We start from the raw sequence: 144,179 nt of genomic DNA on the forward strand, positions 1-144,179 counted from the left end.
TGCTGTAAGGCAGCAGCTTTATTGCTGTGCCACTGTGCCGACCCACACATTCACCCAGAATCTCATCATACATTCACTCTGTTTCACTCTCTGAAATACTGCCTGACCTGCTGGATAATGTTCTGCTTGAATAACACAATGGCTGCCCCAGGTCGTGAAAAGGATTCTTCTGGACTCACTCATCACTGAGAGAAGGAAGCTTAATAATTTCTGGAATGAGCGGAAGACCTGAGTAAGCGGCTGTGTGATAAAAGTGTAACAAATTCCAAGGATTTAGACTCCATCCTCCCTATTAGTCCATTTGTAACAGTGTGAACTCACCACATAGAAACCCAGCAAAAGAATATCAATATCAAAACTCTAACTAGCTGCTGCTTAAGGAGGACCCAGAGAGAGAGGGCTGAGAACTGATCACACCAGACCTGACCCTTGAATCATGAATTGGTTGGGATCTTGCCCCCACAGGCCAACTCATCAAAGATATAGTCTTGGGAACAATTTTATTAATATCACTCTGTCCCAACATCTCAAACGTAATATTTTTGTTAGGCATGAAGCCCTGTCTGAAATAATTCATTTTGGGGCTTTGGGTATTGGTGTGGTGATGTGGTGAGCCTTTATTGCTGTTCCCTTCTTACCCTTGAGTAGGTGTTGTTGAGTCATAGAGTTATATGGAACAAAACCAAGCCCTTCGGCCCACCCAGTCTGTGCTGACCATCAAATACCCATCTGCACTATTTACGAGCACTTGGTCAGTAGCCTTCTCTCCCGTGGTGATCCAATTGTTTGTGTTGAAACTTAAATGTTGTGAGACTCTCTGCCTCCATCACTCCTCGGTCTGTGCGTTCCAGATCTCATCCACCTTCGGGGAATAAAAGAGTTTTCTCTGGTCCCCTGTATATTTCGTACCTTTTACCCCAACCCTCTACCCTCTATTTTTAGATGCCGCTAGAATTAGGTGAACAAATTCAACTATTGCTATCTCCTATTATTTACCCTACCTACTCATCTAACGTATTCACGTCTCTATCAGGTGCTTCTCAACCTAAAAGGCCATGTGTGATTTTCAATCCAAAGTGTGACTATCCCTTAGATCCTCTGGGCTTTTAGTTTTGTGTAAATTTTCAGCTCGCCATGTGGAACTTTGTTGAATGCCTTGTTAAAATCCCTCTAGAATACATCAACCATGCTGCCCTCATCGACCTCCATTGATACCTCCTCCAAATGTTGTATTCATTTCACATACAACCTTGAGAGTTACAGTATATCAGACATCAGCCCTTCTATTCTACTGTGTCCATGTTAACCATGAACCGTCCACCCATACTGATACCATTTGTCTCTCTGTTCTCATCAATTTCCCACCTCCATCACCCATGTCAACTGATTCTCTCGCCACCCATATAAATGAGAGCCGATTTACACCAGTCAGCTTCCCTTTAGCATATGGGTGAAAACCAAGGCACCCAGGAGAACCCCATTCACAGGGAGAACGTGCAAACACCACACACACAGGACCACTGGACCGAACCTGACCTGTGAGACAGCAGCACTAACTGCTGCATAGTTCAGCTCTGCCTCCTTAACAAACCCATACTCCCCGACTAATTTGTGCCTTTCTAAATGAAGGTTTAATCTGTCCATCAGAATTTATATTGATAATGTTCCACCACTGAAGTTAAACTAATTAGCCTGTAATTACATTGTTTAACCCTTTCCCCCTTTTAAAGCAATAATCCTCCCATTCTCTGGACACCTTGGTAGACAGGTAGGAATGAAAGATTTCAATCAGAGTCTCTGGCATCTCATGTCATAGAGTCCTAGAATCATGCAGCATGGAAACAGGCCCTTCGATCCAACTTGCCCATGCTGTCCAACATAGACCATCTTCTCTAGTGTCACCTGCCTGCGTTTGGCCCATATCCCTCTAAAACCTACCCTATCCATGTCCCCATCCAAACCTGGGGTATTTCACCTGGGCCAGGGGATTTACCTGCTTTGAAATATGCTGACTACTCAATATGTCCTCTCTTACCCCATTCTCCTCAGTCACAATGTTGGCATGAGCACATTATTTTGTGGAGACCGTGAGAGATATTCTACTCACACCTTCTGCATTATACACTTGGAAAATAATCCTACTTCACCTACTTCCCTACACAGTGGTGCAGTGGTAGAGTTGCTGCCTTACAGCGCCAGAGACCTGGGTTCGATCTTGACTACCAGTTCTGTCTGTACTGAGTGTGTATGTTCTCCCTGTGACTGTGTGGGGTTTCTCCGGATGCTCCTGTTTCCTCCCCCACACTCCAAAGATGCACAGATTTGATGGCTAATTGGCTTTGGTTTAAAGAAAATATGTACACTGTCCTTAGTGTTTAGGACAGAGCTAGCGTGCGGTGGTCGCTGGTCGGCATGGACACGGTGGGCCCAAGAGTCTGGCTCCATGCTAAACTGTAAACCTAGAAGATTTCTTGCCAATTTATTATCAGATTCTGTTCCTCGCTCTTTGCTGGTCCCATAACTCTGACAACCCTCAGTAATTTTACAGCAATACTATATTTAATGTTTGTCACTAATTGCACCGTGCAAACCAATCTTTTCCTAAAAAAGAACAAGCATTAAAGATTCCTGTTATTTTGTAACCAAGAAGAAAAATTACAGAGTTGTTTTGTACAAATACACTCAACTCCATGTGGAAAGTTATTATTGAATCTGTCTCCAACAACTTCTGAGGCAATTTATTCCAGATTAAAGCAACCTGTTATTAAAACAATAAGTTGCATCTATCTTTGGCATTTTTGGGGAAATTATCTTCAATCTTTTCCTCCTGCTGCCACTGGATACCGCTTGTGACTCAAAACCCTGGCGCCCCCAGGTCAAATCCTCGTTTAGCTTGGTTTGTTTCATGCAGCCAGCATACCTTGGGAAAGAAACATTTTGAAAGCCTTCATGTGACAACGTGAGATCAAGGGGAAGGAGCCAACACTTGAACACACCAAGAATATTAACAAGGGATAAGCCAAAGGCCCACTCCTTAATTTAGAACATTAGAAATAGCAGGAGCAGGCCATGCTGCCCATTCGTTCCATTCCATTATTTACCATTCCATTAAACAATGGCTAATCTTCTGATTTCCTGTACATAACCGCTTATTTCTTGAGCAAAAAAAACATAAGAAATAGCAGGAGCAGGCCATTCAGCCCATTCTTTCCATTCAATTGTTTGTCATTCCATTAAACCTTCTACCTCAGTGCTACTTGCCTGTGCTAAAACCCTATCTCTTGATTCCCTTAATACTGTATCTTGAAAACAAATGATCTCAAGAAAGTCAAGAGCCAAGAGTGGTTTATTGCCGTATGTCCCGAAATGGAACAATGAATTTCTTACTTGCAGCAGCACAATGGATATGTGAACATAGTACTCTGTAAATACCATAATAAAGAACAAGTCTATATAGTTTGGAGTCTGTTTGGAGGTTGAAGTGTTTAATAGCCTGAATATGCTACTAGCCGGTATGTCAGAGAGGATTCTCTTGAACTTCTACAGGTGTACAGCAGAGAGCATATTGACTGGTTGCATCATGGCCTGGTTCGGCAACTTGAACGTCCAGGAGCGAAAAAGACTGCAAAAAGTTGTGAACACTGCCCAGTCCATCACTGGCCCTGACCACCCCACCGTCGAAGAGATTTATCGCAGTCGCTGCCTCAAAAAGGCAGCCGGCATCATCAGAGACCCACACCACCCTGGCCACACACTCATTTCACCATTGCCATTGGGAAGAAGGTACAGGAGCTTGAAAACTGTAATGTCCAGGTTCAGGAACAGCTTCTTCCCAACAGCCATCAGGCTATTAAACACGACAAGCTCAAATAAGCTCTGAACTTCAATAGGATCATTATTATTATTATTATTATTATTATTATTATTGCACTACTATTGTTTGCTTTTTGTGTGTACATATGTGTGTGTGTGTGTATGAGTGTGTGTACATAGATTTGTGTGCGTACTTGTGAGTATGTGTACATAGACACACTGAACTTTTTTTTCTCTTGTTTATTATATTGTTTCACGAGTACTATGTTTATATATTCTGTTGTGCTGCAGCAAGTAAGAATTTCATTGTTCTGACTGGGACATATGACAATAAAACATTCTTGACCCTTGAATCATAGAAAGGAACAGCATAGAAATTATCCTTTTCTGCTTACCTCGTCTATGCCAACCGCGATGCCTAGTAATCGCATCTGCCTGCAATGCACCTGTATCTCTCTAACCCTTTCCTGACCAAATGCCTTTTAAATATTGTAATAGTCCCTGTCCCAGTCATTTTCTCCGGTAGCTCCATCCAGATAACCACATTGCTGCAAAAAACATACCCCTCAGATCCTTTCTATGTTCCCCCTTTTATCTTTACACCCTCTGGCTCTGGACTCCGCTGCCCGAGGTAAATATTCTATTTATCTTATCGGTGCCCCTCACAATTTTATAAGCCATGGGGAATCTACAGCTCTCCGGGGTAGAGATTCCCAAAGGTTCATCGCCCTGGAAGTGGGAGAGGACTAGGAGGCTCACCGCCTAGGGCGATGAAGGTGATCTTATAGGGGTGTACACAATCATGAAATGGAATAGATCGGGTAGATGCACAGAGTTTCTTGCCCAGAGTAGGTGAATCCACGACCAGAGGACATAGGTTTAAGATAAAGGGGAAAAGATTTAATATGAATCTGAGGGGTAGCTTTTTCACACAGTGGGTTTATGGACCAAGCTGCCAGAGGAGGTAGTTGAGGTAGGGACTATTACAAAGTTTAAGAAACAGTAAGACAGGAACATGGATAGGACAGGTTTGGAGGGATATGGACCAAACGCGGGCAGGTGGGAGTAGTGTAGCTGGGACATTGTTGGCCGGTGTGGGCAAGTTCCACGCTGTATCACTCGGTGACTGTCTGAAGAAAGCCACAGGGCGGTGTGAGTGGGAGTTTTGAGGCGTAGCCTGGAATAGAGCGGGGTGGGGAGAGCGAGAAAACGATTGATTTTTTTTTAATGAAAACGCTTTCTTCTCATTCTCAGTCAATCTCTCCTCATTTGCGCGCAGCCCTCTCCTTATATAGAGGCTGCTAGCCGAGTGAGCCGAGGCTGCCGCTTTATAAGTGGAGGGTGGGAGAAGGAAGCGTTTCATTCGGCGCTGCTCCGGGAGGGCAGAGAGTGCTGGAGCGGAGACCACAGGCGGCGAGGGCGAGGGCGAGGGCTGACACAGACACAGACACGGACACGGACACGGACACGGACACGGACACGGACACGGGGGCGGTGTCGGGGCAAAGTCCGGGCCCAGGGAAGGAGCACCATGATCGGCAGCAGGTCCGGAAGCTTGAAGCCTTCGCCACAGGACGGAGACGGCAAGAAACTCGCTCTGAAAGCCTTTCAGAAAGTTGGTGAGGATGGCGAGCATTCAGCACTGAGCCTCCGCGTGTGGGCGAGACCCCCCAGTCCCAGTGAGGGGTCTCCCCCTTGAGGAAAGGGGGATTTGCAGTCACGGGTCGGGGTGGAGAGCCGGCAGCTTCAGGGGGTGTGGAGGCTGGAGGAGCGGTGGCAGCGGGCGATGCCAGTTCGCTTGTCCCGGGCATCGTGCCTGCCCTCGGGTCACCGCCTTGACTTATCCCGGGCCGGGCACCCTCTACCGTCTACCCCCTGCCTACTTCACCCCACATTCAAAGAACGGCCCATTGTGCATGAATATGGATACAAGGAAGGAACTAACTGCAGATGCTGGTTTGCAACAACAAAAAAAACACACAGTGCTGGAGTAACTCAGCGGGTCAGGCAGCATCTGTGGAGAACATGGATGGGTAATGTTTGTTTCGGGTCGGGACCCTTCTTAGAGTCTGAATAGAAACATAGAAATTAGGAGCAGGAGTAGGCCATTCGGCCCTTCGAGCCTGCACCGCCATTCAATATGATCATGGCTGATCATCCAACTCAGTATCCCATACCTGCCTTCTCTCCATATCCCCTGATCCCCTTAGCCACAAGGGCCACATCTAAATCCCTCTTAAATATAGCTCTCCAGAATCTCTCCAGGGATGCTGCCTGACCCGCTGAGTTACTCCAGCACTCTGTGTCTTCCCATGTTTTTGAGTTTGGTTTTGATTGTGTTTATGGTATCATCTGATTTGATCGGAAAGCGTCTAATGCAAAAAGCTTCTCGCTGTAACAAGCACAAACGGTGCTGGAGAAACTCAGCAGGTGCAGCAGCATCTATGGAGCGAAGGAAATAGATTTCCTTCGCTCCATAGATGCTACTGCACTCGCTAAGTTTCTCCAGCACTTTTGTCTACCTTCGATCTTCCAGCATCTGCAGTTCCTTCTTAAAAAACAGTAAACCTAAAAGCCGACCCGAAAACAACGGCGCAGGAACAAGGTGACGGTTATTCAGCTCCGCCGCCGCGGGTGTTGTGAGTTGTGAGTTGTGTTGTGAGTCTGTCACCACTCGGCTCGGGTTCAGCGCAGGCACAGTATCCCGTCTTCACAACCCTGTCTGGAGGGCGAGGGTTGCGGAGAGAAGGAAAAAAAAAACACACAATCTTTAAAAATGCTTTAAGAAGGAACTGCAGATGCTGGAAAACCGAAGGTAGACAAAAATGCTGGAGAAACTCAGCGGGTGCAGCAGCATCTATGGAGCGAAGGAGATGGGCCCAGATGCTGCTGCTGCACCCGCTGAGTTTCTCCAGCATTTTTGTGTACCATCTCTAAAAAGGCTATCGCCGAGAGGACATTAACATTAGAGATTTGAGACGGAAATCCCAGCAGGTAGTGAGGGAGACAGCCAGCGGAGAGAGAGATAGAGAGAACAAGGATGGAGCTGGCCGGAGAGGGCTGGGTGGGTTCTTCGTGAACAGCGGGAAGCGACTCAGATGCGATTTGTAAAAGTCATAGAGAGATGCAGCATGGAAAGCAGGCATTATGTTCACTGTGTAACAGCCGGCCTTCCACTAATCCCCCCCTAACCCATTTTATTCTCGAGCAACAATAACAAAAACAGGGGTCAGGCAGCATCTGTGGAAGAAATGAACAGATAACGTTTTGGGTCGGGATCCTTTAGACTGATCTGAAGAAGGGTTCTTCTAGCCTTCTTGCTCAAGATCACAGTGTCTCGTGTCCCTATTTATTCTTCCCACATTCCTCTCAACTAGAGTTGCCAACTGTCCCGTATTAGCCGGGACATTCTGTTTCTTGGACTAAATCGGTTTTGTCCTATACGGGACCGCCCATGTCCCGTATTTGACTGCTACTACTCGGGTGGAGGGGGCTGTCGGGTCGGAGCGCCGCGTCCGGCCCCGACTCACCCGTCCCGACGTAGTGCAGCCCATGGAGTGCAGCAGCAGCTCCTCGCCCGTGGCCCCGTCGGTTGGCAGCCCGGACAGCTGTCTGATCTTTGGACCTTCGCTTACCGCCGACACCACCACCCCTCCTTCTCATAGCCAACCCTCGGTTCCTGAGTTGGATGGGGTGCCGGGCTTTGCGTGCGACATCACCCGGGCCAAAACTCCTCGGCTGGCCCGCCGGCTGGGCTTTGTGTGCAGTCCAGACCCGGGCCAACTCATCATTCACCCAGCCACGGCCGAGTCGGTCAACGAATTGCCGTCGGGAATTTGTCCCTTATTTTGACCTTTTGTCCCTTATTTGGGAGTGAGAAAGTTGGCAACCCTATTCTCAACTCCCCCTAGATTCTAGCAATCATACACCAGGGGCAATCATGCACCATAGGCAGTCTAATACCTACCGGCCCGCCCATCTTCAGAAGCTGGGAGAGCAAACAGAAGCACTCCGAGTAAACTCAGACGGAGAACATGCAAATTCCTGATAGATAGCACCAAAGGCAGGGTTGAACCAGGCTCCCCGAAGCAGTGAGGTAGTGGCACTACCTGCTGCACCTCTGCACTGCCCTAACCCATCTAGATGGAGAGATTAATATTTCAGATTAGAAGGACAAAGGTGTGGAAAGGAAGGATTAGCAGCATTGCAGAGAGAGGCCAGCGAGGGCGAGGAAACTGTGGAAAGATGGTATAAATACAAGAGGTGGAGTAAGTGAACACAGGGGAGTGATGCTGATGACAAAGAGACAAAGTGGGCAGAGATAGTAACAAGGAAGAGAAATAAGCTTACAACTCACAACACTTATAAGGAACAACAGAAAACAGGGAAGGTTGTTGACGGACACGCCAATGGTAATGGCAGTAAATGGCAGATGGAGTTTATTCCGAGCAAGAGTGAGGTGTTTCACTTTGGGAGGTTGAATAGTCATACAGCATGGAAATAGGCCCCACTGTCCAATCTGCCCACGCCGACCAACACGCACCATCTACACACGTCCCACCTGCCTGCGTTTGGTCTATATCCCTCCAAACCTATCCTATCCCCTATATGCGGAAGCATACAGTTAATGGCCAGAGCAGTAGAGTGGGGACTTGGGATCTAAATCTATAGCTCAGTGAAAGTGGCAACGTAAGTAAATAGATTGGTAAAGAAGCCTAGATGTGTGGTCATATTGGTAATGGCGGTGCAGAGTGCAGAGGTAAGGGCCAGAATAGCGTAAGTAAATGTACACCTATTTTCTAGGTCATGTATGTATGCTTCCCTTCACCAGTGCAGAGTATATGTAAAGTGGTCATCTTGAACGGACGGAAGACCAAGGTGCAAGAAAAGCCACTTCCTACAGGAACTGCATTTAGTCCATATGTTTCATGTAATTGTCTTTGTCCCTTCATTTCAGCAGGGATGTGAAGGGTGCAGCAATAGGTTTAATCAGAACTCCTGTGCAGCTGTATAGGCAGCAGTTAGGAGTATGTTTTTTGATTGGAACTTCCCTTCAGCAGCATAGAAACGTCAGAGAAGGGTGAACAGCAAGGTTTACCAGAATGATGCCTGGGTTAGAGGAAGTTTCCCATATGGAGAGGTTGGCCAGACTTGGATAGTTTTCTCTGGAACGTCAGAGGCCGAGGGGAGACCTGATAGAAGTATATAAGATTATGAGAGGCATAGAAAGGGTAAACAGTCAGAACCTTATTCCCAGCATGGAAATGTCAAGAATGAGAGGGCACATCTTTAAGGTGGGAGGGGCAACATTTAAAAGAGATGTGTGGGATGTTTTTTCACCCAGTGAGAGGTGGGTGCCTAGAGCACGTAGGCAAGGGGGTGGTGCAGGCGGCTGCGATAATGGCATTTAGGCAAGTAGCTAAGTAGGGTGTGGGGGGATATGGATCACATGCAGGCAAAGGAGATTAACAGAGTCAAAGAGTCAGACAACACAGAAGCAGTGCCTTTGGCCCAACTTGCCAATGCCAACAAAGATGCCCCATTAACGCTAGTCCCACCTGTCTGCAACCCCACATCTCTGTAAACCTCTTCTATCCATGTCCCTGTCCATATATCTCTTAATTGTTGTTATATCATCTGCCTAACTACCTCCATTGGCAGCTCGTTCCATATACCTACCACCCTCTGTGTGAAAAAGTTGTCCCCCTCATGTTCCAACCTTTCTCCTCTCACCTTAAACTTATGTCCTCTGGTAGATAAACATAAAATGGTGGAGTAACTCAGTGGGACAGGGAGCATCTCTGGATAGAAGGAATGGGTGACGTTTCGGGTTGAGACCCTTCTTCAGTCTCTGAAGTCTGAAGAAGGGTCTGGACCCGAAACGTCCCCTGTTCCATCTCTCTAGAGATGCTGCCTGTCCTGCTCAGTTACTCCGGCATGTTGCGTCGATCTTCAGTGTAAACCAGCATCTGCAGTTCCTTCCTACACATTATGTGCTCTGGTTCTTGATTCTCCTACTCTGGGTAAAACATTGTTCATTCACTCTATCTATCCCCCTCAATAATGGACGTCGGCATCACATTCAGCAGCCGAAAAGGAAAATGAAAAAATACTAAGGAGATGAATTTTATCAGAGTGAATACAAGTAGAAAATAGTAATGGAGAAAATAATGAGATTGAATTTCTGGGGGGGGGGTTCAGCATAGTTGCAGTTGTTTGGCAATGTTTATGAGCGTTTGAAATTAAAAACAAGGAAGCTAAAGTCCAACTTCCTTGTTAGCACTAAATCAGGTGGATTAGCAGTGATTTACGTAGGAGCGGATAGTTGCACAAAGTGTATGAAGGAACTGGTTTATATCGATGATAGACATAAAGTGCTGGAGTCATTCAACTGGTCAGGCAGCATCTCGGGAGAAAAAGGATGGGTGACGTTTCAGGTCAGGACCATTCTTCAGGCCTGCCCATACCCTGCATGACACATTGAATGACTCCAGCATTTTTGTGTCTATCTTCTAGCTGCAAAAATAACTTTGGCTGCTGAACTTGTTCAACCACAGCATGGTCACTGATGCAATGCGTTTAAACCGTTTTGAGGCCGGGGGTTTAGCCAGGGCGTTGAATGGTTGTGCAATTGAAGCAGGCTTCCCTGCCTGATTTGCCTCTCAGGCTAATGCAGTGAATGCCCTCTGGTAGTTATAACAGTACCTGTAGCAGGGCTCACTGATGCTTTAAGGAGATGAGTGCCACTCGAGCCTATAGGAAGTAGAAGTAGAAGTGGTGGGGGAAAGGGCCACAGGCCTGAGGCTGATTGAGTGTACAAGACTTAGAATGCATCTTCATTAGAGTGCTACAAAGTGATGTGTCACATGCCTTGCCCCCCTTCCTTCAGCGATTCTGCCATTAGTGGGAGTTGTGTGTGGCTGTGAGTCTGATCACGGACAAGGTCATAAGTGTTTACACAGTACATTGTGGAATTAGAATTGTGCTTATTGTGCTCTCTGGATCACTGACCCACATTGGCTAAGGGGCAGACACAGACTGAAATGCAGTGCCGAGCATCCTAAATAACTGCATTGTAAATATGCAAGTAGTTGCTAAACACCGTTGTGGGATGTCAAGACTGCTCCCAGGCCTGTCAGTCGCACAGTTTCCAGGGCTGTGCATCTGTGGGCTTCAACCCCTGGAGAAAGCCTTGTTCAATTGCTGCAGTGTGTGAGGCTGTAAATAGGGTTTGGCTGCGAAACCCTCACAATCAACGTGGGGACCATCAGTCTGCAGGTCAGTTGTAACCTGATGTTGCTGCTTCCTGAGAGGAGCCTTGAAGACATCTGTGTTTTATAGGTTTCTTGTTGGTGAAAATGAGAGATCAAAGGGGATGAAGATCATGGATTATGTGGAATGGATTGTGTGTGGGTGAGGCATTTTGTCTCATTCCTGCAGTCTGAAGCCTTCACAACCAATTGCTTCATTGTAGCAAGGCAATTGTCCAGAAAGCATGGAGCTTGGATAAATCATTGCCACCAAGTTACATCTTGCCAGAAGATGGAATCTGAGCAAGTTAAGGTTCAAAGGAATATTGGACAAGAAATGTTGTCATCAATATCTCCAGCGGTTACACCGTGTAGCATTAAAGAGAAACATTGGGATAGGTTTCAAAAATAGATCTTTCAGTCTGAAGAAGGGTTCGTCCTGAAACGTCACCTATTCTTTTTCTCCAGAGATGCTGCCTGACCCACTGAGTTACTCCAGCATTTTGTGTCTATCTTTGGTATAAACAAGTGTCTGAAGTTTCTTCCTATGCAGATGGTTCTCATCATGTAGTTTCCTCTACATTGAAGTAACCAAATGCAATGAGATTATCACTTTGCAGAACTCTTTAGTCTACAATGAGTTCCCACAGCTCCCAGCAGCCTGTCATATTTAATTCTCCATCCCAATCCCTCTCACCGCCTCTGGTTTTTACCCTACTCCAGCAAGATGTAAAGTAAGGTTGAGAACGGCAACAGACACAGTAAGCCCTGGGGATTCAATGGTGAATTGACTACCAGCCAGCGTCCACAGTTCCAGCACCTTGGTTTGTCATTCTCTTTTTGTGTTCTTCTCCTTCTAATTACACTTTCCCCAGAGAGATCATTTGTCAGTATCAAGCCTCCCTCAGCCAGCATCACCCTGTTTATCCAGTTTTTCTTGGACTCCACCCTATGAGTGCTTTTATCCACAATCCATTCCTCTTCTTGGTAACTGAATACCTGTTTTCAAACCTTGCCTATTTTTGAGAAAAGGCCATTTATGTGAACTTCCCTCTGTTTCATTTTCTACATTTGCTGTCCCACCCGCTAAATTCTTAGCATTTTCTATTCTTATCTTTAGCTCTTTGATTTGATTTGCTGATAATCTTGTTCATTCCCTCCCTTTGTTGACAACTACACGTTTGATATTGTCCCAGGCTTTATGCTGCTCCCAGTGTCTCACATAAACTTCCCCAGTTGGCTGCTTCCCCACCCTCCTGTCATCCTTTACCCCCTTTTCCTTTGTGCAGACATATTTACTCTGAACTTTCTTGATTTCCCTTCTTAAAATTGTTTCAAGACCATTTTACTGGTCTTCTAAATCACTCCCCAGTTGAATAAGTTGGTTAGTTCCTGTTCAGATCCTGCACTCTATCCTTTTCTAAAAGAAGCCAGTTTATGATCACGTCACAAACCTACACTCCCCACGATGCTCTGACCATCTGCCCAGCTTCATTCCGTAAAATTACATTCAGGATTGCACATCCTCCGGAGCAAAAATCAAACCGCTGAAGAGGGTCAAGCAGCATCTGTGGAGGCAAAGGAATGGCTGAGATATTGGATCAAGGCCCTGCATCAGGAATTTTCCAGTTTAATGACATCTTTCCTACAACTGCGTGACCAGCGCTGCACACGATACTCCAAGTGTGATCTCACCAACATTGCTCAACAACCAATAGGACTTGCAACATGATGTCCTAACTCATGCACTCGATGCCTTGACTGATGATGAGGAGCATGTCAAACACATTCTTCACCACCCTGTCAATCTGTGTCACCACTTCATAGAAACATAGAAACTCGGTGCAGGAGTAGGCCATTCGGCCCTTCGAGCCTGCACCGCCATTCAATATGATCATGGCTGATCATCCAACAAGTACATACTTCCATGGAACTATGTACTTGTACCCCTCAGAGTCTCCAATCAAATCATTTTCCTGGACCCTGTCATCTTACTGTGTAAGTCCTACTCTGGTTTAACTTACTAAAATGCATCATTTCACACATCAGAGAATGAGGTTTGGGTGTCCTGTGTTCACTTGGTCCTTTAAACTGATCATTAATGCTCGTCATAGAGGCAAAGGGTGATACAGATCCTTCAGCCCAACTTGCCCACACTGGCCGACAACACCCCAGCTACATTAGTCCCACCTGCCAGCATTTGGTCCATATCCCTCCAAACCTGTACTATCCATGTACCTGTCTAACTGCTAGGGTAGTTAAAACTTTGCACCCTTACTGTCTTAGTGATTCTCCCTGAGAATGCGGGACTACAGATTCCACCAGAAGTTTCATTGCTATTTTAAGGCCCAGTGGGCAAATAGGATTAGTGTACATAGGCAAAAACCTTGGCATGGACATGGTGGGCTGAAGGGCCTGTTCTGTGCTGCACAGCTCTATGATATGTGCTGCAGCCTCATTTGATGATCTTGCTGAGGTATCATCCTCTCTCATGGGTGTGTGAGCTTCTTTAATTAGCATTGCCCTTCCCTGTAATCAGGAATGTTCAGCTGCCAGTCAACCTTCCTTTAAACCTTGTGCTAGTAATAATTAACTCTGCATGAGCTCATCTGCCATGTTTAGTGTGCAATATACACTTAGATAATGAAAAGAGTTGATGGGAAGAATGCAGTTGTCTTCAGAAGGCTTTTCATAAGATGCAGTATAGAGCTATACAGCAAAGAAACAGGCCCTTCTGTCCAACTCATCCATGCTGACCAAATTGCTTAAAATAATTCAATTTGCCTATGCCTGGCCCATATACCACCAAACCTTTCCTATCCTTCTAAATGTTGTAATTGTACTTCCCCAGGAAGCTTGTCCCAACCTCTGCTTCAACCTCAATGTGAAAAGGCACCACTCAGTTCCCTTTTAAATCTTTCTCCTCTCACCTTAAACCTAAGCCCTCGAGTTTTTCTGACATCCTTACCCGAGAAAAGATTGTATATCTGTATTATGTCTTTCCTCAATCTCCTATGTTCCAGGAAAAATGAACCAGCCAATCCAAGCTTTCATTATGTCTCAAAACTCCCGAACGGTAACATGTTTGTAAATCTTTATTGTACCCTTTCCAGTTTAATGACATCCTTCCTATAGCAGCTAACCAACACCGTACACAAGCCTTACCAATGCATGTCTTGACACGTATACCGAGATGCAGTGAAAAATGTTGTCGTGTATGCTATCCATGTGGATCATTCTGTACATGAGGGTTAAAAGAGATAATGAATAGAGTGCAGCATATCATGATACAGCTTCAGGGAAAGTGCAGATAAAAAATGCATGGACCATAACAAGGTAGATTGGAAGCTCAGGAATATGTCTTTGGCGTAGGAGAGGTCAGTACCAGAGGTTGCATTAGTTTAGTTTAGTTTAGAGATACAGCACGGAATCAGGCCCTTTCGGGTCCGTGCCGACCAGCGATCCCGCACATTAACACTATCCTATACCCACCAGGGACAATGTTTATATTTACCAAACCAATTAATTTACAAACCTGCACGTCTTTGGAGTGTGGGGGGAAACCGAAGATCTCGGAGAAAACCCACGCACGTCACGGGGAGAACGTACAAACTCCGTACAGACAGCACCCGTAGTCAGGATCAAATCTGGGTCTCCGGCGCTGCATTCGCTGTAAGGCAGCAACTCTACCGCTGCGCCACTGCGACCTTCAAGAGGGAATTGGATACAAATATGGTGTGGAGAAATATACACGGTGGCAGAGAAGGGGGTGGGTTGCAATTAATGAATTCCTCTGGGAGAGAGCCAGCATGCACACACTGGGCTGAATGGTCTCCTTTAGCTGTAACCTTTCTCTGAACTCACTGGCAATATGGCGCCTGGGGGTAAACCGGAGAAGTAAGTCTACCTTCCATCTTATTGTGATTGTTGAGGGAACTATGTCCTACTGCCTTTCCCAGGGTTACATGAAGATGATGATGTGAAGTACATGCTGAGAGGCGGCAAGTTGCGAAAAGTAAAGTCCAGTAAGTGGAAGAAGGATCGCCAGATGAAGCTGCAGGAGGACGGGCTCTCAATCTGGTACGAGTCCAGGAATAAGCCACCTACGTGTGAGTATCGTCTTCAAGCACCGTAGTATCGGCACTGTGAAAACATTGGGAGCACTGTACCATTCACATTGTGGGAGCACTGTTGTTAGAGCAGTGGGAACACAGTGTAGTGCAGTGGGAACACAGTGGTGTTAGTGCAGTGGATGGGAACACTGTTAAACCAGTGGGAACACTTAATCCAGTGGGAACACAGTGGTTAGTGTAGTGGGAACACGGTGTTAGTGCGGTGGGAACACTGATGCTAGTGTAGTGGGAACATTGTGGTGTCAGTGCAGTGGGGTGTCGTGCTGTGGGAACATTGGCGTTAACGCAGTGGGAGACTGCAGGGACACCATGTAGGCTTTGCTAGGGAATTGACGACCGATAAATGAAGGCAATTGAAGGCTAATTTGAGGAAGGACAATCTTGCTATTGAGAGGGAGTGCAGCGTAGGTTTACAAGGTTAATTCCCGGGATGGCGGAACTGTCCTATGCTGAGAGAATGGAGCAGCTGGGCTTGTACACTCTGGATTTTAGAAGGATGAGAGGGCATCCCATTGAAACATATAAGGTGGTTAAGGTTTTGGACACGCTAGAGGCACGAAACATGTTCCCGATGTTGGGGGAGTCCAGAACCAGGGGCCACACTTTAAGAATAAGGAGTAAGCCATTTAGAACGGAGACGAGAAAACGCTTTTTCTCACAGAGAGTGGGGAGTCTGTGGAATTCTCTGCCTCAGAGAGCGGTGGAGGCAGGTTCTCTGGATGCTTCCAAGAGAGAGCTAGATAGGGCTCTTAAAAATAGCGGAGTCAGGGGATATGGGGAGAAGGCAGGAACGGGGTACTGATTGGGGATGATCAGCCATGATCACATTGAATGGCGGTGCTGGCTCAAAGGGCCAAATGGCCGACTCCTGCACCTATTGTCTATTGTCTATTATCACCTGACCTCAATTCCTGACATTTCATGGGCCATCCGGTGAAGTCCTCTGGTGAAGGTGTTGCCACAGTGTTGCTGGGCAAGGAGTTCCCCGATTTAGACCCACTGAAGGACTAGTCATACCTTTCCAAGTCTGGTGTGCGACTAGGAGGTTCTCAGGAGGAGGTCCCCACTTCCAGTAACTATTTAATACATTTAATTCTATGGTAACTGGCTAGGAATTGTTTTATGGAATTATTTTTGACACAGTGTGTCATATAAAGTTTATGAACTAAAAAAAACCCTCAGGCACTACAATGCTTTTAAACAGGCTTCGAACTGTTGAATAATACTCTGTCCCAAGCCAGAGGAGCAGGTGCTCATGTAAGAGAGGTCACTGAATGCTCTGGGCAAAGATATAGGTTTGAAGGGGTATCTTGTAGGATGTGGAAAATGAGAGGTGGGGAGGATTAGGCAGAGAATTTCTGCCCCCCATTACAACACTGACGTACACCGTTCAACACTGTCTGCTCAGAAGACAGCCTGTGAAGCACAGCCTGAGGTCGCCGCATGTTCCATAGTCCAGTCCATTCTTTTTCATTTGGGTCCTCGCTGCATCCTAAGCACCAGTGCCCGGAGGTGTCCAAATGTCCATGCGTTGCTGTTGTTCATGCTATGATACAAATGTGGTGTAGATAGCAAGGATTTGTCAGGCTGAATGTCCAAGGCTTCAGTGTAATTTGAAGGGTGCCCTCCTGACCCATGTCACTTGCAGCCGCTGCTTAACTCAACGCTGGCTCAACCTCACACACCAGCTCTCCACTCTCCAACCCGCCGTCAGCTCCCATCCGGAGCCTCCCTGGTTTTCACAGCAGACTCTTCCCCCCCCCCCCCAGCCCACAGAGTTGCCCCATGACCCAGCTGGTTTGCAAACGTTGTCCGGCTGCTAATTCTCCGCCTGGTGTTTCAGTCTCGGTGATGGACATCCAGGACATCCAGGAGGGTCACCAGTCGGACGTGATGACCAAACACGGCGGCAGCTTCTTGCAGAAACGTTGTTTCACCATCGTGTTCGTGGGCAGCCGGAGCAGCTTGGACCTGGTGGCGGCCTCAGAGGAGGAAGGGAGGTGCTGGGTGCGGGGGCTGAAGAAGCTCACCGGAAGAGTAGCAACCATGAGCCAGCAGGACAAAATCGAACAATATCCTTTGACCACAAGGGGAGCAGACCTGACTGGGCATTAGACTGGGTAGCAGCAATGTGAATATGCACTAGGGTCTGGTGACACTAATCTCTCTGTTACTGACATGCTGCTCAACTCTGACAGTCAAGCTATAGTCTGGTTTGGTAGCCAATATAGACTAATACAACAACCCAGTACAGAGGTATAGTGAAAAGCTTCTGTTGCGTACAAACCAGTTGGCAGAAAGTCTATACATGATTCCATTCAAGCCGTCCAATGTGTACAGATACAGGATAAAGTGAATAACGTTTAATGCAAGATAAAGTCCAGTAAAGTCTGATTAAAGATAGCCCAAGGGTTTCCAATAACGTAGATGGTGAAGTTGCCATCATGAAAAAAATAAAAATAACCGGGGGTCACAGTCTATGAAAAACTGTAAAACTGAGATGAGAAAAAACTTTTTCACCCAAAGAGTTGTGAATTTGTGGCATTCTCTGCCACAGAAGGCAGTGGAGGCTAATTCACGGGCTGAATTTAAAAGAGAGCTCTAGGGGCTAGCTGAATCAAGGGATACGGGGAGAAGGCAGGCACGGGTTACTGATTGTGGATGATCAGCCACAATCACAATGCTGGCTCGAAGGGCCCAATGGCCACCCTTTTATCTATGCTTCTATGTTTCTGTCTCAGTGCAGGCCGCCCACAAATATATTTTACCCCTTGACGTCTCCCAGAAGCAGCAGAGAGTAAAGCTACAGGGGGAAAATAACTGCTGTGCAGAAAGAGTTGGGGTAATAACACCCATCACACATTATGTATTACATCCTGAACTCAACAGAACCAGGTATTGGAGGGCACAACGCACAGGCAGCAGATGTAACACTGCCTGCTCTCCACCCCCTCCTCCACTGAATATCCGCTCAGTGCAGGGTGATTAACAAGAACACATGGGATAATTATTCTGGGTTGATGCCGGCAGAATGATTTACTGATGCATTGAATTTATCCCCCAGTAATGTTCCTGACTCTGCTTCCTCGCTCCACAAAGACACCTGCAGACTATTCTGTATTTGTATTAGTAAAAATACAGTGAACATGGAGAACATGCAAACTCCATCCGAGGCTCTGGATGAGCTAGGCTCCTTGGGCATGTGGCAGTGGTGTTAATTGTGCTGACCATCTAGTTCCGGCTATTGTGCAAATGTTCGATCTTCAATGCTAGGTTCAGAGCCTAGGCCAGCTGCCACTAGTTAGCACCAGTTATCATTTGGAGCTGCATTATGGAGCTTTGAAGCAGAGGTTCTGACTAAAGAAGGTAACATTAACAGACTGTTGTAATCTGCTGTTCATCCAAAGAGACCATAATGTAAAATTATAGTCATAGAGTGATACATTGTGGAAACAGGCCCTTCGGCCCAACTTGCCCACACCGGCCAACAATGTCCCAAGTCCCACACGAGTCCCATTGCCTCCTTCCAAACCTAGCCTATCCACGTACCTGTCTAACTGTTTCTTAAACGATGGGATAGTCCCAGCCTCAATTACCTCCTCTGGCAGCTTGTTCCATACACCCACCACCCTCTGTGTGAAAAAGTGACCCCATTGGATTCCTATAAAATCTTTTCCCCTTCACCTTGAATCCTTGTCCCCTGGTCATTGATTCCGCGACTCTGGGCAAGAGACTCTGTGCTTCTACCCGATCTATTCCATTATGTGGAGTCAAAGACATGGAAGTGTCTTTTGAAATTGTGCAAAAATTATATCTGGGTCAGTTAGTTATTTGGAAGCTGCCTTGGGAGAAATAATAGTGGGACATCAGAGACTAATTCCAACAGAACCAGGCATTAGAAGGGCATCAAAATAGAACAGAGAAATCCGAGAGTCATTCTCAGGGAACTGAGAAATGACGTAACAAGTTAAACAACAAAGATGGCTTAAAAATTGGTGATTTTAGATCCTGATTAGGTTATTGCCATATTCACCAGGTGCAGTGGAATTCCTTATTTACATGAATTTACATAATGTAAAATAGATTTTAAGATCTCTAAACATTTGGCAAATATTTAATAATAAAACGTTACTTTGGTAAGTCAACATATCAGGATTGTAATGGAACATGATTTATTTCACCAGCAACGTCTATCAAAGGCAAGGACTAAAATATTTGTCAAAAAGGAATGGAATTCATATCAGTAAAGGTCGTCACATCAAGAGAGTTTATTGTCATGTGTCCCTGATAGGACAATGAAATTCTTGCTTGCTGCAGCACAACAGAATATTGTAGGCATAAATACAGATCAGATCAAATCAGTGTGACCATATACCATAGAATATATATATATACACAAACATAAATAAACAGATAAAGTGCAATAGGCTGTTATAGCTCAGAGTTTGTTTGAAGTTGTGTTTAAGTGTCTGATGGCTCTGGGGAAGAAGCTGTTCCTGAACCTGGATGTTGCAGATTCAGGCCTGATGGCAATGGAGAGATGAGTGTGTGGCCAGGATGGTGTGGGTCCTTGATGATGCTGCCAGCCTTTTTGAGGCAGCGACTGCGATAGATCCCCTCGATGGTGGGGAGGTCAGAGCCGGTGATGGCCTGGGCAGTGTTTACAACTTTTTGCATTCTTTTCCGCTCCTGGATGCTGAAGTTACTGAACCAAGCCACGATACAACCAGTCAGCATGCTTTCTACTGTGCACCTGTAGAAGTTCGAGAGTCCTCCTTGACAAACCGATTCTCCGTAATCTTCTCAGGAAGCAGAGGTGCTGATGTGCTTTCTTTATAATTACATCAGTGTGCTGGGACCAGGAGAGATCTTCGGAAATACGCACCCCCAGGAATTTGAAGTTCTTGACCCTTTCCACGGGATTGTGGGTCCCCATCCTACCCCTTCCAAAGTCCACAATCCAATCCTTGGTTTTGCCGATGTTGAGAGCCAGGTTATTGTGCTGGCACCATTTGGTCAATCGGTCGATCTCACTTCTACACTCTGACTCGTCCCATCAGTAATACGGCTCTACAACAGCGGTGTCGTCGGCAAACCTGATGATGGAGTTACAGGAATACTGTACCGGTGAATGCGGTGACCTGGGATGAGAGGCAAGAACTGAAGCTGGGGTTTGGGCCAACAAGATTGTGAAGGGGTTTCTGTATAATGTTTATCTTTAACCCCAAGCCGTTTCATTATGCCAACAGACGTACAGAGATCATTCCTGCGCTTCAAGCCATGCAATAATGTTGCATCTGCGACCATTTTGCGTGTGATATTTCTAAATAGTTTCATGTATAAGCACTGCCTGTTTAGTTATTGCCTTAACTGCTGTTACCTTGATCCATCAACATCTGCAGAAGGCTGATAAAAACAACGACAACAAGATCAGTTTTAAGGAAATGAAAAATATGCTCAAAATGATCAACCTGAAAGTAAATGATGATTACGTCAACTCCCTCTTTCAGGTAAGGCTTTTGAAAGTGAAAGCACGCCATTGCTAATGTTACTGGGGACATTGGAGCCCATGAAGGGGGCGGGGGACCTAGCTGTAAGTTTGGGTACATATTGGACCATTGGGTGACCAACGGTGATGAGATGGAATGGGGGATTTGAATAATAAGCTAGGATTTTAATGGGTCTACCTGATATGTTTAGTTAGCATGGAAGAAAGAAATACTTGTCCACCTACAATGCTTTTGCTGTGTCAGGACCACTCGCAACCTTGGAAATAGTCATGTATTTCTCATTCCTACGTAGTAAGCAAGGCAGTCAGTATGTGCACAGCAAACATCCACACGGACATCCAGAAGATGAAGCCCAGGCATTTGCTTGGAAGCAATATTCATTAAACTCTGGGCTTGTACATGCTAGAGTTTAGAAGGATGAGGTGGAATCTCATTGAAACCTACCTGGCAATGAAAGGCTTAGATAGAGTGTATGTGGAAAGGATGATTCCTGTAGTGGGAGAGTCTAGGACCAGAGGGCACAGCCTCAGAATAAAAGGACGTACCTTTAGATTGGAGATAAATTGTATTGTGTACTGTGTGTTGTGAGATGAGGAGGAATTTATTTAGCCAGAGGGTAGTGAATCTGTGGAATTCATTGCCACCGACGACTGTGGAGGCCATTGGGTATTTTTAAAGCGTTCTTGATTAGGTTCACACAACGAGTGGTGAATCTCTGAAATTCTCTGTCACAGAAGGTAGTTGAGGCCAGTTCATTGGTTATATTTAAGAGAGAATAAGATGTGGCCCTTGTGGCTAAAGGGATCAGGGGGTATGGAGAGAAGGCAGGTACAGGATACTGAGTTGGATGATCAGCCATGATCATATTGAATGGCGGTGCAGGCTCGAAGGGCCGAATGGCCTACTCCTGCACCTATTTTCTATGTTTCTATGTTCTTGATTAGTAAGGGTGTCAAATGTTACTGTGAGAAGGCAAGAGAATTGGGTTGAGATAAAAAAAATAGATCAGCCATGACTGAACAGTGGAACAGACTTGATGGGCCGAATGGTGTAATTCTGCTCCTATGACATGATAAATATTGGTCAGCATGGAACGGGTTACATTTACCTAAGGGAGCAAGCATATATAAGTTTAAGAGATGACACTGTAGTGGACATAGGCATAAAGGTGTGACTTGGACAGCCTTGGACTCAGCACTTGAAGATCTCACTGAGCCCAGGCTGACCCCTTTACCACTGCTTTGCGCTGATACTCATTTAGTTGCTGACTGCAGATGCTGCAATCTTGAGGTAAAACCAACGTGCTGGAGGAATTGAGTAGATCAGGCATAATCTGTTAGGAGAAATGAACAGATGAAATTTCAGACTGATATTCGTCTGAAGAAAGTCCTGACCCAAAAATGTCAGTCAAATTCTCTCCTGCCTTGTTCCTCCAACACATTGTTTTATACTTTACTGTGCTCATTGTTTTTGGCACGTCTGTGAGTGAGCTGACTCCAGTCACTAATAAGCATGGACTTTCTGTCCAGATGTCCTAGTGAGTGTCAACTGCTCTGTAACCTTCAAAAATGCTTTCTGGCAAGATTTTCTAATCACTGCAGATGTCTGCCTGTGTGGAATTTGTATGTTCTTCCTGTTTCCCGCGGGTTGCTTCCTCCCACACCCCAAAGACGTGTGGGTTTGTAGGTTAATTCTAAGAAATGTCCCCTAGTGTGTAGGAAGTGGGTGCAAAAGTGGGATAACATAGAATTAGTGACAACTTGCGATCGATGGTCGTGGTGGGCCATCAGATGGGGTGGGCCGAGCGGCCTGTTTTGGTGCGGTGTCATTCAATTCAATCTTTCCTCATAGCTTGTACCCCGGGAAGCAGTTCTTAAAGTTCAGAGCACACCCGAGCTGGCACTTTCCCATCTTCTGGTAGTGTTGGCAAAGAGGGAGTACTTGCTAAGGTGGTAGGATAAAGGAGGAGGAATTCCCTCTAATGCTCCAGAAATGGGTAAACCCCAGCGTCTAGGCATATCCTTCAAAAGTGGAAGGGGTGAGAGACTGTTCCCAAGGGTGGAGTGGTGGATGAGAGGATAGACCCCGCATCCTGCTCCATCCAAGTTAGAGTTGGTGCCTACCACTTTAACCAGGCACCTGGCTCACTGTGCACCAAGCGCAGGTTCAGCAGGTATATTTTCTGACCTTGCAGCTTGGACCTTGCAGCTTGGACCTTGCAGTAGAGTATCCATGGGTGCATCCCTGGGGAAGGAAGGAAGACGTGTCCACAGCGGGAATTCCAGCAGACCTATCCCGGGATTATGGTAGATTTGGATGCAACACCTTGATGTTTCAAGGGAATAGTGATTACAAGGTAAATAATGTACCTTGCCTGCAAGCTGCCAAGAAACTCTTATCAAGAAATCAAGAAACTCTTATCATACGGCTAGAAGCTCAGTGAAGTTTGCACTTTGATGGAACAGGTGAATTCTTCTCCCACTTGGGTATTATTCCACAGACACATGGCTGAAGTTATCTTGAAGGTAGACACAAAATGCTGGAGTAGCTCAGCGGGACAGGCAGCATCACTGTAGAGAAGGAATGGGTGATGGTTCGGGTCGAGACCCTTCTTCAGAAGTCATTTTGCTCCATTAGTTCCGGGCTAGGACTCCAAATTAGTTTAAGAAAGAACTGCAGATGTTGGTAAAATCGAAGGTAGGCACAAAATGCTGGAGTAACTCAGCGGGTGAGGCAGCATCTCTGGAGAGAAGGAATGGGCGACGTTTCAGGTCTCCAAATTACTCTCCAGTCACCCATTTTTAAATAAATTAAAATTTTAGGTGTAAATCCTCAAACTGAATACTCAATAAATGCATTTCTTTGTTAAATTGCCAGTGTGAGTATCTTTTGGTTTCATTTTACTTCTCGAGTCCATGTACATTTATTATCTTTATGTGATTGCAGATACATTTTCTCAGTGACATTCACATAGTAAAAGGCCTTTCGGCCCACCATGTCCATGCTGCCGACCATCAACCTCCCATTTGTAATAATATATCACTAATCCTATTTTATTCTCCCCCAGATTCTGCCCCTCACCCACACACCAGGGGCAATTTAGCAGCTAATTAACCTCTCAACCTCTACATGGCCCTTGGGTCCCTTTAAATGAGCTAGAAAACCAGGCATTTGTGATATTCTGTTTAATGCTTTTTTAATTTGCATTGTGCATAAAATGACGATGAGATTACTGGTACTGACCGATCCCCTGGGATGGATTTATGAGCAAATGTTATGAGTGTTTAACTAATCTGTTTGTGCTGATTAAAGCCAGTTCCTGTCCCTTTGACCTCTGTCTGGTATAGGAAGGTAGTCACACAAGGCTTATGTTGCTGGTTTTCTGGTCTAATCCGTGCTACTACCGAGAGACACGTCGGGAAGCTGGAGTCCACCCATTTTTGGTTGTTATCTGGCTATAGTGTTTCATTGGGAAGTGGGGGTGAGGATCAGTAAAGTAATTGTGGGACTGGGCCTCCCTTGTAGTAACTGGTCACTGGCATATTTTTCTCCGGTTCACAAGCACTGAGACACGGGCTGTGCATTTACAGCTTCACTTCAACGCAAACACTTTAAAAAAAAAAAAATGAGGAAAACAATTTTCTTGTGCAGTTTTTTGTAAACAGGTTGGTCCAGGGATCAAGTCTATAAATTCAATTCCCACTATAGCAGGAAAATAATTAAATAACAAATGTTGAAAATATTGAAGTGCGTTTTACACGGAGATCTCCCACCTTTAGCCGGCCTGGTCTAAATGTGACAGCAATGTGGTTGATTCTTATCCCATGAAAGCATTTAATTCAAGAGCCACAGAGGGCGGGCAGTAAGCATCGGCTAAGCCAGCAACCCCCGGTGTCCCGAGAAAGAATAGATAAAAGCTTTAAATAACAGCTTTTAATAACATCTTGCTAATGCGGTGACAGCGTGTCGTTGCTTTCTGATGACTTTGGATGTGCTGCATGTTCACTCGCCTACGTGCACCTGTATGCTCCAGTCCCTGCTTTTCTTGTGCTGTTTGTTACATTGCCATCTCAACAAACACGGCAGCCTGGCATCAGTGACGGATGTAGTAGGTGGTAGTAGCCCACTCGCAATCAGGGGGCGGGCTGCTGGTTGGTGAAGCCCTGGCTGATTTCTTTTTTATCTTAGTGAGCGTTAATAATTCACGGAATATCACTGATTATCCAGTCTCCTTCTTTGTACCAATGAAACATTCACAATATATGTGTAGGAAGGAACTGCAGATGCTGGTTTAAACCAACGATAGACACAAAAAGCTGGAGTAACTCAGCGTGTCAGGCAGGATCTCTAGGGAAAAGGAATAGGGGGGGTTGCACATAAGGTCATCGGGTCAAAGGGCATGACGCAGGGGGCAACGCAATCCATGTGGAGGACATGGCAGCATCCTGCATATACTGTTAATACACGGAATGTGTACTTTCGTACCTGTTAAAAACCGCCAAAATGGTCAATTTTTGCGCTGTAAATAATTATGGAAATCGGGGAAATTGCTTCAGAAGCATTTTCTATTTGTACGTAAAAACCCACTTGAGAACCATGGGCGATTTTAAAATTTTACAGCCAGATTTATCACTTCTAAAACTTTTTAGATACCAAAGGAATCAAGAAAAAACACAAATGATGCCTCACTGTTGATGAAATGCAGTGAGCAGATGCGATAATTGCCAATATTTTCAATCTTGATATCTGCACGGCCAATGTTCGCCAAGCACTTTAGCTGTTGTTGTCCCTCAGCTGCCGCTTCTCTCTTCCGTCATTTCGAATTCTGAAGTAAGATAAATATCTCTCACGCTTACCCCGATTTCCATAATTATTTACAGCGCAATAATTGACCATTTCGGTGGTTTTTAACAGGCGCGCTACGCTGGAAACAACAGTAAGTGCTTACCTGCAGTTCATTGCGTGTACTCCAGTTGGCGTTCCGTGGCAACAGTATGGGTCATGATTCGTGACGCGACTGCCGTGCAACCTCCCTATAGGCGATGTTTCAGGTCTAGACTGTTCTTCAAACTGAGAGTCAGGGGAAAGGGAAACAAGAGATGTAGGCGGTGATATAGAGAGATGTGGATGAAAGATATGCAAAAAATTAACGATGATCAAGGAATGTCTCACTGTAAACCTGGGCAAAACCTTCTTTCAGCAATGTGACAAATCGAAAACAAATAAACTGGAAGAGCATGAGATCGAGGAGTTCTGCAAGTTACTGATGCAGCGTCCAGAGTTGGAGCAAATCTTCCATCAGTTCTCAGGCCAGGGACAAACGCTGACCACTGACGAGCTGCAACATTTCTTGAAAGAACAGAAGGAGATAGTTACAGAAGAAAATTGTTTGAACATCATGCAGAAGTACGGACTTTATGATAACGGTATGGCAAATGTTGAAGGCCACTGCTCGACTTGTTTTACACGTTAGCTCATCTTTTCCTGTAGGGCTGAGATGTTGAGTACAGATGGGAGGTTAAACTGCTCATTGACCCTGTCCCTTTAAGTCTTAGGGCTAAAGGAATCAAGGGATATGGAGAAAAAGCAGGAACGGGGTACTGATTTTAGATGACCAGCCATGATCATATTGGATGGTGGTGCTGGCTCGAAGGGCTGAATGGTCTATTCCTGCACCTATGTTTCTATGCTTCTAAGTCCATTTATTTTAATTCCATAACAATTTCCTGTTGATTATGAGGAAGAACTGAGAAAAGTGTTTTTGATAATGGGAGGGTGGAGGCAGGAATGACAGGAGACAGAGAGCTGGCCCTAGGTAGGAGTCTTTTATTCTTGGTTTGAAAAGGATGGAGTGTTTGCTCTAAGTTGCCTTCCATTAGACTTGAGTCAGAGAGGAAGGAGAGGGGAAGGAGTGTCATCAGATGGAAAATTGGCCAGAGGGACGAATTGTTACCATGCACAGTTACAATAATCACTGCACAGTTGTGATATGGATGGAGCATGCAAAACTGGGTGAAGTCCTAGTGCATAGATCCCCCGTGCTTCTAAATCTTAAGCCTACCAGTCTCATCATTGCTGAACCTTGCACATTTGGGCTTCCAAACCAAGGACTGGCAGGAATGGAACAGGTTACTGCAATGTCTGGGCACACTTTCATTATATGCTGATAATGTTTGGGACCTTCCCGTTCTGGCAGAGTGCCCTTGAAAAGATGGATTTGGATTCCTAACACACCCAGCAACAGCTGTACTGGAACGCCATCCTCAATCATAGTAACCTGGAAATTGTTTCCCATCTGCAGGCAAACTGAACCAGGGTTTGACCTTCGATGGCTTCATGATGTACATGCTGTCTCCTGAAGGAAACATTTTTAACCCCGACCATGAGAAGGTCTACCAGGACATGAGCCAGCCACTCAGTCACTACTTCATTTCAACTTCCCATAACACCTACCTGATGGAGGACCAGTTGGGAGGACCAAGCAGTACCGAGGCATACATCAGGTAACCACAGTGTACAAGTGAAACAGACCATTTGTCACAACTGGCCCATGCCAGTGTTCATTGTCACGTGTACTAAGGTACGGTGAAAAGCTTTGTTTCGCAGGGTATTCGAACAGGCCAGAAATGCCATCCAATCAATCATGCGGAAAACCTACATTGCAGCAAAAGGTGGTTCTGTGAATTCAGTGCATGTAACGGACAGGCATCCAATGTTTTCCAGAGCTCTTCTGAGGGGCTGTCGCTGTGTGGAGTTGGACTGCTGGGAGGGGCCGAATGGAGAGCCTATCATCTACCATGGATACACCCTCACCTCCAAAATCCTCTTCAAGGACGTCATTACAACCATCAGGGATTACGCCTTCACGGTAAGACCACACTGAATGTCCCCAGTAACTGACTGTCAGAGACCAGATAGCAGTCCGAGGGTCCAACTGTTCTAACATGGGGCCATCCTTGGTCATCCCTGTAGCTGAGGTCAATCAATGGAGACCATGTCTAGTGTTAGAGCAGAGTGCACTTTCCCTAGAGCAAATGAATCCCTGGCACACTCGACCCCGCTTCTAATCCGGTCTGTTGTTCCGCTACAATGTCTGTCCTCGTAACTCTGAAGAAGGGTCGCAGCCCAAAATGTCATCTGTTCATTCCCTCCACTGATGCTCCCTGGCCCACTGAATTACACCAGCACTTTGTATTTCACTCAAACATTCCAACATCTGCAGTTCATGGTGTTTCGATAATATGAACTGGATATACTGGGATGAATTGATTAGGAACACTATTTGTATTATGTGGGCCTAATCGGTTACAACGTGATTTTGATCAGGAACCAGAGAACCACTGAAAAATATACTTTGGAAATTGATATGGAAAAAATGCTGGGTTTTTTTTTAAAACAAAAAGTCCAGCGAAAAAATAGTGTTTCAATGTTCTCCCCACGGTAATCAAAGACATCATTGTCTCTAAAGAACACAGCTGCTACTTTAGCCTCATTATCGTCAATAAAATTAACAAGTCTTCATTTCTATTGGCACTTGAGCAAGGATACTCTATTAAACAATGTGACATACAGCCTTTGGTATTTTAGCCTGCAGCCTATTAAAAAGACCTTCATTTTTGAAAATCCTTCAGGAAAAATAACGTTGTTATTGCGAGCCTGAATCTCTCTAGTCCTGAAACCCCTATCCACCATTGACACAGTTGTTTTAAGAAAGCAATCTTCTATAACTCAAAGTTTCTTATAAATGCAACTATCGAGTAATAGCAGAACTGCCTGGATGTACAGACACATTCCATGCTGTTGCTGTGTATCAGGCATGGATCTAGTATAATAAATCCAGTCTAGTGGAGGTATCAAAATATTGCCACTTTAGGTTGCAGTGCAAGGCCGAGCCTACTGGAGGAGCTGATTTGGGGAGCAACCCCTTCCTGAAGGAACTGAAGGTCACTGCTACATGTTAACTTGCTGTGTATGATTACCTGCTGATGGTTAACACAGTTATTGTACATTTAGATTAGTTTAGAAACACAGTGTGGAAATAGGCCCTAGGGCCAATTGAGTCCGCACTGACTCTAGTTCTAGACTATACATTAGGGACAATTTACAGAAGCCAATTAACCTGCAAACCTGCACGTCTTTGGGATGTGGGAGGAAACGGGAGCATCTGGAGAAAACCCACGCTGTCACAGGGAGACTGTGCAAACACCATAAAGACAGCACCCATAGTCAGAATCGAACCCGGGTTTCTGACACTTAACCCCCCCGGTAACAACTCTACCGCTGCGCCACCGTGCCTCCCGTTACCTGCTTTAGCTAAACGGTAGTCTGTTCACCAGGACGCTGCTGCAGCTGAGTGAAGCCTATCCCCTTAACCTCTCTGCAGGTCTCTCCGTATCCCGTCATCCTGTCCCTGGAGAATCACTGTGGCAAGGAGCAGCAGGCGGTCATGGCCCGGCATTTGAAGGGAATCCTCGGCAACATGTTGGTCACCACTCCGGTCGATGATAAAGTCCTGGGGGAGCTTCCCTCACCCGAGGTAAGCACATGGCCCGGAATTGTTGTATCTCCCCTGTGTGGTTTGCGTCAGACAGCGGGCGGGTATTGCAGAAAGATTGGCTGTTCTTGGTAAAGCAACCTCTCCCCAACCCAACCACCTCCATCCAGAAACTTGCAACCAAAGCAGGAGCTCATCAGTGGTGGGAGATACACAGTGAATGCAGACTGCCAGAAAGATCACCAAAGCACGTTACTCAGCCCACAGAGTATGTGTAAATATCCAGCTCTGCCACTTCCTGCCCTTATCCTGCTCCCTCTTAAATTCTGCCATGGAATCTTTAGTTTAGTTTAGAGATACAGCACGGACACAGGCCCTTTGGCCCACTAAATCCCTACTGACCACTAAATCCCTACCGAGCATCCGGGGAAAACCCACGAGTGCGGACAGCACCCGCAGTCAGGATCGAACCGGGGTCTCTGGCGCTGTAAGGCAGCAACTCTACTGCTGCGCCACCGTGCCATCCCTCTACCTCAACTCCTCCCTCTGGAGGTGGACTGCAGGCTCTAACCTCACCGTGTGCAGAGAGGTTACTCCCCAGGTCACATCCGGTTCCTTCGTCACTCATCTATTGTCTGTGTCTCACAGTCCATTGCTCGTTTGCCAGTAAGCACAGTTTATCTCTATCTGCTCTGACTACTACATTCCTCATGATTTCCAAAACTACTATCAGATCTCCTCCCTCCTCTCAGTCTCTTCGGTTCCAAGGAGAACTGGTGCAGCAGGCAGTAAAGAAAGCGAATGGTATGTTAGCTTTCATTGCAAAAGGATTTGAGTATAGGAGCAGGGAAGTTCTACTGCAGTTGTACAGGGTCTTGGTGAGACCACACCTGGAGTATTGCGTACGTTTTGGTCTCCAAATCTGAGGAAGGACATTATTGCCATAGAGGGAGTGCAGAGACGGTTCACCAGACTGATTCCTGGGATGTCAGGACTGTCTTATGAAGAAAGACTGGATAGACTTGGTTTATCTTATAGAAACTTACAAAATTCTTAAGGGGTTGGACAGGCTAGATGCAGGAAGATTGTTCCCGATGTTAGGGAAGTCCAGGACAAGGGGTCACAGCTTAAGGATAAGGGGGAAATCCTTTAAAACCGAGATGAGAAGAACTTTTTTCACACAGGGAGTCACTCTCTGCCACAGAGTCTAGTGTCTCCACATTGGCTCCATTTAAGAGGCCCGTTGGCCCTTGTAAAGGGGATCAGGGGGTCTCTCCATCAGGTATGGGATACTGAGTTGGATGATCAGCCATGATCATATTGAATGGCGGTGCAGGCTCGAAGGGCCGAATGGCCTACTCCTGCACCTCATTTCTATGTTTCTATGTTTTCTATGGAGAACAACCCCAGCTCCAGTCTGTCAACAGAACCCGAATCCCTCAATCCCGCAATAGTTTCCGTAAATCACTTCTGCACCCTCTCCAAAGCCGTAATATCCTCCCTAATGTACCGTGCCTAGAATTTTATAAAGATTCATCATGACATCTTTGCCTAGAAACCCTTTTGCTTTTTAACCACTTTCTCCAGTTTCCCCAATCCTCGCACATCTATCTGCCTTGCTCCGACTATACTGTATACTCTACACACCCCCAGATCTCTGATCGTATACACCTTGTACAACTGTGCCCTCCAATTTACATTGCCTACTCTCTGTCACCCTAGCCTTTGTTTGTCAGCATTAAATGTCATCTGGCACCCATCCGCCCATTCCACCAGTATATCCAAATCTCCTTGAAGTCTATTTCTATCTTCACAGTTTACTACGCCTCCAGGATTTTGCCATCTGCAATTTCAGAAATTATGTGCCGTCCTAATCATTAACATGTAATTAAAAAGTGCAGTGATTCCAGTACCAACCCAGTCTCCTGTAAGGACGCCATCTCTGCCTTTCAGTTTCTCCATCGCCTTACCTCTGTTCTCACAATGAAGCTTTCCATTCTAGGACCTCTGCAATGTTCTCCTTCTTTAGGGACTGTGGTTCCCCCTCTGGTGCGGTTGATGGAGCCCTCACAACCATTTCCTGCATATCCTGCATGCATTGGCTCAGAAGGTCCTCAGGCTATCTCCACTATCTCCACAGTCTCCACTATCACAACTCCTGGAGTTTAGAAGGATGAGAGGGGATCTCATTGAAACATATGAGATTGTTAAGGGCTTGGACACGCTAGAGGCAGGAAACATGTTCCCGATGTTGGGGGAGGTCCAGAACCAGGGGCCACAGTTTAAGAATAAGGAGTAAGCCATTTAGAACAGAGACGAGAAAACACTTTTTCTCACAGAGAGTGGTGAGTCTGTGGAATTCTCTGCCTCAGAGGGTGGTGGACGCAGGTTCTCTGGATGCTTTCAAGAGAGAGCTAGATAGGACTCTTAAAAATAGCGGAGTCAGGGGTTATGGGGAGAAGGCAGGAACGGGGTACTGATTGGGGATGATCAGCCATGATCAAATTGAATGGCGGTGCTGGCTCGAAGGGCCAAATGGCCTACTCCTGCACCTATTGTCTATTGTCTATTGTTTTTGTACATCTCTGCAATTTCCCTGCATATTTATCCAATGATATCTTTCCCACTAGAATAGTCTCTCTTATTGTATTTTTAGATCTATTATTTCTTAATTGCAGAAAGATTCTGTCCATGCTTAACTGAGTGCATCCTCCCTCCTCCATTTTCCCCGCCCCTCTCTTTTACAAACACTTTGTGTTCAGGTATAGTCAGAATGCATTCTTGCCATTTAGCAGCTCTTAATTGCCATAACATGGCTATCTCCTTTGATTTTATCCACAGCTACACAACCTTGCTGAAATAGCGTCTTAGCTTCACCTACATGCATTGTAATCCTGCCTTAGACCTTCTTGTGTTCTCTCAGTCTGATTCTGTTGTAGAAGGCACTCATTCTGAAGGGCCTTGACCTGAAATGTCACTTTTTCCTTTTCTCCAGAGATGCTATCTGACCTGCTGAGTTACTCCAGCATTTTGTGCCTATCTTAGATATAAACCAGCATCTGCAATGCCTTCCTACTATGTGTGTTATTTACTTCCTATTATTATTTAGTTGCTGTTTATCTCTTTCAATCCTTTCTGTACCTTTCTTCAACTCTTCAAAGCTACATTCGAATGCCCAAACAGTGCAGCACGAATGGACCTTCCCATGAGATCATTGGTCTGCGATCACAGAAACCGCAGTCTGCCCCCATGTCCAGAATTGCCTCTGGACCTTCTTCCTCCCTGTAGAGCTGATCCACTCCTGGTGCTGGGGTCTGGGTCATGGTTCTGGCCGAGTCCTGGCAGGATTTGGAACAGAACTGGTCAGACAACCCATGGGGATCTCCTAAATATCTTGAGCAGACAACCAGCCCCACTGTGCCTGCACTCTCCTGACTGGCAGTTGTTGAGTTAAGTTTATTGCCAAGTGTACCGAGGTACAGGGAAAAGCTTTTGTTGTGTGCTAACCATAGCAGAAAGACAATACTTGATTACAATGGAGCCATCCCCAGTGTACAGCTGTGGAATTCTTTGCCACAGAAGGCTGTTGAGGCCATCAGTGGATATATTTAAGGCAGAGATAGATAGATTTTTGATTTGTACAGTTGTCAGAGGTTATGGGGAGAAGGCAGGAGAATGGGATTAGGAGGGAGAGATAGATCAGCCATGATTGAATGGCAGAGTAGTCTTGATGGGACGAATGGCCTATCTGCTCCAATCACTGTGGAATTCTCTGCCTCAGAGGGCGGTGGAGGCAGGTTCTCTGGATGCTTTCAAGAGAGAGCTAAATAGGGCTCTTAAATATAGCAGAGTCAAGGGATATGGGGAGAAGGCAGGAACTGATTGGGGATGATCAGCCATGATCACATTGAATGGCGGTGCTGGCTCGAAGGGCCGAATGGCCTACTCCTGCACCTATTGTCTATTGTCTATTGTCACTTATGAACTTAAGTACAGATCCACGATAAAGAAAATAACATGAATAACGTTTAGTCCAGTAAAGTCTGATCAAAGATAGTCCCAAGGTCTCCAATGAGGTAGATAGTAGCTCAGGGCTGCTCACTGGTAGTTGACAAGAGTGTAGTTTGTCGGGGAGGCTGAGGTTTGGATTGGACATTTCAGGAGGTGATCACCCTCCAGACTCCCCCCAGACTGGAGACCACAGACTGGAGACTGGAGACTGGAGACTGGAGACCACAGACTGGAGGGTAATCTCACCTCTTGAAAGGTTGTCACCTCACCAATAAACTACACTGACGTCAACTGTTGCTCGAGTTTCCCCAGCCGAGGGCACTGCCTGCAGTTGTGGCCGTGCAGGACTCAGGTGCGGTCCTGGAGGTCTCTCTGAACTTCTTTACTCAGAGAGTGGTAGCTGTTTGGAATGAGCTTCCAGTGGAAGTGGTGGAGGCAGGTTCGATTTTATCATTTTAAAATAAATTGGATAGGTATATGGACGGGAAAGGAATGGAGGGTTATGGTCTGATGGGACTAGGGGAAAATAAGTGTTCGGCACGGACTTGAAGGGCCGAGATGGCCTGTTTTCCGTGCTGTAATTGTTATATGGTTATATGGTTATACGATGCCTTGCCTCTAAATGTTGGCGTAAATTAATTAACAGAAAGAATATTTTCAAAACACCTTTTGGTTTAGTTTAGAGATATAGCGCGGAAACAGGCCCTTCGGCCCACCAAGTCCACACCGACTAGCGATCTCTGCAGATTAACACCATCCTACACACGCACTAGGGACTATTTACAATTATACCAAGCTAATTAACCTACAAACCTGTACGTTTTTAGAGCGTGGGAGGAAACCGGAGCACCTGGAGAAAACCCACGCAGGTCACAGGGAGAACGTACAAACTCCGTACTGACCAGCGCCAAAAGTCAGGATCAAACCCGGGTCTCTGGTGCTGTAAGACAGCAAATCTACCGGGCCGGTTATGCAGTGTTTTACTATCCTGAAGGAACATTTAAAATATTTTGGCTTTTTATGGAACCCACAGCATCGTTAAACATTCCATGATTCTACTTCTGATATTACTGCAATATATTCCCACTACACTTCCTAATCCTGTATTGAAGGACCACGGTATGGGCACAGGCACCCACAGTAAGGTCAAGGGTTCTACTCTTAACTATTTATTATATTTAAATGTTCATTTATTTCCAGGAAATGAGTGTGACTGTTGCAATATTGTTGTACCAGACACTGCTGTTAGCTGAGAGTTATTGACTGCTATCAGTGTTGCTCTGGAGAGAATGGTTCCACTGATAACTGCTTCTGTGAGCAGCAACACAGAAACAAGCAGACACAACTAGAGTTTTGTATCTTTCTTACATCTCTTGTGATCGCAACATGGTCTAATGTGCTTTAAAACTGATGAGACATTTTAAAATGAAGTTCCTGTTTTAAAATAGGAAAGTGAGCATTAATGATTTCAAGGCAATTTTCAAAGAAATCCAGAGTGTTTGTTATATGTATTTGTATTTATTAAGGGATATGATGAGAAAGCAGGAACGGGGCAGTGATTTTGGATGATCAGCCATGATCATATTTAATGGCGGTGCTGGCTCAAAGGGCCGAATGGCCTACTCTGGCACCTATTTTCTATGTTTCTATGGTAAGAGAAGAGCATGTACTGGTTAGTATCCTGATTAATATGGGATTATGTCAGTGATTATGGGGAGAAGGCAGGAGAATGGTGTTAAGAGGGAAAGAGAGATCAGCCATGATAGAATGGCAGAGTAGACTTGATGGGCCAAATGGCCTAATTCTACTCCTATCACTTGTGAACATGAGCTCTGGCCTGGTTTCTAGGGATGACTCTCCTGTTTTCCATTGTCAAGGATTTTTTTTCACTTTTACTCGGGAGCTGTCGTTGACTCCATTTAATGTTTCACCTGAAAGGCAGCATTTTCACCAAGACATGGCTGCCTCAATCATGCCCCGAGATTCTGTCCAGATCATGCACCTGCATCTCTGGAGTGAGATGAGATGATATTTTTTTCTCCTCAGGTTACGTCTTTGCAACGCTCTTCTCGAAGGGCAGTGCGAAAAAAAGTATTTAAACATTTTTAAAGCAGAGGTAGATAGGTAACGGGGGAGCAAAAAGGTAACTGGGGATAGACAGGTAGTGGACTTGAGGTTCCAACCCAGACCAACCCTAATCTTATTGAATGGGTGAGCAGGTTGGAGGGGCTGAGTGGCCTGTTGTTGGGGCTGAACCATATGTATCAATGCCACTCCCTGTAATTTTAGCCCTCTCAATCCCATAGCAATGGTCATCTTGAGAACTAAGAGATGATTTGATGTTGATTGTTTGCAAGGAACTCAAGCGGAAGATTCTAATAAAGGGGAAGAAGCTGAAGTGCTCTGGGTCCACGGCAGTGCAGCAGGAGGAAGCAACAGACGACTGTGAAGAAGAGAATGTGAAAAATGAAAAGAAAAACAAGAAGGTAAAGTGAAATACTTTGGGGAAGAAGTTGGGGAGAATGTGGAGGCATTGCATTGGCCTGCTTTTCAGAATCCCCATTGCAAAGGCTACGGACCAAGTGCTGGTAAATGAGATTAGAGCGGATAGGAACTTGGTGGTCCACATGGACATGGTGGGCGAAAGGGCCTGTTTCTGTGTGAGTCTCTGTGAGCTGCCAGAGGAAGTATGAGGGCAAGCACAATTGTGACATTAAAAGTACACATGGACAGGTACAAGGATAGGAAATGTTTGCAGAGATATGAACAAGCGCAGATAAGTGGGACGAGATCAGTTAGGTAACTTGGTCAGCACGAGCGAGTTGGGCTGAAGGGCCTGTTTTCATGCTGTGTAACGTTATGACTATTGCTTGCCAATGCATTCCACCGTCGCGCCACTCTGTTTCTCCTAAATTCTTTATTGGATTGGTGAGGCACGTCTTACAGATGATTCCCCTTTTTTTTGTGTGGGCTCCTGGCTGGGATCAAATGAAACGTTGTTACTTTTACAGAAACTCACGAGGGAGCTGTCGGACCTGGTGATATACTGTCAGAGTACCCATTTCCAGAGCTTTGACCAGACCTGGATAAGACAAGTTTCCCACGAGACATCCTCCTTCTCTGAAACCAAGGCCAAGAGGCTGATTGCTGAAAATGGTAAGCCTTGCTCCTTATTCTCTCCCAGGCATAACTGTTAGCATTTATTGACCCCCCCCACTCCCTAGTTCTCTTAGAACGAGGGTACTGAATTACCTCCCACTGTGCTGCTCATTCCTCTCAGAGACGTTAGTTGTATTGTTGTGGATCTGGAGCCTATAACTGCAACCACAGCCAGGACATCCAAGTCCATATCTGCCCTGAACCCATGATTTGTTGCTCAATGGAACAAGTGTTTATCATATTTGAAATGCACTTAATATTTCTGAGGGATGTGCTGTTGAAGGAATTAATGGGTCAAAGTTTGTGTAAGGTATGAGTGGGATGTGTTAACCATTGCGTCCAAGTCCAAGGGTGAGACCTTGTACATGCTGGTATTGTGCAGACAATTCCATCTTGTAAATGTAGCTATGCAGAGTGGCTTGGCCACAGGGCTCAGACATTGACATCTGATGAAGTCACGCCATGTCTCAGCAGTGCCTAATGATATTACCTACATCATTCCCGCACTCCTCTAAAGACTGTTTTCTTCTTTTTTCTAGGGTTCAATTTTGTCGTTCACAACACCTTGCAGCTCTCCAAGGTCTACCCGCTGGGTTGCCGAGTCAGTTCTTCCAACTTCAACCCTCAGGAGATGTGGAACGGCGGCTGTCAACTGGGTCAGTCTCTCTCGCACCTGCACATCTTATTCCTGAGAGCCACTGGACATTGCTGGTGGTCTTTCACTCAAAACAAACGACTTGATGTCTCAAGATGATCAGTGCTGCACGAGGAAACACTCGTTCCGCAAATTCTAAACCAGTGTGAAGCATTCTGACTGAATACTCCAAAATATATAATCTCTCGGTGTTTCCATCACTTCCCATGTAACCCTGTTCCAATTAAGTCACCAGAACTTTAATATAAATCTGTCCGCCTTCCTATAAAGTATCATTTTCCAAAATAAGGCAGTAGTCAGATCCCTCCTGTGATTTCTGGAATGGGGAAAAATAATTAGAGAATTGCATTTCTTCCAAGGTTGCACGTGGTCCCACTCTGGAGGTGGTCTAAGACGAAAGGGTCAGTTTGGGAATGGGAAGGAGAGTTCAAATAGTTAGCAACTAGGAGATCCAGCAGACCTTGGCGCACCGAGTGCGATTGTTCGGCAAAACGCTTGCACAGTCTACGCTTGGTTTTGCCACTGTAAATGGGGCTGAATACAGGTTCGAGGAGATGGTTAACATGCACCTCCTCTAACCTCATCTACTGCATTCAGTGATGGATAGAGGTTCACATGTACCTTCTCCAAAGAATAGGACCATCTGAGCCAAATTGATATTTGTGAGGCTGAGTACAGGTACTGCTATGACGTAACTGTTGCATTCCTAAGAAACCTTGTGTTACAGCAAATAATGTTAGGGAAATAATTATGTCCATGGGGAAAATGAGGTGAATGGCTAGAGAGATGCAATTTGATGTTATGTTTTCTACCGGATTTTCAAAAATATATATTTTGAACGTGCCTAATGACAACGCGTTTCTACTCTGCAGTGGCCCTGAACTTCCAGAAGCCTGGAATGGAGATGGATTTGAACAAAGGGAAGTTTCGCCAGAATGGTCGATCCGGTTACATCCTGAAGCCCAGCTTCATGAGGGACAGGACCGTTCTGTTTGATCCCGTGCGACCCATCGAAGGTTCAGGCCTCGACAGGAAGCAGCTGTTCATCGACGTAAGCTTAGTTCACTTGGTCTCCTTGTACCAAAGTTGTGAACATTCTGTAGGATTTATAATCCCAGATAAAAACCACATGGACCAGTTCAGATTCAAACTTTAAAATTCATGAATGGATAGTCTTTGCACAGTTAACTGGAGAAGGTCGATCATTGATTTGTGCCGATTTCTGTCCCAAGGTCAGACACCGTGCTCACATTTCAAGCATATTTCAGATTTTTTTTTTCATTGTCAATGGCTCAAACCGTCCTGATAGCACTAGTAATCTTGTGATCCAGGCTGCAACTTCGAGACTGACTCAGTTACAGAGCAATCAGTACGGGTATCCCCAGCAACGGCCATACCCAGTGAGTGAATTAAACGAGACATTTTTGGTGGTCCGTGATTACGGGGCTGGGAGAGTATTTGTAATAGAAGAAGGGTCCTGACCCAAAATGTCACCTATCCATTTTCTCCAGAGATGCTGCCCGACCGACTGAGTTACTCCAGCATTGTGTGTCCATCTCTGGGAGCGAATTTAATGGGTACCTTGACAGAAGGGTGACAAGGTGGGTAGCCAGGAGGGTACCCAGTGAGAACAGTTTGTGGTTTCTACTGTAGTTGGCTGCAGTGGGTTCTGTGCTGCGGCACAGTATTAGATATTCTGCTGTTTGAGAGAGTGCAACTCTCTGTACTAGAGACTCTTACGCCCCTGTGTCCCACTTAGGAAACCTGAACGGAAACCTCTGGAGACTTTGTGCCCCACCCAAGGTTTCCGTGCGGTTCCTGGAGGTTTTTGTCAGTCTCCCTACCTGCTTCCACTACCTGCAACCACCACCTGCAACCTCCGGGAACCGCACGGAAGCCTTGGGTGGGGCGCAAAGTCTCCAGAGGTTTCCGTTCAGGTTTCCTAAGTGGGACAGGGGCATAACACAGCAGCAAATGTCTATTGCCACAGAACTCTAGAACAAGCAACAGGGTCTTTCACTGCAATCAGTGCCTTCACTCCACTACACCATGTGGGACCACTCATCCAAAGGGAAAGTACAGTAAAAATCGTTTTTCTTTACTTGTTTTTCTTTCTTACTCCATCTCTCTCTCTCTCTCTCTTTCTCTCTCTCTCCCTCCCCCACATCACAGACCCCCAAGTATTCAAACTGACAACTCTCTTGTATTCAGGTTATTACAGCACAGCAGTTGCCCAAAGTGAATAAGGACAAAAAGAACTCCATAGTGGATCCTCTGGTGCGTGTAGAAATCCATGGAGTTCCTGACGATAACGCCACAAAAAAGACGAAACACATTGAAAATAATGGTAAGATGACAATGTGTGTTGAATGCGGGGTTTGTATGGATGGTTGGTTGATACGTGGTAAGGATGGTGGGCAGAAGGGCTTGCTTCCATACTGTATATCTCTATATTGTGACTCTATGGGCTTTCTGGTGAGTTGGTAGGGGAGAGTCTGAAGATCACAACATGTTGAGGGCTGTCACCTGTTCTCTACCAACTTGTTACAGCAACTGATGGGTCATATTTGAAAATTTGGGCAAGAATTTAGTGGGTCACTTCTATAAGCTCATTACTGGGATCCTGTGGGATGTTTGTCATTAACTAGTGGGAGAGAAGGGCGTGGGGCTCACCTGTCGCCTTTCATTACCGTTTATGACCAGCAGGGGTGCAATTGCCAAACCCAAGGCCTCTGCCCATCAGTGCACAATAACCCTGTGCATCTTAGTACAGTGTCTTTCAGTAAACAAACTTTGCCCATTATATCTGCTGGATATTCTGGCCCACATGTAATGCTACAGTGTGAGGGTCACATTTAGTCTTAGTCTAAGAATGATGACAACGTTCAGCTGGGAATGACTGTGCATTGAACAAAGCAGTAGATCACCTGGCCCAGGAACAACACTGGGACCGTCGAACGGGCCCATCAGCGACAGCACTTCCTGAGGAAACTAAAACAGGCCTCACTCCCCACCAACATCCTCAGGACTTTCTACAGGGGTACGGTGGAGTCTGTACTCACGTACTGCATAAATACGTGGTACTCCACCTGCAACTGCTCGGACAGGAAGGCTCTGCAGAGGGTAGTGAGGGGAGCAGAGAGGATCATTGGCGTCTCCCTACCCTCGGTACAGAACTGTTCCAGAGCCGCTGTCTGAAAAAAGCTCAGAGAATTGCTAAGGACAAACTGCACCCCCTCCACATACACCTGGATCTCCTGCCATCAGGCAAGAGATATCGCAGCATCAAAGCCCGGACTACAAGACTGCTAAACAGCTTCCTACCACAGGCTGTGAGGCTGCTAAACAGTCACTCTGTACTCACAGTCACTTGATTCTGCGGCTGGCACGGACACTTTAATAACTGGCACTGGCCACTCAAATCAGCTGCCCCGGACATTTTTATGATTGGTTTATTGTATTTTAACGTTGTGTTTTACCTGCTTTTAACTATTTATTTATTTATACTGTTCCATCAGGGACTGGATTGTTTTTAGTGTTATTATGTGTGAAACGTTTTAAATTTCATGTGCGATGCTCCGCTATTCCCTGGGAAACGTCTTTTCATTTTGCACTGTACAACTGTTGCTTGCAAGATGACAATAAAGGTTGATTGATTGATTGATTGATAGATGCAGAAGATCCTAACATTGAGGGCTGGCTGGAATAGCAGATACTATCTCTGGTGTCCCCATGCTTTGAACCTGCTGTGGTTAGAAGCCCTTACTTTCTGGGGAAGTGAAATGTGCTGAGGGGCCTGGTTTGTCTTACATATAAAGGCATACGAAATAGGAAAATTAGTAGACCTTTCGCCCCCCTCCTGTTGCCCCTCTATTCAACAAGAATAACTTCTCCCTCCACACCTCCAACCCCAGCCAATTCATTGATCCCCCTCTTGAATATTCTCAGCCACTGAGGATCCAGCCCCTCAGGTATTACGATAGCAGAGTCCGGTCTTGATTGACTGATCCCTTAATTTGGGTATCAGACCCCTGGTTCTGAACACCTCAGCAAGGGAAGCAACATCCTTGCACCGTGGCAATGTGAGAACAGTGTTGTGCTTCTGTGAGATCATCTCTCCGGAGTCAACAGGCTCAGCCTCACCTTTCCCCACATGACAATGGAACGGAGGTTCAAACCAACCAGCGTTTGTGAGGGAGCAGGTCAGGTTTAGGATTCCTATTGCTATCCGCTTACCCGAGACAGGAGCTGTTACTGATTGTCGTGTCCTTTGCGGAGTTACAGGTTTTAACCCAGTGTGGAATGAGTTGCTCCGGTTTACCATCAGCGTTCCCGAGCTGACGCTGATCCGGTTCCTGGTCGAAGATTACGACTCGTCTTCCAGCAACGACTTTATCGGGCAGTTCACACTCCCCTTCACCAGCGTGAAAGAAGGTGAGCAACACTCTAGAGACCCTGCAGACCCTGAACCCCCAGCCACCCTTGCAGAATGAACTTTAGTCTACCCATTCCCCACCCTGATCCTGCCGACATCGCCCCTAGCCCTGGACCTCGACTGCCACCCCACCCTACACCAACTGCCTGGTTCTACAGACTGCACCACTTCCACCCACCAACCTCACCCTGGACCTTGACTGACCCCTTCTGCAGGTGGCACCACTTTGCCCCAACCCCTTGCTGCCAGTCAGGCCCATCGCCAGGACCCGGGTCTCAGCACTCGGCTCCTCGTCATTAGCAGGAATGGAGATAGACACAAAAAGCTGGAGTAACTCAGGCAGCATCGCTGGAGAGAGGAAATGGGTGACATCTGGGGTCGAGACATAGAAACATAGAAATTAGGTGCAGGAGTAGGCCATTCGGCCCTTCGAGCCTGCACCGCCATTCAATATGATCATGGCTGATCATCCAACTCAGTATCCCCGTACCTGCCTTCTCTCCATACCCTCTGATCCCTTTAGCCACAAGGGCCACATCTAACTCCCTCTTAAATATAGCCAATGAACTGGCCTCGACTACCCTCTGCGGCAGAGAGTTCCAGAGATTCACCACTCTCTGTGTGAAAAAGGTTCTTCTCATCTTGGTTTTAAAGGATTTCCCCCTTATCCTTAAGCTGTGACTCTTGTCCTGGACTTCCCCAACATCGGGAACAATCTTCCTGCATCTAGCCTGTCCAACCCCTTAAGAATTTTGTAACTTTCTATAAGATCCCCTCTCAATCTCCTAAATTCTAGAGAGTATAAACCAAGTCTATCCAGTCTTTCTTCATAAGACAGTCCTGACATCCCAGGAATCAGTCTGGTGAACCTTCTCTGCACTCCCTCTATGGCAATAATGTCCTTCCTCAGATTTGGAGACCAAAACTGTACACAATACTCCAGGTGTGGTCTCACCACGACCCTGTACAACTGCAGTAGAACCTCCCTGCTCCTATACTCAAATCCTTTCGCTATGAAAGCTAACTATGAGACCCTTCTTCATACTCCTCTGCCGGCGGTTCTTTAATCCAAGTTTTGGCTGTACCGTCTGAAGAAGGGTGGAAGGGTGGATCTCACCCAGAGATGCAGCTCTCAAAACTTCTCTCCAGAGATACTGCCTGTACCGCTGAGTCACTCCAGCTTTTTGGTTTACTCTATCTTCGATTTAAACCAGCATCTGCAGCTAGTTCCTTCTTAAACATTAGCGGGACTGGATTTCCCTGCCCCCGATCGTATTGTGTCGACCCCCCCCCCCCCCCCCCCCCCCCCCACCCCCAGCTCCACTCATATCATTTGTGTTTTAGTCGGATTCGGGCTGAAGGGATGGACAAGGTGGGTGAAGTGTTGACTCCCTGTTTGGGCACCGCGGACTATTGTCCCCCACTCTCTCTAACCCCCCTCTGCTGGCGGCTCTTTAATGCAAGTCCTATCTGTCTCTGCAGGCTATCGCCACATCCACCTGCTGGCCAGGGACTCCGCGTCCCTCTCACCCGCCACCCTCTTTGTTCGGGTCAGGATTAGGAACCTGTAATGAGGAGCGAGCTGACAGCCGGAACGAGTGCGGGAGTTGGTGCAGCAGCCCAGGGCTCTCAATGGGGACTAGAATCGAGTTGACACGATGGGGACTGGAATCGACCTTCGAACGTATACAGTGATAAGAGTCGTTATTGTAACATGGCAACGTGGGGAGAAACTTTAAACCAGAGATACGTTGTGGGCAGGGCAGTGAGTGGACCTTGTTCAGTCTGCATGGATGATGCGCACCTTGCAAACGCTCCCTATTTTCAAAATGCAGTGCTTGGAAGTTGGTCCAGCAGTGCTGCCCATTCCATCGTCTATCCCGAAGCTACAGTAAAACCAAACTCCCATACTCCAGGGAGCTTCACGTCTCCCCAGATGTTTAATGAGAACTTCTACTGCAAGTTGCTCTTGCAGGTTGGATCCCAGCTGTTCCAGGTGTGACCACTGGCTCCCTGCAGTATCAGTGGTTCCATGAACTTCCCAGTCACTGACCACTTGGTTCCAAACTTCAAGGTCCTTGCTATGTGAGCGCATTGGGACCCGACTCACAAACTCTCTGATCCTCACCCTCAACTCCAGCCAGCTGTCACCCCTGTCCCCCTGTCGCTGGATGGGAATAAGCAGGGATGTACAGAGAGCAATGTGGGCAGGGAGGTTCTGAAGTGTTTGACCACTAGGGCTGGCTGTTAGTTGGGGGACATTTGCCAAGGTAGAATCGAGCAGCCAAGCGGGCCTGGATAGATGTGGGATTTAAAGGTCAGCACAGAACAGGGATTTTCAGTGGGGACTCTTCTGATCTGAATGGTCCATGGGAATGTTTCAAGGAGTCCACCACTACATTGAGGATAGCACTGGTGGCATTGCCCTCACTGCATCCTCACTCTTCCAGCATGTGTAGGCCTCCAGCCTCAGCCCTTCCCTTTCGGTCCAACAGCTAGCTATTCCATCTCTGGAAAAGCCTGACCCAGCTTTGCTCATTCCATCTGGTCACTCACGCAATGGCGTCGCTAATGTGCTCCTGGGAGCTTACCCTCGAGCCTTTCCTGTCCAGAAGTCTCAAGGTCTCCATTGGCTGGAACTGCTCTTCATGTCATCTCAGATCCCGTAGCCATTACCATCCAGCACTGATTGGGATTCAACAAGCAACCATACCCAGGAAACCTCTCGATTCTCTCTTTCCCTGTAATTCATCATACCGTCTGTTTAAAAAATGTGCTTAACTAAAATTGAATATGGGCCAACTCAGGTAGACATCTTGGTCAGTATGGATGAATTGGGTTGAGGGGCCTGTTTCTATGCTGTAGAAGTCCATATCCTGCCTTGTTCCTCGTAATTTCCTAATTTTATTCTAAGTCTCTGGAGATGTGAATCTTATTCAGTTTTCATAAAGTCCGAGTAATACAGCATGGAAACGGCCAATCGGCTCATTTCTTACATGCCAACCAAAATACCTCATCTAAGTTCGGCCCATTTATCTGCATTTGCCCCATATCCCTAAATCTTTCCGACCTATGAACCTGTCAAAATGTATTTTAAGTGTTGTTATTGTACCTGGCTCAACTACATCCCTGGCAGCGTGTTCCATATACAAACTACTCTCTGTGTGAAAACATTTCTCCTCATATTCCTATTATGTTTGTCCACCCTCATCTTAAACCTATACCCTCTAGTTCTTGATTTCCCTGTCCTTGTAAAAGATTGTGCATTCACTCTATTTATTGCCTCATGATTTTATACACCTCTGTAAGATCACCAATTCTTTTCAGTTCACTTCTTAATGTAAGAAAACTAGATCTAGATCTCTTTGGCATTTCTGCAAAGGACCATGTTTATTTTCCTGAAGCTTATGTCAGAACACAAGCACGAGACACTACATCCACCTTTGTGGATGGCGACATTCCTGCTTAAGAACTGGGACCATCCTCTTGTGAACCTTGGAAATCCCTCTGTTCATGGAGTTCACCATCTCATTGGCCTCAAGGACACCTGCTCCTCCACTCCCAGCCAAATCTCCACCTGGGCCAGTCATTGGAAAGCATAACCATTGTGATACCAGGCAGAACAATTGAAAGCCCGGTGGCACAAACTACGCTTTTAGTTGCTTATAAATTCACGGCTGATTTAATGGTGGTGTTTAATATGTTTAAGTGATTTACTGCATTAATAGAATTATACCTTAAGCATAACTCAAATGGAGGCCCAGTTTAAGCTATAAGAACAATCTAGTCCATTCCTTTCTCCAGCTCATTCTCCAGAGGCCTGCAAATCCTTTCCTTTTGAGTACATCTCCCATTCCGTTTAGTCACGATTGAATCCACAGTACTTCAGCTGTCCTGCTAGGCAGTACATTCCAGACCATAGCCACTCATTGAAATGTTTTCCTTATCCCACTTTTGGTCCTTTTGCCAGTCACACAGAGAATTTATTTCCTATGGAATCTGGAGCATTCTGAGCAAGGATATGTGGCTGTGGTAGTGAGTCTTGGTAGGAATGTTGTCAAAATGGACTGGGTTGAGAATGGACCCAAGGCATTCAGAGTGATAACGGGGAAACTCCTCTTTGTCCAAAGGGTGTAGAAATGTGGAACTCCCTCTCCCCAAAGCTTTGAGGCTAGAGGCCAATTGGAAAAGACAAAAGCATAATTGGTGGGCTTTGTTGGGTAAATGTTATTAAGGGATGTGGAGTAGGCATGGTGGGGAGTGCTCTCCATTTGTTTCTGATGCATGGGGTTAGAACGGTCGAGACAGGATCAGAAGCAGACTACTGACCCTGTCCAGACACGCTGAGCAGATGCACCAGGGAACAACAAGGGGATTCAGCTGGAGGGGGAAACTGTCCTGTGGCCTTCTGAGACCAAATGTGTTGGGCTGAGCTGTTGGTGGGACCACGAAGGAGCAGGAGTTGGGGGTGCCTGGCTCGCTGAGTTACTCCAGCCTTTCGCTTCTATCTTAGGAGTTGCGGGTCTCAATGGGACCTGATGGAGCTGGGGATGCGGATAAAGTGGCTCTGGGTCAGCAAATATTACTGGAAACTCTACTAAGGAGAGGACAGTACAAACTGTGTGCAAAGGTCACGTATTTAATGTCACTTGAGAGGATGATCACTATGGCTTTGTACATAACAGAGACATAAAGAAGCATGATGAACAAAGGGGAGAGCTGAAGAAATTATTTAAAAAAAATGTTGACTGTTTAAAATAAGGCACTATTAATGTAAATAATGCAAGTAGTGTTAGACTGTGTGACAGTCTGGAATGCAGAATACTGTTCTTTGTAAAATAAATTATCATTAAGACTTCTGGCTTGTTCATATTTAAAGTCTGTCAATTATGTATTGTTGTATAGTGCTTTTATCATATCAATTTATCACAACAAGTATTGCAGGTTGGGGTTTATGAGGTTGGGGTAAGGGGATCAAAGGAAGTATCATTGCAGATGTGCAGTTTAAGACATTTCTGACCCCTCACCTCTGGCATGGAAGAGTTTCATCTTAACCCAAGAACAAGCAAACTGAGGGATTGCAGTCCCACAGTAAGTTACACCAATTCCGTCATGACTATGCTATGTGGGTGATTATTTTATTTTACTGCACTAGTCTGCTTTAAAAACACACAATGGCTGAAAGACTTCAGTGCCTAATACAGGGGCAGCTCTATACAGTACTTTGTCAATTCTGTGTAACCAGCTTTTTGTCAGCAATTTCAGCGAGTTTGTTTCCAGTTTGCCAGAATCTGTGATATTTAGTTTCACTGCTTCTACTCCTGCTCTCTCTGCTGGTGCCAAGAGCTCACTTACATTTCTTCGAAACGATGATTTAAATGTGAAATCTTGCCTCAGAAACCTGGTCTCACTGCACCTATTCATCAGGCAATAAACGGGCATCTGGCAAATAACAAACCTAGGTCACTCGAACCCCACCCTATTGGGAGAGAAGGCGGGAACGGGGTACTGATTTTGGATGATCAGCCATGATCATATTGAATGGCGGTGCTGGCTCGAAGGGTCGAATGGCCTACTCCTGCACCTATTTTCTATTGACCTGCAGTGCACAGATATGCCCTTGTGCATGTTCAGACACCCAGCTTCAAGCTATCGATTCATTCACTGAAGCATACGAAGGAATGTACATTGCATTCAACATTTATAAATGAATATACACAAAAAAGCTGGAGAAACTCAGCGGGTGCAGCTATGGAGCGAAGGAAATAGGCAATGTTTCGGGCCGAAACCCTTTTCCATATTGCCTGATAAATGAATGTTTCGCTGCCAATCTGCTTTCTCTCTAAAACATTCCCTCCAACAAAAAACCCTGAATAATGAGGGTTGCTATCCTTATATTTGAAGCTGCCTTCCAGCAAAGACAGACATCATGGGCAAAATTCGTTATCACCTTCAAGCTGCCTTGGATATCTGAGGAAAAGAGTGTTTGAAAATCAAGACCTCAAAACTTGGCACAATACTCATGGTCCTCGAGGTAGCAGTGATCCCCCATTCTCCTGCACATTTCTGAGACCTGGTCTGCATACAGCAGTCATTTCCAAGGCCCTGGAAAGATATGACCCATGCTGTCCATGCAAAATCCTTCAAATTCAGTGGAGGGTAAATAAACAAACATGTGTTCCCTTCCAGACCTACATCCTCCAGCATTGAGGCCCTAATTACACATAGTTGGTTCCATTACTCAGACCATATCTGACACCAAACAGGCAATCTGGAGGTCCTAGTTTCATTGTAGTAAGAAATTGGTCTGAGGACATGATTGAAAAATGTGTTCAAAGCCTCAATGAAGAAATGCAACCTTCCCACATTGACTGGTGGGCATCCCTGGCGCATGACACTAAAACTGGATGAGGAGTATCCAGCACAGCAAGTGAGAAGCCCAGGCATTGAAAGGTGACAGAAACCAAGAGTGAATCGTGAAAGGAATGCATCCGCACCCAAGTTACTCACCTCAATGTCAGGGACCTCCTTCCCCACCTTTGGCAGTCTGTGAATTCCACTTTGGTCTTGTCTTGTCACCCATTTCAGAGGGCACGGAGCTACAGTGGAAGCAATTAATTTACAACACAGAGGGACTATCTGAGAAGGTGCAAGGTGAGCAGAAGCACCAAATGTGTATCACCTACCATTATGATAAACGCTCTTCTTCAGAAGCCCAATAGCACACCAATAATAATAATGTACTAGACTAAGTGGGACCCATTTGGGGGGGGGGGGGGGGGGGGGGGGGGCGTGGCTTTCTGTGTATTGTGGGCTGAAGGGACTGGTTTCCAGAGGGCTAGATTGGACATTGTGGGCCAAATGGATTCTTGTGGTGACAGCTCAGTCTCAAGACTGAAATGCTGGCAGCTCACTCGTGGCTGGTGGGCGAGTAGTTGACTCACGGTTATTCCTAGAAATTCCATTTCAAGCAGGGTACAAGGCCACCAAATTCAAATGCAGTTTCCTACCATTTCAAGCAGGGTGCAAGACCACCAAATTCAAGTGCAGTTTCATACCATTTCATGCAGGGTGCAAGGCCACCAAATTCAAGTGCAGTTTCACACCATATCATGCAGGGTGCAAGGCCACCACATTCAAATGCAGTTTCATACCATTTCAAGCAAGGTGAAACCACCAAAAAAACACATAAACACCACATTCACAGTACAGTGGACATTCAGTGTGTTCAGTTGATTCAAAGCTCAGAGCCGTGACCTCTCCCTCCCTCATCTTGCGGAGACTGAGCCACTCCCACACTTCCGGGTTTTATAATCCCTCCGCCCTCTCACCGGAAGGGTTGTGGCCTTCATGGCATGATTGACATTCTCAACATTTTTTTTAAACACTAATAACACTTTTATTTTTAATTGATGGGAAGAATCCTCTGCACCTGATGAGCAAAGGGGGACTGAGTAAGATGGCCAAAAATCACAGCCGTAAGTAGTAGCATTTTATCTAAAATCAATATAAAGTGCAAACAGGAAGTTGTCAAGTTACCACCACCACCAGCCATTTGCAGTGCAACATATCAAAGCAGTTACCACCACCAACAGCCATTTGCAGTGCAGCAGTTACCACCACCAACAGCCATTTGCAGTGCAGCATTTCAAAGCAGCTACCACCACCAACAGCCATTTGCAGTGCAGCATTTCAAAGCGGTTACATATTCATTTTCAAAACACATTAAGGCACTCACAGTTGAGTAGACATGTGTCCAGTGCTATTCACAGCTCAGAGAGACATGACCCTCCCACTTCCTCCATCTTGCAGAGACTGAGTGAGGTACAACACATCCGGTTTTATAGTCCCTCCCCTCTCCCACCAGCAGGGGCAGCAGAGAGAAGGTCAACATTTAATACATTAAGAACTATTTTATTTTTTATCGATGGGAAACATCCTCTTGTCCTGCGCAGTGGAGGGAGACTCTGAGCAAGATGGCCAAAAATCACAGCCGTAAGTTTTTTTCAAAAATCATGAAACAGAAAAACAGGAAATGGTCAAGATTTTACTTTTAGTAATATAGATAAATTAACTAATAAATCAACCTTTGGGTGCACAAGGCTCTCTAGAGATTTTTTTTAGGGGTTAAAGCAAAAAGTTTAGTTTAGTTTAGTTAAAACAGGCCTATCGGCCCATTGAGTCCATGCTGACCATCGATCACGCTTCTGGATGAGAACAGATGTTGAATGCAGGCCTTGTGTTAAACGCAGACACTGAGTTTTGTGGATCATTATACGCATTGAAAATGAATTACCATAAACTAAGAATAAAATGTACGATCAGAGTAATATGGAAAACCGTCAAAAATATATAGTTCCAGTAGTTAGAAGGACTGGGGTAATTCAGTTCTCAGAAATATGTTAAAAAAGATCCATTTTGGTAACATATTATATCACCAAGATACCTACATTTGTTCAATGGCCAGGTTGTCAAGATCACCAAACTTTACCAATTGTGAACCAAGTCCATATTTAGGAAGCTACTTGCTTCTGAAACAGTGATAGTCCAGATAGCTTTTGTGATCCTACAAATAAATGATCAATTTAGAACCTTCACTTTCAAGACTTGTAAGAAAGGGACAAACGCAGCAGGGGAGGCAGATAAACAAAGTGATCGTGTTCAGGGAGGGAAACATAAACAGAGCAGCAGAATGAGAAGCAAAAACACAGTGAAGCGCTTTGGAAGGAATACTCCACCATAACCGTACTGTTAACTTCTAGATTTTGCAACACATTTTTTATTTCCTAAATTAAACAATGATTTCCATCAACTGTTGTGTGTTTAGTTTTTGTCTTAAGCCTAACACAAGGTTCAACTCATTTCATCCCAGCAAGCTACTCTTCTCAGGTTTAACGTGGCAACCTATCCTCAAATTTGATCAGAAAACAAACAAAAGTGTATGAAGACAACACTTTTTGGTAACCTGCAGTTGTAGAGAACCCCAAAACTCTAGTCTGGAAAACTCCCACCCTCATACGTAAGCATGTCCCACTGCATTGGAAATGCTACTTAAAGCATGCTCAATACAGTGCCTTCCATAATGTTTAGGACAAAGACCCATCATTTATTTATTTGCATCTGTCCTCCAAAATTTGAGATTTGTAATAGAAAAAAAATCACATGTGGTTAAAGTGCACTGTCAGATTTTATTAAAGGGTATTTTTATACATTACAGCTGTGTTTATACATAGTTCCCCCCCATTTCAGGGCCATCATGTTTGGGACACATGGCTTCACAGGCGTTTGTAATTGCTCAGGTGTGTTTAATTGCCTCCTTAATGCAGGTATAAGAGAGCGCTCAGCACCTATTCTTTCAATCCAGTCTTTCCATCACCTTTGGAAACTTGTATTGCTGTTTTATCAACGTGAGGACCAAAGTTGTGCCAATGAAAGTCAAATAAGCCATTATGAGACTGAGAAACAAGAATAAAACTGTTAAGAGACATCAGCCAAACCTTGGCTTACCAAAATCAACTATTTGGGACATCATTAAGAAGAAAGAGAGCACTGGTGAGCTTACTAATTGCAAAGGGACTGGCAGGCCAAGGAAGTCTTCCACAGCTGATGAGAGAAGAATTCTCTCTATAATAAAGAAAAAACCCCAAACACCTGTCAGACAGATCAGAAACACTCTTCAGAAGGCAGGTGTGGATTTGTCAATGACCACTGTCCGCAGAAGACTTCATGAACAGAAACACAAACTACACTGCAAGATGCAAAGCCACAAAAATAGGATGCCCGGGTTACAGTTCGCCAAGAAGTACTTAAAAGAGCAACCACAGTTCTGGAAAAAGATCTTGTGGATAGATGAGATGAAGATTAAATTATATCAGAGTGATGGCAAGAGCAAAGTATGAAGGAAAGAAGGAACTGCCCAAGATCCAAAGCATACCACCTCATCTGTAAAACACAGTGGTGGGGGTATTATGGGCATGTATGGCTGCTGACTGTCTCACTTAACTTCATTGATGATACAACTGCTAATGGTAATAGCATAGTGAAATCTGAAGTGTATAAACACATTCTATCTGCTCACGTTCAAACAAATGCCTCAAAACTCATCGGCCGGCGGTTCATTCTACAGCAAGACAATGATCCAAAACATAATGCAAAATCAACAATGGAGTTTTTCAAAGCTAAAAAATGGTCAATTATTGTGTGGCCAAGTCAATCACCTGATCTGAACCCAAGCCTTTTATATGCTGAAGAGAAAACTGAAGGGGATTAGCTCTCAAAACAAGCATAAGCTAAAGATGGCTGCAATACAGGCCTGGCAGACCATCACCAGAGAAACCACCCAGCAACTGATGATGTCCATGAATCGCAGACTTCAAGCAGTCATTGCATGCAAGGGATATGCAACAAAATACTAAACATGACTACTTTCATTTACATGAAATTGCTGTGTCCCAAACATTATGGCGCCCTGAAACGGGGGGGGACTACGTATAAACACTGCTGTAATTTCTACATGGTGAAAGCAAAATTTATTAAAATTGCCTTTATTAAAATCTGGCAATGTGCACTTTAACCACATGTGATTCTTTTCTATTACAAATCTCAAATTGTGGAGTACAGAGGCAAATAAATAAATGACGGGTCTTTGTCCCAAACATTACGGAGAGCACTGTAAATGAGGTCACCATAAAACTCTATGAAAAGACAATCATCTACAGATAATAATTACCAAATTAATACATTAAGAAATTAGATTCTTAAACAGTTTAATAAGAAACCTGTTTTTGTTGATGTGGCTTTTTGGGCGAGATAAATCTTGGTCAAAGCTCAGAGATACAAGACACTGCTTCAATCTTTGGACACTCTTGACATTGCCTTTTCCAATTTGACTAGTTCTAATCCATTTATTAAAATCATGTTTAATGCATATATCTTGATTTTGACAGAGTTGGGCAGGGCAATGAGTATGTGGGATGCTATAATCTGTAAACTCTTCAAGTGCCATGGGCTTCATTCCTTCACCATTTCTCACTAGCTTCCAGGTTCAGCAGTGTCAGGCCAGAATACATTTCTGATATGGCTGATTGGTAGCTTTTCCCAGCTCCATTTATAGCAACTTTACTGCAGCACGAGTCCAATCTGTTGAGAAAGAGCAATGAACATCACTGAGCAGTTCAGGTTATTGAAGATAAAACACTGCCCACAAAATTGTGTCATCTTTGTGGTGGGCCAGTAACAGGCACTGTCATTAGCATAAAAAGGTGGAACTGCAGACGGGGGTTTAAACCAAAGATAGACACAAAAAGACGGAGTAACTCAGCGGGACGGGCAGCATCTCTGGAGAGAAGGAATGTGTGACGTTTTGGGTCGAGACCCTTCTTCAGTCTGACACAGGAGGGCATAGGTTTAAGGTGAGAGGGTGAAAGGTTAAAGCAAATTTGCAAGGCAAGATTTTTAAAAAAGAGTGGTTTGTGAATGGAGCATGCTGCCAAGGGGGTTGATTGAAGCAGACCTAAAAACATTTAAGAGGCATTTGGACAGGCACAGGAACATGGAGGGATGTGGATCACATGCAAGCATCATGGTCAGCACTGCCATCATGGGCTGAAATGTCTGTTCCTGTGACGAAAGATTCTATGGTTACACAGTTACTGTTAATATTAAATTACTATCAATCTGGAGGTTTGCACAATCACAGTAATTTTGCTTTTCACAATGTTTCACCTGGGTGCCTCCACAAATGTATGCTCCCTTTGTTAAAAGGAGACGGAGAGAACTGCTGTGGGAAGGGCACGTCTTGTGGACAGTGTTCCTTTGAACATTCACCCTTTTCAGGCACTCAGTTTTCCTTCACTCAGTCAAAGGTAGTTTCTTTCTCTTATACCTGCTGGTTAATTCTCTCCATTACAAGCTTGACTTTCAACCTTCTCAACAGGTAACCTAATGCTCCATTGGTCTGATATTAAACCACTTCAAGCTAAGGGTGAATATAGTGCTTGGTTAACTTGTTTTTGATAATTAAGATAATTTATACTTTTTTATATTTGGCTCTACCTTACACATGGAGAGCAACTGTAAGTCAGTGAGCTTCAGCTCTCTCCTTTATCTCCAAGAATATAAAGTCTAACTGACAGGCTTAGAAGGACACACGGCATCATAAAGACACTGGTCTATAAAACACACGCGTTCATATTATGAGCAGCAGTACAAATCTTTCATTGATAATCCATCAATGCTGTAAGTATTTTCAAGGTGACCGGTTTGAAGACATTGCTTCACTTTGCCGATGTTTACAGAGTAACAGGGAATAATGAGACCTGCTCTGGGTAAAAGGATCAGTGAAATCCCAGAGACCCATGCTGTAAATGCAGCTAGAAATGGGGATATGAATCAGAAGAATCTCTACGAAATAAATAAAATGCAATGTGGAATAGTTGGTAAGGAAAAGATATATAGTACAAATGAGACTGACAGAAAATTCAATGCATTTCTGAAAGGAGACGGAATAATGGCAAGAGTGATTAAAGAAAGGAGACTTCTGGGCCTGACGGTGGAAACAGAAGTGGTGTTTGTTATACTGTTTGAAACAGATCATTATGGGACTAGTGAGGCAGCATCAGGCTAAAATGCAAGAGAGTCAAACGAAAGTGAGTGCTAGTTATGTTTCTGGGTTAGCTACTGCAAATGTGTACTGTAAAACAGTGCAAGCTGGGGACTGGCATCAGAACAAACAAGGAAATCTGTTCAAGAGGCACAATTCCACTATTTACTGCAGCCTGAGATATACACTTCAGTACCCCAGCAGTTTTATAATAACAGATGGGGTTTGTGGATCTGTGGGTCAGACTAACAGTGTTGGCCATGATTACTTTTGGCTTCTTTAAACACACAAACAAAATATCCTTACATTACCCACAGTCCACTGGTTTTGCTTAAGGTCCAATAAAATACTGCTAAGCCAAAACTTAATGCTCAGTAAATCTTCCTCTGGAAAGAGACACAACAGACTGCAGATGCTAATATTGAGCAAAAAACAGTATTGGAGAACTCAGTGGGTCAAGCAGCATCAGTCTAAAGAATTATCTCAATCTGAAAATCAGTTTGAAGAAGGGTCCTGAACCTAAATCACTGCATCCCCACTCATCTGCACCCACCTATCACTCGCTAGGCTTTGCCCCACACCTTCTTCTCTTTTTCTGCTTTCTCCCCCTTTTCCATCAGAAAGATCCCGACCCAAAATGCTGTCTGACCATTTCCCTCCGCAGATGTTACATGACACGCTGAGTTCCTCCAGCATTTGTTTTTTTTCCCTCTGCGAAGAGTTGGAAATAAACTCCCAGTCAATAAATAATCAGATAGTGAGAGGCAATACAGGTTCAGACAGCTTGCTCTTGGTTACCTTCTCAGGAGCCATGCTGGGGCACTTCCAATTGTACAGATAATACTGCAAGTTGCCATCACCAATCCCAAATTTCAGCTTTTCTAAGAAGGTCTTGTTTTCCATTAGATCCAGTGCATTGAAAACATCAAAACCTTTCTGTTGAATGAAAGTGAAAATGTTAGAATAGGAATATCAGCCACAGGGCAAAGCTGGCCCGCATTTTCACACAGTGCCGAACACTTCAATCTTTATGGATAATATTTGGATCTGGCCAACAGCTGGCTTGTTACACCATTTAAAGGATGGGATAAATATTTTCTACTTTATGTATTCCAGTATCAGTCAAATAAGATAGATCAAAGCAAAACTCCTCAAATCCCATCCCATCAAATATACCCACGGCAGGTAATAACATCGGCACATACAGAGTAAAGCTTGTTAGCTTTAATAAAACTTGAGTAACATGCTGAAGACAAAGTCAAGGTATCACAATCTACATTTTCTTCACTTCCAACAAGATCAGCCAAGGTTAACAATCCACCCCTGCTGTGCTGTATTCAGTGGGAGCTGTCCTGATATTGCCCAAGCATTTGTGAGCCTAGGCACTCGTGAGTTTAAGCATGGTCGATTGGCTGATGCAATCTGATTGTGGACACAGAGCAATTTAGATTGACCAAACTGAAGAGCATGGAGGATTTAGTACTCAACTATCACATACCACAAAATACTGAGTTGCATTCAGTGTAAGCACAGTAACAGCACAATGCTCAGGTAAATCCACCAGTCTCATCACATCACAATTATTGTTGAGTTTGCTTCTGGCCGTTATCTTCACTATGTTTCCCACCAGGTCAGAAGACATTCAGAATCTGCACCCAGCACTGAATCTGCACTCCTCACTTCCTCCAAATCATTTCCCTGATCTGTTCTGAAGTTTTGGCTTGATTTACTAATATTTGGAAATCCAGATTTCACAGTGGTATTTTGAAACTGCTATGCCCCATTACTGAGAGGATGAGTTAATAATGCCCCCCAATCCCTGCTGCAGAGCTCTTACAGGGAGCTATTCCGGTCCAGCTAATTCAGCATGGTTTATGAATCTGCAGCAAGGTTAAGTATCGGATGTAATGAGGAATTATGAACCTTCCCATTGCAGAAATGATGGTTAAGTGGGACTGGAGTCAAACTAACACACCAGTCCTAGTAAAATAAAACTGAAAATAACTGATAGGTGGAGGGGAATGTGAGAAAGTGGAGGGCATCGATTTATGTATTGTTCTACTGCCTTCCCAAACTCTTGGCACTGGTGATAACTGGCTACTCGGAGTCCAGTGCATCACTATTAAAGATCTAGAGCAGAATGCATTTCTGATGTAGCCGATTGATATATTTTTCCAGCTCCATTTGTAGTCACCCCATTGCTCTTTGATGAGGTGGTCAGTTGACTACCGACAGCCTGATATTCATGCATTGGTGCAGGAGCGAAGTGTCTCAATTAGAAGATGAGGGTGACTTTTTCACCACTCCAACTTCTGAGATATCTCCATCTGGCAATTCTGATGCATATCTTATAATGGCATTGAAGCTACCCCCCCTTACAGTAACAGGTATAAGTGTTCGATGTGGCTGTAACTCAGACACAGAAATAGTGCAAATTAAGGCTGAAAGTTAGTATGCAGGTGCAGCAAGCAATCAGGAAGGCCAATGGAGTTTTGGCCTTTATTGCTAGGGGGATTGAGTATAAAAACACGGAGGTCTTGCTGCAGCTGTACACAGTATTAGTGAGACCACATTTGGAATACTGGGACAGTTCTGGGGTCCATACTAAGAAACCATGTAAGTGGAATAAAGTGCAGCGAAACAACTTATAGGTGGAGGGGAATGTGAGAAATATGGAGGGCATCGATTAAGTAGGCTTGTTCTACTGCCTTCCCAAACTCTTGGCATCTGGTGATAACTGGCTACACGGAGTCCAGTGCATCACTATTAAAGATCTAGAGCAGAATGCATTTCTGATGTAGCCGATTGATATATTTTTCCAGCTCCATTTGTAGTCACCCCATTGCTCTTTGATGAGGTGGTCAGTTGACTACCGACAGCCTGATATTCATGCATTGGTGCAGGAGCGAAGTGTCTCAATTAGAAGATGAGGGTGACTTTTTCACCACTCCAACTTCTGAGATATCTCCATCTAGCAATTCTGATGCATATCTTATAATGGCATTGAAGCTACCCCCCCTTACAGTAACAGGTATAAGTGTTCGATGTGGCTGTAACTCAGACACAGAAATAGTGCAAATTAAGGCAGCTTCATGCTATTCAAATATACTGCTTTTGGAACGACACACAGAAAGGCTTGCATTTTCTGATGTGAGGTTATTCGTTTCATCCCAAGTGCTGAAGCGATCGCTAAACATCTTCGCTCAGTTCGCACTAACCAACCCGATCTCCCAGTGGCTCAGCACTTCAACTCCCCCTCCCATTCCAAATCTGACCTTTCTGTTCTGGGCCTCCTCCTTGCCAGAGGCCCAGCGCAAATTGGAGGAACAGCACCTCATATTTTGCTTGGTTAGTTTACACCCCAGAGGTATGAACATGACATCTCTAATTTCAGATAGTCCTTGCTTTCTCCCTCCTTCCCCTCCCCCAGCTCTCCCACAAGCCTACTGTCTGTGTCTTTTCCTTTCTTTTTCCTACCCCCCCCCCCCCGACATCAGTCTGAAGAAGGCTCACAACCTGAAACGTCGCTTATTCTTTCTATCCATAGATGCCGCCTCACCCGCTGAGTTTCTCCAGCATTTTTGTCTACCTTCGATTTTTCTAGCATCTGCAGTTCTTCCTTAAACAAAGAAGTAGGCAACGTTTTGGGCCAAAACCCTTCTTCAGACAGTGATGATAGGTGAGTTTGTTTAGGCAAGGTGTGAAGTGGATGCCACTTACCGACTTAGCAAGGATGAGGCTATCATTCATGAGGTCAACAAGGGGAGTCTTGGTATGGACATTATAAAAAGAGTAAGCAGCTTTCAGGCTCTTATGAACAGGATGGTGCATGATGGTGGAAGGGAGTGTGTAAAAACTGATCATATCTGTCAATTTTCCTTCAGGGTTCTGGGGGAACAAAATGGGAAACAGCAAGTTACATGTACATTCACAAAACTGTAATTTCCATTCTATTTAAACATTTTTTAAATGTTTAAGCAAAATTTGAAGAGATCCAGCTGCTGATCTTGCAGAACCTCTTGCACCTCAGAGGGCATGGTTCGCTGCATCTAGACAAGGCGAGTGAGGAGAGTCATGTCCTGTTGTAGCAAATGCAGGCAGCAGTCCAGACCCAGCGCAATCCAGACTAATGCTCCAGATTATTTCAGGCGGGGGGGGGGGGGGGGGGGGGGGGTGGCGTCAGCATTCATTTACCGCATGCACATTACCAGCATCTGCAGTGCTGCCATACTGATGCAGTGATGTGGAAGGTGCTGTCAGCAGTTTAACCACTGGGCAGCCAATAGCGATCCCACTTAGAGCTCATCATGTTCTATGCGAGAGTGGCAACTGAGGAAAAAAGGTCCAGATTCACTGGGAAATTCTGCAGCCAAGCAGATGCTTAAAGGGCCTGTCCCACTTTCACGACCTAATTCACAACCTTTTTTACTCGTGGATATTTTCCATCATGTTGAAAAAACGCCCCAACCTATTTGATGCCACGAGTAACTACGACTAGCACAACGGCCTGCTACGACCTCGTGATGACCATGCTGCGAGTACGAGTCAAGGGCAAACTCGGCAGAGATCGGGAATTAGGTCGTGAAAGTGGAACAAGCCCTTTACTGGTTTTTCCCTCTTGATCCTAATGGAAGGATGGTTGAAAGAGCCACAGCTGTATAGTTGAATAGTACGTTTGAGTTACATTTATTTAGGCCCATGAAGACAACTTTAATACTTTACTAAAGTTTTAAGATTCTGGATTGGATTTTCAGAATGTAAAAAGACAATTAGGATCAATTTTGTTGGTTCAGTTCCTTGTCTTTTAAGTTTTAAAATATTTAAAATGAAAAAATAAAGTCCTTTCAATCACCCCAATGTATTAACAAGGTGGCTTTAATAGTTAAGTTGGGGACATAGATTACTGAACAGTTTTTTTTCCCATTTTATTGTGGGAAGCTTATTTTCATCATCCCACAGAATCTCATTTACACAGCAGAGGGCACTCTTGCTCCTAGTTTGCTGAAGATAATTCACCTCTGTGGTTTCGAAATGTTCCAGAAAAACTGGGACTGTTCACCCTGGAGTAAAGGATGTCATGGGCTGACCATATGGAGGTTTATAATATGATGGGAGGAAACAGGTGATCACAGTCTCTTTTCCCCAGAAAAGATTATGAGTATTAACTATGAATAAAAACTATTCCCTCTAGTTTTATGAGAGTCTAAAACTAGACTTTTCATCCTTTGACACTGACTTCAGCCCTGTCCTTTGCAACCATCGGAAACTTAATCTGCAATTTAGATATAGGAGAAAGATCAAAAGAGAGGGTGGCAAAAGAGACTGGTTCTGCAATGTTACCTTCTTTTTTGATCTTTCCACTATATCTAAATTACTAGACTCTACCCGACATTCAACCCAAGATGAGTAGAAACATCCTCCTGGGAAACAACGCTGTGTTTTTAAGACAGATTTCCCAAGTGACCGAAATAGAAAAGGGTAAAATAAAAGACTTTGTGCAGAGATGCCAAGTGATAAAGGTGCAGGCACACAAAGCAAAATGGATTGCTAATGACTGGGTTAGCTATGATTGCAGAGAAAATAATGGTTCCAGAAGAGGGTAATCTGATCTCGATGGAACTGTCCACCAGGACAGAGAATGCAGATTCATAAATAAACATATGCATGCAACCTCATTATTGGCTTTGACCAGCAGTTTCTTCGCTGTAGCAGGGGTGGATATGTGATTGGAGAGATTCAAAGGAGGGAGAAGTGTTATGGTCCGAGGTTTGTAAATCATTTGGCAAAACACCATTATACTAAAGGCCTCCGCAAAGGGTCCTAACACGCTATTCAAACATATAAAGCATCATAGCTGTGGCTGAATGGTCTTTGCCCAACATCCAAATCCAAGAACAATCCAAGCAGAGATGAATGGATGATGATGAGTGGCAGGAATTCTGTACCATTTCTCATCCCAGTGAGTTAACTGTTGCCTGCATTATCCTCCAAATTAATGATTAATTATTTACCTCCACCACATAAGTCTCTATAATATTTTCCTGAGGCAAGAACCAGTGAGCGACCTCCTCTTCATTCATTATTGGAGTCAGGTGGAACTGCTTCAAGTATTCTCTCATCAGGCTGCACGCACCCTTTAAATCCTTATGTTCCATCGGCCTCAGACCGTGTGTTTTTGGTGTCTAAAACGATCAGAAAATACATTAATTTACTGTCAAGGTCTCTTCATTTCAAACGAAACTCACATTGTCAGAATTAAAACATTAAATCATGGTGTACTTCACTTCCTGGTGAATGGAAGGAAGCAACGGCAAAATAAAAAAAATCAACAGGCAAAAATTAGTTCACTTCAGGGATCTAACCCATGCAGCACCAGCCAGCTTATTACCCCTTCTGAAAAAAAGCAGCTGATGGTATTTGGAACTATGGGCTAGTTTAACCTGTGGTGAGAAGTTAGGCCATGGTGCTATTAAAGCCAGAGACATTCAATCATACCATTTCGCTGTTTCCTGTTTGATTCCAGAGTTTTGCATCTGCTGTGCATTCTACCCCTGGATCATACCAACAGTGCATGCTGAATACATTGCTTACGAGTTTGTTCCCTTATCTAGCCATTGCGGTTTGACTTAAAATTTTGCCCAGAATTAGAAAATGGAGATAGCATAGATGGCAAAAAGGTTGGTATGGTAATGGTGGAATGAAGATTCTGTTCTATGTGTACGACTGAGAGGATAAAAGTTTCCCATTTCACTGAGCATTTCATTTCTCTTTGTAAAGACTTCATCATTCGGAACTGTGAATGCAGGAAGTTCAGTTCCAAGGAAAAAACGTGGAGATGAGTAAAGGGCAGACAGACGGCTCATGTCCATGTCTGCAATTCTTTTGTTAGGTGTGGGTGTTAGAGCTGCAGTTTCACAGTGCCAGAGACACACGTTCAATCCCAATCTCTGTGTGGAGTTTGCATGTTCTCCCTGTTACCGTGGGAGGTTTCTTCGAGGTGCTCTGGTTTCCTCCCACATCCCAAGGATGTGCAGTTGGTAGGTTAATTAATATCTGGAAATATATCCCTGGTGCATTTCTAAAGGTTCCTGCAAGTGGAAAATGACTGGAACAAACTTAAAGTAGTGGGGGGAAAGTGATTGGCTATTTTCTGCTTAGTTGGAATTGTTGGAGAGAAAAAGCTAGAAAGAAATGTCCAAACTCAAAGCATATGGGTGTTTCTGTAAATACAGCACTCAGTAGTGAAACTGAAGGTCTCCAAACCTCCAGATTATTTTCCTGTTTTTTTTAAAATATAATATTCCCATTGTTTTATATCCTGTAGGTATGTTACAAAACCTACCTGAATCGTCATTAGGAATCTGCCCTCAGCCATGTCGGCGATTTTGGCGCTGTTTGGAGGGGGCGGGTTTAAAACGCGATTTTTACTAGGCTGTACTAATCGCACATGTTCAGCCTAGTAAATCATTAACGAAAAATCGCTGCAAGACCCGGTCGCAAAAGGTATTATTAGTTTTATAGGCCTCGATAATATAGTTCTAATAGTTATAAAATTACTGTTTCATTCCGCAACCTCTCGCAGCTCCCAGGGTTTTATAGAGCAAACAATTAAAGGTATGTACCTTATTTTTACATTAAATGGGGCATATATATAACCCTATATATCAAGTTATCTATAGCGAGTAGCATTTTTGGGCTTTTTAAATCCCGCAGTACTCGGCATTTGAGGGCACACCTGCGCGCTGTCAACGTTCTAAACCACGCGTTCCACATGAACCCACTAGAAAGCCGATTTAAATGGGCATTTATTTACAGCAATTGAACACTAAATTCCTTCCATTTGGCCTATAAATTAATGTAAATTAGATATAAAAATCATGTTAATTGTGAATTATTTGTGAATAATCTTTGGACACTTAGGCATGTAAAAATGTTAATCCCTTAAGAAATGGGCTTTTGATTATCCAAGATCACAGCTTTTTTGTAATGTCCATTGAAAATCAATAGGGAACAAGATGCTAATTTCCGAGTCATAACTTTTTTAATACTTGAGATATGAAAGTGAATTTGGTGTCAAATTAAACTTATTGTTATGCTTTATCTGATGGGATAAATTGCAGACTTGATTTTTTAAATCTCAAAATTTTGTAACATTGCTATATCCTGTATTTTAACTATATACAACCATATAACAATTACAGCACGGAAACAGGCCATCTCGGCCCTACAAGTCCGTGCCGAACAACTTTTTTTCCTTAGTCCCACCTGCCTGCACTCAATTAACCTCATTGTCAGTGTACAGTACACTGGGAGACAAACGACTCTCTGCATTTTCATGTTACCCCTAAACTTCTGTCTTAATTCTGAAGTCCTTTATTTGAATCTTGCCTATTCTCAAAGGGAAAAGCTGGTCCACATCAACTCTGTCTATCCCTCTCATCATTTTAAAGACCTCTATCAAGTCCACCCTTAACCTTCTGCGCTCCAGAGAATAAAGACCTAACTTATTCAACCTTTCTCTGTAACTTAGTTGTTGAAACCCAGGCAACATTCTAGTAAATCTCCTCTGTACTCTCTCTATTTTGTTGACATCCTTCCTATACTTGGGCGACCAAAATTGTACACCGTACTCCAGATTTGGTCTCACCAATGCCTTGTACAATTTTAACATTACATCCCAGCTTCTATATTCAATGCTCTGATTTATAAAGGCTAGCATACCAAAAGCTTTCTTTACCACCCTATCTATATGAGATTCCACCTTCAAGGAACTATGCACAGTTATTCCCAGATCCCTCTGTTCAACTGTATTCTTCAATTCCCTACCATTTACCATGTACGTCCTATTTTGATTTGTCCTGCCAAGGTGTAGCACCTCACATTTATCAGCATTAAACTCCATCTGCCATCTTTCAGCCCATTCTTCCAAATGGCCTAAATCACTCTGTAGACTTTGGAAATCCTCTTCATTATCCACAACACCCCCTATCTTGGTATCATCTGCATACTTACTAATCCAATTTACCACACTTTCATCCAGATCATTGATGTACATGACAAACAACAAAGGACCCAACACAGATCCCCGAGGCACCCCACTAGTCACCTGCCTCCAACCCGATAAACAACCATCCACCATTACCCTCTGGCTTCTCCCATTCAGCCACTGTTGAATCCATCTTGCTACTCCTGCATTTATACCCAACAGTTGAACCTTCTCAACCAACCTTGTCAAAGGCCTTACTAAAGTCCATACAGACACAACCACTGCTTTACCCTCGTCAATTTCCCTAGTAACCTCTTAAAAAAATTCAAGAAGATTAGTCAAACATGACCTTCCAGGCACAAATCCATGTTGACTGTTCCTAATCAGACCCTGTTTATCCAGATGCTTATATATATTATCTCTAAGTATCTTTTCCATTAATTTGCCCACCACTGAAGTCAAACTACAGGTCTATAATTGCTAGGTTTACTCTTAGAACCCTTTTTAAACAATGGAACAACATGCGCTGTACGCCAATCCTCGGGGACTATTCCCGTTTCTAATGACATTTGAAATATTTCTGTCATAGCCCCGGCTATTTCTACACTAACTTCCCTCAATGTCCTAGGGAATATCCTGTCAGGACCTGGAGACTTATCCACTTTTATATTTTTCAAAAGTGTCAGTACTTCTTTTACTTTGAAACTCATAGTATCCATAGCTACTCTACTAGTTTCCCTTACCTCACATAATTCAATATCCTTCTCCTTGGTGAATACCAAAGAAAATAAATTGTTCAATATCTCCCCCATCTCTTTTGGCTCTGCAGATAGCTGTCCAATTTTATCCCTCGTTACCCTTTTGCTATTAATATAGCTGTAGAAACCCTTTGGATTTACTTTCACCTTACTTGCCAAAGCAACCTCGTATCTTCTTTTAGCTTTTCTAATTTCTTTCTTAAGATTCTTTTTACATTCCTTTTTACATTCCTCAAACACCTCATTTACTTCATGCTGCCTATAATTATTGTAGATCTCCCTCTTTTTCCGAACAAGATGTCCAATTTCCCGTGAAAAACCAGGGCTCTTTCCAATTTTTACTGTTTCCTTTCAACCGAACAGGAACATAAAGATTCTGTACTCTTAAAATTTCCCTTTTAAATGTCCTCCATTTCTCTTCTACATCCTTCCCATAAAACAAAATGTCCCAGTTCACTCCTTTTAAATCATTTCGCAATTAAGTAGAATAGATCATTGTGCATAGCCAAAATAATGAGATGAAGCAAAAATAAATAAAACTGTTTTACAAAGAAAAATATCAGATATGTCCCTGTATTTTCTTGCCTTTTTTGGTGACATTTTTCAAGCAGGATTTCATTAAATCCTCAGGCTAATTTATACCAGAAAGATTACATTAATTTTGCAATTAAATAACTCTACAATTAGCTAAATTCTGATTATGCTTATGATTATTTTTTATCATTTATCACCCAATAAGATGGTTTTCGGATGTCCCAAGTTTTTGCAGCAGAACTTGAGTAGCAATGTCCATTTGGTCACGTGTTAAATGTGTGAATTTAAAGCAAAGTAACAGTTTTTACATTTATTGTTTCTTTTTTTATTGTTCACATTTTGTGTTTAAGGTTTCCATTGAAATACTTAATAATGAATAAAACTGAAAATCTAGTTTGCTCATCTATTTAGCGATCTCATTCTAACGTGTATGCCCCCACCTGCCATTGACTAACGTCATTAATGCTATTTATAGCGCTATAAAGGATTTTTTTTGCACTCGTCACGATTTAATTTTTTTTCAAATAACGCGATAACGACCCTGACGTGAACTACAGGCCTCGTGGTGTGTTAGGTGCTGACATTTTGTAAGGGAACTTAGAAATCAGTCAGTCAGTCAATCCGATGTGTCTTATAATTTTTCCCCCCAAATTTTGAATGTATTAAATGTTGGTTGATTTTGATCACAAATTAGCTTTAACGGATCATAGGTAGGCCCATTTTTAATGCTGTGGTATTTCATTATGATTTGATAACTTTCAAATTTGGCTACCCATGTCACAGGTTGGTACCCTTATTTACAGAAACACCCATATGCTTACTATAAGGAAGGTGACAAAAACACATCACACAAAACAAAAACAGTCATGAGCAGGAATAACTGAAAGTAATAAAACTCACCTCTGGTAATTTATATAGTTTCATTGTTCGTTGCATAGTCATGTTTCTGCTCAGATGAGAGAATTTCACCTCAACTAGTTTGCGTGGGTTTAGTGACCTGTGCCAGTACCTGCCCAACAAATCACATAATACTCCAGTCAGTCACCAACAGTGCCTTACAGGTTGGAATTAGTGGCTTCCTGTAAAGCAAGTAAATAAAAAAAAATAGTGCTTGAAGTATTCCCAGGAATAATCCATATTATGATGTTAAAAGGTTTACAAGGGACAAGCTGGATTAGGACTTGAATTTTTCACCCAGCACCAAACTGTTTGCACAGGAGCCATGCCACGGGTCTTCTTACGAAGCCCAGGTGGATTCAGCAAAAATTGTGATAATGATATAGATTTTCTGCTTAGATTTTCAACAGAAAGGTTTTTGTTTGGCTCTGCTAACTGGAAGTAACCTAGAAGTAGCATGGTGGAATGCAAGGTGGAAATGGACACAGACCAAAGACAAACCTGATGGTTGTTCAAATCAGAATGGTGCAACATACCATTCTGCTGGGTGACATGTTCTGCTGTCCTTCCACAGTTACTTTTTTTTTTAAAAACAGCAATCCACGCCGTCGTGAACAGAGTAAGTAAATCTAATTCACTACTCAAGCAGCCGGAAATAAATGGCTGCGAAGTGGTTGTAAGGAGATCCCAGGAAACACACTGTTACGGAGACATAACAAACTGCAGGTGTTGGAATCTAGAGTAAACCAAAGAGCTGGAGAAACCCTGTGGGTCAGGCAGATCTGTGGATAGAATGGACAGACACATATTGGGTCTAGACCAGTGGTTCCCAACCTTTTTTTGGCCATGCCCCACCTAATCACCTCTAAAATCCTGATGCCCCCCCCCCCCCCCCCATGTGGTGATATATAGTTCTTAAATAAAAAAATATTTACTCAAAATAACATCTGAAACATAAACTACATATGTTTACCTGATGGAAAATCCAAAAAAATAAAAATCGAAAATTTGGACCCAGACCTCCTCAGTCGCGCTCAATTACCACCATAAAAATCAAATTGCCCCCCTGTGGGGCGTACGCCCCACGTTGGGAACCACTGGTCTAGACCCTTCTTCTGATTCATTGGAGGAGGAGAAGGAAAAAAAATGGAAAAGAAAGGCGAGGGCACGACAAAGTCCAGCAAGTGAAAGGTGGATACAGATCGGGGTGGGGGGGGAGGAGAGGTGATTGGCAGACATAAATGACAAAAACTCGGGTTGAAAAGGAGACAGAAGAATGTCAGATAAGCAGAAGAGGAATTGAATGTAGTGCCAGAGAGAGAGGGATATGGGTGGCAGAAGGGGACAGGGAAGGGGGGTGATTGTGGGAAAGAGGAATTGGGAGATGATGTGAGAAGATGTGAGTGTGCATACAAGGGTGGGAGGGGAAGGTGGGATTCCTGGAAATGGAAGAATTCAGTGTTCAATCTGGTTTGTAAGCTACCCAGGCAGAATATGAGGTACTGCTCCTCCAGTTTACATGTGGTCTCATTCCAGCAATGCAAGAGGCCACAGGCAGAAAGGTTGGTATGGGAGTGGGAGTCAAAATGGTTAGTGACAACAAGACCCAACAGGCCTTGGCAGACAGAGTGTGTTCAGTGAAATAGTCGCCTTGAAAATGCTTGGTCTCGCCAAGGTAAAGGAGGCCACCTTGGGAGCACTGAATGTAGTAGACGAGGTTTGAAGACGTGCACATTGCCATACTCCAGCAACTGGTGGCTAGAAATAGGCACTCAGATTATTTAAGTAAGCAGCACTTCTCAACACAGTCAAGGGTGCTCGGAAATCCTTGACCACCCGCAAATTTCACAACCACTGCCCCTCTCTCAACAATGAACTTTGTTCTCATATTTTTGGAACTAGAGTATCTTTTCGCCTCTATAAGTTTAGGGTTTTTTTTGTCTTTGGATTTTGTCTTTGTCTTCTTGTAAATCCCCAAATTAATTTTTCACGTTACACTTGGTACCAAATCAGATTGAAAAGAGGAATTCCTGAAAGATTTTTCTATCAGCACAGGTGCAGGAAAGAATAGACAAAAATATGTTTGATGCCATGTTCCAACAGTAAATTACGAGCAGAAGTTGTCTTAGGAGAATTTGCTAGGGTAGTGGGCATCGAACTCCTCTGTCCTCAACTATACCTATCCCGAGAAAATTATTAGTATTTTGGTGTTGGCTGATTCTATGTGCCGTATATTGCGCTCAGGAGGACGTGAAGAAATTCAAACCATACCTGCAAGTGCCTACGGGTTTAGGCAACACCACGCCTGCAGTGTACACAGCCTGGAAACTGCCTTCAAGGTTGACTCGCCTGGTGATCTCACGGATCAAGACTGGAGCCACCCGCTTCGCTCGCAGTTTTTTGTGCACGCACAGAAAGTTAATTTCCACCATCTTCTTTTGGCTGGAAGTGAATGCAGGGGGCTTACATTATCAATAAAATCAAATCCACAACAATTAAAAGTAGCAAGTTAAAAACAAACGCAAGCAGCAACTTTGGAGGAACAAAAACATTAACTCCAGAGATTCCCTTATGCTCCATACACCTCTCCCAATATCCCATGCATTCTCTCCTACCACCTCATGGTATTTTAAGGATGTTTTGTCCAGAGGCAAAATCATTAATAGTGTGCTAATTTGAAGAGAAATATTTCCAGAGAGCAAAACTGAAATGGTCCAAGACTTGGTGATCTTGGCAAGGTAGATAGAAGTCAAATATTGAAGTGTGAAAGTTTGAGGATGCCACCCCACTGAATAAGAATACATGGGTGAAAAACAGATGCGGTACAGCCTAGAAAATACTGAATCTTACTGAAAAGAAAGAGCACAGGACTGAGAGAAAATGGGAACTGATCGTTAGCTGACGAAATGAAATTTGCTAAGCCAGCAATGGGAATGTTGAAGTTACCAAGTCTGAAGGTAATCGCAGAACAATGCTAGTATGAATGAGGTGGAAATATACAACTTCGGAAGGAATAACAACATCAATCATAATGATACAGCACGCTTGTGTTGTGTTCTGACAAATTTGGAATAAATTGGTTTCCAAAGGTAGGAAACCTTAGACTAATGCCAAAAGAATTATAGGCTTTTATTGTATTTCAAGCAACAAAAAAAAAAATTGTTCATCCAGGATTTTATTACCTCAGATTTTAAATGACATTATGATGGCTTATGTAACTTTTAAGTATTACCAGGCAAGCCCACGCTTACCATAGATATTACAAAAGGTACGTTGCATACTAGCAAGAAACTAATGGGAAACTAGCAAGAAAATAATGAGAGATATAATTTATCTTTTGTTTCCCTCCCTCCTATTTTTCCTTGTGCCCACAGGACTTAAAACCTGATGCTCACGTATTAACCGTTTACTCTCCATGGGGTACTATCTTCACTCTACCAATCTGCTGTCACCATTAGTCTCAAAAGTACAAACAGCCTAGGACCCTCTGCCATTCCTATCTCTATCCTTTCCCTTTCAAACTAATTGAACTTGTTTATTGCTTCACTATTCCATATGCAGCCTTTTTGCAGGTACAAATTTGAACTCATTGTGAGGTTCTTGTCGCCTGAAGTGAAATCAGTGACAAATATGACTGTTGTCACGGTAAAATCCCTCTTCATCTATCTCAATTAGAATTGAAGAACTGACTATTATTTTATTTCTCCTCAATCGCCTTATCAATAAGTGAATGCATCTCTTCACCAACTAAGTGGAACTGCCGTTGTCAGTTGCTAACCTATCTGAATTAAGCTTTTCTGTATTTGCATTTATAAACACACCAATGAGACCTCTGCAATCCTCTGTCTTGTTATCAGCCTGGATAAACTGACATTTCTTGCAGTTAAAGATTTAAAAAATGAAGCCATCATCGTTGGCATTAATTACAAACTCCATTCCTTTACCACTATCACAAACAGAAACTGTTCAAAATGCTCAGCAAGTATTTAGAAAGCAAGAGGACAAGACTGACTACAAGAGATAGACACAAAATGCTGGTGTAACTCAGCCGAACAGGCAGCATCTCTGGAGAGAAGGAATGGGTGACGTTTTGGGTCGAGGGTCTTAGCTCGAAATGTCATCCATTTCTTCTCTCCAGAGGTGCTGCCTGTCCCGCTGAGTTACTCCAGCATTTTGTGTCTATCTTCGGTTTAAACCAGCATCTGCAGTTCCTTCGTACACACTGATTACAAGAGACTTGTTAGTCCCAAAAAGTAGAAGCAAGTTTACGTACTGGTCGTAAATCTGAATATTAGCTGGAATGGCACTGATGAAACCCACTAATTTCTTGTTGGAGCCGACCCGTACACCACAATGCCACTGGAGCAACCAGCCAGGAGGACGCAGAGCCCTAGAGACAGGACCAAACAACAACACATTTATTGCAATGACACATTTATCAATAAGAAACATACAGCGTGTAATGAATTCATACAAGACGTAATCTGCAGGCAAATTGCACATTTGGATAGGTGTCAATTGTGTTCATTTTTTAAATTCATGCCCATTCGGCCCATGAAGTCTACAAGTCCAACAAATGGGGTAATCACAGTCATAACTGGAGGAATGGAATTCTTCCGTTGATGTTGAATGTATGGGTGATGTGTTGGATATCAGGGGCAGGTTGGTAATGGACTTAGACTTGTGATTGGACAAAATCCACCAAATTCACTGGAAGGATAAGCAAGCCAATGTCAACATCCTCTCTCAACCATAAACAGTCCGGTCCAAGTTACTCTCAGTGAACTACATTAAGCTGGTCACATTGTTTGCAGGCCCATTAAAAGACACACTGAAAAATTATTTGAGAGCACGACAGAGTAAGTTGATAAGAATTGAACCTGTCGATGCGGTATATTTAGATTTACAAAAGGCATTTTTACGAAGCGGATGGTGCATAAATTTAGAGCTCATGGTATAGTCGGGAGTTTGGCGAGCATGGATGAAAATCATCTGTCACATAGAAAACAGAGTTGAAATAAATGTTCTTTTTTGCAGGCTGAAGGTTTGTAACTAGTGGAGTATTCCTGGGATCAGTTCTTGGCCCTTAACTGTTTACTGCTTATATTGATGACCTGGAGATGTGAGTAAAATACAAAATATCTAAATTTTCCAATGTCACAAAAGTAGGGTATGTTGTGATGAGGAAATTGTGACCTACAATAAGATATAGATAGATTGAGTGGTTGGGCAATATTAAACTTGGTAAATAAAGTTTAATGCAGGAAAGTGCAAGTTAGGAGGAATCAAAATGCAAATGCTCTAAAACGGTGAGAGACTGCAAGCGAGTGAAGTACAGGGGAATCCACATTTTCTTGTGCAAAAATCTAGCAGGCAAATGGGGCAGGTAGTTTAGAGGACAAACGGCTTTTATTGAAAGGAGTTGCATTTTTAAAATTGGAAAGGTTTGATAAAGAAAAATATTTTTATAAATGCTGGAAATCCAAAATAAAATCAGCTGGAATTACTCAAGATTATCTTCCAATTCATGGAATATAATTGTACAGCATGTCGTCAAAGGCACTGCACAGATTTGGTTCCCTTACGTAAAAAAGGGCGGTGACATCGGTGGTTGCCAAAAAAGTCACCAGAGTGATTTTTACATCTTTGCTGATCATACAGATGAGGTCAAGTCAAGTCACATTTATTTATATAGCACATTTAAAAAACAACTCTTGTTGGCCAAAGTGCTTTACATAAGAATAGTATAAACAAGCAAACTACATACATATATACATATAGCCCTCGCTCAGTGGACGTCAGAAAAGGCTTGGGAGTATAGACACGTTTTTAGTGTTGACTTAAAGGAGTCGATGGAGGGGACAGTTCTGATGGGAAGGGGGATGCTGTTCCACAGTCTAGGAGCTGCAACCGCAAAGGTGTGGTCGCCCCTAAGCTTATGCCTAGACCGCGGGATATTCAGCAGCTCCAAGTCGGCCGATCTGAGGGACCTGGAGGTGGAGTGGTGGGTGAGAAGACTTTTAATGTAGGAGGGGGCTTTGTAGACATAGAGGAGGGTCTTGAAATGTATATGGAACCGCACAGGGAGCCAGTGGTGAGAGGCCAGGATCGGGGTGATGTGGTCCCTTTTTCGGGTGCCTGTCAGGAGTCTCGCTGCGGCGTTTTGGACCAGTTGCAGGCGGGACAGGGAAGATTGGCTGATGCCAGTGTAAAGAGAGTTGCAGTAATCTAGGCAGGGGGAGATAAATATGTGGATGATCTTTTCGAGGCCATCAAAGTGGAGGAATTGTTTTATTTTAGCTATCGTCCGAAGCTGAAAGAAGCTAGCTTCTTGTCAGGTAAATGCAGATGTTAAAATGGCCCTCATTTTAAAGGCAATAGGGAAAAATCTGGCAATTACAGTCTAATCATAACAGTCTGTATTACAGTGAACACAACAGTGGGTGGTATTTTTGGTGATTAACTTTCTTAACCAACATCAGTAGTAGGGAAGTCATTGGAAAGAGGGACGGGATTAATGATCACTTGGAAAGGAAAGACTAATCAGACAGTCAGCATGGTTGTGTCAAGTGCCGACCCTGTCTAACCAATCTGATTGAATGTTTTTTGAAGAGGTAACAAAATGTATTGATGAGGGCATCAGTTTATGTTCACAGCCCTGCTCTGTATCTCATTACTATGTTATCTAAATTGGGATTGGTTACAATGTTGTTACCCAACTTGCTAACACTTGCAGGTCAGTTAGTGTTTTAGACAGACCATTGGTTAGAGCCGCACCTGAGACACCTTCCCACAGCTGAAAGCAAAATAATAATTTTAACTTATTACTAGTTCGTCCACTTACCACAATAAGAATTCAGGTGAGTAATCAAACCTAAACATGTTGTCATCATCCTCCACATAGTTCTCATTCAGCAGCGTATACAGCTCCTTCAACTAAATGTTCAAGCACACCAAAGATTAGATTCATCCCTCAGTTGTTACAGAACAGCAAGAGGGTGTCTAAACCCCAGACATGGAATCAAATTCAGCAGATTTATGTTTAGGGTATCTAGTCACATAGGGTCATAACGGAAACAGGCCCTTCACTTCACATCAACAATCAAGCACCCGCTTTACATTATTTCAGATTAAAAAAAAAAAATCTTCGGCAAATTCCCAAACACCATATATTATGCTTCAAACTGGTAGGCATTTAATTATCTGTCTGGGGTGACACATAGATTTAAACTTCATTCCAGAAGTGAAAGATTAAATGGAATATCAAACATATTTTACAATACCATCAATGGCATTAAACACCAATAAAGAAATGTAATTACAAACACTGTGATATATATGACTGACTTACCACTTCAGCATCCCCAAGATCCAGGGCATCCCAGAGAAATCCTTGCGGCAAACTGTAGGGCTCTTGTCGAATATTTGTCTTGTCTGGTTCAATAGGGCCATGTACTGTCACTACTTCACCTGCAACAAGATGAGAGCTTGAACCAATGAGTTTCTTTTCAGCTTCAATGCATTAGGTAAATTCTGTATAGCTTTGAGGCAGTATAACCACACATCTGATATTACAGATGAGGTTTTGCATGGAGGCAGTCATGTGGACAAGCTACAGTATGACTAACAATTTCCCCCCCCGAGCCTACAAAAGATACCAGCTCCACTTGACAGAATGTTTACCAGCAAAATCAGGAAAGGTTGAAGGTTTAAGGCCAGAGGAACAGAAAGATCAACATGGTGGGTTGGAAGAGACTATATTTTCATGAATAGGGTCTCATCCAATCATAGTATGCAAACCAATAAATAACTACAGTGAAATTCAATTTGCAAAAAACGTAAACCAAAATAGTGGCTGCAAATGGAATCTTGGCGATCAAGGGACAATGGTTCATTTGGGTTCATTAGAAATCAGCAACATGGGAGTCTGTCTAACATGATTCAAATTTAACAAAAATACTGAAGAGAAGATCAGATAAAACAGATTTACCTTCACAGGATGTTGAACATGGCGACACAAAATAAATTCTGATTCATTGGTTAGTTGACAAACTATACTATAGTGAACACAACAGTGGGTGGTATGTCTTTTGGTGATGGACACCAAGTCAGGATAAAGAGATTTGTCTTCTTGGATACACGTCATGTGGTCGTGGTGGAACCCTGCTAAAAACTATCAGCAGCCTCAGATGTGACTCAAACATTTAACTCGTAGATCTCAACATGCTTGGGATAGGGCTGCTTGCTTCAACTCATGGAACCATTTATTCTGGCCAAGAGAGGAGGATGGAAGACATATAATTTAGTAACACATAACTGTAAGGTTGGAGCTTATGGAGTAAACAATATGTTTTAAAAGTGAAACCTTGCCAGACTGGGAGTAAATACAGATCAGCGAGTTCTGGGCCTGGATGATGAGGTGAACAGGTTTTGGGGCAAGTCTGGATATAGATGGTGGTGTTTTGGATCTTATGGAGATGTCTACATCAGATTGATGACTCTCTTCCTCTCTGCTTACTGGCCTCCAAGTTTTGAGCAACTAGGAACAGATTCAGTCACACCGCACAAAAATCGGGAGATCAGGTAGATTAAGGCGGACTGAGCAGAGGTGTTCAGCGAAACGATCGCCGAGCCTGCTCTTGGTCTCGCCGATGTGCAGAAGTTAACACCTGGAACAGCGGATACAGTAGATGAGGTTGGAGGAGATGCAAGTGAACTTCTGCCTCACCTGAAAAGACTGTTGGGGTTCTTGGATGGAGTCGAGGGGGTAGCTAAAGGTACAGATGTTACATCTCCTGCGGTTGCAGGGGAAAGTACCTGGGGAGGGGGTGGTTTGGGTGGCAAGGGACGAGTTGACCAGGAAATTGCGGAGGGACTTTGCGGAAAGCAGAAAGGGGTGGAGATGGGAAGAAGTGGCCAGTAGTGGGATTCCGTTGGAGGTGGCGAAAGTGTTGGAGGATTATGTGCTGTATGTGACAGCTGATGGGGTGGAAGGTGAGGACAAGGGAGTCTCTGTCCTTGTTGTGAATGGGGGGGAGGGGGAGCAAGAGCGGAGCTGCGGGATATCGAAGAGACCCCCATTTATAATGGAAGAAGGGAAGCCTCATTTCCTAAAGAATGAGGACATCTCCGATGATCTAGTATGGAAAACCTCATCCTGGGCGCAGATGCGGCGTAGACGGAGGAATTGGGAGTAGGGGTTAGAGTCTTTAGAGGAAACAGGGTGGGAAGAAGTGTAGTCTAGATAGCTATGGGAGTCAGTAGGTTTGTAGTAGAAGATGGTCAATAGTCTGTCTCATCTGATGGAGATGGTGAGATCCAGAAAGGGTAGGGAGATGTCGGAGATGGTCCAAGTGAATTTGAGTGCAGGATGGAAATTAGTCATGAAGTTGATGAAGTCAGTGAGTTCTGCATGGGTGCAGGAGGAAGCACCAATGCAGTCGTCAATGTCGCAGAGGTAGAGTTTGGGGATAGGACCAGTGTACGCCTGGAACAGTGATTGTTCAACGTACCCTACAAAGAGGCAGGCACAGCTAGGGCCCATGCGAGTGGCCATAGCTATGCCATGGGATTTGGATTTGATAATGTGCAGGGTTCCACAGTGATGGTGTAAAATGGAAGATAAGAAACAGATAACTTTTATCAATACCAAAATGTTTGAATACCATTATCATTCACCCGACATCTCTGAGAATGATACTAGGAATTTGCTGACCATACTTGCAAACACCCTTGACAAGATCAGTATAAAAACGTCTTCAACATTACAGAGATACATACCAAGCTTTGGCACCGGCTGGGTATCCCAGAACTGATAACTGCGTTTGGTTGCCTCTTCCATACTCTTTGCTGGGCCTTGACCAACATTAAACAGTTCAATGGCTTTCTGGATCTCCTGGAGCTTCTCGGCAGGCAACGAGTTAGACTGAAAGACAAAATTTAGTGCAAAAAACTTAAATATTTCAGTAAAGCAGCTACTGCACTGCACAATCAGACAGGGAGACTTTTCATAAAACTATCAGTAGGCAACAAAATTTAAACAAATCCCAAATGAATAATTGCAGCCGATGAGATCAGTTGTTTACAGAGCTCAACAGAACTATAATTCAAATGTCAATTTCAAATATTAGCTGCTTGCCAAAAATATATCTTCATAAAGTTTCTGCTAAAACTCATGCTGTCCTCCCAAATGCAGATATTCCAAATCTTTTCACTATAATTCACCGTTTAAAATAACTGAAAATAACGTCACATTTTACGCAGCAACTGGATAAAAGATCAAATCTACTTTGTCCCAACATTGTGAAGATTTTTTCCCTTCATTTAGCTGTTAATAACTATAATACTATCATTTTAAATGTCTATAAATATCAGAGCAAGGTAATGTAGACCCAAAATACAAAAATAGAGTGGATGGGTTAGTTGGGGAACATATTTGCAGGAAGCTTGCTGGACAAACTGGTTTTATTTTCTCTGGGGTGACGGCAGCTAAAGGGAAGAAATATCAAAGACTCAAGGACACAGTTTTAAGGTGAGAGGGGAAAGTTTAAAAGAGATATGCGAGACAAGTTTGCTCTTTTACAGTGTGGCGGGTGCCTGGCTCTTGCTAATATAGATGATGGTGAAGGCAGATATGATAGTGGTATTTAAGAGGCTTTCAGACAGGATCATGTATATGCAGTGAAAGAAGGGGTATGAATCACACGCAGGCAGCGGAGATTAACTTGTCATCATGTTTGGCCCAGACATTGTTGGACAAGGGGCTTGTTTCTGTGCTGTTCTGTTCGATGTAAGTCAATATTATCACAGGCATCAATTAGTGCTGTATTATTGGAGTGGATTACAGTGCATTAATAAAACACAACAAGACCATACTTCCCCTTATTTATCTTACTGGTGTTGATATCACTGGCTAGGCAAGCATGAATACCCACCACTGACTGCAGTGGACATTACAAAACTGGGCATATTCCACACTGTCAGGTAGATGACGGTGTATATTGATTAACTTTGCATCGCAAGTCTTCAATACGACAGCCAGTATATTGTCTGATCTCAAAATCTTTGCTGCCGTTTATGGTTTCAGCAGTTCTTGATATCACTTTGGGGTGAACCCAACTGGATGAAGACTGGCTTGGGATGGTAGGGATCTGAAGAAGAGGCGAAGATGCATCCTTTAGCATTTGAAAATCCCCCCCAAAAAATTGCAGATGCCAGAAATCTGTATTACAACAGAAAATGCTGGAGCCATCCAACAGGTCAGACAAAGGGAAAACAAGTTCATGTTGCAGGATCTGAAAGCGTTTCTAGCATTTTCTGTTTTCACATCATTTAACATTGAGCTGGATATGCTGCATATAAGTGCACAGGGACATCGCATGCCGTGTAAGTTCTTCAAACCTCCAGTAACCTGAACTCCAGAGATGTTTGAGTGGAGTTTGAATGTTCTCCCTGTGACTGTGTGGGTTTATCTGCACATGTTTCTCAATAACTATCACTATAATGCTCTAGCACTCTGCTGCACTCTGGTATTTTTGATTGGCATAGTATGATTTGACTGGATAGCACACAAAAGTTTTTCACTGTATCTCTGAAAACATGACAATTATAAACCAATACCAACAGTAATAGACGTAAAATATTAATGCTCTTTTTATTAACTACCACAAGAAAACAAATGGACTATGTCTGCTTTTACGTTCTGTCACTCCTCATTCAGCCAAAGTTGCTCACCTGCCTTGATCAGAATTGTAAAGCATGGGATTTGCCAGGCCCCAAGATGACTAAATATAGCCAATTATATAGCCTTCAGCCACATGGATGTCCAGTTTTAAGCTTCCAGTTCTGATTCAATTCTATCCTATTTGGCATGATTGTCATGTCACATAATATAGTCAATGGTGCCCCTGGGTTTTGACATACCAATAAATGTGCACTCTTTAAATGTCAAGTTCTTAAAATAGTTGGTGGGTTTGCAATTTATACATGACTGAATTACTTTATATTTTGTTATAATCATGGTTTAGTAATAGTTATTTTTCAGTGTAGTCAAACAGCTCAACATTGTATGCTCTGGTATTTAGAAGGATGAGTGGGTATTTATTGAAACATATAAGATTATTAAGGGTTTGGACACACTAGAGGCAGGAAACACGTTCCCGATGTTGGGGGAATCCAGAACCAGAGGTCACAGTTTAAGAATATTTTAAGAAAATGGTTAGCCATTTAGAACAGACATGAGGAAACACTTTTTCACACAGGGAGTTGTGAGTCTGTGGAATTCAGAGGGCGGTGGAGGCCGATTCTCTGGATACTTTCAAGAGAGAGCTAGATAAGCCTCTTAAAGATAGTAGAGTCAGGGGCTATGGGGAGAAGGCAGGATCAGGGTGCTGATTGTGGATGATCAGCCATGATCACATTGAATGGCGGTGCTGGCTCGAAGGGCCTAATGGCCTATTCTTGCACCTATTGTCTATTGATAAAGTGCAACTAAGCTGGCAATAATAATGGTCCCTTCATTACATACTTTTCATTATTTCTTCCTAATTAATTTTAGTCGCATAACATTGGCATATCCCAGGACATATCCATAAACAAATATAATTAGTCCATACACATTGTGGGCAAGTTTTAAGCTGCAGTCGTAAAGCAAAGTACATAATTGACATTAGCAAAAGTATTTTTCCAAATAGCTGTATTGGTGCAAATTTTAACAGATTTTTTAATGTCCATTTTTGGCTTTAACCATTAAATTAAACCCTAAATATGCATAATCACATAACATATCCAATGAACAGTCTTTACCCTGTTATGAGTTTTGTTATGGGAAAACCAAACCTACTTTGGATAAGTGGAACATGTAACATCAAACAGCCACTTATCAAGAGCATATTACGTGCATGTGACGCACTGATGAGGAAATCATATTGTGATGATTGCTGGTAACTGTTTTCTGCAAAGTGGCATTTTGAAATATTTTTATGGTAATAAATTATTATTCTCTAAAATTCTGAACCTTCCTGGATCAGGTGCTCACTGAACAACATGGCAACACTGCCATGGAAATGCCAGACTGCACCTGCAGTCTGGCCAAAAAGCACAGTCTGCACATGTATAATGATAATGTTGGAAGACTAATATGCTCAGCTTCACAAGACTGAAGCATACTAGGAAGAGGTTGTGAAAGATGGCAGAAGACCACTGCTGGATGACACCCTGCTGTCTAATGTTGTTGGATACACAGTATTTAGTAACAGGCTGTAAGAGACAACCAATAACCTTATCAAAATGTCTGGCATTCTGCTACTAGCATCCCCAATTTGACTGGGGCAAGTTAATACCTGATATAAATATGGAAATGTTACTAAACTACTAAAAGGTCAAAAGAAACAATTGTAAACATTTTCACTCACTGAGAATTACATTTCAAACCCCTCTACTTTGACCAAAGGTAACAATAAAAAAATTCTGACACCAGATGTCTGAATAAAATAACAAAAATCTCTTAAGAAAATGAAAAGATCACAATCAAACAAGTAGATTTCTCAGATCATGGCCTTCAATCATTTGCCTTGAAATTTAACAATTTGAAGAACACAATTCCCCTCCTCCCTACTTACGAGGGTTTTCTCATGTGTATTGTTCTACCAGGCTCTCACCATTTCACAGAAAATGCAACTTGCTCAGGCATATAATTGGTCAGCAGAGAGATTTATAAAATGTAATGGGGTATAGATAAGATGAACAGCCACCGAATGTACCCCAGGTTAGGGAAGTCTACAATTAGAGGCATAGTTTAAAGGGGAGAGGGAAAATATTTAAAGGGGACCTTTGCTACAACTTTTTCCACATAGGGTAGTGCATATGTGGAATGAGCTGCTAGAGGAAGTGGGAGAGGCAGATACAGTGAGGACATTCAAAAGACAATTAGACATGTGCATGGATCGGAAAGGTTTGGAGGAACATGGGCAAGGTTCAGGCAAGAGGGATGATTTTGGTACGGCGCCTTGGTCAGCTTGCGTGTTGCACCAAAGGGCTTGTTTCCATGATGTCTAACTATGACTAGCTTCCTGGTAGTCCAAATAATTAAAAATGTCACATGCAAGACAAGGCGCGAGAGACTTCCTTTGATATCATAGTAGCATTTGACCAAGTGCATCAGCAACGAGCTCTGGTAAAACTGAGCACAGGGAAAATACTCTTAATGGCCAGTCACACTTGACACATAGGATGATGATCATGAACATCAGAGGTCCATTATCCCAGTCACCGAACACTGCTGCAGCAGCACAGTGCAAAGTTGTAGCTTAACCTTCTACTTCAGTGACTTTTTAAAAATTATTCAGATAATCACAGAGAGTGGATGCAAAAAGATTCACAAGGATTGGAACCCGTCTGGATTGGAGGGGTTGAGTTATCAGGAGAGATTGGATAGGCTGGGATCTGCTTTCCCTGGGGCAAAGGAAGTAAAGCAGAGACATGATACAACTATAAAATTATGAGATGCATAGACAAGGTATATGGCTAGTTTCCATTTCCCAAGGAAAGGGGGTGTAAAACTATATAGCATAAATTTAAGGTGAGGGAGAAGATTTGAAGAATACATTTTTGACGCACAGTAGTTAGTATCTGGAACAGGCTGCCAAAGGGGGGGGGGGAGGGCGGTGGGAGAAGAGAAAGCTGTGAGAGGGGGGTGTGGAGCAAGGTCTGTCAAGTGATAGGTAGATACAGGTGAGGTAGGGGGGGGAGGGTGTTTGGCAAATGGCTGAAGATAGTGACAAAGACTAGAAGTTAAAAGGAGACAAAAGAGTGTCAGATAAGAAAAGAAGAGGAGTGAAATGTGAAGACGGAGGGAGGGATATGGGTGTTTTTGATTTTTGTCTTTGGATTGAACTCTGTCTTTAATTTGTGTTCTGGTGATGTCTTTACTATTTATTTTATTCCGCTTACATGTTTTTACTCTATTTGCTAAATTTTGTAAGGTGTCCTTGAGACTCTTGAAAGGCGCCCATAAATAAAATTTATTATTACTATTATTATTATTAAGTGGACAGGGGAAAAGGAGGGCACAGACAAAAATATGGGACTGGGGGGATGGGAGATGGTGGGAGAGCTGAGTGTGGGAAGGGCAGAGGCAATCCCCTTGAATCCCTTTTAAATTTGAAAATATGAAACCTGCTGAATGGTCTGTTGACCCTGCTGTGAAGCTCAACCTGTCCAAACACATACCACAGTTTTAAAGCTTTGGTGTCATCCTGAGTTTGAAAGTTCCTAAATGAAAATCAGTGTTTCCTGTTGCATTGAAGATATCTATTCTCTCAAGCTATTGTATATAACGCCAATCTCTCACTCCTGGTAATTAGCTGGCAAACTTCTACTGTCAATTTTACCATAACCTTTTCCCCTTCAAGGTTGTTCACAATAAAGCCAGAATAATCAACCCCCGAACTGAGCTGAGCCACTTTTGTTAAGTTAAATTGATAATCCTAGTATAAATTAAATAAAAAGCAAAGAGGTCCAAAAATATAGAGCAATTAACCAGCAGCGATAAAGACGGGAGAGGCTATGAACTCTGTGCACTTCAATATAACTAAAGTTAGTTAAACACTCGAACAACACTTAGATTCAATATTTAACACCACATTTATCAAGTGAGGTGGACTTAACCTGTTACCTGGATTTAATGCGCGTTATGATAAAAACAAGATTTTCTTATATTATCTAAGAAAGGTCACATCATTAAAACGCATGCAAAGCCATTTTAAACTGATGAGATTTCTCTATATTTCTTTTAGAACAAAGTTTCCCATTACATAGATTCCCAGTACAATACATACATTTACAGTTCAGTAAACTATTTAAACCATACCCTTGATTGATCGACCGAGTCTGGCCTCCCACTTTCTTTTTCCTTCTTCCGTTTTGGTTTCCTTTTTTTCTTCCTTGCTCCCGTCTCATCCCCTGGGATCTTACTGTTCAAAAAGAAAAATGACAATTGGAATTAGAACTAGAATTAAAAGTTAGAACTGAGCAAAGTCATCCAGCTAATATGAGATTTTTAAATAAGGAACCATGACAAAGCAAAGTATGGTTGTTACCATTAGAGGGCACTATTACACCATACAGGTCCTCCCCTGGTTCGGGAGGGTTCCGCTCCCATGAACGATTTCTACGCCAAAGAATTCACAAGTCAGAACTGCGGCCATAAACTGAGTTCCACCATGGGTGAGGATGCCTGTAGCCCCGACGCTGTAGGCAAATCCAGGCTGCCGGTCTCTCCTCAACACTTACTCATATATACAGGCTGTATATAAGTTTGTGTTTTAAGAAAGGGGCAGGGGGAAGGATTGTATAGTTGAAATGTTTGAGAAGTTTTCTTAATTAATGGACAATCTATTAAATACAAAACTATGAGCAAAGAGATTCTATTTTACAGATACATATGTAGCATTCGTAAGCACCATGCAGGGTTCCACGAGGAACGGCAGACATTCAAATCTGAAGCAAAACACAAAGTTTGTGGTTGGAACTCAGCAGGTCAAGCGACATCTGTGGAGGGAATGGACAGATAGCATTTCAGGTCGGGTCATCTCATGGTTCAGGTCAGACTGAAGAAGGGTCCAAACCTGAAACTTTGACTGTACATTTCCTCCACAGTTGTTGCCTGACCTGTTGAGTGGCTCCAGCATTGTGTTTAGTTTGGGTATCCTGCTAGTGACCTTCAGTGACATTGGAGTCATCTGTTGTTCCAACAGTATTTTCTTAAATTAGTGTACTGCCATTTAGTTAATATGGCTGCAAATTTATGTTTAAATGTGACTGTGTAGGTCCACTAACATGCTGGTACTGTCCTACATTCAGATCTATATTATTCCAGAGTGTTGCCATGTGTTGCATTAACCCTGGAGCGATACTGCTGCAGACATTCATAAGTTCATAAGTGATAGGAGCAGAATTAGGCCATTCCCCACCATTCAATCACAGCTGATCTATCTCTCCCTCCTAACCCCATTCTCCTGCCTTCTCCCTATAACCCCTGACATCCTTACGAATCCCTGGTAAATGCAGTGTAGATGTGACAGAAAAAATCAAATCTTTATTATTATCCAACAACACTCATTTTGAGAGTACATAGTTGGGAACGATTACAGGCTCTTGACATGATCTCCCATCAGATTTCAATAATATGTGAAACCCAAGATAAATCTAATTAGTTTGTAACCATTCCATTAGAGTAAAACTCCATTAATTAGTAACGTTTGGGACTTGTGGTGATGGCCAGATTTTCTGGACTGCTGAATACTATTCTATTATTAATCCAACACTCTGGACTCACTTTATTAAAAGAGATATCACACCGCAGTATAATAAATTTAAGTGAATCCATTAAATCTTAAGGAAGATTCAAAAATCTTCCAGACCTGAAGTGTATCGAGTTTTTAATGGTTTTATTACAAGTATACAGAGAACAATGGGAACTGGTTCCTATGGCAAGTCAGTTATAGAGACATACAGCATGGAAACAGGCCCCTAGGCCCATCGTCAGCCACCCGTTTACACACATCCCATTTCCCTTTATTCTCCTAAGACTCTCATCAACTCCCACATAAACGCTAGAACTCACTTACACACCAGTGGCAGTTTACAGTAGTATACATTCTACTTAAATTACTCCGAGTTTGCTTAGCAATGCTCGAAAGTCAATTGGGTCAAGAGTGTTTAACTGACATATGTATTAGAAACTGAACAATGAAACCCCTGCTTGCTGTAGCTTTACAGACACATTAACACACCAGACTATCCACTGATGTCGACTACAAACCCACTAACTCCTACAGCTTCCAGGACTATATCTCCTCCCACACCGCCTCTTGCAAGGATCCATTCATTACATACAATTTCTCCTTCTCCACCACATGCTTCCAAAATGAGGCTTTCTGCTCTAGGATAGCCAAGATGTCCCCTTTCTTCAGTAACATTAGCTTCCCTCCTGCTGTTGTGCATGGAGCTCTCACTGTGTCTTCTCTGCATCCCACATGTCAGCTTCCACCTCCCTATCACCCAGATAGAAGGATTGTCCCCTATGTCTATTCGCCCCCCCTCCAACTTTACATTTCACTCTTTTTCTTTCCTATCTGACAGCCTTTTGTCTCATTTTCACCTCTTGTCTTTGTCACCATCTCCACCCATCTACCAATCATCCCCCACTTCACCTGTATCCATCTATCACATGCCAGGCTTTGCACCACACCCACTTCTCTTCTCCAGCTTTCTCCCCACACTACAATTGGTCTGAAGAAGACATGCAACCCAAAAAGTTGTTTATTCATTCCTTCTGTGGATGCTACCCAACCCACTGATTTCCTCCAGAATTATCATTTTCTCAAGATTCCAGTATCTGGTTTCTTGTATCTCCAAATAAATACACTAGGAGATATATTTTTAGTTCCTGGAGATTCCTGATGTCTTCATCTCACCATCCCATTGGAAGGTTCCAAATTACTCAGTTTTCGATCTCCCCCCCAACTAGCAGAATGCTTTGAGTCAACATTAAAATAGATCACCCATGTGAATACAAGTTCATAAGATATAGGTGCAGAATTAGGCCATTTGGCCCATCAAGTCTGCTCAGCCATTCAATCATGGCTGATCTGTCTTTCCCTCTCAACCCCATTCTCCTGCCTTCTCCCCATAACCCTTGACACCATTATTGGAGCTGTTGCTGGTGCAAACTACTGTCCAACTGATTTTCTGCACCTAAAACTATTTACATTCATCTCATACTTGGAAATATTTCATATAAAACAGTGATTACCAAATCTTTAGGCAACAAATGGTGCGATACTAATTAGCCCCAAAACTTACGTTATTTTGTGGAAGTTAAAAGTGGTCCATGCAGGAAGGATCAGTTTCACCAGTATTTGTATGGTAAAAATTATATAGTATATCACATGAGGGAAGGGCACAATAGAAAAGAAAAATGAAAGCATTTTGGGTGCTGATCAGGATGTTTCCATCCAGTTCCAATGAATAACAGATCACGTCAGCACTGTGTCATAAATGAACAATGCCAGAATAAACACACTCCCTCTGGAACATTTATTCAGATTGTTGAGCTTAAGATGGCAATAATTTAATTTTACAAAAAAGTCGAATGAAATGCCAGATGGGATATTTTATTTAATATGCAACACCATTTGGAGGTGGTAAAAAGTGCAACATAAGTGCATGTTTTTTCTTTTCTTCCTTTATAGATTTCACACCTGCCATGTCCTCGCTTCTTTACGCAAGGGTGCATTTTGAGTCAGATAAAAGGAACAAAGAGCCAGAGAACCTTCATGTAAGCATGCCGATTTCTTATAATGCTAATAGTGGCTCAAATCGGAAGTGTGAACTAACTGAACCATACATAGCTCTCGCAAACTAGCAGGCAACAAAATAATAGGACCAGTAAAGGACAAATCAAAGAGAAAGTTCCTATAGAAGTCTGTTACTAGGCTTTCAAGGCTAGGATGTGAAAGTATTACAGAAGCAGTACAGATGGTCAGAGTCATATAGCTACATAGCATGGAAACAAACCTTTCGGACCAACACATTCATGCTGACCAAGTTCCTTAACCGAGCTAGACCAACTTGCCTCTACCTAGCCCAAATCCCAACAAACCTTTCCTATCATGTACCTGCCGAAATGTCTTATAAATTTTATAATTGTACCTGACGCTACCACTTCTTCTGGCTGATCATTCCTTGTTCATACTAACCTCTACATGATGAAGTTACTTCTCAGGTCCCTTTTAAATCTTTCTCCTACCTAAGTTGTCTAGGTCTTGACTCCCTTACCCCGAGGAAAAAACTGTGGTTATTCACCTTATCCAGGCTCCTTATAATTTTAGGAGGTCACGTCAGCCTCCTCCATTCCAGAGAAAATAAAACACAGCCTATTCAGCCTCTCATAGACTCAGAGTAATACAGTGTGGAAACAGGCCCTTCGGCCCAACCTGCCCAAACCGGCCAACATGTCCCAGCTAAACTAGTCCCACCTGCCGGCACTTGATCCATATCCCTCCAAACTTGTCTTCTCCTTATAACTAGAACCTTCAGACCCACTACTGTACTGACAAATCTTTTTCTGCTGCCTTTCCAGTTTAATAACATCTTTCCTATAACAGGGTGACCATACTTGAAAACAGTATTCCAAATGTGGTCTTGCCAATGTCTTTACATCTTTAACATGATGCCCCATCTCAAAGGCCATCTTCACTACCCCATCTACCTGTGTCACCACCTTCATGGAACTATGTACCTACGCCACTACTCTGTTCTACAATACTCCCTAAGACCCTACAATTTATTGTGCATGTCCCACCCTGATTTGCCCTACCATAATGCAACACCACACATTAATCTGAATTAAACGCTGTTTGCCATTCCTCGGTCCAGTTGTAATCTTAGGAAACCTTCTTCATTGCCCACAATACAACCAATGTTAGTGTCATTCACAAACTTACTAACCACACCACCTACCTACATTTACATCCAAATTGTTAATATAAATAACGAACAACACTTGACCCAGTACTGATCCCCATGGTACACCAATTGTTACAAGTCTCCAGTCTTTTGCCAGCAAACAGCATGGCAGTACAAATTTAGGAATACAAGTAATCTCTTTCTTGGTCATACCTCAAGGGATATTAGGAATATTGCGGTAACTCTTGATGTGTGCATTACCGTTGTAATAGCTGAAAGTCTCCTCTGTAGGGACGGTGCTGCAGTGTGCTTTGAACTTGCCCCAACGTTGAACAAATGGACACCCAGTCCTGCACAATTTTCTACCCGTTTCAAAATCTATATTCTACAACTATGTCCATGTGCAATCTTGGAAAATGTCAAAGCCACAGCATCTTCTTATTCATCAAGTCTGTCACTTCTTCAAACGACGAAGAAGCTTGACCCTCAAAATTGTACTGCTGACATTCCCCATGGTCAATGTCCTCACTATGCTAACAATTCTGCAGCTAGAAATCAGCACAGAAGATTAAATATTATACACAAACAGAGTTGTTTAAATACATTGTCGATGACCACTGGCATAAAATGAAACAATTGGTTACCATGGGAGGAAAGTTGGCACTATTGTTTAAAAAAAAGGGAATAAACTTGATTCGGACAACAAAAGATACAGTAGCCTAACATCACGGGTAAAAGAATGGAAATCATTTCAGGAAATACCATCCTAGTTTAATAATTGATGAGAACAGACAAAATTGTTTCAAATTCATCCAGGCTGCAAGAACATTTTTAAGTAAATGTATAATGAGGGTATCAAGTAAACATTTTTGAAAAGGCTTGTAGATTGACTAGCATGCAAAATATTGTTGCTTGGTTGAGAAATACCCTGGACCAAAAAAAATTGCTTTTCTCAAGGTTGTCTGTCATCTTTGCATTAACCTGTAGTAGTCATATCAATGTAGAATTCAGCGTTACAAAGGGAGAAAATGCTGCTAAAAAGTGAAAAACATAACCATGGGTGTTTGCCATAGACAGGGGCCATATATTTAAATTTGAAAAGAAAGTCACTCCAACACTTTCCCAGCACTTAGGGCTGATAAGCGAGCTGTGCACAGAGGCCTTTCTAGAATCTGTGGGAGAATGAAACAAAATACAACATACAAATGTTAAAAAGATGGTTAAATCTGTTGGTACCTTTATTCAAGACAGGAAACAGGAATAAGCCTGTTAATTATAAACCACAGAGTTTAACCTCAATGGTAGAAAGTTCTGGGGGGGGGGGGGAAGAATTATACTTGGAAAAACAAGGATTAATAAGGAATAGTTAGCATGGCTTTATTAGTGAGAGATCCTATCTGACTAATTTGTTTTTGAAGCAGTAACAAATATATATGGAAGGCTGTGAAGTTAATGTGGGGCCTTCACTGAGTCATTCATGGAAGGATGATCCAAAAGGCTAGAGACCCTGGGATCCAAAGCACATTAAAGAATACGGTGAAAGCAGAAACTCCCACAACAATTAGGAAGCATCTCGATGAACATCTGAATTGCTATGGCAAAGTAGGCTACAGATAAAGTGCTGGTTAATGGGATTACTACAGATGGGTACTTGATAGTTGGCATGAACATGGTGGGCCAAAGCACATGCCTCTATGCTGTATGACTATGATTCTAATAAGATCAAGCTGGTTACCATTACTGTACAGGGACAAAGAATGGACTGAGGCCTGTTACAAGGAAATTTATGTATGAGAGGTTAGTGTGCAGGATCAGAAGTGCATCTTATGAATTCACTTTAAATATCCTTTCCCCATTAAAGAAGATAAAAAAAACATATCATTGGTACTTAATAGAAAATCCTCTGACTTGCTTGATTAGGTATTTTATTTAAAATTTTCTATTTCTAGTCAGGTAATTAACTTGGAGTTGTATGACCAGGGATAGATTTGGTTCCTGGGTTATCCTGATTGCTACGAAATTCATCCATCTTGCCAGTACTTCAATGAAAAACAAGGTTTGGGCTTCAAGGTTCCAAGACCGTTTTAAGCACATGGAAGAAAATCTTAATAAGAGGCATTCAATCAAGTGATTTTTCCCCCCAAACAAATATCAATGCAGTTTCTTGACACTTTAAGCAACTTATTTCATCATGTTAAATTGCACCCACAGCTATCACCCATTTTAGAGCACAAAAAGCTTCATGGAGCCAACAAAGTGATTTTCAGTAGCTTGCCAGGAAATTAATTGAGAACCTGAACAGATAAGCTTATAAAATAGTAATTGCACTTTTATTGCAGGCAAATCATGAGCAACTAATCTGGCTGAATATTTCAGTGGTCTCGATGGACTGTGGGCCTATATCTACATGTTGACAGGGATAAAATTCCAGGAGTCATTCAAAAACGTTTCAAAAATAGATGAGTGGAAAATCAGTCAGTAGAAATAGCTTTTTGATTTGGGTTGGAAAGCAAGAAAGAGCTAAAAATTCCACACATATTAGGATCATGACAATATGTGTTCCTCAAGGATCTATTCTGGGGACACAACCTATACAGCACCTCTGAAGGGGCAACACTCCTTCAATACCAGACTGAAATCTATATAATTAAAAGTCTAATCTTGGCCACTTCCTGTCTGCGCTCTATATCGATTTTAGAAAAAACGCTACCATATATCTCCGTGATTTTTGGCCATCTTACTCACAGTCCTCCTCGCTGAGCAGGCACCACGGATTTTCCCCTTCGATGAAAAATAAAAAAATGTTAAAAAAACCTTGAGATCCTCTTCACTGTCAATCACCGCGATTAAGGTAAACGCCCCTTCTGGGGGTGGGGGGGGGGGGGGGGGGGGGGGGGGGCGAGGGGCAAGACTACAAACCCCAGATGCTTGGACGTGACTCAGTGACTCTGCAAGATCGTGAAGGCGAGGCCACGATTCTCATTCTAAGCTAAGAATCAACTGAACTGTGAGTCTGCAATGTACTTGCAATAAATGATTTGTTAACCTTTAATGACAATGTCATGAGTTGTTTGGCCTGCTGCCCTGCCTGTGCTTGAAACTGTAATGCTTTATTAGGTCCAACTGTGTTTCAAAGGAATAAATGCTTTATTAGGTCCGACTGTGTATGGAAGGAATAAATGCTTTATTAGGTCCGACTGCGTTTGGTTCAAAGGTCCCGCTCATTTTGTGACTTCCGCTTAGTGGACAGGTTGTGCTGATTGCGTAATTTCTGGTGAGTGCAGAGGTCGCGCTGATTGCGTAATTTTCGGTAAGTCCAGAGGTCACGCTGATTGCGGAAGTGCCGCTGACTGCGGAAGCCCCAAATTGGAGGCCGCGCTCAGCCGTGTGAGTATTCTAGAAAGTTTACTGTCAGTGAGTGTGTGTGTGTATGTGAGTGTGTGGTGTGTGCGTGTGTCGGTCTGTGTGGTCTCAGTGACTGAGCTGCCAGCCCAAGAATCCATTCTGCCCACAATGTCCATACTAGTCCTCTGGAAACCAGGCCCTTCGGCCCACAACACCATGCTAGCACTCTAGAAAGCACCCCCACTCCCCCCCCACCCCCAAATCTGTGGATTGACATGGTGAGATGACGTTTCGGGTTTGAACCCTTCTTCAGACTGGAGTAGGGAGAGAAAGCTGGAAAAGAAAGGGAGGGGCGAGGTAAAAACCTGGCAAGTGGTAGGTAAATACAGGTCAAGGGGGGTGTACACTAGTAAATGAGTGGAAATAGTGACAAAGGCTAGAGGTGAAAAGGAGACATCGTCCCTCATTGCTGAGTCAGTATTCCTCCACATTGAATACTTTGAAAAAGCACCAAGAATAGCAAGTGCATAGAAGATACTGCTAAGGACACAAATATATTTCTGATGACTTGAGCAATTTCAATATCCACACAAAGAATAACTTAGCAGCATTACTGCTGTCCGAGTCGACCTGAAGCAGAGAGTTGCCCGATTTTGTCTGCAGCTGCGGTGACTGAAGCAAGTAATGAAACCTACATGACTTCATCAATGTACTTGTTGCAGATGCATCAATCCATAGCAGTATTGGGAGCAATGTTCATCACACAATGCCTGAGACAAAGTCCCATCTTCACAATGAGGATACCATCAAAGAGTATCTCTCATCATTTTTTTACGATTCTAAAAAAGAGCATTTTAAAATATCACTGATGTTATTTTTACTTTCCAGAGAAAACCAGTAGAATTCTTCGAAAAATAAAATATCTTCAAAGAAGTAGCAATTACACACTAATGTAATATGTTCAGAGGCAACATTTTTAATACAGCTCAAGGTATATTTTGTACATGCACTGTAACATATTTACCGTCATACAATAATTGGAAAACCAATTAAATATGGCCATTATTAGTTCCTCCATCACTGTGATACAGAATGTTACCCATTCTCTTTCTCTCCAGAGATGCTGCCTGTCCCACTGAGTTACTCCAGCATTTTGTGTCTGTGATACAGATGCTGCACGACCCACTAAGTTCCTCCAGCACTGTGTTTTGCTCAAGAATCCAGCATCTGCAGTTCCTTGTGTCTCCACCATGAATCAGTTAAATTGGTAATTTGATGTGTAACTACAATGTACAGCAAACCTTCTTCACGTGCACACACTTCAGATCGGACTTTATTTATTTAGAACATGCAGTTGTTAGAGGACATTTCAGTATTTATTACCATTTGGATTCATGGGAGGTGGTCTTGGAGGAGAGGATGCTCCTCAAACTGTAGAGCATCCTGGACAATACAGCTCTCTCTCTCCATGCCACACTGGTCAACCTGAGGAGTACCTTCACCAACAGACTGGTTCCACCAAGATGCAGGACAGAACGCCACAGGAGATCCTTCTTCCCTGTGGCTATCAAACTGTACAACTCCTCCCCCTTTGGTACACCAAACCCCCTCCCCCATCTTTACACATCCCCACTCCTTTCCACTCATCACTTTAATATAATGTTTCATGTATTTTGCGTTTTTATGACTGTTGTCAGATCAATTTCCTTCCTGGGATAAATAAAGTTCTATCGTATCGTATTTCCAATTGCCTTTCAGAAAGATGCACTGAACCACTGGTAGACAAAATTGCTGAAGAAACTCAGCGGGTGTGGCAGCATCTATGAAGCGAAGGAAATAGGCAACGTTTCGGGCCGAAACCCTTCTTCACATTGAACCACTTCCTTGAATCTTCACATTTTAGTGAAGGAACTCCCGCATAATTTCTCAATAGGCAGTTCCAAAATTTAGACCCAAGGGAGGTGACGGAACAGCAAGAAATACTGAAGAGAAATGCCAGATGGGTGCATTCCTACAAGCTTACTGCCCTTACATACTTGAATGGTTGGAGTCTTGCAATTGTGAGGAATTCTTGATGAGTTGCTACAGTGTATTTTGTTGAAGGTGCAGATCGAGGCAAAGCTCCAATTGTTGAACAGAGTATTTAAATTGTTAATTACATGGACGGTTTCAACGTGAAAAGTGTTGATCTTCTGAAGGGATGCTGGAGGATAATATTTCATGACGCTCTTGGATTATGTGAATTTGGTTGTAAAACACTGAGGAAACACTCGAGGAATCAGGAAGATCATTTTATACAGATTAGTCAGGATGAAATCATTTTGCAGCCTTATAAAGCTTTGGTTAGGCCACATTTGGAGAACTACATGCAGTTCTGGTCACCCCATTACAGGACGGCTTTGTGTAGGCTTTAGAGGGTGCAGAATGGGATTACTGGGATGCTGCCTGGATTCGAGAGTATTAGCTTTGAGGAGACAGTGGACAAAGTTTGATTGTTTTCTCTGGAGGTTCGGAGGTTGAGGGATAACTGATAAAAGTTTATAAATTTATGAGAGGCATGGACAAGGTAGACAGTTTTTTCCCAGTTTGGAAATTTCAAAGACTAGAAGACATAACTTTAAGGCACGATTGTGCATGTGGGGAAAGCTTTTTTTTTTTATAAACAGAGATGGTGGTCAAAGCAGATATGATGGTGACATTCAAGAGGTTTTAAAATAGGCACAAAAATATGCTCAGAATCGAAGGATTAGAATCATGGAAGCAACTAATATTAATGACCACTCAGCATAAACATGGCTGTAGATGCTTCAATATGCCAGGCTCTCCTACTTTTGTGGATGAAAAGTGTTTGGCGAGCTTCTTCCACCAGTTAACAATTTATTTCTCCTCAGCGTTCAATTGCTTTTTGTTCCCACCCCCTGCATTTTGAAACCTGTTTTGCTGCTCGTATATCTCATGAAAGATAGTTTGTCTGAAACATAAAGTGAGCTAACCTCTCCTCAAATAACATCTGAACTGCTGAACATTTCTAAAAAATTATTTCAGATTTCCAACATTTGCATAATTTTTATTTAGCCAGTTCTCACATTTAGAGGTTATAAAAGCAGTAAAAAGCTTGGGAGAAAAGTGTTTATGAATTTTTAAATATATCACTGAAATGCAAAGTTATAATTGTAATTGACTTACTTTGCAAAGTTAAAATGTCATATGGATTCCAATGTGATTTCAGACCCTTTATCACTAATGTTTTGAAAAATGCATTCCTCACATCAATATTCCAAGATTGCAAACCATTCTCTCCTCGTGAGGAACTTTTATCCTATATTAAATAGTTCATCATGCTCGAAGCAAAATTTGGGCTTTCCATACGACATGTTTAATCTACAGCTTTTCACACTACTGAAAATTGACACACAGCTGTTCTCCTTCAAAGTCCTGATGGCAAACATTGGTCAAGTTTGTAAAGAGTAAGATAGCCAACACCTGTCACTTTCCATTACTTATCCCCTTTCGGAATGTTGTTTCTTCAAAATGCCGGACAGTGAACCCAGCACAATGCCGGACAGAAAACCCACCAAAACCTCAATTATAAAATACATCTCCATATCAGTGCAGATTTAAGGCAAATTTATTAAAGAGGGCAGCAGGGTGGTGTAGCTAGTTGACTCTGCTCCCAACAACCTGCATTCAATCCTAACCTAATCCACCCCCTCCCCGGGCACTTTCCCTTGCAACCGCAAGAGATGCATCCGCAAAGACCGCTCCCTCCATAACTCCCTTGTCAATTCTTCCCTTCCCTCTCGTACCACCCCCTCCCCGGGCACTTTCCCTTGCAACCGCAAGAGATGCAACACTTGTCCCTTTACCTCCCCCCTCGACTCCATTCAAGGACCCAAGCAATCGTTCCAGGTGCGACAGAGGTTTACCTGCATCTCTTCCAACCTCATCTATTGCGTCCGCTGCTCTAGATGTCAGCAGATCTATATCGGTGAGACCAAGCGGAGGTTGGGCGATCGTTTCGCCGAACACCTCCGCTCGGTCCGCAATAACCAAGCTGACCTCCCGGTGGCTCAGCACTTCAACTCCCCCTCCCACTCCGTCTCCGACCTCTCTGTCCTGGGTCTCCTCCATGGCCACAGCGAGCAGCACCGGAAATTGGAGGAACAGCACCTCATATTCCGTTTGGAGAGTCTGCACCCTGGGGGCATGAACATTGAATTCTCCCAATTTTGTTAGTCCTTGCTGTCTCCTCCCCTTCCTCGGTCCCCCTGCTGTCTCCTCCCATCCCCCAGCCTTGGGGCTCCTCCTCCTTTTTCCTTTCTTGTCCCCGCCCACCCCCGCCCCCCGATCAGTCTGAAGAAGGGTTTTGGCCCGAAACGTTGCCTATTTCCTTTGCTCCATAGATGCTGCTGCACCCGCTGAGTTTCCCCAGCATTTTTGTGTACCTTCAATCCTAACCTGTCTGGAGAGTTTACATGTTCTTTGTGATCATCGTGGGTTCCCCAGGTGTTCGGTTTCCAGCTATTCCTATTCAAGTATCTATCTAATTGCCTTTTAAATACTGTAATAGTATCTGCCTCTATCACTTCCTCTGGCAGTTCATTGCATATATTACCAGCCTCTGGGAGAAAATCTTCAGATCTCCAAATACAAGGAAGTGTGGACTGGTTGGTTAATTGGTCACTATAATTTGCCTCTCGTGATAGGTTTATGGTAAAATCTGGGTTAGTTAATGGAAATGTGGGGACAATAAAATGTAATTAGTGTATGAATAGTGAATATAATTAGTGTAGGAACAGTGAATGCATGTTTATGGATAATGTAGACTCGGCGGGCTGAAGGAACATGCTTCCACGTGGCACAAAGCTTCTGCAGCTTCCCTCCAACCAGCCTTAAACTTGTATAATATTGGAAGATAGTGCCCACTTTAACATCACAACACTCCGGATAATCATTACGCATCTGGAACGCGCACAACAGCTACACACCTAATGGCATTTCAATAACATATCAAAGGTTAGCCTAGGCTCAGTTGTTGACAGTTTATTTTCGAGTCTGGAAGTATTATCTTTAGCCCCACTCAATAGACAAGAGCACATAATCTGACCATTGGAGAGAGTAAATGTTGCCTTTCCAGTGAAGTACAAAAACAAAGGAACAGCCGCAATAACCTCAGTCCTCGTTCCATATCCTCCATCTAATATGCTCTGCGGATCTTTTACTTCACTAGAAGTTTTATATTTGATTCATATTTCCTAGATGATTCATATTCGCTAGTAACTAAAAAGTACTGATTTCCCAAACATACAACCTGCCACCAGGAATCAGAAAAACAGCACTACCATTACCTGAAGGCTCCCTTCAAGGTAGTATACCATTAATCTTGATCATGTATATACTCGTTGTCAGAGCCTCCACTGTTCTCCTGGACAAAGAATTCCAAAGATTCTCTACCTTCTGGATGATGACATTTATTTTCAAAATCCTGAATGTCCAACCTTTTACCTGGAGATTGTGACCCATGGCACTAGACACATAGCCTGGGGAAACCTATTCTCCAAATCTACTGTTTCAAACATCTTAAGAATTTTGTATAATTCTTCTAAATGCAAGTTCAAAGGCCTAGTCTTCTTAATCTTTAAACCCACTGACTCTCATGGCTATCTAGACTACACTTCTTCCCACCCTGCTTCTTGTAAGGACTCCATCCCCTACTCCCAATTCCTCCGTCTATGCCGAATCTGCTCCCAGGATGAGATGTTCTACACCAGGGCATCGGAAATGTCCTCATTCTTCAGGGAATGGGGGTTCCCCTCTCCAAATATAGATGAGGCTCTCACCAGGGTCTCTTCAATACCCCGTAACACTGCTCTCTCTCCTCATCCCCCCCCCACTCGTAACAAGGGCAAAGTCCCCCAGTCCTCACCTTTCACCCCACTAGCCGTCACATACAACAAATAGTCCTCCGTCATTTTCGCCACCTCCAACGTGACCCCACCACTCGCCACGTCTTCCCATCTCCCCCTCTGTATGATTTCTGCAAAGACCGCTCCCTCCGTAACTCCTTGGTCAATTATTCCCTTCCTCCCGCACCACCCCCTCCCCGGGCACTTTCCCTTGCAACCGCAAGAGATGCTACACATGTCGCTTTACCTGCTGCCTCGACTCCATTCAAAGACCCAAGCAGTCGTTCCAGGTGCGACAGAGGTTCGCCTGCATCTCCTCCAACCTCATCTATTGCATCCATTGCTCTAGATGTCAGCTGATCTACATCGGTGAGACCAAGCTTAGGCTTGACGATCGTTTTCGCTGAACACCCCCGCTCGGTCCACATTAACCAACCTGATCTCCCGTTGGCTCAGCACTTTAACTCCCCCACCCATTCCAAATCCGACCTTTCTGTCCTGGGCTTCCTCCATGGCCAGTGAGCACCACCGGAAATTGGTGGAGCAGCACCTCATATTCCGCTTGGGCAGTTTGCACCCTAGCGCATAAACATTGACTTCTCCAATTTCTGGTAGCCCTTGCTGTCTCCTCCCCTTCTCAGCTCTCCCTCAGCCCCTGGGCTCCTCCTCTTCCTTGCTCCTTTCTTCTCTCTTCTCCCCTCCCCCCCCCCACCCTACATCAGCCTGAAGAAGTGATTCGGCCCGAAACGTTGCCTATTTCCTTCGCTCCATGGATGCTGCTGCACCCGCTGAGTTTCTCCAGCATTTTTGTCTACCTGCTTAATCTTTCCTCATTCAATAAACTTCCTATCCCAGAAGCAAATCTGGTGAGACTTCAAAATTCTTGTGCAAATATATCCTTGATTAGGAAGGAAAATCAGACAAAATCAATATTGCAGATATTGTCTCAACTGACCTCATTATAATTTGTGAGATCTTAACTCTTGTACTCAAATCCCCTTCCAATAACGTTAGGCACAACCTAACTTCCTAAATGGTTACTGTTCCTCAATGTTAACTTCCAGTTATTTGCATAAGACCCTCTGGACAACAACAACCTCACATCTTTAAAAACATTTTTTTTTTAGCACAATTTTCCACATTATACTTGCCATGTCCTTGCCCATTCATTTAGGTCTCAATCTCCACAATGTCACACTGCACCCTCCTCAGCAACTTGTTATCATCGCAGTTGGAAATAATACAATCACCTTAACCAAATTATTTATGTAGATCAAGTAGAGTTTGGACCCCGAGCATCAATCCCTGTGGCATTTAAAACCAGCCACAGCCTTCCAACAGAAAATGATCTGTTTAGTACAACTCTCACTTTTCTGCCAGTTAGTCACACATCAATCACGCCAGCGCACTAACCACAATCCCATGTGGTCTAAATTTATTGTAATAACCTCTTTTGTGAAAGAGGTTTTATTGAAGACCTTCCACTAACTCCAACAGATCTGTCGAACATAAACACCCATTCTTAACACCCATTTTTTCTATCCAGAGATGTTGCCTGTCCCGTTGAGTTACTCCAGCATTTTGTGTCTATCTTCGAACATAAATATTTTCCTTTAATAAATACACATTGACCAAGTCCAACCCTAATGTTTTTAAGTGTTTTGTAACAACTTCCTTAATAATATCAATGTTCCTACTGTTAATGAGAGGACTAAAATTCCTTGTTTTATTTCTCTCTTCTTTCTCAGATAATGGCTTACATGGAGCATCTTTAAATCTAAAGAAACTGCTCTAGAATATACAGAATTTTGGGAGATTACCATCTCCATTGTCACATTCTTCAAAAGTGTAAAATATTGGTCACCACGCTCTGGGGATTTTTAGTTTTCTAGTCAAATTATTTTTCCAGATAATTTTCTTGAACTGTTGCCAATTTCTCTGTGCTCCTCATTCCCTCAAGACAGTAATTCCCCATTAGATCCAAACTGTTTTGTGTTCTATTCAGTGAAGACGGGCATAATATACTTATTTAATTTTCTTGCCGATTTATTTTCCTCATTACGGTTCCTTCCATCTGTATCTATAGAATATTTTAACAGTCTGTTTTGATACTTCTTGGAAGAATACTGAGTCTATGTTGATGTTCCTTATCAACGTTACCTTTTGCAGATAGCAGAACAAAATCTGCAAAGATGTGCAATAAAAGATTCCGCATTTCTATCCGAAAGATACGGTGGGCCTTTCTGCGGCTGGCTCATTTTATTTATCAACCAAGATCACAAAGATTTAAAAATAAGTGACATCTCAACCGCTACTTAAAACTTAACAACCGTTTTCTTTCAGCCTACAATTCAAAAGTACTCAATTAACTCTGAAGGACATTGGGACATTTTTGGGCTGTATGGACGTCGGTACTAACGTACGTTTCTCTTCCCTTCCATCCGAACTGTAATATAAATATTTTACTTTTATAATGAAGCTCTGTTCAAGTTAATCCCAACACATATGCCTAAATAAATGGAACGCTGCGACTGACTTCTTCCTGTAAGATCAGATCGGGAAGAACTACATCCTATAAAACCCACGCCTTTCCAGCAACCAGCCAGATGGCGGAAGCATAACGGGGTGATGGACGCGAGAGGAAACCAACAGGCACGGGAGATGCTGGTGGCCTCCACCCACTAGTGATGCCAATCGGGCGGGGCGGCCAGTGGCCGTGTGCCGGAGGCGGGACCCGTTCTGCCCTGTTAAAAGTGTGAGATGTGCAGCGCGCTTTCGCCGGCAGCCCGACTGCCATTAAACCGCTGTCTACCTCACTGCACGGCGCCTCTGTGGCAATCAATGGGAATGTAACGTACTCTTGGCTATGGGCGTCATCCTCATCGTTCTCACAGTCGCTGCCGCACATGTCGTCTTCTTCAGCCTCTTTTGTTGCTGTCTCATCATCGTCCGCCATCGTTCGGAAGGGAGCGCGACAAGGTGGCTCACACAGTAACGCTGGCGCCTATTGGCTCAGCCACCTTGTCACCACGAACTAACCGCTGCACCCATTGGTCCGCGGTCTGGCCGCCGCGCGAGCTGAATAGGCGTTCGACGAGGGAATGCTGGGAATTGTAGTTCAAATGACTCGGAGTAAAATGCAGGAGTGTTTTTAATGTCACATGTCCCAAACCAGCAGCAGCACTATAAAATATGTAAACCTGGTACTCTGTAAACAATATAAGAAACGGGGAAAAAAAGTTCAGTGTATATATATATACTGAACATTTTTCTCCCCGTTTATTATATTGTTTACAGAGTATATATATATATATATTCCCGTCGATATCTTTGGTCTCTCCATCCACATTGTTAACCAGTACTCTTCTTACTCTTATGTATGCTTGTTCTGTACTTTTTTTATTCCTATCTTGCACTATGACCAGACGCTAAACTGCATTTTGTTGTACCTATGCTTGTATCTGTGCAATGACAATAAAGTTGAATTGAGTTGAATATATATATATACATATTACAGAGTATATATATACCATTGTCCCGCTGATATAAACGCATATATATCTAAAGATGTTATATAGGAAGGAATCCCGTTTTTATCAACGGGACAATGGTGGAAAGGGTCAAGAATGTCAAATTCCTGGGCGTGCATATTTCCAAATATCTTTCCTGGGCCCAGCACACTGATGCAATCATAAAGAAGGCACATCGGTGCCTCTACTTCCTGAGAAGATTATGGAGAGTTGGTATGTCAAGGAGGACTCTCTCGAACTTCTACAGGTGCACAGTAGAGAGCATACTGACTGGTTGCATCATGGCTTGGTTCAGTAACTTGAATGTCCAGGAGCGGAAAAGATTGCAGAAAGTTGTGACCACTACCCAGTCCATCATCGGCTCTGACCTCCCCACCATCGAAGGGATCTATCGCAGTCGCTGCCTCAAAAAGTCTTCCAACATCATCAAAGACCCACACCATCCTGGCCACACACTCATCTCTCCGTTGCCATCGGGAAGAAGGTACAGGAGCTTGAAATCTGGGACATCCAGGTTCAGGAACAGCTTCTTCCCCACAGCCATCAGGCTATTAAACTTCGCCATCAAACAAACTCTGAACAATAAGATTAACAATTAACAATTGCATTTTATCTGTTTATTTATTGTGTATATATATGGTCTATGGTATATAGACACACTGAACTTTTAACTTGTTTAAGAATGAACTGCAGATGCTGGAAAATTGAAGGTAGACAAAAATGCTGGAGAAACTCAGTGGGTGAGGCAGTATTTATGGAGTGAAGGAAATAGGCGACGTTTCGGGTCGGAACCCTGAAGAAGGGTCTCGACCCGAAACATTGCCTATTTCTTTCGCTCCATAGATGCTGCCTCACCCGCTGAGTTTCTCCAGCATTTATGTCTACCTCCTGAACTTTTATCTCATGTTCCGTATTATGTTTACATATTCTGTTGTGCTGCAGCAAGCAAGAATGTCATTGTCCTATCTGGGACACATGACAATAAAACTCTCTTGACTCTTGGAACAGCAGAATGCTGGTTTACACAGAAGGCGAACACTAAATGCTGGAGGAACTAACCGGGACAGGCAGCATCTCTGGAGAAGGAATGAGTGACATCTTGGGGCGAGGCCCTTCTTCAGACTGAAACTTCCCCCTGAGTTGTTTCAACATTTTGTGTCCAACATGCAGGAGTGTTTTATTGTCATATTGTCCCAGATAGAACAATGGAATTCTTACTTGCAGCAGCACAACAGAATATATTGAGTCTGAAGGGTCTCGACCCGAAACGTCACCCATTCTTTCTCTCCAGAGATGCTGCCTGTCCCGCTGAGTTACTCCAGCTTTTTGTGTCTGTCTTATGTAAATATAAGAGCAAAAAGTTAAATGTGTGTATACATAACATGTATATAGGAAGTAACTGAGAAGGTAGACACAAAGTGTTGGAGTAACTCAACGGGACATGCAGCATCCCTTGTGAGAAGGAATAGGTGGAGTTTCGGGTCCAGACCCTTCTCTTCAGATCATCGTGCTGTTAAACCTGTATGTGTAGGAAGGAACTTCAGATGTTGGTTTAAACCGAAGAGTAAACAAAAAGTTGGAGTAACTCAGCGGATCAGGCAGCATCTTTGGAGGAAAGGAATAGCAACCCCCCTTCAGACCAGCGTGCTGTTAAACCTGATGCACTCCGGCAGACCGCAGCTCATGTCAACTCCGTGTGCTCCTCCCTCCTCTCTCCCGCCTCGAATCAGACCGTCGGCTGCCAGAGACTGAATAACAGCCGCAGCGATAGGTCGGCGCCCGACAGCGGGCCACTGACAGAGTGCAATGTTGCGGCGTCCGGTGGGGTAGAGTTTGGTCTGGGTAACGAGGGCCGCAGCCTCAGGAAAGTGAGTAGTGCTAGGCTGGGTTAATCTTACCAGGGGGCAAATGCGTAGAGTATATCGCCATTTTAATCCCAGAACGGCAAGGGGGTACAACCGCAGACTATACGGAGACGAGGCCTGAGGGTGGCAGACCCACATCGCCAGCCGCAGACCCACATCTCCTCTGTGTCATGGGACATGAGCTCAATAACACTCCTTCCTCTAATTCTGACCTCTTGCTCATCTCTAAACGTAACCGCCCTCCCCATCTGCGGCCTTGTCTTCAGCTGTTTGGGCAATAAATTCTTAAATTGACCTTAACATTCACGATAAAATCTTTACTTGTGTACACTGTTATTATCTTCTTGTGTCGCTTGGCACCAGTTTCTTCTTCTTATTTCTAACACTCCTCCGAAATGGAGTGGGCTTTATAGTTTGGTACGTAGGTTAACGGCGTTACACATGGATAGTGCCAGTCAGGGCAGTGGCTGCCTGAGGCGAGGCCATAGTGGTGTTTTTGCTGGATTTAATGTCGCTGAAGCTTTTGCTAAGCAATTATCAAGAGCAGAAATCCTGGGAGGTTATTTCGCATTATAATGTTGGTAGATAAGGATCAATTATAGTACAGGTACAGTGCCCTCCATAGTGTTTGGGACCCATCATTTATTTATTTGCCTCTGTACTGCACAATTTGAGATTTGTAATTAAAAAATCACATGTTATTAAAGTGCATGTTGTCAGATTTTACTAAAGGCCATTTTTATACATTTTGGTTTCACCATAATGTTTGGGACACAACAGTGTCATGTAAATTAAAGTAGTCATGTTTAATATTTATTGCATATCCTTTGCATGCAATGACTGCTTGAAGTCTGCGATTCATGGACATCACCAGTTGCTGGGTGGCTTCTCTGATGATACTCTGCAAGGCCTGTATTGCAGCCATCTTTAGCTTATGCTTGTTTTGGGGGCTAGTCCCCTTCAGTTTTCTCTTCAGCATGCTCATTTGGGTTCAGATCAGGTGATTGACTTGACCACTCAAGAATTGACAATTTTTTAGCTTTGAAAAACTACTTTGTTGCTTTAGAAGTATGTTTGGGATCATTGTCTTGCTGTAGAATAAACTGCCGGCCAATGAGTTTTGAGGCATTTTTTTGAACTTGAGCAGATAGGATGTGTCTATACACTTCAGAATTAATTATGCTACTGCCATCAGCAGTTGCATAGAAACATATGTATCATCAATGAAGATAAGTGAGCCAGAACCTTAAGCAGCCGCACATGTCCAGGCCATAACACCCCACCACCGTGTTTCACATATGAGGTGGTATGCTTCGGATCTTGAGCAGTTTCTTCTCTCCTCCATACATTGCTCTTGCCATCACTCTGATATAAGTTAATCTTTGTCTCATCTGTCCACAAGACCTTTTTCCAGAACTGTGGTTGCTCTTTTCAGTACCTGTAACCTGGCCATCCAATTTTTGCAGCTAACCAGTGGTTTGCATCTTGCAGCACAGCATCTGTATTTCTGTTCATGAAGTTCTGCCGACAGTGGTCATTGACAAATCCACTCCTGAAGATTGTTTCTGATTTGTCGGACAGGTGTTTGGGGGTTTTTCTTTATTATTGAGAAAATTCTTCTGTCATAAGCTGCGGAGGTCTTCCTTGGCCTGCCAGTCCCTTTGCTATTAGTAAGCTCACCAGTGCTCTCTTTCTTCTTAATGATGTTTCAAACAGTTGATTTTGGTAAGCCTAAGGTTTGGCTGATGTCTCGAACAGTTTTATTCTTGTTTCTCAGTTTCATAATGGCTTATTTGACTTTCATAGGCAAAACTTTGATCCTCATATTGATAAACAGCAATAAACTTTTCCAAAGACTGGGAGAAAGACTAGCTACTGAGAGCTCTCTTATACCTGCATTAGGAGGCATTTAAACACACCTGAGCAATTACAAACATTTGTGAAGCCATGTATCCCAAACATTATATTATGGTGCCCTGAAATTGGGGGGGGGGGACTATGTACAAACACAAAATCTGACAATGTGCACTTTAACCACATGTGATTTTTTTTTCTATGACAAATCTCAAATTGTGGAGTACAGAGGCAAATAAATAAATGATGGGTCTTTGTCCCAAACATTATGGAGGGCACTGTCGCTCTCCCATAACGCAGTTGGTCCATTCCTAAGAAACTTTTTTTTAAAATCGCATTGTTATTTTTTTCGCAGGATTTTCAAAACTAAAGGTTTTTTTAATAACTATAATTCAATCTTGTAACTGCAAGCTAAAAATAAAAAAGTCTATATATGTTACATTCTTCAATAGAGTATCATTGTACAAGAGCATTAGATGCGATTGCTTGTCAATATCTATGACCACCAGCAGATTAAGTAACAATGGTGTCAGATTATTGCTGAAGGGTTACATAGAAACAGTTTTATTTCCTAGACGGTTTTAATCCCAAAACTGCTTTTTCTTCTGTTTGCCAGTTTCCGACGTAGCTTCTAAGTGGGTCATATTATAACAAATTCTTTCCACATAATACAAATATTGCATTATATTCAATTTGTGTCCTACAAAGCAAATATAGAATAATAGAAATATATCCATGGTTTTTGGCTTTTAACGTGGCAAAACCGAGGATCAAACATTCTGAGCACATAAAGTTATCTTTATAGATTTGAGCAGCAGGATTTCATCTTTGCATGAAATCCATATTAGATTAACATGCATTTTGTAAAGCACTGAAGAGGAGACCACATTGTAATCACCAAATGCAATATACTACATCGAAAGAAGTGTACATGAACATACTTTCCCTGAAATTGTTTGGATCCCTGGATAATGGAAAAGGAATAAATGAAAGGACAGGATCAGACACGAGAAGATCCATATGAAGGGCATTAGTAGGTGGGGATGGAAGAGTGAATTAGCGTTTCGTGAGGGAATAGTTCTTTAAAATGCTGAAAGAGGAGACGATGGGAATATGTATCTGCTGATGGACTCTAGGTGGTACTGTTAGTGGAGGCTGGTGGGTGAAAGGTAAGAACTGGATCTTTTCCTGTTCTGTCCAGGAGAAGAATGAGAGCAAACGTGCGGGAAATAGATGAGATGTAGTTCAGAGTTCTGTCCACTGGTAGAGACAAAGTCACAAGTAAGGAAGAAGAAAAACATTTCAAAGCCAATTGTGCAGTCAAAGTAAATGTGGCAGAGACAGAGGAACTAAGAAATTGAATGGGATCCCTACAGGAAGTAGAAGAGTGGGAAGTATAATCAGGGTAGCTCTGGGAGTGTGATCTTGTGGATATTTTGCTCATACCTTTACTATGAAACTAGCTATGAGACCATTTGACCTAGGGGTGAGTTAGTTGAATTACATTATGTGTTGGGGAGGATCTTGTCTATATCTGAGATCCACTGCAAATTAAGGTTAATCTACTGAGCTGATATGGTGTGCTGTGCTGGTCAGGTCAAATTAGGATTAAGTCATAGAAATACTTCCATTAGTAGATATCAACCAAGCCCTACTCCATTCTGTTTTGGAAATAAATTAAATTTCCCTCATGATCATTGGATCCAATTGTGAGAACATTACTCAACAGGCTATTAAGGATGGGGAAATAAACCTTTAGAAAAATGAGTGAATAAAATATCTCTTGTACAACCATCTGCAGTAAAATCAGAACTCCAAGGGAAGTTCAAGAAAGAAACACAAAGACTCACTGGTAGAGTTGCGCATAAACAATAAAACATGGAGAACAGATGCAAAGGACGGAGATAAACATTGTGTAACTTGCAATTTTACAGTGTTGACTGACTAATCAATCAGTTATCAAGTACAAGGCCTGTGAAGTATGCCTGTGAATCAAAATCAGCTGTGCATTACATGGGTTCAGTTTAGCCTCTGATTGCCCAAGGAGCCCCAACTGCTTTAGGAATTCAGCTTGTATTGACATGTCATGACAAACCCACCATTCAAGCTGCATTCTGCCTTTGCAGATCCAAGGGGCTGAATGGCTTCTTGTGCCAGCAATCTGGCCAACATGGTGGTACCAGTAAAAGCCACTAAGTGCTGGAGTAACTCAGCAGGTCAGGGAGCATCTCTGGAGAGAATGAATTGGTCACATTTTGGGTCAGGACTCTTTTTTAGATGTCCCAAACTGTCACCTATTCATGTTCTCCAGAGATGCTGCCTGACCTGCCGAGTTACTCGAACACAGTGTCTTTTAAAAAAATATATAAATGAATATTTGCAGTTCCTTGTGTCTCCATGGTGGTATAATTCATATTCATAAAGTAAATTAGTTTAAAAATTATTGCCTCCATCCTTTGAGGTAATGGGCCATTTTGTTTATATTGCACAGGTGCATCCCGTGAAAGGATTCTAGTGGTCCTGAGACATATGGTGCTTCTCTCTGGATGCTCTCCACCCACATCCTAGCTTCAATCTTCTCCAAGCTCAGTCAGAACAGGTGAGGAATGAACTACTTAAATGTTGTCTCTGGAACCTCACCTTGTGACATCCTCCCAGCAAATGACTGAACATCTGTATTGATTTTTGCAACTGATCTATTCAGCAATTCTTATTGATTTTCATCATATGCCTGACCTGATAATCATGTTGACAGCATTCTCCTGTCATTATGGGCCATGGCGTTCTGTTTGATGTAATTCCTGGGAAGCAATAATTCAAGCTGGTATGGAAAATGGCCATTGATAATGAATATATAGCTTAGGTAGCAAGTGTTTCACCAGGCTTGTTAAATCTATGCATAATCGTTGCATTTTGTTTCTGTTTGATGCAGAAAACAAAAGCAGTTTGAGGGGGAAAAATAGGAGCAGGGAGGTGCTACTGCAGTTGTTCAGGGTATTGGTGAGACCACAACTGGAGTTCAGTTTTGGTCTCCAAATCTGAGGAAAGACATTTTTGCCATAGAGGGAGTACAGAGAAGGTTCACCAGACTGGTTCCTCGGATGTCAGGACTTTCATATGAAGAAAAACTGGATAGACCCGGCTTGTACTTGCTAGAATTTAGAAGATTGAGGAGGGATCTTATAGAAACTTACAAAATTCTTAAGGGGTTGGACAGGCTAGATGCAGGAAGATTGTTCCCGATGTTGGGGGAGTCCAGGACAAGGGTTCCCCACAGTTTAAGGATAAGGGGGAAATCCTTTAGGACCGAGATGAGAAAAACATTTTTCACACAGAGAGTGGTGAATCTCTGGAACTCTCTGCCACAGAAGGTGGTTGAGGCCAGTTCATTGGCTCTATTTAAGAGGGAGTTAGATGTGGCCCTTGTGGCTAAAGGGATCAGGGGGTATGGAGAGAAGGCAGGTACAGGATACTGAGTTGGATGATCAGCCATGATCATATTGAATGGCGTTGCAGGCTTGAAGGGCCGAATGGCCTACTCCTGCACCTATTTTCTATGTTTCTATGAAAGGAAAAACTTGGATTGATAAAGATTCTTGTAGTTTAGAGATACAGCATGGAAACAGGCCCTACAGCTCACCAAGTCCATGCTGACAATCGATCTTCACATAAAATCCCACTTTCTCATCTAGGAGTAATTTACAGATATCAATTAATCTACAAATCAAAGGTACACAAAATTGCTGGAGAAACTCAGCGGGTGCAGCAGCATCTATGGAGCGAAGAAAATAGGCAACGTTTCGGGCCGAAACCCTTCTTCAGACTGATCCTACACATCTACATGTCTTTGGGATGTGGGAGGAAACAGGAACACCTGGGAGAAAACGCACACAGTCACAGGGAGACTGTGCAAACTCCACACAGATTGTACCCGAGGTCAGGAACAAATCTCTGGGTCTCTAATGCAGTGAGGCAGCAACAGTTTGATGAAGGGTTTCGGCCCGAAACCTCACCTATTTCCTTCGCTCCATAGATGCTGCTGCACCCGCTGAGTTTCTCCAGCATTTTTGTGTATCTTCGAGCATCTGCATTTCCTTCTTGAACACAGCTCTACCAGATGTAGTTTTGGTTTCATGAAGTATTATCTTGATTTACAGGCAATGAAGTACTTGTAACTGTTACAGTTGTATTATGGGAAAAGCAACACTAATGTATAACAAGATATTACAGCTCGCAATGATAATTGGGTAATTTGATTTAATGATGTTGAGAGATTTTGAAAGATGTCTCCTTTTAATCAGGAATGGAGACCGTGTCGTGCTGAATGCATCATTTGAAAGACTTCTCTAATAGAGTAGCACTTTCTTCTGGCCTGCCATGCTGAATTATCATCAGCAGCAGAGACCTGGGCTGATGTTCTCTTTCTCCACATCCCTGCATCCCCAATTTCCATAATCTATCAATCTGTTGAGGTTATTTGCAGCATCAAAACCAACATCAAAATCAGATCATAAGATCTGGCGATCTTTTAACAAAATGTTGATTTTTTTAAGGAGTTCTTCAGTGATCAATTTTAATCTGGTCCCCAAGCATTTAACTACCACATCTGTACATCTTATTGCAGTATTTCCAAATAGATCTGGAATGAATCATAGACACAAAGTGATAGAGTAATTCACCGGGTCAGGCAGCATCCCTGGAGAACATAGATAGGTGACATCTTAGGACAGAACCATTCTTCAGACTGAATGAACGAATGGAATGAAACATGCTGGTTTTCTGTAATGATTGTTATTATTTTGGTGGTGCTGTGCAACTGCTTTTAATATTGGACATCCACAATGAATCTTCTATATATTTATTTTGCCTTTTGCTCTACTAAACGTTGTCGTCCTGCTCTCAGGGCATAGGCAATTCTGCAGAGATACAGTAAAGCCTTTTAACCACGAGATATCCCTTTGAACCGGATTCTGTCTGCCTTTCAATATAATCGCACATCATCTTCTGGCACCCATTCCTCGAAGGTAATCAGGCATGAAAACCCCAGCTTGTGTTGCAAAGTCTCCAGCTCACTGAAGCTGATGAAGCTATACATCTTCTCTCTCCCACTGTTCCAAGTCCTGGAGCTGGGATGGAAATTGCAGGTTTGAGAGTTGAGACTAAATGGTGTAAAAGCTTTATTTAGAAGTATTCTTTATAAACCTATCTTTATATGCTTTATCAACTCTTGGATTATGGAGTTACACAGCACAGAAATACAGAAACAAACTTCAACTCAAGCAGTCCATGCTATCAGTTTCCTATCTCTGGGTAGCTGATAGTATTATAAATACACCAGACTAAGTGGGACACGTTGGGTCCCTGTCACACAGGAGACTTGATTCCCGAACACAATTTTCCACCACTCACCCATAGGCACAGGCGCAGCTCATTTCCCCTCATCTCTCCTCATCACCCTCCCTCTTCTTTCCCCTCTCCTCCTCCCCTCCCCCAATCCCTCCCTCACCTCTCTCTCCCTCTCTTTTCCCCTACCGCCAGTCACTCCCTCCCTCCCTCTATAACTCATCTCCCCTCCCTACTCCCTCTATCCCCCACCTCCACCACTCCTCACCTACCCTATCCCTCCCACTATCCCTCCTCACTTCTCCCACTATTCCTCCTCACCTCCCCCACTGCCCTCCTCTCCCTCCTCCCCCCTCTCCCTACCTCCTCCACTTCGCCCTCCTCACCCTCTATTCCCCTTCCTTCCCCACTCCCCCTCCTCACCTCCTCCCTCTTCTTTTCCCTCTCCTCCTTCCCTACCCCAATCCCTCCCTCACCTCTTCTTTTCCCTACCCTCCCTTCCTCCCTCCCTCCCTCCTCTAACCCCTCCCCCCCACTTCTTTCCTCTCCCTCTATCCCCTCTCATCCCCCACACTCCCTCCTCATCTCCCCCCAGATCTCGAGATTGCCACTCCTCTCCCTTGTGTGCCCCGGAGGAGCATCAGCCATCGGAGCGGATCCTCGGCTTGGCCCGGAAGCACCGGCAGCTAGTGCCACGCCGGCATGTGGGCGGGGGGGGGGAGGGGGGGGTGGAGAGCTCGGAGAAAGGGCAAGGGAAAAGCTATGGGGGAAGAGGGGGTTATCACGGTGGAGGGGGGCAGGCGTCAGCAAGGGGGACCAGAGGAGAACGGGCTGGAGGTGTGGGGCGTTGCGATGGCAGTGTGTTTGGGACTCACAGTGGGTGCTGGACACTCTCCTCCACCAGGATCAGACTCTCTGCTTTCCGTTTGGTGACATCTCCGACTCCGGGCCGCTTCCAGTCCCTCCGAAAATTGTGTTCGATTGGAGACTTCGGCCTGCCACCTACATCGTCCCTCAGCTCCAGCAAAGACGCCATGGAGCGGGAAGGGGCGGCCCACCCCGGAGAGTGACAGGAGAAGCGACCAATCAGTGCGGCGCTGACTGGCACTAGTGATCGATCTGCGCACGTGCGTTTTTTAAGATTTTTAAACCTAACCTTTACAATATACCACTGATCGGAACAAAACGGTGCACTCGCAACTTAGGAGAACGGTGAGTGAGCTGACGAATAATCATAATGCTATCGCGTACCATTTTTGCGCAAATGGGAAAACCGTGCAAACCGGAAGAGCACAAGATCAGAGTTTTAGTTACTCCAAATTGAAAATCTATCATTTTAATTGAAACTTCAAAGTAGGATAGAAAAGTAAAACCAAACAAAAAGAATGGCAGGGCAAACTCAAATTGCTGTGTACCTATTCCTTGTATTTATTTTCAGCTGGAATAAAAAAATGTTGTTCGTATTTCTCCCTGTTTTTGCCTTCTAAGATCCACACATCCACATCCCTATTAACCAGCAAAAAAGGTGGCTCTTACTGATGTGTGAATGATGTTTATTCATGTATGCTGAGCGTTAGCATGCCGTATGATTAGTAGGGATCCTTCCTGCAGAATCCAATCTGTTTCATACCTGATTATTGTCCAGTCAAGCCTTTATTGAAGATCAAGTCATCACTAGGAGAAAGATATTTGCATCATTGAGCAGGGTGACTGGAGTGAAGTAAAAATCTTATAATCTGCATGCCATTGTTAATGCTGCTTCTCTAGTTTAGTTTATTATTCTCACGTGTAACAAGGTACAGTGAAAAACTTTTTGTTGTCTGCTATTCAGACAAAGAAAAGTATGTGATTATAAACAAGCCGTCAGTGTACAGGTAAAGGAGAGGGTGCAGCATTGCATGTGTAGTGCATGATAATGTCTGATTAAAGTTAGTTCAAAAGTCTCTAATGAGGTAGATGGGAGTTCAGGACTGCACTCTAGCAGATGAGAGGACAATTCAGTTGCCTGATAACAGCTGGGAAGAAACTGCTCCTGAATCTCCCTTATCTGCCTCCTTGCCTTTGAGCCTTTCAGCCATGTTCAAGGTCAAATTATAGGGGCAGCTCAGTGGCGTGGCAATTAGTGCGTCTGCCTGGTAAACCATATTCCGTAATCATCTTCTTAAACTCTTCTTCCAGATTACCTCATATGCGTATGAGCATTCTTGTACCTTTTGTAGAAAGTAACTAATTTTCCTTCTGCTTTCTTTTCAGAACAATGTTCCTGGTTGGCCTGACCGGCGGGATTGCAACGGGGAAAAGCACAGTTGCCAATGTGTTTCGTGAACTTGGATGTCCTGTTATAGATTCTGATCAGATAGCAAGACAGAGTAAGTTTTAATTAACTCGTGAAATCCTGCTATATATTGGCATAATATTGAAAAAATACAGTTTCTCCAATATTGGTACAAAATCTCCTAAACTATAAAACTATATTCTGTAACACTATTTTGCATTCTGGTATTTTTATATTAGCTGTTGTGTTTGTGTATGGCTTGATTGTACTCCAGTATCGTATGATTTGACTGGGTAGCACGTAAACAATGCTCTTCACTGTATCTCCGTATAATTGACAATAATATACCAATACAAACTGTACAGATTACTGTTTCTCCACATATAAATTGTTTTATTCTGATATTTGTACGGTATTTATCAGGTTGAAGAAATATAATTCTTACTTTGACATTCTTTTAAACTGTTGCTTCCTGATCTGTTAAATAACTCCAGAAATATTTTGCTTATTTTAGATTTCCAGCAACTTTGGTGTCACCATCTTGACCTAAATTGGTATTTTCCTTGTATCGAGATTTATATTTGTTCAATGGTACTTTGACAAGGCATCGGGGGTCTGTTACTCATAGAGTCATACTTCACGGAAACAGGCCTTTTGTCCTAAATTGTCAATGCTGACCAAGATCTCCCCCACCCCCCAAACAGTATCTAGAAAGGTGTACTTGTTCTAGAGGGGAATTGCCCACTGGAGATCTACCTTCTCCCTTTCCTAGTCATCATCCATCTACTTTCTGCCTTCACCTTCTGTGTGACCACCTCACTATAACTCCCATCTATGATACACTCTCATCTCCTAGTTGATCCTGAGGAGGGGCAATCAGGAGAAACATAGAGTTGAGTGGTCCTTTTTTTATTATTACTGACTGCTGTTAATTGTGCACATTTAGATTGTAGTAGTAGATTTTTGGAGAGTAATTTGGATTTGGAGAGTAATTGGTAATTAAATGGTCGCAGATACTTCTGAAGGGACGATCGTTGAGAAATGGAAACTCACATCAGTTTCAATTGGATGTATGAGGCCACACTGGAAAACCAGGACCAGGAGAGGCCAGTGCAGACATTTATGCGAGTACCAATGCATAAGTCACTACATGTAGCACAGCAGGTTAACAAAGCTGATTCTAATTATTTTAGTTTATTTGCAAAGTGGGAATAATAAAGATGAGAATTTAAGTTATCTTGTTTATATTTGATGGAGCTCTACATATATTACTGGGCTCCATACTATTATCTAGTGGATAGCGAGGCAGGGGCAAAGAAGCAAAATAAGAATTTCCAGAACTGAAAAAGTTTAATCTTTCAGGAAAGATTTTTTTTTAAATGGGGTGTCATTCACAAATGGGCTTGTAAATTATGGAACAGTTAATGTGGTAAACATCAAAGCTTCAGGTTGAGACCAGAATGTGGGAGTCGTAAGTATAAAATTGTCACTAAAAACAAATGTGATGGCTTATTTGGAGTTACTCAGCGGGACAGGCTGCATCTCTGGAGAGAAGGAATGGGTGATGTTTCGGGTCGAGATCTTTCTTCAGATGCTGCCTGTCCCGCTGAGTTAGTCCAGCTTTTTGTGTCTATCTTTGGTTGAAACCAGCATCTGCAGTTCCTTCCCATACATTCAGTTGGACTGAATGGGCTGTTTAAATGGGATGTGTGTCTGGAAGATGAACTAATACGCTGTATTTATTTCCCATAAGTTGTCCAGTTAGACTCACCTGTGTACTGGGCAATAGTGAATTCCTTTGGTCAGGAGATCCTGCTGGAGGACAGAACAATCAACAGGGAGAGGCTGGGCAACATTATTTTCTCCGACAGAGAGAAGCGGCAACTCCTGAATTCCATCACTCATCCTGCTATCCACAAAGCCATGCTCAAACAAGTCATTAAATATTTTATTCAAGGTAAGAGTTAAGCTGCAAGCAACATTGACTTTGCATTACATTTGTATTGCAAAAATACAAAAGCCTCATTTATAGAAGTATCTCTGAATATGTTTATAAATTTTAATTTTTTATTTTACTTTTTGGATGTTCTTATAAATAGCAGAAAATGCCAGGCAGGTAGGTAGCCAATATTTAGCACCTCCCCTTTAATCACAATTATTTTATTCATCTTGAGAAGGTACTCTCAGCCCATGTGATCACACGCCAGAACCAATAAAATAGTAAGAAAACAAGAACAATTAAGGAAATTTATCGTCTGGAAAATTTTTCACCAAGACGCTTTGGGCATCAGAAACAGTACAAGAGATTATAGTCGCAATGTAATCACAACCGATGCTGCAAGTTTTCAACGTTTATCTATTCAACACAACCAGAAGTTTGTTTGCTGTTTTACTGTTTTCAGTTGTCGTGTGATTGGGAGTCTGTTCCATGAGTGCATCTATTCTGGCAGTGTTGGGGAAACCAGCTATCATCCGAACTTGAACTGCCCAGACAAGATCAGATTCCTGAATGGACCACTCAAATGCTAAGGATGCATTTCCAATCTTCCAATCTTTACAGCAGCCCTTGCACTTATTTGTATCTGCATTTTCTTTGTCGCCATAACATATTCTGCACTCCAATTTCTTTCTCTTTATGCACTACCTGTTGTATTCATGCATGGTATGATTGCACTTGTGTATGGTATGATCGGCCTGGATAGCGCGGTAAACAATTGTTTTTACTATATCTCGGTGCACGTGACAACAATATATACAATACCCTTGCAGGACCTATAGGTATAACCTCTGATTCTCTCCAATGTGTTCAATTACACACTTTGCTCCTAAGTTATGGTTTGTATTGTTATTGGAAACACTTTGTGTGGAATGGTAGAATGTCGGTTTATTGGCAGGAGAGAACAATAGCACTGAATTATGGCTACTTTAGTTGTAGATTCTGGACAGTGGGGCCTGCAAGCAGAAAGCAATGGAGAAGATGCACATTGTCTATTGATGAGTCTGTTTTGGATTTAGAACTCTTATATCTGGAAAAGTCCATAATTTAACCAGCACCCCCTTGTATATTCACCAGCTAAATACTTGATTCATATAAATGTAGCTAGCAGAGTAAGAAATAAATATTTGATGACATACAGTTGACAAACAGTCTCAATTTAGTTGGTGCAAAACAGGAGTATAATCTTTGTTTTTCTCTACAGGGTATCGGTATGTTATTCTTGATGTCCCACTTTTGTTTGAGACTAAAAAAGTGGCTAGATTCATGAAGCATACCATAGTTGTTTACTGGTAAGTTTTATGTAAAGCCCTTTTAATGTCAGATGGCTTGATGTTGTCGGCTTGGTGTTGTGTGTTCTCTTTGTGAAGTTCTCTATTTATTTTGGTGTTGGAGCAAGGGGTCCAGAAAAAGTTGGAAATCAAAAAATTGTCAATGTTGGAAACTGGAAACAGAAATAGACAAAGCTGGAAAAATTCTGCATGTCGGACAATATCTACAAAAATAAAACTGAGTTAATATTGCAGGTCCAGATTTATCACTTTGCTCATGGAAAGTGCAATACTGTTGGAATTATTTGTCCTCCAACATTGCCTCTGAGCACGGTTCCTCCAAAGCAAGTGACCAGGAGCCGAGATTTGCTGGGTACTTTCCTCTCTGATGAAATCAGATGGACGTCCTTTCTAGTTCGGAGGATGGGGTCTGGGAAGCTGCATCATGAGCGGCAGCAGGATGTTTCTTTTGTTCCTTTTTATTTTTGTCTCTTCATACCGAAGGATTAGTACCCATCGTACCAGACCTTACCTACTCTCTATTCCTTAGCAGGGAACCATTTAGATTTAACTGTTGACCATTTGGGTACTTCATAAATTCAGAATTCAATTAAGCTACAGTATTCATTGAATGATATAAAATGGACAGGAGACCACTTTTTTGCTGATTAGTCCCGTTTGCCTATTGAGCTGTAGTTTTAATTTTCCTTTGCTTTTTTTGCTTCCAATTTATATTCTAGGAGTTGCTCTTCAATTTAACCTTCTTTCCTCAGACTGTTGCAAGTGAATAATGAAATGTATCTTCTCATTCAATATTTCATTGGAGAAGTTTTGTCTGAGTGCGCTTGTGCTAATTGTCTGTGACAGAGAGATAATGTTGTCTGCTGTGCCATAGTGACCCTCAAGCCCAGCTGACCCGGTTGATGCAGAGAAACAACTTGATCCAGGAAGATGCAGAGCAACGCATTAGTGCCCAGATGCCATTGGAACAGAAGCGGATGATGGCGAGCCATGTGATTGATAACTCTGGCGATCCTGCCAGTACATACCGGCAAGTTTGCAAGCTGCACTCTCAGCTAGAAGACTCCATGGACTTTTTAGCAGTAAGGTTGCTAGCTGTGGTCACTGTCACTGGATTTGGAGGCCTTTTGTACATGTTGATGAAAAGATGTATTATTTAAGGTCTGCTGTGACATGTGAAAATCTTTTAGCACTAAATGGAACAGGTATAAGTTGGGAGTAGTAAACAGAGAATGGACGTGTTGCTGCTGAACAATGTTCATTTAAATTCATTTCTCTTTTGTGATAGTCATTTTCTCTCGTCCTATATCGCTATAAGATTGAAGAGATTTCTGCACAAATTATCAATAAGCTGCTTTCTGTTTTTGTCAGCTTATCAGAACTAAAATGTACGAATCACGTGAGGAAATTTCCAGTGCTTTGAGATAGCTGCATCATTAAACTCTGCCGAGTATACAAGCCTTTAATTGAATATCAAAGACTATTGTCTGGATATGCTTTACTTCCAAGCTCGCAAGAGATATTTGTGAAATTTGACTGTGTAAGTTGCCCAAAAAATGACCAGAATAAATCCAAACTAGACCGATATCAATATACAAAGTAAATGTCTAGATTTCCAACACCACCACACAATCTCTCTCTTCAGGAGAAATGTATTGCTCCAACATGTTTTTATAGTGGCACAGTGTGGATTGCCATTTCACAAAGTATGCTATTCATTACTGTGATTTACAACAGTAAAAGCTCCACCTTTTATTTAATAATACCCTGCATGTTGGACTTAATTTATTTGTGCAGGTGAGGTGAGTGAACTTGCATGATAGTAGTTAATATATATTTCGAGGCCTGCACATTGGGTGCAGATTTGGAACCTTGATCAGTGCAAAATCAAAAAAAGAAAAGTGACTTAAATGCTGTGTAACTAGGTACGGGACCAACAGTCGGTTCAATCCTGTAGGTAGTGTAGTGGAAATGCATAATGTAGTGATATCCACTTACAAATAAATTACCATGTGGGATCATTTGGAAACACCTCTCTTCTGATTTCTGATTTAAATAAATGACGTGAAATTTGGTGCAAGGTGTTTGGCATCAAGAAATCACAATTGATGCAAAATTGACTTCTTTTGTAGGAGGAAGTGCAAAACGTGCTACCAGTCTGCTGATTTCTTTTTTCTATTTTGTCATTTTTTTAATTTAAAATTGATGGAGATCGGGTGAAGTGTAAAACGGTTTCCCGATGTGCTATAGTTTGCTCTGCACTTTTACTAAAGGCTAGATTCTCTAAGTTTCCGAAAGCATTGACATTAATTTTTGTATCTGCAATGGAGGTGGCTTCTTTTTAAACAGAACTGTTGCTCCTCAATGAGAAGGTGTCCTTTAAGTAGTGGTATTACTCTCATGTCCTTACTCCAGTAATTATTACTCTATGAGCCTTTATTGTGATGACCAATGGGCTCAACTTTATTGTGAGAGGATGGTAGGTTTGATGAGAAGCCAGATGCACACTTAAGTTTCATCACATTTTCCCCATTAGCAATGCTTTTTGTATTAAAAATTACTCAGTAGAGATCATTTCTCCCATCCCATTCCACTCTGTCATCCCTGGGGAGTTGGCATAAGTGTACGTTTTTTTTTACTATCAAGTGAAATTGGCTGAATCACTGCACATTTGCTCAAAACATTTTAAATAAGAATATTTTATACTTCTCTAGAATAATAAGATTGTATTAATTCATTTCAATGTTTGTGGGAAGATAAGATAAAAAGGCTCACTCACAGGCCAAAATGAATGTCTTCTATTGTTCCAATACACTCAAATGGTATATCTCCTGAGGGAACGATGAATGCCCTTGCCACTTCAGCTTGGGCTGCCTTCTTAGTTTCAGGGTAATCGACAGAAATTAAAATCAAACATTGGTGCCATGAAGGTTCACTTTATGTCCATCTACTTTAAGCCCCAAGATGCCCATGAGCATATAGAGACGTGGATAAGTCTCCCACATGTGCATTTTGTGTAATTGCTCAAATAGGAAGCTAGTAATTGAGTTGCTTTCCTTGAACTTGCCTTTGTAAATGATGCCTGACATATATAAATAAACCAGCATTGCCCTGCCTTTGAATTAGTTTGAAAAGAGTGTGTTTGAGGCTGATTTGATCTATTGAAATTGTTTTCAGTTTGTTGATTTACAGTTTGACCAGCACAGATCTTTAAGAATCTGTCTTCTGCAGTTTGTGTCTATATGGGTATAAGCTTCAAACACTGTGGAATAATGACATATAATATTTTCTATACTTTGAGAGTGTCGGCCTAGCATTGCCTGGATCTTGAAAATCTTAATAAAGTAGACTGGTCAGGTTGTCAAGACAAAATAGGAGGGAAATAGCAAATTGTTGTGCTAATTTGGTTACGTCCAAAGTGTGGCTGCTACCTTTCATTTGGTACCCATGATCTACCAACTAAATAAATGTAACAAACTCAACAAGTTTTATGGAGACACAAGGAACTGAAAATAGTGGTTTACAAAAAAGGCACAAAAATGCTGGAGCAACTCAACGGACCAGGTGACATCTCTGGAGAACATGAATAGATTACGTAAAAACAAGGAACTGCAGATGGGTGGATACAGGTGTGGGGTGTTTTGATTGACTGATGGGTGGAGTACTTGATAAAGCCTAGAGATGTAAAGGAGAAAAGGGTATCAAGAAGGAAAGATATCAAGAGGAGATATCTCTCCTGAAATATCAGAAGGAGGGATATAGGCGGAAGGGTACAGTGGGAGCGAAAAGAGGGTGGGGAATGAAAGGTAAAAGAGGGATTTCAGATTGTGAGATGAGTGCATGAAGGAGGGGAAAGGTGCAGGCTGACATCAGCCAACCTTTCCCAGTAGCTCATACCAGTCATTCTGGCAGTATTCTGGTACACCCATTCTGCACTCTCCCCAAAGCCTCCACATCCTTGTAATGGGGTCGATCAGAACCGTACGCAATACTCCAAATCTGGCCTAACCAAAGTCTTGTAGAACTGCATCATGACTTTTTGACTCTTATACTCAATGCTCTGACCAACGAAGGTCAGCCCACAATTCCTTCTTTACCACTCTATCTACTTGTGTTGCCATGTTCAGGGAGTTATGGACCTGGACCCCAAAGTCCCTCTGCACATCAATGGAGTTAATGGACTTGCACCCAACCACATGCCTTCCCCTTACATTTGACCTCCCAAAGTGCAACACCTCACAATTGCTCCGATTAGACTCTATCTGCTGTTTCTCTGCCCACATTTGTAGCTGATCTACATCCTGTGGTATACTTTGACAGCCTTCCACATTGTCCACAACTCCAGCAATCTTGGCGTTATCTACAAACTTAGTAGCCAACCCATCAACGTAATTGCTGAATCTGGCTGATAATGGAACTGAGGAAGCTGAGCAAAACGTGACAAAGTACATTGAGATTTCAATATGCAGATGGACTGGGGAAAATCAGGTTGGTTCTGGACCCCAAGAAAGGCAATTTGTAGAATGCCTCCGAGATGGATTCTTAGAGCATCTTTTAGTGGAGCCTACCAGGGAAACGGCAATTTTGGGATTTAGTGTTATGTAATGAACTGAATTTGATCAGGGAACTCAGGGTAAAGGATCAATTAGGAGGTAGCGACCACAACGCGGTAAGTTTTAATCTGCAATTTGATAGGGAGAAGGTGAAATCAGATGTGTTAGTATTACAGCTGGGCAAAGGGTACTACAGAGGCATGAGGGAGGAGCTGAGCAAAGTTGACTGGAAAGGGACCCTAGCAGGGATGATGGTGAAACAACAATGGCAGGTATTTCTGGGAATAATCCAGAAGATGCAGGATCTTTTCATTCCAAAGAGGAAGAAAGATTCTAAAGGGAGAAAGAGGTGACCGTGGCTATCAAGGGAAGTCAAGGACAGTATAAAACTAAAAGAGAAGGCGTATAACATAGCAAAAAATAGTGGGAAGCCAAAGGATTGGGAAGCTTTTAAACAAATTATTTTTCAGGATGATCACCCTTCTTCAGAATCTGAGGCTGAAAGGAACAAAAATATTGTCATTTATAGTTTGTATTGATCTTCACTGGAGTTGTGTCTAAGGCAATGTAAATGGAAGGCGTATCATAAAGTCAGGGCCAATGTCTGTTCAGAGATAATTGTTTAGGAAAGAACTGCAGATGCTGGTTTAAGTTGAAGGTAGACTCAATGCTGGCATAACTCAGCTGGACAGGCAGCATCTTTGGAGAGAAGGAATGGGTGATGTTTCAGGTCGAGACCCACGTTCAGTCTGAAGAAGGGTCTCAATCCAAAACGTCACCCATTTCTCCTCTCCAGGGATGCTGCCTGTCCTGCTGAGTTATTCCAGCATTTTGTGTCTAACTTCAGAGATAATTGCTATTCAGTTCTTTGATTTCTCGAATAATGACGCTGTCTGTGACGTAGCAGGTAATTAAACTTAGTCATCCATTCTAGGCTGTTTGAGGGTGAAGGATCCATGCTGAATCAGTGCCTAATAAAGGTAATTTAAAAGATGTTGGTTCATTCACCATCTCCTGACCATAATAAATAACAGAGAGAGCACCATGCGCTGTTCATTGTTTAAGAAGGAACTGCAGATGCTGGAAAATCGAAGGTAGATAAAAATGCCGGAGAAACTCAGCGGGTGCGGCAGCATCTATGGAGCGAAGGAAATAGACAACGTTTCGGGCCGAAACCCTTCTTCAGACTGATCTTCATTCATGCGCTGTTCTTTCATGTGCACCATCTTTAATGTTATCTGCATACTCGTCCACGCAATTATGTTGTAGGTTAATTGCTGATAAGCCCACAATATGGAAACCCATTACATCAAACTCAATTGTATAACTCAATGCAATACACATTTCCTGAACTTTGTAGCTGCTCTGGTTTATTAAACCAAGTGCAGAGTGTCTCTCAGGAAGTTGAGCCAGCCAGTCAAGGTAAAATCCAAGATTATTGAAAGGACAGGATCTCATATTCTTTCCATTGCAATACAGCCTCGCGATCTTGCTTTGTTACGAATATATATGATACTTGAAATACACCATCATCCTGTGTGATTTATACATGGCAGTCAAGGCAGCATGCTGGCAATTTCACGATCCTGAGAATATCTGTACTCGGTTTCATTGCTATGTGCTACTTTCTCTATTGTACATGGATTGGCCTTGCTGCCTTTAATCCATTTATGATCAAAAGAGTTTTGAAATCTGTCAGCAAGTTGAATTTTCGACCACACAAATAATTGTGGCATTTTTTGACCTGAAAGATCAGGCTCGGTGCTTCCGTTTAAATATAAGCATCATTTTCTTTGCTTGGTGTCAAGAGTTTTGGAAGCAAAAGTGATTGGGGCTTCATGACTTGTATATGTAAGGAGATAGACCTCCCGTGTGGCGCATCAAAATTGAGTTTCAGAGGCTTCTCTGAATCATAGTGTGCTGACCACTTGCTGTTCCTAAGTCACTTCAATTAATCTGAAGCTGGCTCTCGTCCTGAAATGTCACCTATCCATGCCTTCCAGAGCAGCTGCCTGACCCGCTGGGTTACTTCAGCACTTTGTTTTTTTTTAAGCATACCAGCATTTGCATTTCTTTGTGCTCACATTCCATAGTCACTACTGTTTGGAGACCAGTTCCATTTGACCTCTCTTTGTAATAACCCATGCCGAAGTCACAGCCAAGTTGGCAGGGTGGTATGGAGAATAATAATAATGTCAACAAAACCTGAGCTCTACTATGTTGGTTCTTGCTGTTGCGCTAACATTATATCTGCTCTACATCCTTCCGTAGTCCAATATTCATAGAAACGTAGCAAATAGGTGCAGGAGTAGGCCATTCGGCCCTTCGAGCCTGCACCGCCATTCAATATGATCATGGCTGATCATCCAACTCAGTATCCTGTACCTGCCTTTTCTCCATACCCCCTGATCCCTTTTAGCCACAAGGGCCACATATAACTCCCTCTTAAATAGAGCCAATGAACTGGCCTCAACTACCTTCTGTGGCTGAGAATTCCACAGATTCGCCACTATCTGTGTGAAAAATGTCTTTCTCATCTCGGTCCTAAAAGATTTCCCCTTTATCCTTAAACTGTGACCCCTTGTCATGGACTTCCCCAACATCGGGAACAATCTTCCTGCATCTAGCCTGTCCAACCCCTTAAGAATTTTTGTAAGTTTCTATAAGATCACCCCTCAATCTTGTAAATTCTAGCGAGTACAAGCCGAGTTCCACTGATTTCACTGGTTTCTGCAGGTTTCCACTGGTTTCTGCAGGAGTTGGCATTTTATCTGCTTCAGTCTGGTTCCATATCATTGAAATCTGGATATTTACTGCAGTGTTGTCAAATACTCTGTTACTGTAGTAGCCCACACCAGGACATCATCCATGGACACTCTTACCCCAGCTCTCATCGTATGAACCAGATGAAATTATTAGGAAAACAACGGCAGCTTCATGGTAAATCCTTTATGGTGCTTGCACATGGCGTTTTGTCCAATTTCTGCTCCTCCAACCTGAAGTGTAGATCTGTCTATCTCTCAACAGAATTCCGCTCCATCTTCCTGATTGCAATCTGCATCCCACCCCAGGCAGATGTTAGACTCGTATCTGAAGCATGTGTTCAACAACAAACAGCATAGTCTGATACCTTCTCCATCATTGATGGGGGACTTCACTGTGGCTAGCTTAAAGAAGATACTTCCAAATTACAATAAGCAGACCTCCAGCAGCACTAGAGTATCAAATGCTCTCAACCCCTGCTACTCCACCATCAGAGATGCCTATCATTCCATCCCTTACCTGAAAATGAGATCCCTGGCAGTGTTCCCAATTCCTGTATACTCTGGAATTTAGAAGGATGAGAGGTAATCTTATTGAAACATGTAAGATTATAAAGGGTTTGGACACACTAGAGGCAGGAAACATGTTCCCGATGTTGAGGTAGTCCAGAACCAGGGGCCACAGTTTAAGAATAAGGGGTTTAGAACGGAGATAAGGAAACACTTTTTCCACACAGAGAGTTGTGAGTCTGTGGAATTCTCTGCCTCGGAGGGCGGTGGAGGCCGGTTCTCTGGATACTTTCAAGAAAGAGCTTGATAGGGCTCTTAAAAATAGCGGAGTCAGGGGATATGGGGAGACGGTACTGATTGGGGATGATCAGCCATGATCACATTGAATGGCGGTGCTGGCTCGAAGGGGCGAATGGCCTACTCCTGCACCTATTGTCTATTGTCTATTGAATCTCTTGCCAGTTCCTTTTCCATGGTTGTTCATTCCACCCTCAATCCAGCCGCCCTGTGCAAGCTTCCTGTGGAACAATGCCTACCTTATTTCACCATTACATTCTTGGCAGAAGGTTTGTCAAAATAAATGTTTTATGAGTCACATGCATATAGAAAGACAATGACAGAGTTCTGGATGGATGAGTGTGGCAGTGATGGGGCTCCTGCTTCAGCCACTAATTGAAATGGGCTGTTTGCTCGTCTTTTGCAATTAATCTTTGTATTGGTTTTTGAGTTCCCTTGGTAAGAAACGCCCACTGAGTCAGTGCAGATGTGATTAATGTTTGGTCTAATATCTCATTTCTCAGCTTTCTGCTGGCAGATAGGAGTGTTTCCAGCTTCAGGAGACCACAGAGCAATAATGTCTGTCAGTGCTCAGACTTCCTGCCAAGCCTTTATCAAACTAGTTTGATACCTGGCACTGCAGTTCAGATACATGTGCAAATAAAACCACTGTGTACAGAGGTCAAACTAGACAGAAGCAGCAAAATTACCTCCCCATTTCTCAGATACCGATTCCACTTTGCAATGCAGCCTCTCCTGACAGGAATCGATCCAAGTTGCCAGCTCACAGCTGCTAAATATTTATTGTCTGTGCTCAGAATCTGATACTGTCCATCCTGGCAGGACAAGTTAGTGCAGTGAATATAAAACAGGTTCATTTAACAAGACAAGTCTTATTTCATATTGAAGTTTGAAATGTTTTACTTCCTTGTACTTTACATGGCAATTACTGAAAGTTCAGCAGAAAGAACAGGCAGCCCATTGCCACTCAACACCCAGTAATTCGATGGTGCGCTTCTGATAGTGTGCTAACTAATCACGGCGTTAAACTACTTGACATGTTACTCTTTATAAAATAAACAGGCTGTTACTCTTTATCAAAGAAACAGGCCGTGTTTAACAGGTTCTGGCTTTGTCCACCCAGTGTAATGGACTGGGTTTATTTAATTGAGTAACCAAGATGAAAGCCCAAAGCCAGAGTGTAGTCTGACATCAGCATTGAGACAAGGCTGGTAAATTGGGTTGTGTATAATAAAGTGAAGGTCAAATCAGAATCAGAAGTAGGCGAAACTCAGGAGCAAAAACACAACTGCTGAAAATACTCGAGATGTCAGGAGATCTATGGAGAAATATATAATGTTAAAATCTTGCGGCAATGACTTAGTTAGATCTTTTCTGTTAAAAGATCATTGACCTGAAATGTTAACTGTTTCCCTTTCCACAGATGGTCGCTAAACTGGTGAATATTTCCAACAATGTCTGGTTTTACTTCCGATTTCCAACATTTACAGTGTTTTGATTTTCAAAGATGCTGGAGAGTTAGTACGGTCTGGATCCAAGTCTGACGGCAGAGAATGTCACCGCTCATGGAGTGTGTCATCTGAATGTGGGTGTTATCGGAGTGAGATAATCTGGGGTCATGCTTGCTGGTGCATGTGCTGTCAGGATTTACCAGAGTATTTGCACCTGTGGGTGTCAACGATTATACATCAGGGCGCACAAAAACATAGCGCAGAGCCTTTTTTGAACTGTGACAATGAATGGATCAGAATTCCAATGTAGACGTAGCCACAAGGCCAGCTTAAAGAAATGTTGTGATTCTACAACTTGACAAAACCAGAGAGTTCCTTGGGTTATTTTGTTCCCATCATTTTCTGACATGCGTCCCTCAGGTCACCCCTCAGTCTCCTTCGCTCCAGAGAAAGCAAAGCAAATGTGCTCAGTGTCAATTCCTTAGCTTAAGGAGGACCGTAGGTCTCATCAGCAACAGGTTTCCTTGCCAGGGTTGGCCCAAGTGGTACATAGATAGAGTCATGGTGTCATACAGTATGGAAACAGGCCCTTCGGCCCAACCTGTCCAGACCGGCCGACATTTCCCAGCTGCACTAGTCCCACCTGCCAACGCTTGGTCCATATCCCTTCAAACCTGTCTTATCCATGTACCTGACTAACTGTTTCTTAAATGTTGGGATAGTCCCAGCCTCAACTACCTCCTCTGGCAGCTTGTTCCATACACCCACCACCCTTTGTGTGAAAAAGTTACCCCATAGATTCCTAGTAAATCTTTTCCCCTTCACCTTGAACCAACTGTATATCCTCTGGTCCTCGATTCCCCTACTCTGGGCAAGAGACTTTGTGCATCTACCCGATCTATTCCTCTCATGATTTTTTACATCTCTATAAAATCACCCCTCATCCTCCTGCGCTCCAAGGAATAGAGACCAAGTCTACTCAACCTTTCCCTATAGCTCATACCCTTTAGATGTCGCAACATCCTCATAAATCTTCTCTGAGCCCATTCAAGCTTGACGATATATTTCATGGTGCCCAGAACTGAACATAATATTCTAAATGCAGTTTCACCAACGTCTTATACAACTGCAACATGACCTCCCAATTTCTATACTCAAGTACAGTAGCATGGCAGAAGCATTCCTGAGGAGGGAACATGCTGTTGAGGCATTAGTTTAATCCACCAAATATAGCTGGATAAATAAATATTTGATAAATTCATCCTGTTCACAGAGTATCAACACAGAGCAGAGCTTTATGGTTCCGTTAAATAGAATGGTTCCATAAAATCAATTGATGAACTTAGCTATCAAAGAGTCCAGGATAATTGATTTCAGTAGGAATCAGGGACAAGCTTGCTTATGGTTGGAGTTATATTTCACATCTTGTGGAGGCCAATTATTTTAACTGCAGAACATTACTGCGGGAGTTCCTCAGGACCGTGTCTTGGGCCAGCTATCTTCAAATTCTTCATGTAAGTCTCTTCAAGTGGTTCATGTACAACCTTCCATCATCATAAGGAAGAAGTGGGAATGTTTACTATTAATTGGCTTCACTTTCATTCCAGATATAAAAATTCATTTGACTTAAGATAAGGAGAAAAAGTTGGAGTAACTCAGTGGGTCAGGCAGCATCTCTGGAGGATAGGAATAGGTGACATTTCAGGTCTAGACCCTTCTTCAGACTGAGAGTCAGGGGAGAAGGAAATGAGAGAGATGAAAAGGTACATAGAACAAATGGATGAAAGATATGCAAAAGGACAAATCAAAGCCAGCAACGATGATCAAGGAAAGGTGGAGCCCACAATGTACATTATTGGCTGTGAGGAAGGTGATATCGAGTGATACAAATAGTGGAAATTACCATAAACCTGTACAACGACAAGGTTAGGGGAGGAACGGAAAGAGAGGGGATGGTCTGGACCCGAAACGTCACCTATTCCTTCTCTCCAGAGATGCTGCCTGACCTGCCGAGTTACTCCAGCTTTTCGTGTCTATCCTTGCTTTAAGCAAGCACGTATTGCATTTGACTTTGGTGATAAATGGTTTATTGCATTTGTTCCACACAATTGATAGGCGCAGATCATTTGCGACAACTGAGCATCTAAACACTGTCTTTGAAATTGGAATTGATCTGGTTACACATCAGTTTGTGGCCACGCCACGGACACACCAAGCCTGCCAAGAATAGCAAATTTTTGGGAAATTAACAACTCATTTCTGGTACAACCCAGCAAACCTGGAAAGAAATCCTAGTGTGAAGAAAACACTCCTCTCTTTGAACCTTTTAGTTATTAGTTATTATAAAGTGAAACGAGAGAATCATGCGATGATACCTGCTGGCGGGACACCCAAACGATCCAGCAGTGGTTTCAACATTGCACCAACCTCTTCCATATCTCATTCTCTGCCGTACCTAAACGGATAATGTGGTTGCAATTTGTGCCCCAAAGGGTTAATTGCCCATTATTTCCGAACGTGTTTACTCTGTGCTATCTCATCAGGCAACTTAAAGAGAAAGCAAAATGTCAAGATCTGACTTTTCCTGAACTGCTGGGAATTAGTGTTAGCAATGCGATGCATGTGTTCACCTGCCAGTCTCATCAGACTGTGCAGTGTTTGCATTCACAGCACAGCCACAGTGGCACCTGGGAATGGTGCTGTCAGAATCTGAGAGCACTCTTTGTGCATCTCCAATTTTCCTTTTGTATAATAAACATATTGCAAGACATTTTTCTTCCGAGACCTCAAAAGATCAGTCCTCTGTAGACCTGCCAGTCAAAAGATAAAAATCTGCGACTGGTTTCCTTCCTTTGAAGTTTTCTTGTTGAAAAGTGTTGTTCTGCGGGAGAAAGCTTGAATGTCCAAAGCAAATGCCGTACTGAAAACATCACATCCATTGCAACATTTTACTAATTTGCTTTACATAAATAGTCCACAAGTCCTGAGCAGGTCAATTAATCCCGCAGTCTCAAACAAAAACGTTGTAATAACTGAGCCAGTCAAGCAGCGTCTATGAAGAAATCAATTAATGTTTTGGATCAATGATCCTTCCCTTGCAAATGGAGGAGTTACAACACGTGTCCATTCACCACTTCCCTTCCCATTACCCAGGGATCCAAACAATCAGCCTGGAGTATTGCGTACAGTTTTGGTCTCCAAATCTGAGGAAGGACATTATTGTCATAGAGGGAGTGCAGAGACGGTTCACCAGACAGATTCCTGGGATGTCAGGACTGTCTTATGAAGAAAGACTGGATAGACTTGGTTTATACTCTCTAGAATTTAGAAGATTGAGAGGGGATCTTATAGAAACTTACAAAATTCTTAAGGGGTTAGACAGGCTAGATGCAGGAAGATTGTTCCCGATGTTAGGGAAGTCCAGGACAAGGGGTCACAGCTTAAGGATAAAGGGGAAATCCTTTAAAACCGAGATGAGAAGAACTTTTTTCACGCAGAGAGTGGTGAATCTCTGGGACTCTCGGCCACAGAGGGTAGTTGAGGCCAGTTCATCTATATTTAAGAGGGAGTTAGATGTGGCCCTTTGTGGCTAAGGGGATCAGATGGGTTAGGAGAGAGGCAGGTACGGGATACTGAGCACCATGATCTATTCAGGCTCGAATCCAATGGCCTACTACTATTCGGTGATTCACGTGACTCACTGGCACTTCTTCCAATCCAGTCTACTACATTCGGGATTCACGACGTTAGAGAAATTAAACACAACTTTGGTGATGACATTCCTGAGCACTCAGTCTGCAGATGTGATCCTGGCCTGCCCCTTGCATGCCACCTTAAGTCTCAGTCCTATTTCTGACCTGTCCGCAGCCTCCTCCACAGCTGTAAAGAACACCAACGTAAACTAGACGAACAACATCTTATCTTTCCCTTGGTTACTTGGCAACCTTATAGAATGAACATTGAATTTTCCAACTTCAGGTAAATGGCTCTCTTAACATTTCCCATTATAATGCTGATATCCCTCTCACACACTCTCTCTCTCAAATACATCACCAACGTTCAGTAGTTTTGCTCCTTATCAACTAATTTGTTTAAGCTATGTCCATATCAGCTTTTGTTCTTGCTCCTACTCCTCCCACCAGCGATGCTGTGAAACCTGTAACCCCTCCACACCCCCACCCCAGCCCACCCCCATTCTGAGGAAGGGCCACTGACCTGAAATGTTGTCTGGTTTATCTTTCCGCAGATAACTGAGTCTACCCAGCATTTCCAGTTGGTCCTGGGCTGGTTGACTGCATCAGTTTTGTACAGATGGAAATTAAAACAGATCTGTGACAGCCGGTAAAAGAACCTCCACAGTGGATGGGAAATGAGAATCATAGTATGATGGTCTTCTTCTTTCGTGTCCATCTTCCATGTTTCGAATGTTGACATCGCTGTCATCGTCCGTCCTGAAAAGGACGCAAGCTACCGGCGACAATCAGTGGGAGCCATCACTTATTGCAATAGATGATGGTGGTAGCAGAATTAGCTCGGGATACTTCCAGTTTCCAGCCCTGTGGACGCTTCTGCTATGGTTGCTGTATGATGGTGCAAAATAGGTGTTGGGTAATCAGCAGTCATTGTATAACATGTCCACAGCTCTTTTCATTGTGCATCCATTACTCTATGTGTACATAATTCCTTGGTTCAATTCCAACTGCTCTCACCAACCCCTAACTCTGATGTATCCATTATTCCACTATTCTACATATGAACCCGAGGAAGTGATAGGGGTGAGTATAATTACAATCCTAGGACAAGTACATGTAAAGGAAAGATTTGGAGGTATATGGGTTGTGCAGAGGCACATGGGATTAATTTGGTAGGACAATTTGCTTGGTATGGATGTTAGGTTGAAGGGCTTGTTTCTATGCTAAGTAGCTAAATGTCTGTATGACTAACAAAAACCCCCACAAATCTCTAGTTGTAGTTGTGTATTGCATCCTTTGTCATTGCTCAGACATAACAGAACTTATAAATGCCACAATTAAACAAGCACATTTTAAAGGTAGAGTGACTTTAGCAGGTGATGTCAGCTTTCCTTTACATCAGGATGGACATGTTTACTTCTTCACGCTCTCCCGAGAGCAATCACTCAAACAACTTCCATTTCCCAATTTCCTGTCAGATTGACCAGACCTTTGGTGTCTTTGTACAGGTGAGAACTTTCCTCTTCATTGTCAACATGTGGCCAACTTTATGGTGCCTCCTACAGTTAGATCTGAATGATTATAAATTTGACTAAAAGCAAGGGGCCAGGTACAGAATTATCTATTCATCTTTATCTCTTTGTCCAAATTGTGATCCCATCTGTCATTCTGCTTTGGATTCCATGGGCTTTGACTGTTTTGACCTTGTCACAAGCCTTGTAGAGACAAGGAACTGCTAAAGACCATGTAGACTGCATCAACCACACTTCCCTCATCAACTTTCCCTGTTGTGTACTAAGCAAGGTGGAAAGAACTGTACCTAAAATCAATTTTCACTGTATCTGATTAATATGTGCCCTGCTAAATGAAGATCTATAATGTTTCCTATTTACACAATCTGGTGTCTAATTGGTACAACATTGGTAGTCCTTCAATCCTATGGCACTATAAGCAGTCAGGGAAGACTGAAACATTATAATCGCAGCCTCCACCATTTCCAAAGGACCCAAGATTGAAGATGAATTCAGAGATAGGGAGGGGTTGGCCATGATGATTCAGATTCAAACTTTATTGTCATTGTGCAGTGTACAGTACAGAGACAACGAAATGTAGTTAGCATTTCACCCAGAAGGGCCAACATAGAATAATGGAACAGTAAAATATATATATGTACAAACAGTAGCAGTAGTGCAATTTTTCTGGGGGAAGGAGTGTCCGGGGGAGGGGGTGACTGGCAATCATCGAGGTGCAGAGTTAAATAATGTAACAGCCGCAGGGAAGAAGCTGTTCCTGGACCTGCTGGTCCTGCAACGGAGAGACCTGTAGCGCCTCCCGGATGGGAGGAGGGTAAACAGTCTGTGGTTGGGGTGAGAGCAGTCCTTGACGATGCTGCGCGCCCTTCGCAGACAACGCTTGCTTTGGACAGACTCAATGGAGGGGAGTGAGGAACCGGTTATGCGTTGGGCAGTTTTCACCACCCGCTGCAGTGCTTTCCGGTCGGAGACAGAGCAGTTGCCATACCATACTGTTATGCAGTTGGTAAGGATGCTCTCGATGGAGCAGCGGTAGAAGTTCACCAGAACCTGAGGAGACAGATGGACCTTCTTTAGTCTCGTCAGGAAGAAGAGACGCTGGTGAGCCTTCTTGACCAGTGTTGAGGTATTGTGGGTCCAAGAGAGGTCATCAGAGATGTTGACCCCCAGAAACCTGAAGCTGGAAACACGTTCCACCTCCGTCCCGTTAATATGGATGGGGGTGTGCGTGCCGCCCCTAGACCTTTTGTAGTCCACAATGAGCTCCTTGGTCTTGTTGGAGTTAAGGGCCAGGTTGTTGTCAGCGCACTATGCTGCTAGGAGCTGCACCTCCTCCCTATAGGCCGACTCATCGTTGTTGCTGATGAGGCCAATCACCGCTGTATCATCTCCACACTTGATGATGGTGTTAGTACCATGTACAGGTGTACAGGGGTTGAAAGCAAGGATGGCAATTTTTTAATCTGAGCATCGGTGAACAGGGAGATCAGCAAGCAATGGGGTGAGGTGCAAAAGGGATGGTGAAAGTTAAGGCAGAGGTGGTGGAGTTTTGGATGGCTCCAGTATTTGGAGAATGGAACAAAGGACACAGCAGATGTGCTTTAAAATATCCAAATCTAGATGTCGTCACAAGGTAAAGGAAGAGAGTTAATTTGGAGAAAGCAGCAGCAATGATGGAGGAATCTATAGTCATGGAGTTTGCAAGAGGCAGTCTTCATGATGATACAGAGTATCACGGGTCAAAGATATTAGATATCAAGGTTGTAAAATGTCTAGCTGTGGTAAGTAGTTTGTGACAATGGTTTTGTTTCATAATATTCAGTTTAGTTTAGTTTATAGTTTATAGTTTATAGATACAGCGCGGATACATGCCCTTTGGCCCACCGAGTCCACACCGACCAGCGATCCCCATACATTAACATTATCCTACACACACTAGGGACCAAGAATGGTCTTCTTTGGAAACCTGAACTTCTTTGGAGTGTGGGAGGAAACTGGAGGACCTAGAGAAAATCCACACAGGTCATGGTGAGAACATACAAACTCCGCACAGACAGCACCTGTAGTCAGGATCGAATTCAGGCCTCTATAAGACAGCAATTCTACCGCTGCGCCACCCTGTGACTCAATTTGAAGGACAATTTTGCTTAAGGAATACAGGCACTCCCCAGCTTACGTGAAAGGTGACTTACATAAACTCACACTGACGACAAGAATTCTTTAAACCCACTGTTTTATTTCCGAGTTGCTTGCCTTGGTGGTCTCGGTACCAATGTGGTCGTTGCTGCGTGCCAGTCAGCTGTTGTCGCAGATACTCTCACGTGATCTCCGTATGGGGGTTCCCGTGTGGTCTTCTGATTAATGTAACATCTGACTAAAGCAAAGGTCCACACGTAATCCCTATGTAAGTCGGGGAGTGTCTGTACTGTCTAATAGATGCTGACAATTCAGAGACCATGAGAGGATTCAGAGAAGTGGTGATACATAGAGACATACACATAGAAACATAGAAAATAGGTGCAGGAGGAGGCCATTCGGCCCTTCGAGCCAGCACCACCATTCATTGTGATCATGGCTGATCATCCCCTATCAATAACCCGTGCCTGCCTTTTCCTCATATCCCTTGACTCCACTAGCCCCCTAGAGCTCTATCTAACTCTCTCTCAAATCCATCCAGTGACTTGGCCTCCACTGCCCTCTGTGGCAGGGAATTCCATAAATTCACAACTCTCTGGGTGAAAAAGTTTTTTCTCACCTCAGTCTTAAATGACCTCCCCTTTATTCTAAGACTGTGGCCCCTGGTTCTGGACTCACCCAACATTAGGAACTTTTTTCCTGCATCTAGCTTGTTCAGTCCTTTTATAATTTTATATGTTTCTATAAGATGAGATGGAGCTGGTTATTGCCAGGAGAATTGTGGATGATGTGGTCAAGGGGGTGACATACAGATGAGAAAAAGATATTCTTACTCCGTACTTTCACACCCTCTGAATGCTCCAAACCCTCACTCAGTGCTCGTGTGTTTTTTGAGGGGTGCTCAAGGTACAGGATACTCGTTGACAAGAAGCCTCGATGCTGCAAGCTGGCAATGGCAATTTAAACGGTTTTAGTAATATTGATTGAAGGATACCATGGACAATTGTCTGCTCTTTGCACGATGTTCCCCAAGTCACGTATTACACCCATCAGATGTGGTCAGGGCCAATGCTTAACATTTCATCCCATGGGCAGTGCCTCCACAGGTTTAGCAATGGGTGGCGGCAGCAGGTAAACCTCTGAGCTCAACTGTGTATAATTTAGGCAGTAACTTATCTGCAAGCGAGCAGGTTCACAGAACGTTTATAAAAAGGCAAGCTGTTAGAGACAGTGTTGTCTGTCGCTTTCCCTCCACACAGGCTGCCTGATCCACTGCTTTCCTCCAGCAGTCTGTTTTCTGCTTAAGATTCCAGCATCTGCAGTCTCTGGTGTTTCCATTTCACAGAGCTTTTGTCACTTTCATATCTTGGGTCACAGTGTTGATCTTTGGTAGATACCATTGTGATTGTTAGGGAACATGCAGACAGATGCCCTCAACAAACCTGAAGAAAATAAATAAACTTACAAAATGGCAAAATTCAGCACCTTTCTTGTATATAAAGATATAACATATTGGCGATGAGCAAAGTTGCTCCATTATATATATATATATATATATTTATGAATAGAAACTCCTTTTTGAAAGAAACAAAAGGAAAGTGATGGGAAGTCTGTTTGGAAAAATGGTAAAAGAAAAGCAAATGACCACAACAATGATTTGACTCGCATTTGGCTGCAAAACACCGACATGCCTCGGAATTTACAAGATACTGTTGTACATCTTTTCCACAGACAATATCAATGATACAGATAAACAGAGATCTATCCTGACGACTTTAGTGGGATCCTCAACATGTAGTTTAATGAGAAACCTGCTGAGCCCAGAGAAACTGGTCACAGAAAGTTTAACAAATTGATGGCTTGTTGAAGGAGCTTTTTAACCCAAGACCTCGCAAGATTGTGCAAGGATATCTGTTGAAATTACAGCTAAGAAATCCAAACAGAACAGTGGCTGAGGATGAGGCTGAACTGGGTTGGTTATGGCAGCTCTCTTTCAAACGCTGAAGGACAGGTCCAGTGAAAGATGACTGGATTGTTATCAGAGGTGAACCTAATCTTGTCCAAATGGTGGAATCACCGAGAAATGACATGTGGGACTTGTGAGTGAGAACAGCTGTTCCTTGCAAAAGGGAACAGTTCATAAGTTCTAAGAGCAGAGTTAGGCCATTCGACCCATCGTTCATTCTGCCATTCAACCATAGAGATCTATCTTTCCCTCTCAACCCAATTCTACTGCCTTCTCCCCATAACCCCTGACTCCCTTACTAAGCAAGAGTCTGTAAATCTCCGCTTTAAAAATATTCATTAACTTGGCCTTTACAGCCGTCTGTGCCAATTAATTCCACAGGTTCACCACCCTCTAATTAAATAAATTCCTCCTCATCTCCTTTCTAAAGGTATGTCCTTTCATTCTGAGGGAAACATACCATTCTGAATGCTGCTTCAGCAAGAGAAATCTCATACTTGTGGTTTAAAAAGACACACCACCAAAGCATGAACTTGAGCAAAAAAAAAAAATGACAGTAAGAAATTAAATGAAGGTACACAAGATATCTGGGCCACCACATACAGGAAACAGGTGAAGGAGAAATACAGAGGTGGTGTTCGTAATGTTTGATGACATAAGGAGAGACTTAACAAAAACAGAACCAGTGTGTGTGACATGAAAGTGAATGACAGATATGACCTCTGGGCTTGGCACTAAGTGTAGTGTTTCACTGCTAAACCAGAACTGAATCGACAAATCTCCATTTTAATGTTCCACTGTGAAATCTCCTCGAAGGAAGTATGGCCACTTTGAAGAAGCTCTCCTCTCTCCACCAGGAGTTCTGTGAGACCCTCTCTCACTGCCCCCACTCTGTGATTCCTGCTTCTCTCCTGCCATCCGACCACCTTGTGGAATCTGGCACAGATTCACTATATCTCCAGGGCAGCACTGTGGTGATACTCACCACCCCTCAGATCAACTGCTGGCTGGGGGCACCGACTTTGCCGGCTCCACCAACTTCCCCATGACTAACTCTCCTGGGTTCTACAGCTCCACTGGTGGACTAAAACCTGGGGCCCTTAATACTGAAACTGCTGGGTCCTACTATCCTCCCCCATTGCCAACAATGCCACTTCTTCTGCACCTCCCTACTCATCCCTCTCCCCTCTGAGCGCACTTCCACCCTCCATGGTCCATCTTCCATGGTACCCCCTTCATGCTGCCTCCTCCCTCCTCAGACCCTGTCTCTGACCTAGCCCTAAGTCCTATTGAGTATTCACAATCCCCCCTGAGCTGCCCTCTCCAACATTGAACACTCTATCCTCAGCCAAAGCCTTACTTTGTATCCCTACACCCAAACCCCAATAGATTCTGAGCCCGTCATGATGTCAAGACCCCCGCCACTCTTTGTCGGGTTTCTCCCCTCTACAAGTCTCAAGAAAGGTTCCAATGCAAATGTTGCTTGTCCATTCCCTCTATAGATGCTGCCTGACCTGCTGAGTTCCTGCAGCAATTTGTGTTTTGCTGAATATATAAACAGGGGTCCAGAAAACATCTACCTGGACTTAAAAAAGCACAGCTAAATCTGAAAACCTAGACAGGTGATAGCGTAGAGGTAGTTGGAACTAGAGTTGTTCATGTGACAGTGCTCTACCAAAGGCAGGATGAAACATTACTCGAACAAGACTGTATAGAGATTTGTAGTCATGAGGGGCGCAGATCGCAATGTCTTACATAGCGAAGATAAAACTATATTTAAGGTAAGCATGGAACGACTAAATGGGGATCTGTGGGTCGAGTTTTCCACACATAGGTTGGTGGGATCATGGAACGAACTGCCAGAGGAAATTGTATAGTTGTACGATTACAATGTTTAAATGACATTTGGACAGTTTTATGTACAGGAAATGTTTAGAAGGAAATGGAAGTAGCTCAGCTGGGGGCCTTGACTGGCATGGATGAGTTGGGCCGAAGGGCCTGATTGCGTATTGTGTGATTCCATGACCTTCTGACCCTAAAGGTTTAGTTTAGTTTAGTTCATTGTCACGTGTACCGAGATACAGTGAAAGATTTTGTTGTGTGCGGACCAGTCAGTGGAAAGACAATACGTGATTATAATCAAGCCATTCACCGTGACCAAAGTCACCATTTAAATGTGTGCAGTGCGGATCCCTGTCCCACTGTACTCGGATCGTTTAGCGTACGTGTTAAACAGCCTGAGTAGAACGGTGAGCAGAATAATGATTTTCTTCGCAAACCAAAGAGGAAAACAGGAGAGACTTTTCATGAAGGCTGGGATCTGAGCAGAGCAGCCTAGGTGTTCCTGCAAGCAGAGTGGGGAATACCAGATTGCCGGTGGACCATTTTTCCAGCACCTGTCTTTTCTTCTCCACTGAGATGAGACGTCCGTCCGCCACTGACGGCAGCTGAGGCAGCTGTGGGGATGTCACGTCTGCTGCCTGAGAAAATTAAGGCCAGGCTGGTGATGAGATGCTTTGGCCAAAGGGTGAGTCACGGTCCTATCTGCCAATCCTGCCTTCCACAGGCCACGATTACTGAGTGCATTTTGATTACTTAGGCACATATCCAGTGTTTAAAACAATTCTTCTACATTCAGGTGCTGTTGTTGGCTTCAGACAACTGAACATCAGCAAGGGACCAGCCTGATTAAGGCATGGTTACAAATAGATAGAAATGGTAATGTTTGAGGGATATGGGCAAGGTGCAGGCAATTGGGAACAGCTTGGTTAGATAACCTGGTTAGCATGGATGAGTTGGGCTGAGGGGCCTGTTGTCATGCTGTATAGTCCTGAGTGCATGGGCATTATTGCCTCTCAGGGTTCCTTAGGGAGAGGATGGGTGCGTGAGGAGCTGATGGGACTAGTGTAGATGGGACTGGTGGGCAGGTGGGACTAGCATAGATGGTTCATCTTGGTTGACATGGGCAAGGTGGGCCCATGGGCCTGTTTGCATGCTGTATGACTTTATGACTCGTCAGCCCCTGAACCAGAGGTCCTGCTGCCTACCCTTCTCATTGGAGCCACATGGAATTGGGCACAACACAGAGGACATGAGGCAGGGAGAGAACATCTATGCTGCTGCAGAAAAATATGTGAATTTCCACTCCAGAGGAAAAATAACCCAGCATCTCCTAATAACTCAAACACTCCAGATTGGGTACCATCCCTCTTAACCTTTTCAGCTCCCTTTGCAGTTTAATAACATGGCTCCTATAGCAGGGAGACTGGAGTCGTACAATACGTGGCCTTACCAATGTCTTGAACAGCTGGAACATGATGTCCCAATTCCTGCACTCATACCCCGACCAATGAAGGCAAACATTCCAACGCCTTCTCCGCCATCCTATCCACCTGTGTCCCACCTTCATGGAACTGGACCTGCACCCCTTGTTCTTTCTGTAATACCACACTCCCCAGGGACCTACCATTGACTTCATCCCAGGAATCACCCTTAGAACCTTCTCTGCACTGTCTCCAATCCAACCATACCCTTCCTTGAGTAAGACCAAAATTGTGTGTAGTAATCCAAGCGCGTTCTCACCAGTGCCCTCAATGCACCAAATCCTCCGTAGGTTTATGCTCCAGACCTCCCACTATAAACAATACAATACAATAATACAATACGGTTTATTCGTCACGTTGCACATAAAGTGCAAGTGAAATGAATATGTCAGCAGTGGTACAATGATAAAGAACACACACAAAAACACAATAAAAATTTAACATAAACATCCACCACAGCATTCATCACTGTGGTGGAAGGCACACAATTTGACCAGTCCTCCTCCATTTTCAACCCTCCGCAACCATTGCTGCGGGCGTCCAGATGGTAAAAGGACAAGATCCAAGTCCAGGTAAGTCCAGGATCGGCTCTTCCCCACCGGGTAGAAGTTGGCCGCGGGCCGGCAGTGATGGCTTCTTCTTCCCCCGGGTCCCCCATGAGGGATCCCGGGCTGTAGACGCCGCGCCAGCTGGAGCTGTGCAGACCTGCGTGCCTTCAGGCTGCCGGCTGCCCTGGGCCAACGAAACGGAGCGCTCCCCTCCGACGAGCCCCAGCGAGGGCTCACCCGCTCCACGCCGAGAGTCCACGCTGCGCCCGCCACTGAAGCCCCGGGCACGTCTCCGGGAAAAAGTCGCCTCTCCATGGAGGAGTCGGCCAAAACGGGTTCCCCCTCACCCCCCCACACCACCCTCCACACAAAATACACAAAGAAACATTTAAAACATACTTTAAAACATACTAAAAAAAATAAAAAAAGTTGAAAAAACTAACGCGCTGCTGACAGGGCTGCCGCCATTGCAGCGCCCCCACCGAAAGGGCAACATCCCATTAGTCTTTCCAATTGCACGCTAGACCTGTTTGCTAACCTTTTGCGGTTCATGAACTCGGATCCCCTGATCTCTGTGTCTCCAGAAATCGATGGGCTGCACCACTATGGTGCCATTGCCATACAGGGAACAGTTTACAATGTGTTTCTCTTTCAGAATTTTGTGAGAAAAAGAACAATTTTATTTTACGCTTCAATATGCTGTTAAAAATAGAACAATACAAAAGGCTCTATGGATATATTGTGTAAGTAATATTGGATGAATGTTCTTGTTCAAACACAGCATCCGAAGCAGCCCTTCAGATGAGTTAAATAGCACAGTCAAAGTGAAAAGATGAGCGAACCTGCCTGGGTCCAATATCACTATTTCTGTATTACATGGAATGGGATCAGATGAGAAGAGCCTTGTGCCTAGCACCCGGCCACTTATCGTCAATCAATGGCTTGCCACACACTCCACGTGTTACTCCCAAATCTCTTTGCTGACTCTGCCCCATTGCTGCCCGAGTCCTTATCCCTCCTCTGATGAACTCCTATACGTATTAGTCTCAGTGCTGGTAAGGCATGGACTACAGTCTCGGTAAATGGAGAGTGATGCTCTTTCTTTAAACAACCCTATCAAATGTGCTCATTATAGTGCAACATTGCTCATTTTTATATCAAAGAAAACCCTTCTCCAAACAATGCCACGAAACACTTACAGGGCAGAAACAACACCTGTTAGCTAATGGGCTCACTCAAAATTGCCCCATCAGATCTCACCACACATGCACACCAGGGCATACTCGTAGAGTAAAACTCTCTCTGAACTATTCCATAAGGTACAGCAGGAGTTAAATATAACATAACCTCTGCTCTATCTGATAGAACAGTTGGATTGCTAAAATGGAAAATGATCTATTCCCTGCATTGAGTGAAAAAAGATAAATATTAATAATAAAAGATTTGTCGTTTAATTCTGCACCGTATCAATCAATGGCAATGTTATTGTGACTGTAATTTGTGGCTGTAGGGAAGCTGAGAAATGACCAACTGACACAGCAATGTATCCCCGTGTGATCAATGGGGAAGCATTTGTATTGTGTCACAAACAACTCTACATTTATACTTTAAAAAAAAAGGGAAGGAGCCAAGTTATTTCCGATAAGTTTGACAGAACAGTAACACCATGAAAAATTTACTGATGGCAAAGAGGGTGAATTGAAGTGAATGCTCAGTGGATTGGGAATGGGTCTGTTCTATTCCCAATAGAAAACCATGAGGAACTCAGCAAGCCATTTTCTCCAACAGATAGGCAAAAAATGCTGGGGGAACTCAGCGAGTTAGGCAGCATCTCTGGAGAAAAGGAATAGGTGACGTTTTGGGTTCGAGACCCTTCTTCACACTCTCCTGGATCTTGACTCGAAACATCATCTATTCCTTTTCTCCAGAGAGGGTGCTTGACCTGTTAAGTTACTCCAGCATTTTTTGTCTATCTTTGTTGTAACCCAGCTTCTGCAGTTCCTTCTTACACAGTTCCTCCAGCATCTTGTTTTCACTCAAAATTCCAGCATCACCAGTCTCTTGTTTCTCTAAATCACTAGGATTGGTTTTAGAAGTTCAGCAACACTAACTGAAGACAGACTATCCAAAATTCTCTTCTACCCCTTCTTGTGCCATCCTTTGATTCCCCAGTCCTGCCCCTAACCCCACCCCCTACAACACTTCCAGCCCTGAACCCAAGCCCTGTTCCTATTTATCTATATTGTGTCACTTGTCAGCCCGTGCCCTCCATCCCCACCCTCCCCAAGCTCAAGCCACTGCCATTGAATATGATTTTGGTTCCCTGAAAAGCAAAGATTGGAGTCACTACACCCTGTGGCACTGGTGAACTGTCTAGCAGTTACCATGAGAAGACCATTGAGGGAGGCAATTGAAGGGAGACTCTGGTATATATAGAAAACTCTGTGTGTTGCAGAAGAAAGCTGCTACCTGATCTCATGTAACCTTATTGTACCATGCTTGCAGTTCAATTGAAGACTCACTGAACCAACAACCAAAGTAGACTTTCCATGCAGTCATTTGCATCTCCAGTGTTTCATGCAGTAATTGGTGGTATTGTTGGTCTAGCAACGACTCTGGTGCAGTGATGACCTCTTGGCTTGGGTTGTGAAGTAAGTGCACAGGCCCTCACTGATCTCATGGAGCAGGTATGGTTTAGGAATAGCAAGTGGGACTGACTGGACCATCCCACTGGCCCAACATGCCCATGGATTGTTTGTTATGCACCAGTGACATAGAAACATAGAAAAGGAGGTGCAGGTGTAGGCCATTCGGCCCTTCAAGCCAGCACCACCATTCAATATGATCTTGGCTGATCATCTAAAATCAGTACCCCGTTCCTGCTTTTTCCCCATGTCCCTTGATTCCTTTAGCCCTAACAGCTAAATCTAACTCTCTGTTGAAAACATTTAAGACTTGGACCTACTGCACGTCCACTAGATCTTGGTCTCTCAGTTAAGGGAAGTTGTTTTTTTTCTATCAGCCAATCTGTGCCTTTCATGACTTTACACCCCTCAGTTAAATCCTTCCTCCTCTGTTCAGGACTGTACCCTGTTCTCCAGGTGCCTAATTATTGTTCTATATGGTTCCAGCCCGTTTGTGCATTCTGGGCCAACATTTTGAATCGGAGGCTAGAGTGCCACAAAATGAGCCACAGCAGGATAAAATAGACCACTTCTTGCATGGCTTACTCTCATCTGAAAAAATTAGTGATTGGTATTGATATTGGTTACAGTGAACATCTTTGTATTGCGTACCATACATGAGTGCAATCACACCATTCTTGAGTACAACTGGTAGTGCATAAGGAGCAAGGAAATGGAGTGCAGAATGTACTGTTACAGCTACAGAGGAAGAGCAGATAATAACGAATCAGACTAACTCATCTCTATCAATTGGTCTACAACAAACCCATGTGTGTGACAGTGAATTAGAACACTTTAGAAAAAGAAGGACTAGATAACTGTTGAGAACGGTTACTGTATTCAAAGTAAGAGAATTAAGATGCTATCGTCACAGCCAACACTAATGCAAGACGACAACCAACCCTTAGAACAGTGCCTGCAGGAACTATTTGTGCAAATTTGTTCTGAAACATGCTAACAAGTATGAATCACACACATCAGTAGATTAAACCCATGACACATCTTCATTTGCAATGTTATTGAAGACCGGCCCAAGGCGTCTTCAGTTAGACTGGGAAGCCCTCTGGCATTGTACAGTTGGCAAACTTCCAGAGAACAAGGGATGATGGTGTAGGATTTCTGTGGCAGGTTTGCAGGTGACACCAACTGGAGCCAGCGTGGGATCTTTCAGGCATAACGAGATTGCAAAACTGCCTGGATATTGAATAAAAAAACATTTATGTTTCAGATTTACAGCATCTGTAGCTTTCTTTTGCTTTTCAATTATCGCATTGATATTAATTGCTGTTGACTGCAGCTTCACTAGCCAAGTGTGACAGTGTAAAGAAATGCTGTATCTCTGGAGGAAAACAAAAGGGTCAAAGTCAATTCAACTCTAATCGGATAAATAAAAGGGCTTGAGGAGAAATTAGCCTTGTCAGGCGTGAAAGATTTATGCCATGAAATTCAGAGAAGGATGAAAAACAGCAGAGAGTTTGAAGCCATTGGTAGATAACAGAGACTCGGGTTGATTCCAAGCTTCTAATTCCGCAGAGTTGGCTTTGCAAGTTCCTCGAAGCTTCCTTGAGACTCGGGTTGATTCCAAGCTTCTAATTCCACAGAGTTGGCTTTGCAAGTTCCTCGAAGTTTCCTTGAGTTCTGAGGAACTTACAAATGCAACATGAGTTTGAAGTTAAAGATAGGGCTGATGTGCTCAGCAGGTACGTTGCACTGCTTCTTATGTCTGGAGATGATGCATTAGATACTGCAACATGAGACGTGTGTGCAGCTGTAATTATAGTAATGCCAAGACTAAGCAGGAGCCCAATGACTGAGGCCATGGTGGTAGGAAGTGCTTTATATACTGTATGCCAGAGGTGAGCGCTCTGATTTTAACCTGGGGCCAAAGGTAAGCAAAGGGCCTGGAGTAGCCGTGCCAGGCTCAACCTATTTCAAAAGCTGCAGCGAAAATGCTGGGAAGTATAGGCCGGTGACTTAACATCTGTAGTTGGAAAGTTACTAGAGAGTATTGTGAGGGATATGTTATACAGGCATTTGGATGGGCAAGGGCAGAATAGGGATAGTCAGCATGGTTTTGTATGTGGGAGGTTGTGTCTCACAAATCTGATTGATTTTTTTGAAGACGTGACCAAAAAGGTCGATGAGGACATTAGGGTGGGTGGGGGAATGGTTGATGGAATTTAATACAGAGAAGTGTGAGGTATTGCATTTTGGGACATCGAACAAGGGCAGGACCTGCACAGGTAGGCCTCTGGGTAGTGTTGTAGAACAGAGGGTTCTAGGAGTCCAGGTGCATGGTTCCTTGACGGTCAAGTCGCAGGTAGATAAGGCGGTCAAAAAGGCTTTTGGCACTTTGGCCTTCATCAGTCCGAGTATTGAGTATAGAAGTTGGGAGGCCATGTTGCAGTTGTATAAGACGTTGGTGAGACCGCATTTAGAATATTGTGTTCAGTCTGGGCACCATGTTATAGGAATGATATTGTTAAGCTTGAAAGGGTTCAGAAAAGATTTACGAGGATGTCGCCTGGACCAGAGGGTGTGAGCTATAGGTTGAGTAGGCTGGGTCTCTATTCCATGGAGCGCAGGAGGATGAGGCGTGATGAGGTGTACAAAACCATGAGAGGAATAGATCGGGTAGATGCACAGAGTCTTTTGCCCAGAATAGGGGAATTGAGGACCAGAGGACATAGGTTCAGAAGGGGAAAGGGAAAAGATTTAATAGGAATCCGAGGGGTAACATTTTCACACGTAGGGTGGTGGGTGTATAGAACAAGCTGCCGCAGGAGGTAGTTGAGGCTTGGACTATCCCATCTTTTAAGAAACTGTTAGATAGGTACATGGATAGGACAGGTTTGGAGGGATATGGACCAAGCGCAGGCAAGTGGGACTATTGTAGCTGTGACATTGTTGGCCAGTGTGGGCAAGTTGGGCCAAAGGGTCTGTTTCCACATTGTATGACTAATGAACTCAAAGAACTGGAGAGACACCGCCAACACTGTCTCTACAAAATTCTCCACATCTACTGGCAGGATCGGTTTCTCTGGCAGACCGACAGACCCAGCAATGATCACTATTAACTAGCTCTGATGGATAGGCGATGTCCCAGCAACAGATTCCCAAAACACTTTATTGATCACCTCATCATTGCAAAGGGTTACCAGGTGGACAGAGGAAATCTTTCATGAGGCTCTTTTTGAAAGATTAAAATATCCTTATTGATTCCTGGCTCAGGTCTGCTCAAAACAGAAATGGTTCATTGAGGAATGCACTGAGATCCTCAAGGATGCTGAGGTCCAATGTAAATTTCCAAATCTGTAGCAAACATCAAGCATGCATTTACCAATCCTGTTACTTACTCCCCACATTGCCATAATCTTCTCCCAGATTCAAACACACCTACACAGCGACAATTTGTAGTGGCCATTTAGCCTACCACCTCATACATCTCTTGGACATGGGAGAAAACTGGAGCATGTGAAGCCTGTGAGATGTTTGCTTCTTCTTTCGTGTCCATCTTCCATGTTTCAAATGTTGACATCGCTGTCATCGTCCGTCCTGAAAAGGATGCAGGCTCCCGGCGACAATCAGTGGGAGCCATCCCTTGTTGCAATAGATGATGGTGGTAGCAGAATTAGCTCAGGATACTTCCAGTTTCCAGCCCCGCTACATGGGCGCTTCTGCTATGGGGGTCAGACGTTTACTACAAAAATTAGTTGATGGGACTAAAATATTGTAACTATGTATATGATTATCACATGTGCAGTGAGCCAGCATTTCGAATGGTCATCGGCCATCTGGTGATAGCCCTCAGACTGTTCCATCATGGTACTGATTCACAAACCAATGGAACTGATCAGTGGAATCATCACTGTGGGATTCTTCATATCTATTCTTCATTCTATAATTAAAGGGCATGTCCCACGAGCATGCGACTCCATGCGGCAAACGCGACCTAACGTGGTCGCTTGAGCCGTACGGCCTCGCGGGAGTGGTCCCACTTCGATCGCTGGAGCCGTATGGAATTGTGCAGAGCTGGTTCCGACATCGCGCGGGGCTCCGAAAAACTGACCGTGTTTAAAAATTCCGCACAGCAACGGCCTGCCAGCCCGCAGCCGCCTCGACGCCGTATGTAACGTGCGAACATCCCGCGGACTTCGCTCGAACTTCATCTCACTCACTCGACCTCCGTGCGGCCCCCACTTCTGGTTTGGTCGCGTTTGCCGCATGCAGGCGCATGCTGGTGGGACCGGCCCTTTAGGTCGCGCTTGCCGCATGCAGGTCGCATGCTCGTGGGACAGGCCCTTAAGCCCTCGGTTTGCACATAACACTCGTTGTGTGCTATGACCAATATGAAATCCTACATTGCATGTCATCATAAGAAATGTTACCTCTGTTTTTCTCTCCACAGATTCTGCCTGACCTGCTGAATGTTTAGCGGCATCTTCAATATTTGTTTCAGGTTTCTAGTATCTGCAGATATTTGTTATGTTGTGAATCACACAGTCTCATCTCACCCAGCTAATTGAGGACTTGCCGTTTGTGCTTTCAGTTTTATTGGAGAATTCTTCTCATTTGACTGACAGAGTCTTCCATTGGAGCGATATTCATTTCTTAGCATAATGCTGGCATGAAGGAAACTTTTCCAACCTGTTTATTTTGCTTTATCATCAAACAATCTGACCCAGTAAAATAGCTGCTTGGTTTCCTTGTGTTTTACAAAGTAAATGAAAAGATGGTGTCTGTTATCAAGATAATGAAACTTCAAGAAGAGCTGAGAAGAAATCCCCAAGGGGATGCATTGAACTTTCTCATGTAGATGCCAGGTTCTTTCAGAGAATAATCTGTGCTCATCAGATCTGAGCCCCATAGATGCAGCTGATATCATCAGCCTTTAAACGTCAATCAGAAGATTCAACCGGTGTCGATCATCTTCAAGTTATCTACCATCTCATTTAAAATAAAATACCCTGTTATTTTTCTATAAAGATATCAGCATGCAGTTTTGATATTTTAACACTTTCACTTTGACAGCTCAGGAGTCCCAGTGAGAGAAAGATATAGAATGCTAGTCCCACTGTCTCTTGACACATCCTGCGGTGGCAGGCAATGTAACTGACAACACACTGTCCTCAATTTCATGGAATCTCCTGTCACCAAACAAAGTAAATTCACACAGAGAGTGGTGAATCTGTGGAATTCTCTGCCGCAGAAAGCAGTTGAGGCCAGTTCATTGGTTATATTTAAGAGGGAGTTAGATGTGGCCCTTGTGGCTAAAGGGATCAGGGGCTATGGAGAGGATACTGGGATACTGAGTTGGATGATCAGCCATGATCATATTGAATGGTGGTGCAGGCTCGAAGGGCCGAATGGCCTACTCCTGCACCTATTTTCTATGTTTCTATGTTTCTATGTAAAAACGGTGCCTGGTATCTCTATGAAGCTCCAACCCCCATTTGGACAATCGTCCGACAGAGGAGAACAAAGCTTTTACCAGCGTTCCGCACTTTAGGTTATTTGTCGGGTGTTTGCATCAATACTCCTGAAGGTGCTATGAAAAATGGACTGGGAACATTTGTCCCAGTGCTGAGATCCTCAAGAATATGGCAGAAGTAGT

At 43.4% G+C, this 144,179-nt stretch overlaps 3 protein-coding genes across 3 annotated transcripts; 2 read left to right on the plus strand and 1 right to left on the minus strand.

Annotated features, from left to right (window-relative positions):
* Positions 1–4,852: 4,852 nt before the first annotated feature.
* LOC129710237 (1-phosphatidylinositol 4,5-bisphosphate phosphodiesterase delta-3-like) lies at positions 4,853–48,162 on the plus strand. The gene is made up of 15 exons (XM_055657098.1): positions 4,853–5,432; positions 15,023–15,172; positions 17,040–17,268; positions 20,577–20,706; positions 25,907–26,132; positions 27,008–27,209; positions 27,430–27,574; positions 29,090–29,242; positions 35,569–35,697; positions 36,223–36,367; positions 36,910–37,026; positions 37,898–38,076; positions 39,237–39,372; positions 41,310–41,459; positions 42,943–48,162. Exons 1-15 carry the CDS (start codon positions 5,345–5,347, stop codon positions 43,029–43,031), a joined length of 2,268 nt encoding a protein of 755 aa, XP_055513073.1. The 5' UTR covers positions 4,853–5,344; the 3' UTR covers positions 43,032–48,162.
* A 2,044-nt stretch (positions 48,163–50,206) lies between these two features.
* Positions 50,207–97,958, minus strand: LOC129710238 (glycylpeptide N-tetradecanoyltransferase 1-like). Its single transcript, XM_055657099.1, has 12 exons — positions 97,815–97,958; positions 81,105–81,207; positions 75,017–75,161; positions 72,588–72,706; positions 72,081–72,172; positions 69,510–69,626; positions 67,508–67,678; positions 65,240–65,348; positions 60,073–60,243; positions 57,782–57,949; positions 54,860–54,997; positions 50,207–52,599 (listed from the first exon to the last, which is right to left on the minus strand). The coding sequence occupies exons 1-12, from the start codon at positions 97,910–97,912 to the stop codon at positions 52,579–52,581; spliced, it is 1,452 nt and encodes a 483-aa protein (XP_055513074.1). The 5' UTR covers positions 97,913–97,958; the 3' UTR covers positions 50,207–52,578.
* A 2,253-nt stretch (positions 97,959–100,211) lies between these two features.
* dcakd (dephospho-CoA kinase domain containing) lies at positions 100,212–116,227 on the plus strand. Its single transcript, XM_055657100.1, has 6 exons — positions 100,212–100,354; positions 104,697–104,804; positions 109,802–109,917; positions 111,577–111,780; positions 113,024–113,111; positions 113,986–116,227. Exons 2-6 carry the CDS (start codon positions 104,752–104,754, stop codon positions 114,269–114,271), a joined length of 747 nt encoding a protein of 248 aa, XP_055513075.1. The 5' UTR covers positions 100,212–100,354; positions 104,697–104,751; the 3' UTR covers positions 114,272–116,227.
* The last annotated feature ends 27,952 nt before the right edge of the window (positions 116,228–144,179 follow it).

This window comes from Leucoraja erinacea, chromosome 27 (assembly GCF_028641065.1).
Source record: "Leucoraja erinacea ecotype New England chromosome 27, Leri_hhj_1, whole genome shotgun sequence".
NCBI lineage: Eukaryota > Metazoa > Chordata > Chondrichthyes > Rajiformes > Rajidae > Leucoraja > Leucoraja erinaceus.

Excerpts from the sequence above, each read along its gene's own strand:
- LOC129710237 (XM_055657098.1), top strand. The coding sequence starts at position 5,345 with ATGATCGGCAGCAGGTCCGGAAGCTTGAAGCCTTCGCCACAGGACGGA. Across the intron at positions 26,133-27,007 it reads GTACGGACTTTATGATAACG|GCAAACTGAACCAGGGTTTG; the intron begins GTATGGCAAATG and ends TCCCATCTGCAG. Across the intron at positions 29,243-35,568 it reads GGGAGCTTCCCTCACCCGAG|GAACTCAAGCGGAAGATTCT; the intron begins GTAAGCACATGG and ends ATTGTTTGCAAG.
- LOC129710238 (XM_055657099.1), bottom strand. The coding sequence starts at position 97,912 with ATGGCGGACGATGATGAGACAGCAACAAAAGAGGCTGAAGAAGACGAC. Across the intron at positions 75,162-81,104 it reads ACTCGGTCGATCAATCAAGG|TCTAACTCGTTGCCTGCCGA; the intron begins GTATGGTTTAAA and ends TTTGTCTTTCAG. Across the intron at positions 57,950-60,072 it reads TAGAGACTTATGTGGTGGAG|AACCCTGAAGGAAAATTGAC; the intron begins GTAAATAATTAA and ends TTGTTCCCCCAG.
- dcakd (XM_055657100.1), top strand. The coding sequence starts at position 104,752 with ATGCTCTCCACCCACATCCTAGCTTCAATCTTCTCCAAGCTCAGTCAG. Across the intron at positions 111,781-113,023 it reads CATTAAATATTTTATTCAAG|GGTATCGGTATGTTATTCTT; the intron begins GTAAGAGTTAAG and ends TTTTCTCTACAG. Across the intron at positions 113,112-113,985 it reads CATACCATAGTTGTTTACTG|TGACCCTCAAGCCCAGCTGA; the intron begins GTAAGTTTTATG and ends GCTGTGCCATAG.